Source organism: Bufo gargarizans, chromosome 2 (assembly GCF_014858855.1).
Source record: "Bufo gargarizans isolate SCDJY-AF-19 chromosome 2, ASM1485885v1, whole genome shotgun sequence".
Classification (NCBI taxonomy): domain Eukaryota; kingdom Metazoa; phylum Chordata; class Amphibia; order Anura; family Bufonidae; genus Bufo; species Bufo gargarizans.
In genome coordinates, this window is record NC_058081.1 from 563,551,010 (window position 1) to 563,695,188 (window position 144,179).

At 43.7% G+C, this 144,179-nt stretch overlaps 2 protein-coding genes across 2 annotated transcripts; one reads left to right on the plus strand and one right to left on the minus strand.

Moving 5' to 3' along the window:
• Nucleotides 1-11,649: 11,649 nt before the first annotated feature.
• KASH5 (KASH domain containing 5) lies at nt 11,650-97,069 on the plus strand. Its single transcript, XM_044278180.1, has 14 exons — nt 11,650-11,724; nt 17,656-17,710; nt 19,490-19,651; nt 31,450-31,567; nt 40,446-40,496; nt 43,482-43,559; nt 43,664-43,720; nt 48,891-48,950; nt 56,366-56,430; nt 59,363-59,444; nt 61,408-61,512; nt 87,227-87,354; nt 91,780-91,830; nt 96,611-97,069. Coding segments are annotated over exons 2-14 (1,161 nt in total). The 5' UTR covers nt 11,650-11,724; nt 17,656-17,708; the 3' UTR covers nt 96,813-97,069.
• Nucleotides 97,070-102,333: 5,264 nt separating this feature from the next.
• On the minus strand, nt 102,334-115,836 carry LOC122928630 (GTPase HRas-like). The gene is made up of 5 exons (XM_044281654.1): nt 115,638-115,836; nt 113,599-113,729; nt 110,322-110,500; nt 105,585-105,744; nt 102,334-102,997 (listed from the first exon to the last, which is right to left on the minus strand). Exons 2-5 carry the CDS (start codon nt 113,707-113,709, stop codon nt 102,887-102,889), a joined length of 561 nt encoding a protein of 186 aa, XP_044137589.1. The 5' UTR covers nt 113,710-113,729; nt 115,638-115,836; the 3' UTR covers nt 102,334-102,886.
• Between the last annotated feature and the right edge of the window lie 28,343 nt (nt 115,837-144,179).

Genomic DNA, 144,179 nt, shown 5'->3' on the forward strand with positions numbered 1-144,179 from the left:
GCTAACCCTGCCCTCAGAGGAGCTGGCCGTGACACAGCTGCCTTGGCGACCTCTTGCTCCTCCTCTGCCTTGGCCTTGGGCTTCCACTTGTTCCCCTGTGACATTTGGGAATGCTCTCAGTAGCGCGTCTACCAACGTGCGCTTGTACTCGCGCATCTTCCTATCACGCTCCAGTGCAGGAAGTAAGGTGGGCACATTGTCTTTGTAGCGTGGATCCAGCAGGGTGGCAACCCAGTAGTCCGCACAGGTTAAAATGTGGGCAACTCTGCTGTCGTTGCGCAGGCACTGCAGCATGTAGTCGCTCATGTGTGCCAGGCTGCCCAGGGGTAAGGACAAGCTGTCCTCTGTGGGAGGCGTATCGTCATCGTCCTGCCTTTCCCCCCAGCCACGCACCAGTGATGGACCCGAGCTGCGTTGGGTGCCACCCCGCTGTGACCATGCTTCATCCTCATCCTCCTCCACCTCCTCCTCATCCTCGTCCTCCTCGTCCTCCAGTAGTGGGCCCTGGCTGGCCACATTTGTACCTGGCCTCTGCTGTTGCAAAAAACCTCCCTCTGAGTCACTTCGAAGAGACTGGCCTGAAAGTGCTAAAAATGACCCCTCTTCCTCATCCTCCTCCTCCTCCTCCTGGGCCACCTCCTGTTCCATCATCGCCCTAAGTGTTTTCTCAAGGAGACATAGAAGTGGTATTGTAACGCTGATAACGGTGTCATCGCCACTGGCCATGTTGGTGGAGTACTCGAAACAGCGCAACAGGGCACACAGGTCTCGCATGGAGGCCCAGTCATTGGTGGTGAAGTGGTGCTGTTCTGTAGTGCGACTGACCCGTGCGTGCTGCAGCTGAAACTCCACTATGGCCTGCTGCTGCTCGCACAGTCTGTCCAGCATGTGCAAGGTGGAGTTCCACCTGGTGGGCACGTCGCATATGAGGCGGTGAGCGGGAAGGCCGAAGTTACGCTGTAGCGCAGACAGGCGAGCAGCGGCAGGATGTGAACGCCGGAAGCGCGAACAGACGGCCCGCACTTTATGCAGCAGCTCTGACATGTCGGGGTAGTTGTGAATGAACTTCTGCACCACCAAATTCAGCACATGCGCCAAGCAAGGGATGTGCGTCAAATTGGCTAGTCCCAGAGCTGCAACGAGATTTCGCCCATTATCACACACCACCAGGCCGGGCTTGAGGCTCACCGGCAGCAACCACTCGTCGGTCTGTTGTTCTATACCCCGCCACAACTCCTGTGCGGTGTGGGGCCTGTCCCCCAAACATATGAGTTTCAGAATGGCCTGCTGACGTTTACCCCGGGCTGTGCTGAAGTTGGTGGTGAAGGTGTGTGGCTGACTGGATGAGCAGGTGGAAGAAGAGGAGGAGGAAGCCGAGAAGGAGGAGGTGGCAACAGGAGGCAAAGAATGTTGCCCTGCGATCCTTGGCGGCGGAAGGACGTGCGCCAAACAGCTCTCCGCCTGGGGCCCAGCTGCCACTACATTTACCCAGTGTGCAGTTAGGGAGATATAGCGTCCCTGGCCGTGCTTACTGGTCCACGTATCTGTGGTTAGGTGGACCTTGCCACAGATGGCGTTGCGCAGTGCACACTTGATTTTATCGGATACTTGGTTGTGCAGGGAAGGCACGGCTCTCTTGGAGAAGTAGTGCCGGCTGGGAACAACATACTGTGGGACAGCAAGCGACATGAGCTGTTTGAAGCTGTCTGTGTCCACCAGCCTAAATGACAGCATTTCATAGGCCAGTAGTTTAGAAATGCTGGCATTCAGGGCCAGGGATCGAGGGTGGCTAGGTGGGAATTTACGCTTTCTATCAAATGTTTGTGAGATGGAGAGCTGAACGCTGGCGTGTGACATGGTTGAGACGCTTGGTGACGGAGGTGGTGGTGGTGGTGGTGTTGGTGGTACATCCCCTGTTTGCTGGGCGGCAGGTGCCAACGTTCCTCCAGAGGCGGAGGAAGAGGCCGAGGCGGCAGCAGCAGAATAGGCCGAGGCGGCAGCAGCAGAAGAGGTAGCAGGGGGAGCCTGAGTGACTTCCTTGGTTTTAAGGTGTTTACTCCACTGCAGTTCATGCTTTGCATGCAGGTGCCTGGTCATGCAGGTTGTGCTCAGGTTCAGAACGTTAATGCCTCGCTTCAGGCTCTGATGGCACAGCGTGCAAACCACTCGGGTCTTGTCGTCAGCACATTGTTTGAAGAAGTGCCATGCCAGGGAACTCCTTGAAGCTGCCTTTGGGGTGCTCGGTCCCAGATGGCGGCGGTCAGTAGCAGGCGGAGTCTCTTGGCGGCGGGTGTTCTGCTTTTGCCCACTGCTCCCTCTTTTGCTACGCTGTTGGCTCGGTCTCACCACTGCCTCTTCCTCCGAACTGTGAAAGTCAGTGGCACGACCTTCATTCCATGTGGGGTCTAGGACCTCATCGTCCCCTGCATCGTCTTCCACCCAGTCTTGATCCCTGACCTCCTGTTCAGTCTGCACACTGCAGAAAGACGCAGCAGTTGGCACCTGTGTTTCGTCATCATCAGAGACATGCTGAGGTGGTATTCCCATGTCCTCATCATCAGGAAACATAAGTGGTTGTGCGTCAGTGCATTCTATGTCTTTCACCGCTGGGGAAGGGCTAGGTGGATGCCCTTGGGAAACCCTGCCAGCGGAGTCTTCAAACAGCATAAGAGACTGCTGCATAACTTGAGGCTGAGACAGTTTCCCTGGTATGCATGGGGGTGATGTGACAGACTGATGGGGTTGGTTTTCAGGCGCCATCTGTGCGCTTTCTGCAGAAGACTGGGTGGGAGATAATGTGAACGTGCTGGATCCACTGTCGGCCACCCAATTGACTAATGCCTGTACCTGCTCAGGCCTTACCATCCTTAGAACGGCATTGGGCCCCACCATATATCGCTGTAAATTCTGGCGGCTACTGGGACCTGAGGTAGTTGGTACACTAGGACGTGTGGATGTGGCAGAACGGCCACGTCCTCTCCCAGCACCAGAGGGTCCACTAACACCACCACGACCATGTCCACGTCCGCGTCCCTTACTAGATGTTTTTCTCATTGTTATGGTTCACCACAACAACAAATATATTATTTGGCCCAATGTATTGTATTCAAATTCAGCGGGATATAAATTTGAGGCCTAGTATTTAGGCGCTGGGTGACCGGTATGGATTTAGTGACAGAATTAGACTTGGAAATGCACAGAAGCGTGTGTGTGAAGTTATTCTGAATGACCCTATGTGCACCTTCAATATTATATACCCTTTTAGGGATAGATTTCAAATAGCTCTGATATAGCAGAAACCACTAAATTATGAAATTGCTAAATTGGGAATTGTACTTCAACCCAGAACAAAAAATGTGCTTTGACGGACACTAAATATCTTGCCCAGCAACAACAGTACAGCGGTGGGTAACGAGAGATTTAGAGGGATTTAAATTTGAGGCCTAGTATTTAGGCGCTGGGTGACAGGTATGGGTTTAGTGACAGAATTAGACTTGGAAATACACAGTAGCGGGTGTGTGTGAAGTTATTCTGAATGACCCAATGTGCACCTTCAATATTATATACCCTTTTAGGGATAGATTTCAAATAGCTCTGATATAGCAGAAACCACTAAATTATGAAATTGCTAAATTGGGAATTGTACTTCAACCCAGAACAAAAAATGTGCTTTGACGGACACTAAATATCTTGCCCAGCAACAACAGTACAGCGGTGGGTAACGAGAGATTTAGAGGGATTTAAATTTGAGGCCTAGTATTTAGGCGCTGGGTCACCGGTATGGATTTAGTGACAGAATTAGACTTGGAAATGCACAGAAGCGTGTGTGTGAAGTTATTCTGAATGACCCTATGTGCACCTTCAATATTATATACCCTTTTAGGGATAGATTTCAAATAGCTCTGATATAGCAGAAACCACTAAATTATGAAATTGCTAAATTGGGAATTGTACTTCAACCCAGAACAAAAAATGTGCTTTGACGGACACTAAATATCTTGCCCAGCAACAACAGTACAGCGGTGGGTAACGAGAGATTTAGAGGGATTTAAATTTGAGGCCTAGTATTTAGGCGCTGGGTCACCGGTATGGATTTAGTGACAGAATTAGACTTGGAAATGCACAGAAGCGTGTGTGTGAAGTTATTCTGAATGACCCTATGTGCACCTTCAATATTATATACCCTTTTAGGGATAGATTTCAAATAGCTCTGATATAGCAGAAACCACTAAATTATGAAATTGCTAAATTGGGAATTGTACTTCAACCCAGAACAAAAAATGTGCTTTGACGGACACTAAATATCTTGCCCAGCAACAACAGTACAGCGGTGGGTAACGAGAGATTTAGAGGGATTTAAATTTGAGGCCTAGTATTTAGGCGCTGGGTCACCGGTATGGATTTAGTGACAGAATTAGACTTGGAAATGCACAGAAGCGTGTGTGTGAAGTTATTCTGAATGACCCTATGTGCACCTTCAATATTATATACCCTTTTAGGGATAGATTTCAAATAGCTCTGATATAGCAGAAACCACTAAATTATGAAATTGCTAAATTGGGAATTGTACTTCAACCCAGAACAAAAAATGTGCTTTGACGGACACTAAATATCTTGCCCAGCAACAACAGTACAGCGGTGGGTAACGAGAGATTTAGAGGGATTTAAATTTGAGGCCTAGTATTTAGGCGCTGGGTCACCGGTATGGATTTAGTGACAGAATTAGACTTGGAAATGCACAGAAGCGTGTGTGTGAAGTTATTCTGAATGACCCTATGTGCACCTTCAATATTATATACCCTTTTAGGGATAGATTTCAAATAGCTCTGATATAGCAGAAACCACTAAATTATGAAATTGCTAAATTGGGAATTGTACTTCAACCCAGAACAAAAAATGTGCTTTGACGGACACTAAATATCTTGCCCAGCAACAACAGTACAGCGGTGGGTAACGAGAGATTTAGAGGGATTTAAATTTGAGGCCTAGTATTTAGGCGCTGGGTCACCGGTATGGATTTAGTGACAGAATTAGACTTGGAAATGCACAGAAGCGTGTGTGTGAAGTTATTCTGAATGACCCTATGTGCACCTTCAATATTATATACCCTTTTAGGGATAGATTTCAAATAGCTCTGATATAGCAGAAACCACTAAATTATGAAATTGCTAAATTGGGAATTGTACTTCAACCCAGAACAAAAAATGTGCTTTGACGGACACTAAATATCTTGCCCAGCAACAACAGTACAGCGGTGGGTAACGAGAGATTTAGAGGGATTTAAATTTGAGGCCTAGTATTTAGGCGCTGGGTGACAGGTATGGGTTTAGTGACAGAATTAGACTTGGAAATACACAGTAGCGGGTGTGTGTGAAGTTATTCTGAATGACCCAATGTGCACCTTCAATATTATATACCCTTTTTGGGATAGATTTCAAATAGCTCTGATATAGCAGGAACCACTAAATTATGAAATTGCTAAATTGGGAATTGTATTTCAACCCAGAACAAGAAATGTGCTTGAACGGACACTAAATAACTCGCCCAGCTACAGCACTAGGGACAGATTTAGCTGGATATAAATTTGAGGCCTAGTATTTAGGCGCTGGGTGACCGGTATGGATTTAGTGACAGAATTAGACTGGGATATGGCCAAAAAATAAACAGACTATTGCTGGTTAAATGCACTTGGTGTGACAGCTTCACCCTGATGTAGGCTTTAGCCAAAAAACAACCACACCATTGAGGGTTAAATGCACTTGGTGACAGGCGCAGCTTGCCCCTGATTTTGTATATGGCCAAAAAATGAACAGACTATTGCTGGTTAAATGCACTTGGTGTGACAGCTTCACCCTGATGTAGGCTTTAGCCAAAAAACAACCACACCATTGAGGGTTAAATGCACTTGGTGACAGGCGCAGCTTGCCCCTGATTTTGTATATGGCCAAAAAATGAACAGACTATTGCTGGTTAAATGCACTTGGTGTCACAGCTTCACCCTGATGTAGGCTTTAGCCAAAAAACAACCACACCATTGAGGGTTAAATGCACTTGGTGACAGGCGCAGCTTGCCCCTGATTTTGTATATGGCCAAAAAATGAACAGACTATTGCTGGATAAATGCACTTGGTGTGACAGCTTCACCCTGATGTAGGCTTTAGCCAAAAAACAACCACACCATTGAGGGTTAAATGCACTTGGTCGCAGCTTGTGCTGGCGCACCACAAGACACAAAATGGCCGCCGATCACCCCAGAAAAATGAGACTGACAAACGGTCTGTGCAGCCTAAAAACAGTGAGCAATTGAGGATCAGCAGCTCAATGATCCACAGCTGCAGATCGATCAGTTAATCAAGTCCTTTGGAGGAGTTAATCTGCCTAATCTCGCCCTACTGTCGCAGCCGCAACCTCTCCCTACGCTAATCAGAGCAGAGTGACGGGCGGCGCTATGTGACTCCAGCTTAAATAGAGGCTGGGTCACATGGTGCTCTGGCCAATCACAGCCATGCCAATAGTAGGCATGGCTGTGATGGCCTCTTGGGGCAAGTAGTATGACGCTTGTTGATTGGCTGCTTTGCAGCCTTTCAAAAAGCGCCAAGAAAGCGTCACAAAAGCGCGAAGAAAGCGACGAACACCGAACCCGAACCCGGACTTTTACGAAAATGTCCGGGTTCGGGTCCGTGTCACGGACACCCCAAAATTCGGTACGAACCCGAACTATACAGTTCGAGTTCGCTCATCCCTAGATGGAACAATGAATTCTGAATTTTATCAGCAAATTCTAAAGGAAAATGTCAGGACATCTGTCTGTAAGCTTAATCTTAAGAAAACGTGTATCATGCAGCAAGACAACAACCCTAAGCACACAAGTCGTTGTACCAAAGCACAGTTAAAGAACAATAAAGTTAAAGTTTTGGAATTACCAAGTCAAATGTCTGACCTTAATCCAAATGAAATGTTGTAGATGGACCTTCAGCTAGGCCAGGACTAACCAAACGTACAAATCATACCACTTGATTTTTTTCCCACCTTTTTTATGTTACACCCACAAACTTAAAAGTGTGGTGTGCATTTGTATTCACCCCTTGTGATCTGATACCTAAAAAAAAAATCCAATGTGACCAATTGCCTTCAAAAGTCACCTAATTAGTAAATAGAGTCCACCTGTGTGTAATTTATTCTCAGAATAGCTACAGTGATCAAACAGTATAATGAAAACCAAGGAACACACCAGACAGCTCAGGAATAAAACTGTGGAGAAATGTAAAGCAGGGTTAGGTTTTAAAAAAAAGAACCCAAGGTCTGAACATCTCACTGAGCACTGTTCAATCCTTCATCCAAAAATGGAAGGCGTATGGCACAACTGCAAATCTACCAAGACATGGCGGTCCACCTAAACTGACAGCCCAAGCAAGGAGAGCACTAATTAGAGAAGCAGCCAAGATGGTCACTCTAGAGGATCTGCGGAGATTCACAGCTCAAGTGAGAGAATCTGTCCACATGACAACTATTAGTTGTGTACTCCACAAATCTGGCCTTTATGAAAGAATGGCAAGAAGAAATCAATTTTTGAAAACAAGTCATAAAAAGTCAAATTTGCAGTTTGCCACAAGACATGGAGGGGACACCGCAAACATGTGGGAGATGGTGCTCTGATAGGATGAGACCAAAGTGGAAGTTTTTGGCCCAAATGCAAAATGCTATTTGTGGCATAAAATTAAAACTATATATCAATATGAAAACACTATCCCAACTGTGAAACATGGTGGTGGCAGCATCATGCTGTGACAATGCTTTTCTTCAGCAAGGTGGGAAGCTGGTCAGAGATGATGGGAAGATGTATGGAGCTAAATACAGGGAATCCTGGAGAATAATCTGGTAGAGGCTGCAAAAGACTTCAAACTGGGGCAGAGATTAACCTTCCAGCAGGACAACGACAACAAACATACAGCCAGAGCTACAATGGAATGCTCTAGATGAAAGCATATTCATGTGTTAGAATGGCCCATTCAAAGTCCAGACCTAAATCCCATTGAGAATCTGTGGCAAAACTAGAAAATTGCTGTTCACAGACTTTATTAATATGCAACTGATAAAAAATGGAAACAAAGTCCTAGATTTACAAATAAAAAATGTACTAATAAAACATCTGTCTAAAAATGGCGCATAATTTCACAGTTTGGTGGATCTAATGTTTCTACACTTTTATGACATTCTCATGAAGGGGATCCTGCCTTAATGAAAACTGAGTGGGGCATTGTAAGAAAGGGGCTTGGCCTAACACGACATTTTGTGCCAAACTTTTGGAGCAATTCTGGCATAAAAATGTATCTTAAAATAAGCCAACTAATAATTAATATAGAGTAAGAAAAAAATAACTCTGTATCTCTGTACCAGATTTATCATCCAGTCTAAGCCACTGTGATAAATTTCGTGCAGGTCTAGACAATCCCTAAGCTTACACCATCTGTCAAATCTTGTAAGAAAAGTAGACATATTAGGTATCGACCGGCTCTATAAAACTATCACATGACCTAACCCCTCAGATGAACACCGTAAAAAAAAAAAATAATATTGTGCTAAATAAAATAAAAATTTGGGTCACCTTACAACACTACAGTGCAACACCAAGCCATCAAAAAGGCGTATACCCCAATATAGTACCAACTTAACCGCCACCTCATCCCGCAAAAAATAAGCACCTATCTAAGACAATTGCCCAAAAATAAAAATAAACTATGGCTCAGAATATGGAGACACTAAAACATTTTTTTAAAAATGCTGTTATTGTGTAAAACTTGAATTTTAAAAAGTATATATAAGATATTGCCGCATCTGTACAAACCTGCTCTATAAAAATACCACATGACCTAACCCCTCAGGTGACCACCGTAAAAATAAAACAGTATTCAAAAAAGCAATTTTTTTGTCACCTCACATCACAAAAAGTGTAATCAAAAAGTCATATGCACCACAAAATAGTGGCAATCAAACCATCATCTCATCCCGCAAAAATGATACCCTACCTAAGACAATCGCCCAAAAACTGAAAAAGCTATGGCTCTCAGAATATAGAGAATTAAAACATGATTATTTGTTTTGTTTCAAAAATGATATTCTTGTGTAAAACTTACATAAATAAAAATAAATATACATATTAGGTATCGCTGTGTCTGTAATAACCTGCTCTATAAAAATATCACATGACCTAACCCCTCAGGTGAACACCATAGAAAAATAAAATAAAAACGGTGTCAAAAAAGCAATTTTTTGTCACCTTACATCACAAAAAGTGTAATAGCACGTGATCAAAAAGTCATAGGCCCCCTATAGTAGTACCAATCAAACCATCATCTCATCCCGAAAATGAGCCCCTACACAAGACAAGACAGTCGCTCCGAAAATAAATAAAACTACAGCTTTCAGAATGTGGAGACACAAAAAAAGTATTTTTTTTTTTCAAAAATGCTTTGTTATGCAAAACCGAAACAAGCAACCAAAAAAAGTTGTCATATTTGGTATTGTCGCGTCCGTAACAACCTGCTCTATAAAAATACCACATGATTTAACCTGTCAGATGAATGTTGTAAATAACAAAAAATAAAAACTGTGCCAAAACAGCTATTTTTTGTTACCTTGCCTCACAAAAAGTGTAATATAGAGCAACTATAAATCATATGTACATATGAACATAGTACCATCAAAACTGCTACCTTATCCCGTAGTTTCCAAAATGGGGTAACTTTTTTTGAGTTTCTACTCTAGGGGTGCATCAGGGGGCTTCAAATGGGACATGGTGTCAAAAAACCAGTCCATCAAAATCTGCCTTCCAAAAACCATATGGCGTTCCTTTCCTTCTGAGCAATGCTGTGTGCCTGTACAGCAAGTTACGATCACTTATGGGGTGTAAACTACAGAATCAGGACCATAAATATTGAGTTTTGTTTGGCTGTTAACCCTTGCTTTGTAACTGGAAAAAAATGGATTAAAATAGAAAATCTGCCAAAAAAGTGAAATTCTGAAATTTCATCTCTATTTTCCATTAATTCTTGTGGAACGCCTAAAGGGTTAACAAAGTTTGTAAAATCAGTTTTGTATACCTTGGGGGGTGTAGTTTCTAAAATGGGGTCGCTTTTTTGGAGTTTCTACTCTAGGGGTGCATCAGGGGGTCTTCAAATGTGACATGGCAGCTTAAAATTATCCCAGCAAAATCTGCCTTCCAAAAACCATATGGTGTTCCTTACCTTCTGCGCAATGCCATGTGCCTGTACAGCAGTTTACGACCACATATGTAGTGTTTCTGTAAACTACAGAATCAGGGCCATAAATATTGAGTCTGTTAACAAAAAATGTAAAAAAAATTTTTTACAAATTTTACCACTGTCATGAAGTACAATATTTGACGAGAAAGCAATCTCAGAATGGCGTGGATAAGTAAAAGCATTTTAAAGTTATCACCACATAAAGTGACACATGTCAGATTTGCAAAAAATGGCCTGGTCCTTAAAGTGAAATATGGCAGGGTTCTTAAGGGGTTAAAAGTTATACTGAATCTTTTCCCACAAAACTACATGTCAATCTGGTCAGCTCCTCCTACTCTATAATTTGCTGCCTTAAGATTTCCCAGATTTTTTTGGTGACAGGTACTCTTTAAGATGCTTTTACCTATTAGTGAAAAGCTGTTAAAAAGAAATAATTTCAACCAAGACAGAAGATTGTCAGCTTACAATGAACAAACGTTTTAAACCTCCACCAGATAGCGATCATAGTGTAAACATGTCTGCTAATATATTTGGATGACAGATGTTGGCTGTTTAGTGTATATGGTGTAACCACGCAAACCTTCTGAGAACTTTCTATAGATACAATCCTACAAAAGGTGGAGTCAAGACCATCATCCGTTACTCAGCTGCTATAATAGTTTATGTATGAACTACCAGAACTACCAAACATTTAGAACCAGCGGTGGATCAGCTGAAGTTATGTAGAGGCTAGTGCCTGTACATAACTGCTGCGGATCTACCGCCAGTGCAGGGCTTTATTAAGACCAGCATATAAAACGCTGGTATTAATAAATGTACCTCTATGTGTATGGCCAGTCTTAGGAGCATGGAAATCTCGCACACAGAATTAACAAGTCCAGAGTTAAAACCTGATTGTAAATTCCAGCAGTATGACTCTTTTAGGTAATTTTATAGTCATATACACAGATCTCATTTATCTGTTCTCTAGCTGAAAAGTACATCTAACTTTCTCCATTATTTTACAAACATTGGTAGATGTTGCTCATCTGGAAATGATCAGCACGACTGTCTGTGTGTGATCTGTGATTACGTAAACCTGTCAATACGTTAGGCTGCCTACACAATCTGCTGTATTGAAGTCACAACAGTACGGTATACATTGAATTTAAGTCCTCTAGGCATTGAAGGGCTTGTGCAAGAGTGGGTGGGGTTTTTGGCAATTGGGTGAACCTGCAAAGAGAAGCTTGCTTACTTGCTTCCAAGCATTGTCTCCCTGCTCCTTTTTGGCTCTGCTGCACTCCCTCGCTGAAAACATCTGGCTTGATGCTGCCTGCATCCAATGACTGGCCGCAGAGTGGTGACCATATCCTCTTGCGTCATGTGTCCATTTATCATGATGCTGGATGTTTTCAGCGAGGAAGTGCAGTGGAGCATCGCAGGCTGGGAGGAGAAGGAGTTGGGAGCCAGCGCCGGGAAGCAGGTAAGTAAGCTGCCCTTCAAAGGTCCGACCAAGTGCAGTTGCAAGAAATTCTATGTTGCTGGAGTTTTTGAGATTCTGGGGTATCTGTCACATCAACTTGCAATTTGTGCTGCAACTCTATTCAGTTAAACTGCTGAACAGCTACACAATGATATTTGATTGTTTGACGTGTTCAAGCCAAGATCTCAATGTATCCCCATCCCTTTTCATATAAACAGTCCCTAAAGTTCCATACATGGAGGCTGAAAAGAAGCCATCATGAGATCTGTGAAGTCATACCTGTAACATTATTTTGTTCACTTCTGCTGATTGTCTGAGAAGGGCTAAGTGGCACTGTCTATGATTCCAAAGAACTATTATGATAAGAAAGGACATGGGTGCCATAGAGGCATTCCACATGCCTGCTCTGGGGCCCCTGCTGAATAAGGACATTTGAAACCAGTTGTTCTAAGAGTATGGTCTATAAGTGGTACTTAGAAGAAGCAGACATAAAATACCATCTAAAAGGGGTTAACTGGCTCTATCCATCCCATGTCCATTAGCCAATTTCCACCCCTCATTTGCACACACACACACATAACTGTGAACATCGATTTGCATATACAGATGGGGAGACTATCTGTTGGATGCTGTCATAAGAACCTGACAGTAGTGCAGTGTCAATCTGTAGGCCTGCAATTTCACATACTGATGACTCCTACTTCTGGTACAGTAGGTCTCCTTTATTGTCATTGAACCAGGAAAGCAGATTGACTAAATAGTAGAACATACTATATAACTATACAATAAGTGCATTTATCTGAAGGGATGGTGCCAGCTTTCCAGATCATTGATTACTTGAAAAGTGTGACAGACCCCAGTCGTGATGGGAAACGTCTTCAGTACCTAAGTAAGATGCTGGAACCAGATGGTCGGAGTACCTTCGTGGATCTGCCAACATTTCGTAAGGCCATGTCCAAGTGGATTGAAAGCTGCTGGATAGACAGGTTTGACATAATTATATGTTAAATATTTATAACTAATGAAGAATTCAATAAGTGGACAACATTTTAACCCAATAATAAAGGTTCACTGCTCCACCACCATAAAAAGAGCACATATGCCTTCTTTAACACCCAATGTAGGAAAAAATATAAATCAAACCTTTAGGTCAAATTTACAATACCGTTTTTGCATAGGTGGATCCATAAAAGCTGACAAGCAGGCATGTAGTTAGGTAATGCAGAGGTAGCTTTCACCAGGGGCACAATGTGAATTTAAAGTGACCCTTGAAAAAAAACTAAAAGTGGTCCCAATGTTGTAGGTGGGCCCAAACTGACACTGGGTGGAGCCAACAGAGTAGGAGGGTTCAACAAGGGCTAATACATATGAGGGGCCAACAATACCATCGAGGGGCAGTATATTGTGCTACAATTTGGTACATGGTTCTCCAGCAGAACCAAATACCAAAGCCCAACGCAATATACTGCCCCATCAGCACCAAATACCAAACATACAGGATATTACAGCACTAGATACCTATTACATCTAGTAATGTCTATTCTCATGTAGATGTTCTCTTTCCTCATCTCCATTTGGCCCAGACTGCCATGACAAATTCTTTCAGCGATGTCTTGTCTCTGCAGAGGTTTTTTTATTCAGTTTTTATTAGTTTTCTTTCCATAAAAATAATACTACATGGAAATGACATCATCATGCCCAGACAATATATACAGACATATTGAGAGATTAATAGGTCAACATTACATAGCAAATAATGAATACAGAGAAATAAGCAGCACATCATTGTACACAAAATCTATAAAATAACCTGTAACAAATGCTGTTAGCAGTCACATCTGTCTAGGAGAAAGCATAAAGCTATAAAGCATCAGCAGTAAAGGAATGTAGGTCCCTTCTGTGGGAGTGAAGATGGGCAAGTACAGTAGCGGTTAATAATTGTTATAGGTTATCCAGGGGTTCCAGGTTATCAAAAAGTGGAGTCTAGAGTTCGATTCCCAACTGTAGAGTTCTTCTAGGCAGAAGAGGACTCCCCATCCTTGTGCCCTAAAGGTGTCATCCTACTGCCACCAATAAAAATGAAATAAAGGCTCCAGCGGATAAAATACAATACTACTTTATTTCTTCATTTAAAATTGGATTACAGCATAATAATCCATCATTTTTAGAAAACAATTGATTATTAGGCTGTAATCTAATTTAAATGAAGAAATAAAGCAGTATTGGATTTTTTCTGCTGGATCCTTTACTTCATTTTTATTAGTTGTATTTCTGGAACTTGGACCGACTCCAGATCCGTGCGGGATCAAACAAGCAAACTTTTCCAACTGGAAAGCTGGACACACATATTCTAACATCCTACTGCCACTTCCAACACTGTTCCCTCTGTGCTCCCTAATGCCCCCAAATACTATACTCCAGAAAAAAATGTGCACCCAGTAGTAATAATGTCCCTTAAAATGCCTCTAGTAATAATAATGACCCTATAGTACCTCAGTATTAATAATGGTCATATAGTACCTCCAGTATAAATTATAACCCCTTTAGTGTCCCCCCTCCAGTAACAATAATAAATGTCCCAAGTAATAACAATTCCCATATGGTGCCTCCGGCAATAATAATACCTCTCTATAGTGCCCCCAGTAAAAAATATCCCCTAAAACAGGCATCTCAAACTGCGGCCCTCCAGCTGTTGCAAAACTACAACTCCCAGCATGCCCAGACAGCCTACAGGTATCAGTCTACAGCAGGGCATTGTGGGAGTTGTAGTTTTACAAAAGGGCCTCAGTTTGAGATGCCTGCCCTAAAATGTCCCTGTACTAATAATGTCCCTATAGTGCCTCCAGCAATGATAATCCTTTATTATTATGCTCACAGTAATGATACCTGTATGGTGCCTTCAGTATTAATGCTCCCTATTGTGTCCCCAGTAATACTAATGTCCCCTAAAATGCCCCTATAATGCCTCTAGCAATAACACCTATTCTACTGTAGTTTAGATGCTCTTCTATTTCTTCTCTCTCAGCTATGTGCTCTACCTATAGCTTAAGGACCTGAATAAACTGTCACATGACTAAAAGGTCCTGTGCATCCACACATTATCCAATAGCAATAATACAACTTGCAACATAACCTCAGTGTTGCTTACAACACACACCTTTACAGTGCATTTATTTAACAGTTTAGCATATTTAGTGTGCTTTCCTAACTTTTGTGAGTGTAGTTTACCTACAATATCCAGCACATCCTGCCCAAGGTAGTATATGGCTCCCCTAAAATGCAGACATGCCATTGCAGGCTGTCTGCAACATTTTTCACTAATAGACGTATTACCCTCCTAGTGTAGTACCGTTCTTTGTGGTACACCAGCTAACGTTACCTTTGCAGCATAAGACCTATGTCTAACATAGTGTATCATACATTTATGCAGGACAGATGACACTTTCCAGTGCAGAGAGGTGAACCAGACATAACAAAGCATAACATAACAGATTGGTATAATTATGCAGGCTTTAGTTTTAGTTCGCAGTTGTTCTATAGGTGATCGTTCATTTAACAATTTTTCAACCTTCAAACTTCATCTCCCTAATGTAATTGGTCACCTTCAGTCAAGCAATTGGTTCCTTCTAGATAGATCAGGCATGTTTTAGACCAGCAACCCTGATTATGAGGGTCTTTATAGTCTGCAGAAATTATATTAGCATTGGTGGTATTGTAATAGGTGTCAATATTGCTGTGGCACTGGCAATTACTCTTTTGCATGTTGGAGAGAACACGTGTAATGATAAATCACTAACCAAAGGGCTATCTGTTGGTAATCAGGGATGTAAATGATACAACTGAAGATGAGATATTTGTCAAAGATTTACAACTGTCTACTGGTAAGTAAATTTGCTGTTTAGTTTTTACTTTTGGTTTCTGATTATTTCATTACTAAACGGGGGGACAGAATCCCCCTATAAGCCATGTAAACAATCGTAATGATTCCAGTCCCTCAAAGGCATAAATAGCCATTGCTGGGTAAGTTAGTAGTTACCAAATTGGAGCTGGAAAAGACCAGGATTACTGGATGACCAATATAAGGCTTATAAGCCGTAGCATGGTCTCATGCATCTATAATATAGTAACCAGGGGAATGAGTCATATTGTCACTCCAATGTGACTCACATTTTAATGTGAGACATAATGTATTTGAAGTCTGTAAAAAATGTTCCAAGATGTGATGTTATCACATAGCCTATGTAATATAGTATGGGGCGCTATGGACTGAGTCCTAAGGGTCCATTCACACATCCGTGTGTGTTTTGTGGATCCGCAAAACACGGACACCGGCAATGTGCGGACCGCACATTGCCGGCACTAATAGAATATGTCTATTCTTGTCCGCAATTGCAGAGAAGAATAGGACATGTTCTATTTTTTCGGGAACGGAATTGCGGACCCGGAAGTGCGGGTCCACAATTCCGTATAGAAATGAATGGGTCCTCAATTCTGTTCTGCAAAATGACTGAAATGCTACAAATTTCTGCAACAGAAAGTCCACAGCAGAAAAAAAATGTACCAAATTGTGCTGTGGATTTCATTGCAGAAATTATTTGACACAGATTTCACTTTGTATTGTAAAGAGAGAAATCTGCAATAAAAATCCGCAGCATAAATTGACAAGTCATAGATTTACCCTAAGTTCACACCTGAGCGTTTTACAGCGCGTTCAAACGCGCTGTAAAACGCTCAACACATGAAAACCAATGCTTCCCTATGGGAATGGTTCTCACCTGGGCGTTTTACAGCGCGTACGATCGCGCTGTAAAACGCCCGACGCATAATCAAGTACTTGAGCTTCTTTGAGGCGTTTTGACGCGCGTTTGTGGCCATAGGACACTGCAGTCAATCACACAAACGCGCGTCAAACGCGCGTTTACTATTACAAAAAACGTGCATTAAAACGCGCGTTTGAGAAACGCTCAGGTGTGAAAGCAGGGTTAAAGTCTGCACCATTGGGTAATTTCTACTGTGGATTTTTTCCACAGCATATGGATGAGAATTGCTAAAAACAAATTCACTTTGCTGGTACTAAAAATCTGTGCAAGACTGCAGCATTTCATTTAATTTGGGATGAGCAGAAGTGAGTTTCGAATCCTAGATCCGAATCCTCTTCACTTAGATCTTTGGATTAATGCTGTACGGAGATGCGTCTCTGTACAACATTAAAATGTACAGCCTCCAATGAGGCTTAGTCAGTTATTCCCGAAGTCTCGCGTGTCTTCGGTGAATAACTTCAGTATTTTATTTTTAAACTGGAAAACCATTTTAAAATCCGAACTCTGCTTCAGTTCCGAGGTATGAATTGGAAGCTAAGCCGAGTTTGGATCCAAGTTTTAATATATTTTTCCTGTTTAAAAATAAAATACTAAAGTTATTCACTGAAGTCACGCGAGGCTTTGGGAATAACTGACTTCGCCTCTTTAGAGGCCATACATTTGAATACCGTATGGAGATGGATCTCCGTATAGCATTAATCGAAGTTTTAAGCTAAGCGACTTTGGATCTAGGATCATCCCTAGTCATAATGTCCTAGAAAGTTAGGTCTTTAGTAGAAGTTGTTTCTGAATTTCTGCATGTCTGCCCTCTCAGTGCCTTCACAAGAATACAGCTGGCCCTTTTCCCACCATAAGTATAATGCCAATGCGGTCTCACAAAGACGGCAGCTATGTGTGCAGACTGATGGAGCAGGCTGGACTATATAATTATTAGTTTTTTATTTTATTTATTGTTGTCTTTTTATTATTCAAAATCACAATATATGACTTTTTTCTGAGTTTCTTTTTCTTTTTTGGTGGGGGGGGGTACTAATGCTAATATGAGGTAAACACTTATTTAACAATAATTTTCTTCTTCTGCAAGTTGAAGAAATATTTTTATCCTCTACAGAGATCCGGGGCATAACACAAGTAGATGAACATGGAGGTCATTCGAATAGATACATGTAAGTGAGCTGCAAATAGTGTTGTAAAGTCGCCGCCAGTACCCCTAGACAGGTTATGAGACCCAGTGACATACTTTTGAGAATGTCTGCCCTCTATTCCCATTATGGATTTAATTGAAATAACTGGCTAATGCCTCCATCTGTAGAAACATTCATATTTTATGTTAAATCACCACCTGATAACACTCGTATACAGCTCTCCTGCTTAAAGAATGTGAATATTTTATCTTCCTAAGGCCGAATGCACACGGACGTTTTTCACGGCCATGAGCGGTCCGTGGAACCGCGGCCTGGGTTCCTGCTGAGTGCAGGAGCGCACGGCGTCATAGCAACCAATGACGCCGTAAGTTGCATTACGGAAATAAATGAAATTTTGCACGATATTCTAATTTTTCGAGTTTCACCTGTATATGGGCCTCTTGCTTTGAAATAGCTCATCACAGACCACCTCCTGTATATTGCTTTATAACAATCCACCGGTAATTGCGAGCAAAAAACTGATTAGTGATGTTCCCTACATGTAACCTGTTTAATGAACAATTTGAACATATGGTATGTCTGCCCGTGCTGGGCAGATCTGCTGTAGGTATAATTATGGTACTCAGTTAGTCAGCCCTGTTCAATACTGCTTTATCGGCATAGACAGAACAAAGGCAACCCCTCCCCTCAAATATTTCTTGCTAGGGGATCCTCAATTTCTAACATATGACAAAGGAGAATGAGCAGGTGATGTAGCTGTTCTGTCATTAATGTATAGGACTGCCGAAATTAGATGACTTTCCATATCAAAATCTAAGACAGTAGGCCCCCCTCGTATACCACACAGCATACTTTTTTTTTTTACTGGATATCTCTGTATGGAATAGCGCAGTCTGCTGAACTATGCCATGAAGTTAAAAACTGATTACCTGGTGGATACCACTGAACAAATACCAAGAGAACACTCCATTCGCCTCTGTCAGTATAATGAGGTCCGACTTACACCTGTCAGCAATGTTTGAATGTGTGTCAGTTTTAGTTACTGAGTCATTAAAGGGGTTGTCCAGGTTCAGAGCTGAACCCGGACATACCCTTATTTTCACCCCGGCAGCCCCCCTGAGCCTAGCATCGGAGCATCTCTTGCTCCGATGCGCTCCCGTGCCCTGCGCTAGATCGCGCAGGGCACAGGCTCTTGTGTTTTCAATAACACACTGCCGGGCAGTAACTTCCGCCCGGCAGTGTGTTCGGTGACGTCACCGGCTCTGAGGGGCGGGCTTTAGCTCTGCCCTAGCCATTTTACTGGCTAGGGCAGAGCTAAATCCCGCCCATCAGTGCCGGTGACGTCACCGGGGTTCCTGTCAGCCCCATAGAGAGCCCGGTACGTCACCGGAACTCAGAAAAATGCCTTTGCCCTGCGCGATTTAGCGCAGGGCAAAGGAGAGCATCGGAGCATGAACTGCTCCGATGCTCATGTCAGGGGGGCTGCCTGGGTGAAAATGGAGGGCTGTCCAGGTTCAGCTCTGAACCTGGACAACCCCTTTAACATTTTTTTTTCTTGCGGTGGCAATTTTTAATAGAAGTGACTACAGAAAGTGCATCCATATTGGATGTCACTTTTAAATCAGCATAATAATATAATGACAATTTCTGAGAAATGACTTCAAAGTAACAGCTGAGTTTTTAAAAAATGGGCATCACAAAATTTCTATTGGTAAAATAAACATAATTATGATGTCTAATGTGTAGTAAGCAAAATCATTCACCTTTACTTTCTTTGGAAATTACTTTTTTTTTCGGAAGGAGAGAGCATACAGAACTTAGCGTCAAAATTGCTGAGCTGAATTGTACTAATAAAAAGTTGACTGACGAGAAAACAAAACTACAAAGGAGTCTTGATTTAGCAGAGGATACCAACACTCGTCTGACTGAAGAGATAACTGACCTAAAAAGTAAAATAAAAAGGTAAGTGGGAATAGTAAACTGATCCAGTGGTATACACACCATTAAGGTAGGCCTTGGGCAAATTCTATTTTGGTAATGCTACTTACATAGAGTGCACAATGGGGGTTTGTTGAGGAAAGCATCTGCACTGCAGGCAGTATGCACTAGAGGGGCTCTCTTTATAATGTGCACCTCTTCTTTGGGCTTCATCCATCGTGCATCTAGTATAACTTAAAAGTAATTTATGGTGTTTCAGAGAAGACAGTTTTAAAAAGAGACTATGGTGAGGTTTCTGCTGGGCGTTTCCTTTTCAGCTTTTTCCCTACTAATTTAGCTTGATTTGCATATAGGGAGAAGTCTGTCAATAAATCCGAGATAGTCAAGGAAAATCCATAGGGAAGACACTCAATGGACATTTCTCTTAAATAATACCTAGGTCCTTTTGAGTATAAAATGTATGTGTCTTAGGAAAAAGTGTGACAGGGACAAGAACTGACGTGTGATTACAATCTCTGTGCATTGCTGCCAGGGGAAGCTACTATATATATATATATATATATATATATATATACACAGTACAGACCAAATGTTTGTACACACCTTCTTATTCAAAGAGTTTTCTTTATTTTCAAATTGTAGATTCACACTGAAGGCATCAAAACTATGAATTAACACATGTGGAATTATATACATAACAGAAAAGTGGGAAACAACTGAAAATATGTCATATTCTAGGTTCTTCAAAGTAGCCACCTTTTGCTTTGATTACTGCTTTGCACACTCTTGGCATTCTCTTGATGAGTTTCAAGAGGCAGTCACCTGAAATGGTTTTCACTTCACAGGTGTGCCCTGTCAGGTTTAATAAGTGGGATTTCTTGCCTTATAAATGGGGTTGGGACCATCAGTTGCGTTGTGGAGAAGTCAGGTGGATACACAACTGATAGTCCTACTGAATAGACTGTTAGAATTTGTATTATGGCAAGAAAAAAGCAGCTGAGTAAAGAAAAACGAGTGGCCATCATTACTTTAAGAAATGAAGGTCAGTCAGTCCGAAAAATTGGGAAAACTTTGAAAGTGTCCCCAAGTGCAGTCACAAAAACCATCAAGCGCTACAAAGAAACTGGCTCACATGCGGACCGCCCCAGGAAAGAAAGACCAAGAGTCACCTCTGCTGCGGAGGATAAGTTCATCCGAGTCACCAGCCTCAGGAATCGCAGGTTAACAGCAGCTCAGATTAGAGACCAGATCAATGCCACGCAGAGTTCTAGCAGCAGACACATCTCTAGAACAACTGTTAAGAGGAGACTGTGTGAATCAGGCCTTCATGGTAGAATATCTGCTAGGAAACCACTGCTAAGGACAGGCAACAAGCAGAAGAGACTTGTTTGGGCTAAAGAACACAAGGAATGGACATTAGACCAGTGGAAATCTGTGCTTTGGTCTGATGAGTCCAAATTTGAGATCTTTGGTTCCAACCACCGTGTCTTTGTGCGACGCAGAAAAGGTGAACGGATGGACTCTACATGCCTGGTTCCCACCGTGAAGCATGGAAGAGGAGGTGTGATGGTGTGGGGGTGCTTTGCTGGTGACACTGTTGAGGATTTATTCAAAATTGAAGGCATACTAAGCCCCCATGGCTACCACAGCATCTTGCAGCGGCATGCTATTCCATCCGGTTTGTGTTTAGTTGGACCATCATTTATTTTTCAACAGGACAATGACCCCAAACACACCTCCAGGCTGTGTAAGGGCTATTTGACCATGAAGGAGAGTTATGGGGTGCTGCGCCAGATGACTTGGCCTCCACAGTCACCGGACCTGAACCCAATTGAGCAGAGTGAAGGCAAAAGGGCCAACAAGTGCTAAGCATCTCTGGGAACTCCTTCAAGACTGTTGGAAGACTATTTCAGGTGACTACCTCTTGAAGCTCATCAAAAGAATGCCAAGAGTGTGCAAAGCAGTAATCAAAGCAAAAGGTGGCTACTTTGAAGAACCTAGAATATGACATATTTTCAGTTGTTTCACACTTTTTTGTTATGTATATAATTCCACATGTGTTAATGGATCCTGGTAGCCTCTCATTAAGCAGGCGCACTACTCCCTTAATGGAGTCATCCACGCAGGTCTTTGTCCATTGAAACATCTCTTGCATCGTGGGTTCCGTGGATGACTGTGTGCGGCAACTCTCGCACCTTGAGTAAGGGCAGTTGTCATCCAGAGGTGTGTTACACTCGTAACAGGCCAAATGCTTCCTTTTGGCCGCAGACTTCCGCTGATCAGAATTCTTAGGGGAAGCCATAACTGTAAGAAAAAGAACAAACAGGTCATAACACCTACAAACACCAAGTGGAGGTGAAAACGAGACCATATGGGCGCCCACCAGCACTGAAGAAAAATAGAGCTGTGAAAAAACCCAAGCCAAGCAATATACTAGAATATATATCAAAGCACAGGGAACTCTGGAGCTAGCTTGTGAAAGCGGTGCAACCAGAGCACTGAATGACAGGCTCTGGGTGCTTAAAAAGAGGAAGCCTGGGCGGGGTCTCACTCGAAACCAGCCCAGAGAAGTAATAGGGCCTATACCAGGCTCAAATTGACCCTATGTGTCTCCCCAGGGTATCCTGAACCTTCACGATGTTTATGAGGAGAGCAAAAACGAGCAGTGAGATTTATACTAAACCCCACCGCATCGGACGAAAAAAACTGAAGTGACGTAGCGCACCTAGTGCGCGTCACTTCCGGAAGATGGCGGCGCCCATGGTGCTGCACACCAGTCGGCAAGGAGAGGAGGAGACACCGTAAGACGCCGAATCAAGCGGAAAAAGAGGGGGGAGAACACCCCTCCCCCGACGGTAACCTGTATCCGCAATAACGCCTAAAATAAAGGCAATAAGGCAAATAAAAGGGCAATTTCCTAAAGATGGAAAAAAGGAGCCCCTTAAGCACTCTTCAGCTCCCAGAAGGGGAGCAATCCGCCAGTCCACCTGTCCAAAGGACAGAAAAAAACATGGTGGGCTGGGGGGTGATCTCCTCCCTTTCAGGGAGCTGAAGATTGTTTATTGGTTCTTGGGCTCATTAAAAATTCCACCGGTCCTACCAGTCCACAGGGGCAGTTAACCCCCCATCTGTGCTGCTGGTAGGACGTAAGGGAATATTTATATTTTTTTCCATTCACATAGCTGTATGTGGGCTTGATTTTTCGCAGGACAAGTTGTACTTTCTAATGGAACCATTTATGGTTGCATACAATGTAGTGAGACACAGGTTACAAATTCCAAATTATAAAAAAATTAATTCCGCCACAGTTTTTTGGGGTTTTGTTTTTAAAGCGTTTCCTATGCAGTAAAACTGACCTGTTACTTTAATTGTCTGGGTCAGTAAGATTACAACTAAAGATGAGCGAATTTTTAAAAAATTTGAGTCGGATGGTTCGCCAAACTTAAAAAATTTGCTTCAATCCGAATATGCGCCGAATCACGTAAAAAAAAATGCTATTTCCTAGCTGCAGAGAGCCTTTATAGAACACTGTGTCTTGTAGTAAGACGCATAGGGAGTCTGCTTTAGTAGTGAAATAATACTGTGAGTCAGTATGACATGCAGATGACAGGCATCGCTCTTAGAATCACTGCACACTTCACTTATTAGGGCAGTCACGGGGCCAAAACCAGCCAAATAACTCAAGTGTGAACTCAGTCTTACAGGTCGATGTTAGCGCCAAGAAGAAGCACACTCCTCGTCAGCTGATTCCACATAGATGTCTACAGAACCTGTTCTATTAAACTCTTATACAAGTAAAGCTCCACAGACAGAGTGGCGAGGGTGTCAACAGTAAGTTTGTGTTGACGCACTGATTATTTTGCCCTTCCTCTAAATCGTCCGAACAATAACCCCCAAAAAACGAATCCGCTCTGTTGAGCATCCACCTTAGAACATATAACTGCACCCCTAAACAGCAAATTTGATTTTCTTTTTTCCACTTGACACTCCACAAAAGGGCTTTAGAACATATAAATGCACCGCTGAAAGGCAAATAGGACCTTACTTTTTTCCACTTATACACACCACAGAAGGCTTTAGAACATATAACTGCACCGCAAACTGCAAATATATTTTACTTTTGCCACTAATACACGACAAAAAAGGCTTTAATTTTCGCACTTCACCACACAATGACAAATACTTTTTTTGTGCCACTAATACACTCCACAAAAGGCTTTAGAACATATAACTGCACCGCTGAACTGCAAATAATATATATTTTTTTGCCACTAATACACGCCAAAAAGGGCTGTAGTTTTCTTACTTCACCACACAACGGCTAACAAGTAGAGTTGAGCGAACACCTGGATGTTCAGGTTCGAGAAGTTCGGCCGAACTTCCCGGAAATGTTCGGGTTCGGGATCCGAACTCGACCCAAACTTCGCCCCGAACCCCATTGAAGTCAATGGGGACGCGAACTTTTCGGCACTAAAAAGGCTGTAAAATAGCCCAGGAAAGGGCTAGAAGGCTGCAAAAGGCATCAAAATGTAGGTAAATCCCCTGCAAACAAATGTGGATAGGGAAATGAATTAAAACCCAGACAGAGGAGAGGTTCATTTAACTTTGGGTTGCCACGCAATATAATGGTAAAATGAAAATAAAAAGAGGATTGAATGAGGAGGTGCCCTGGAGTACAATAATATATGGTTAAGGGGAGGTAGTTATAAATGTCTAATCTGCACAAGGGATGGACAGGTCCTGTGGGATCCACGCCTGGTTCATTTTTATGAACGTCAGCTTGTCTACATTGGCTATAGACAGACGGCTGCGTTTGTCTGTAATGACGCCCCCTGCCGTGCTGAATACACATTCAGACAAAACGCTGGCCGCCTGGCAGGCCAGCACCTCCAAGGCATAAAAGGCTAGCTCTGGCCACGTGGACAATTTGGAGACCCAGAAGTTGAATGGGGCCGAACCATCAGTCAGTACGTGGAGGGGTGTGCACTTGTACTGTTCCACCATGTTAGTGAAATGTTGCCTCCTGCTGACACGTTCCGTATCAGGTGGTGGTGCAGTTAGCTGTGGCGTGTTGACAAAACTTTTCCACATCTCTGACATGCTAACCCTGTCCTCAGAGGAGCTGGCCGTGACACAGCTGCGTTGGCGACCTCTTGCTCCTCCTCTGCCTTTGCCTTGGGCTTCCACTTGTTCCCCTGTGACATTTGGGAATGCTCTCAGTAGCGCGTCTACCAATGTGCGCTTGTACTCGCTCATCTTCCTATCACGCTCCAGTGCAGGAAGTAAGGTGGGCACATTGTCTTTGTACCGTGGATCCAGCAGTGTGGCAACCCAGTAGTCCACACACGTTAAAATGTGGGCAACTCTGCTGTCGTTGCACAGGCAATGCAGCATGTAGTCGCTCATGTGTGCCAGGCTGCCAGAGGTAAGGACAAGCTGTCCTCTGTGGGAGGCGTATCGTCATCGTCCTGCGTTTCCCCCCAGCCACGCACCAGTGATGGGCCCGAGCTGCGTTGGGTGCCACCCCGCTGTGAACATGCTTCATCTTCATCCTCCTCCACCTCCTCCTCATCCTCGTCCTCCAGTAGTGGGCCCTGGTTGGCCACATTTGTACCTGGCCTCTGCTGTTGCAAAAAAACTCCCTCTGAGTCACTTCGAAGAGACTGGCCTGAAAGTAAAAATGACCCCTCTTCCTCCTCCTCCTCCTCCTGGGCCACCTCCTCTTCTATCATCGCCCTAAGTGTTTTCTCAAGGAGACATAGAAGTGGTATTGTAATGCTGATAACGGCGTCATCGACACTGGCCATGTTGGTGGAGTACTCGAAACAGCGCAACAGGGCAAACAGGTCTCGCATGGAGGCCCAGTCATTGGTGGTGAAGTGGTGCTGTTCCGCAGTGCGACTGACCCGTGCGTGCTGCAGCTGAAACTCCACTATGGCCTGCTGCTGCTCGCACAGTCTGTCCAGCATGTGCAAGGTGGGGTTCCACCTGGTGGGCACGTCGCATATGAGGCAGTGAGCTGGAAGGCCGAAGTTACGCTGGAGCGCAGACAGGCGAGCAGCGGCAGGATGTGAACGCCGGAAGCGCAAACAGACGGCCCGCACTTTATGCAGCAGATCTGACATGTCGGGGTAGTTGTGAATGAACTTCTGCACCACCAAATTCAGCACATGTGCCAGGCAAGAGATGTGCGTCAAACCGGCTAGTCCCAGAGCTGCAACGAGATTTCGCCCATTATCGCACACCACCAGGCCGGGCTTGAGGCTCACCGGCAGCAACCACTCGTTGGTCTGTTGTTCTATACCCCGCCACAACTCCTGTGCGGTGTGGGGCCTGTCCCCCAAACATATGAGTTTCAGAATGGCCTGCTGACTTTTACCCCGGACTGTGCTGAAGTTGGTGGTGAAGGTGTGTGGCTGACTGGATGAGCAGGTGGAAGAAGAGGAGGAGGAAGCCGAGTAGGAGGAGGAGGCAACAGGAGGCAACAGGAGGCAAAGAATGTTGCCCTGCGATCCTTGGCCGCGTAAGGACGTGCGCCAAACAGCTCTCCACCTGGGGCCCAGCCGCCACTACATTTACCCAGTGTGCAGTTAGGGAGATATAGCGTCCCTGGCTGTGCTTACTGGTCCACATATCTGTGGTTAGGTGGACCTTGCCACAGATGGCGTTGCGCAGTGAACACTTGATTTTATCGGATACTTGGTTGTGCAGGGAAGGCACGGCTCTCTTGGAGAAGTAATGGCGGCTGGGAACAACATACTGTGGGACAGCAAGCGACATGAGCTGTTTGAAGCTGTCTGTGTTCCCCAGCTTGAATGACAGCATTTCATAGGCCAGTTGTTTAGAAATGCTGGCATTCAGGGCCAGGGATCGAGGGTGGCTAGGTGGGAATTTACGCTTTCTCTCAAATGTTTGTGAGATGGAGAGCTGAACGCTGCCGTGTGACATGGTTGAGATGCTTGGTGACGGAGGAGGTGGTGTTGGTGGTACATCCTCTGTTTGCTGGGCGGCAGGTGCCAACGTTCCTCCAGAGACGGAGGAAGAGGCCGAGGCGGCAGCAGCAGAAGAGGCCGAGGCAGCAGCAGCAGAAGAGGTAGCAGGGGGAGCCTGAGTGAGTTCCTTGTTTTTAAGGTGTTTACTCCACTGCAGTTCATGCTTTGCATGCAGGTGCCTGGTCATGCAGGTTGTGCTAAGGTTCAGAACGTTAATGCCTCGCTTCAGGCTCTGACGGCACAGCGTGCAAACCACTCGGGTCTTGTCGTCAGCACATTGTTTGAAGAAGTGCCATGCCAGGGAACTCCTTGAAGCTGCCTTTGGGGTGCTCGGTCCCAGATGGTGGCGGTCAGTAGCAGGCGGAGTCTCTTGGCGGCGGGTGTTCTGCTTTTGCCCACTGCTCCCTCTTTTGCTACGCTGTTGGCTTGGTCTCACCACTGCCTCTTCCTCCAAACTGTGAAAGTCAGTGGCACGACCTTCATTCCATGTGGGGTCTAGGACCTCATCGTCCCCTGCATCGTCTTCCACCCAGTCTTCCTCCCTGACCTCCTGTTCAGTCTGCACACTGCAGAAAGACGCACCAGTTGGCACCTGTGTTTCGTCATCATCAGAGACATGCTGAGGTGGTATTCCCATTTCCTCATCATCAGGAAACATAAGTGGTTGCGCGTCAGTGCATTCTATGTCTTCCACCGCTGGGGAAGGGCTAGGTGGATGCCCTTGGGAAACCCTGCCAGCAGAGTCTTCAAACAGCATAAGAGACTGCTGCATAACTTGAGGCTCAGACAGTTTCCCTGATATGCATGGGGGTGATGTGACAGACTGATGGGGTTGGTTTTCAGGCGCCATCTGTGCGCTTTCTGCAGAAGACTGGGTGGGAGATAATGTGAACATGCTGGATCCACTGTTGGCCACCCAATTGACTAATGCCTGTACATGCTCAGGCCTTACCATCCTTAGAACGGCATTGGGCCCCACCAAATATCGCTGTAAATTCTGGCGGCTACTGGTAGTAGTCGGTTCACTAGGACGTGTGGATGTGGCAGAACGGCCACGTCCTCTCCCAGCACCAGAGGGTCCACTAACACCACCACGACCATGTCCGCGTCCGCGTCCCTTACTAGATGTTTTCCTCATTGTTACTGTTCACCACAATAAGAAAAAAATTATTTGGCCCAATGTATTGAATTCAAATTCAGGCCTTTTTTTACAGACACCTAACACTATCTATTTAGGTACCGTATTACACTAATACAGGCACAGCAGTAACGACAGATTTAGCTGAATATAAATTGTAGGCCTAGTATTTAGGCCCTGGATGACAGGTATCCCTTTTACGGACAGATTTAGACTTGGAAATGCACGGTAGCGTGTGAAGTTATTGAGGATGACCCTATCCGCACCTTCAATCTAATATACCCTTTTATGGATAGATTTAAAGTTGGCCTGATACAGCAGAAACCACTAATTTAGGGAATTGCTAAGTTGGGAATTGTATTTCAACCAAGAACAAAAACTGTGCTTTGGCGGACACTAAATAAATTGACCAGCCACAGCAGTAACAACAGATTTAGCTGAATATAAATTGTAGGCTTAGTATTTAGGCGCTGGATGACAGGTATCCCTTTCACGGACAGAATTAGACTTGGAAATGCACGGTAGCATGTGAAGTTATTGAGGATGACCCTATCCGCACCTTCAATCTAATATACCCTTTTATGGATAGATTTAAAGTTGGCCTGATACAGCAGAAACCACTGATTTAGGGAATTGCTAAGTTGGGAATTGTATTTCAACCCAGAACAAAAATATATCCTTTGCCAGACAGCAGACAGTATTACAATTGGCTAGCCACAGCTGAAACACCAGATTTAGGGTACTGCTATTTTGGCAATTGTATTTCACCCCTCAATAAAATAGCAAGCACAGCCAAGCCCCTGATGTAGGATATAGCAAAAAAAATAAATAAAAATATTGATGGTTAAATGGACTTGGTGGCAGCTTGTGCTGGCGCACCACAAGGCACAAAATGGTGAGCAATTGAATATCAGAAGTTGAATGATCCACAGCTGTAGATCGATCACTTCATTAAGTGTTTTTGCTGAGTAAATCCCTGCACTGCCTAATCTCGCCCTAACAGCAGCAGCTGCATCCTCTCCCTACACTGATCAGAGCAGAGTGATGTGCGGCGCTACGTGACTCCAGCTTAAATAGAGGATGGGTCACATGCTGCACTGGGCAATCACAGCCATGCCAATAGTAGGCATAGCTGTAATGGCCTCTCGGGGCAAGTAGTATGACGCTTGTTGATTGGCTGCTTTGCAGCCTTTCATGAAAATGTTCGGGTTCGGGTCCGTGTCACGGACACCCCAAAATTCGGTACGAACCCGAACTATACAGTTCGGGTTCGCTCATCCCTACTAACAAGCCCTTTTTTTCCCACTAATACAAGCCAAAAAATGCTTTAGAACATATAACTGCACCGCACAAGGGCAAATAAGACGTAGAAATATTTCCTTGCAATAAACCCTGTTAATGTGTCACGAGGGTGTCAAGAACCACGCCTGACTCTGTTATACCCGGGGTCAGGAAGTCGCAGCGGTTGGCTGCGCGCTCTATGTAGTAAGATAGGGCTGTTTCTTTATGGTAGCTTTGTGGGTTTGCTTTGCAACCCTTTTTGGCTCACTCAGGGATCCGTAGCTCCTTCTCCTCAGCTGTTCCTTGTCCAGCACTCCCAACCTCCTTATATTCCCCTCTCACACTTCTCTGGTTGCCAGATATAGAGCTTCCTGCCTGGACTTCTATACTGACCCACTGGAGCTGTGTTGCTGCGTTCCCTGGTTGTTGTTCCAGAACGTTACCCTCCGGATCCCTGTTGGGCCTTTGTGGTCTGCTGTTGTCGCCCACCTGGGATTATATATTTGTCTGTATTGTCTGTCCTCTCCTTGGTGTTTTCCTTTTAGTGTCAGTGGTGCGGACTAGTGATCCCACCGCCCCGTTCACTACCTAGGGCTCATCTTAGGGAAAGCCAGGGTTTAGGCACGTGATCGGCGTACGGGTGAGGAACCCATCTAGGGGCATCAGGGCAGTCAGGTGCCAGCCGCAAGGTGAGTCAGGGGTCACCACCTTTCCCTCTCCCTTGGGCAGGTCCTTCCCTTTTCCCTCCCTTTGCATGACACCAGTCATTACATAATGGCTGTATCAAACAGCTCTTGCACCCTAATAAGAACAGTTTGCTGGAATTGCAGAGCTGTATAATGGCAATTTGGATCCCCAGTCAGTGCAGCAAGGTGTAATAGGATTGTTCCTATTACCCAGGCTGTAACCTCGCCTACTGAACCCTGTTCAACATAAATGCTGTGGAATGATTCCTCCCTATCCTTTCCCAACACCTTGAATGATCTTTCCCTGAACTTGAAAATAATTTTTTAGCACAATTAAGTTTTTTCTAGCATTGTCCCTAGCGCCTGCTGACGTCTCTCCTTGCACTAAGTACACCGAAAAATGGCAGAATCCAAGATGGTTGAGGCTTTTTATAGGGCTCTGACATCACAGGGCTGGCTGGCTGCTGATTGGCTGCATGCATGTCATTATGGGTGATCCTGCCTTACCAGAGTTCCTTGCTCCATGTCCTCACACGTGCAGCAGCCATTTTAGGTGATTCGTTACCACAAAGCGTGAGGAAATTCGGATTCAGCGCAAATCAAATTTTTCCTGAAATTGGGATCGAATTCCACTTAGTCAACTTCGATTTTCTCATCTCTAATTACAACAATACCACATACAGTATGTATAGTTGTTCTTGTGTGGGAAAAAAATAATTTTTGTTTGCATCACCATATTCTTGCCCCCATACACTTTATTTTTTATTTTTTTTATGTGTATATGGAGCTGTGTTAGGGCTCTTTTTTTGCAGGGCAATCTGTTCTTTTCATTGATACCATTGGGGGTTTGTATGACTTTTTGACCACTTTGCATAAAATTTTTTGTGGGAGGTTAAGCTGCAAAAAAATGTCAAATCAGGCATTTTGATGTTTTTTCCATTTCGCCTTTTGCCGTATGGGATAAATATTTTTATATTTCAATATGGTATTTTTGCATCTGGCAATACCCATGATGTTTATATTTTTTAATTGTTTGTGTACTTTTATTTTACTTTTGGGAAAAGAGGGGTAATTAGAATGTATTTTTATACTTTTTTTATATTTTCCCTAGAAAACTATAACAAGCAATCATTAGATTGTTTCTCTCATAGACTTCAATGCTAATGAAATTACTGTTTTCCTATGGAGCCCTACCACAGTCATGCTCTCCTTAGGAACTAATGTGCAGCACCCCCCTGTCACTCAGGAAGGCAGGGTCTGCTGCACGCACACTCCAGCTCCCCCGATCCTCACAGGTAGGAGTCGGAGCATGGCCGGGAGCCTGCGATCCCGGTTTTTATCATCTCAGATGCCGTGCTTACATTTTACCATGGCATCTGAAGGGTTAAATCAGCAGGCACCTGGTGGCTATGGTACCCTTTGCACGTGCAAGCAGGCGCCATATTTAAAGTCCCATACCCCGATGTATATATACGTAAGGAGGTCAGGAAAGCGTTAACTGACCCAGCTATTTTGCTAAAATCTTGTGCTAAGCAGCTCCAATGCATGCCGAACGAGTCCTGAGCTCATGCTGCCTCTCCCGTCCACCTGATTCACATGGAAAAAGCTGTCTTGGCATGTGCTGGAGATGTTAGAACCTAGCAGCAATCAACTGGTCACAGATTCCCTTTAAAACCTGCTTTCTTCTGATACAACACTCAAAGTTTGATAATATGCATATTTTAGTTCCCAGCAGGCCATGCAACATGCTCGGTCCATTTGGAATGAGCTTGAAGATATGAAGATATTCGTCAAAAACCTAGAAGACAAAATTAGTGTTGTTATTACTGAAAAAAAGCTAATGGTTAGTAAAGTTCAATAAACAGATCACATACATTCATATAATTTTAAGCATACATTTTTGGAATTTTAAGGATGTGTTCAAATGGTAGACTACTGACAAGGACTTTGGCACATTTTCGATGACAAAATCCACGTAGAGAAAAAAACACATAAATGGAATGTGTCATCAGAAATTGGCCTATTACTTAAATCTAAGTCACAGGCATAATCTGTGTCCTCCAACTGAAAACAGTGCAAGTTATCTACTCCCTTCTGGTCCTCAGCTGTGTCATGTGACCAAGATACTGACTCTCCAACTGACACACTGGGGGAGATTTATCAACTCGTAGATTGTAAGCCCTCGCTGGCAGGGCCCTCTCTCCTGCTATACCAGTTGTATTTTGTCTTGTTCATGCTTGATACAATTGTCTATATTATGTATGTATACCCCTTTTCATATGTACAGAGCCATTAAATGAATGGCACTTTAACCCCATCTACCCCTGGCCAGTTTTCACCCTCCTGTCCAGGCCGTTGTCACGGTGGGGAGTGGGGAAAACCCCCCACTGTACAATATAAAGGGATAAAGGGGGAAGCAGCTAGGCCAGGACGCCGGAATCAGGTCACCTCCTATTGTGTCCCTAATCCTCACCCTAACTCCTCACCGTATGAGCTGACCTGGATGGTAGGACGGCTCATACCAGGATACCTATGGCCCTGAGTTGCCCTGATAATCCCTCACATAGGAGCAGGGGAGAGACGACATGTTCTTCCCAGACAGGGATGAACAGGAGTCTCAAATGGCCTAGCAGCAGTGAAAAGGGAAGCCCATACACAGCTAGAGGATCGGCAGATAAGAACAACAAGACTACTCACTTAACTGCCGAAGCCTCCACAACTGGAACCCATGCATAAGTACAGGAGCCTGAACACACTGCAGGTCACAGTACAAACAACCCAAGCAGGAATCCAGCATACCAACTCTGCCAGACCCCCCCATACTCACACAGTGCATGGCAGCCCCAAGCAGCGCTGCAAACAGGCTTCAACATACAGGGCAAACGTCCTGCACACATGCAGGGACAAACACCAACAACAGCCCAGACATGTAACAACAAACAAGACATACAACAAGCCCTGAACATGAATCCACCCCAAACATACAACAAGTGAGGTTGGGTACATAAAGGGATACAAGGGAGAAACTGGGAAGACCTTGATGACCACAAGGGTGGCCCTCACTGGACAGATTGTAAAGCCAGGAGCAGTGAACCACCAGCATAAGCCTGGAGGAACACTGAGCTACAGGCATCCAGCAGAAGCTAAATAGCCCAAAGCGACCACACCCAATCAGGGAGTTAACCCTTACAGCACCAAACAGTGGAAGGCTGCAACTTAAAGGGGAAGTGCACACACCAGGAAACATGTTGTCACCGGCAACAGCATGCAAGGCAAGCATGTTACGGTGCACACAGCCAAAGCCAAGACACTGCTACCACATGCCATAACAGCAACACGTTGCCACCAGCAACAGCACGCATGGTAACCATGTCACGGCGCATACAGCCAAAGCCGAGACACTGCCACCACATGCCTTAACACCAACAGGTTGCCACCAGCAACCGCAAGCATGGCACAAGTGTCACGGCGCACACAGCAAAGGCTGTGACAGCCATCCTTTGCAAAATCTGTGGTAATAACTTTGGAACACTTTTACTTATCCAAGCCATACTTCATGACAGTCATGAAATTGAGTTAACATATGTCACCTTCATTTATGAAATTTACCCAAAAATTTAAAAAATTAGCAATTTAAAAAATTTCCATTTCTCTGCTTTTAAAACATATAGTGATACCTATATGTCTACTTTATGTTGGAATCATTTTGTAAATGTAATTTTATTTTTTTAGGACGTTAGAAGGCTTAGAATTTTAGAAGCAAATTTAAAAAAAAATAATTTTTCACTTTTTGGGCAGATTTTCCATTTTAATCAATATTTTCCTGTAACACATCAAGGGTTAACAGCCAAACAAACTCAATATCTATTACCCTGATTCTGCAGTTTACAGAAACACCCCACATCTGATGGTAAACTGATATAAAGGAGCACAGCAGGGCACAGGAAAAAAAAAGGAAGGCAGATTTTTTTGGGGGGAAGAGTCGTTTTTTGCTGGAAGAGTTGACGTTTTTATTAGTACCATTTTTGGGTACATATGATTTTTTGATCATTCTTTCATTCATTCTTAAGGGGCAAGGTGACCCAAAAATTGATTGTTTTGGCACAGTTTTTATTTATTAATTTTTACAGCATTCACCTGAGGGGTTAGGTCATGTCATATTTTTATAGAGCACGTTGTTACGGATGCTTTGATACCTAATATGTCAACTTTTTTCATTTATTAAACTTTAACACAATAATAGCATTTTTGAAACAAAAAAATCATATTTTAGTGTCTCCATAGTCATTCATAGTTTTTTTTAATCCGATTGTCTTATGTAGGGTCTCATTTTTTGCGGGATGAGGTGACGGCTTGATTGGTACTATTTTGGAGGACATACTCCTTTTTGATCCCTTAGTGTTGGGCTTTTTGTGATATAAGGTGAAAAAATGGCTTATTGGGAACTGGTTTTATTTAATTTGTTTTACGGTGTTTACCTGAGTGGTTAGGTCATGTGATTTATTTATAGAGTAAGTCATTACGGATTCAGCGATACCTGATATGTCTACTTTCTTTATTTATTTCACTTTAACACAATAAGAGCATTTTTGAAGCAAAAAGAAATATGATGTTTTAGTGTCTCCATATTCTGAGAGCTATATTTTTTTATATTTTTTTTGGGCCATTGTCTTAGGCAGGGGCTCTTTTTTTGTGGAATGAGGTGATGGTTTGATTGGTACTGTTTTTGGGGGCATATGTCTTTTTGATTGCTTGGTGTTGCACTTTTGTGATGTAAGGTGACAAAAATGGCTTTTTTTCGGACAGTTTTTATTTTTTATTTTTTTACGGAGTTTATCTTATGGGATATATTTATAGAGCATGTCGTTACGGACGCAGTGATACCTAATATGTGTGGGGTTTTTTTTCTATTTTTTATTATAAAATCAGGGGAAATTGTATTAATTTTTTTGCTTGAATTTTTTTTTTATTATTAAAAACACTTTAAATTTTTTTTTTTTACTTTATTTCTGTCCCAATATGGGACTTCAACTTTTGGGTGTCTGATCCCCTCTGCAATACAATGCAATACATCTGTATTGTAATGCATTGCCTATTAGTGTATTACACAAGGTTGCCTAGGAGACCAAGCCTGGGGCTGAATCTCCTCGGCTTCCAAAGAAGGCGGGTCTCGATGCCTTGCAATAGGTGCCTTCTCACCCATCGGGTTCCCGTCACTGCAGAACGGGGACCCGATGGGATCCCTCACTGACCGCAAATTCCTTCTATACCATGGTCAGCACTGACCGCGGCGTAGAGGGGGTTAATCCGCTGTCATTGGTTTTTACAGCGATGCCGGTGGATACATCAGGGCCCGGCTATCAGCGACTGCCGGGCCCCTGCAGTTCTCCGGGGCCTGCCTGATCACCATGACGTAATAGTTCAAATTGTGGTAAGTCACCTGCCACCATGACTTAGACTACTTTCACACTAGCGTTCGGGGCTCCGCTTGTGAGTTCCGTTCGAAGGCTCTCACAAGCGGCCCTGAATGCATCCGTACTGCCCTAATGCATTCTGAGTGGATGCGGATCCGCTCAGAATGCATCAGTCTGGCACCGTTTGTCCTCCGCTCAGCAGGCGGACTCCCACTTGCAGTGTTCGGGTGTCCGCCTGGCCGTGCGGAGGCAAACGGATCCATCCAGACTTACAATGTAAGTCAATGGGGACGGATCCGTTTGAAGTTGACACAATATGGCTCAATTTCAAAAAGATCCGTCCCTCATTATTTTACTGGCAAACATTATAAGGGGTCATTTTTTTGTACTGGCATACATTATAGAAGGAATTAGCACTACTGGGGGCATTATTACTTCTGGGGGGAAAATGAGGGACATTATTACTATTGGGTGCACTGTTACCAGTGCACTCTGTCAGAGAATTATTTCTCTTAATGGGACTTTTGGGAGGACTGTTACATTGGGAGGCATCCTGGCACAGTATCAGCTTAAGGCCTCAGGCACACGACCGTTGTTGCGTCCCGTGTCCGTTGTTACATTTTCCATGGTTTTCTGCGGACCCATTGACTTTCAATGGGTCAGTGGAAAATTCAGAAAATGCACCGTTTGTCATTTGCGTCCGTGATCCGTGTTTCCAGTCCGTGAAAAAAATAGAACCTGTCCTATTTTTTTCACAGACAACGGTTCGCGGACCCATTCAAGTCAATGGGTCCGTGAAAAAACACGGATGCACACAAGATTGTCATCCGTGATCCGTGTCCGTTTTTTTCCCTATCATTTGCAAGGCGAACTTGACTTAGATTTTTTTTTCTCTTTTCCTCATGTCTGGTGATCCTCCAAAAATCAAGGAAGACACACGGAAACAAAAACGGACACTGATCACGGAACAACGGAACCCCATTTTGCGGACCGTGAAAAAATACTGTCGTGTGCATGAGGCCTTACACAATTATTTTTGGAGGATACTATGTTTACGGAATTATACGTTTCAGGGACACTATTTGGTTTCCATTATAGTACAGTCAGGTCCATAAATATTGGGAAATCGACACAATTGTAACATTTTTGGCTCTATAAACCACCACAATGGATTTGAAATGAAACGAACAAGATGTGCTTTAACCCCTTAGTGACCACCCATACGTCTTTTTACGGCGGTCACTAAGGGGCCTTAGGCTGGGCCGCCGTGTTTTTACGGCGGCCCAGTCTGAGCGCTGCGCGGCTCCCCCGACTCTCACATGAGAGCCGGGGCCCTGCTCTAACAGCCCGGACCGGCAGAAGTGCCGATCCGGGCTGTTTAACCCTTTACATGCCAGGCGCAATGGCGCCCGTTGCATGTAAAGTGGTGACAGAGGGATGCTGTCGCGTGGTGCTGATGTGTTGGGAAGCTTACCTTGCTTCAGATCAGGGCCCCGAGCCTGTCTGTAGTTATCTCCAGCAGGCTGTGCCTCTCTGGTGCCGCCTGCTGGTCAATGTTTGAATAGCATTGCTATAGAAATGTAATGCATTATAGAGATAATGCATTACATTTTAAAAGCAATCAAAATAATGTATTTTATAGTCCCCTTGTGGGACTTTTAAGTAGTAAGAAAATTAGAAAAAAAATACACATTTATTAAATTTAAAAAATCCCATAAAATAAAAAAATATGCATTTTTTTTCATTGAAAATACGCTTTTCAATGAAAAAAATAGCAAAAATAAAATATCCCCCATATGGTTTGGTATTGCCGCGTCCGTAACGACCCAGACTACATAAATATTACATAAATTATCCCCTATGGTGAATGCCGTAAAAAAATAAAGAAATGACAGAATTTCTAATTTATTCTTAGTTTCCACCGAAAAAAACGTATTAACAAGCGATTCAAAAGCGGCATTTACTCCAAAATGATACCAATGAAAAATACAAGTTGTCCCTCAAAAATCAAGCCCTCACACAACTCCATAGAAAAATAAAACTTAAAAAAATTTGTATTAAGTATTTAGTATCACTGTAATCGTACGGACCCAGAGAATAAAGATATTATGTTATTTGTACCGAAAAATTTATGTGGAAAAATTTATAATGTAAAAACGCAGTGGCAGTATTGCTATTTTTCCCCATCTCCCTCCCAGAAAGAGTTAATAAAAGTTAATCAGAAAGTTATGTGTACCCCAAAATGGTGCCATTAAAAACTACAACTTGTCCCGTAAAAAACAAGCCCCCATAAAGCTATACAGACTGAAAAAATAAAAAAGTTATAGCTCTTGGAACGAGACCATGAAAAAAGAAAGAAAAACGCTTGGTCATAAAGGCCCAAACAGGCTTGGTCACTAAGGGGTTAACAGCAGACTGTCAGCTTTAATTTGAGGGTATTTACATCCAAATCAGGTGAACGGTGTAGGAATTACAACAGTTTGCATATGTGCCTCCCACTTGTTAAGGGACCAAAAGTAATGGGACAATTGGCTTCTCAGCTGTTCCATGGCCAGGAGTGTGTAATAACCTCATTATCCCAATTACAATGAGCAGATGAAAGGTCCAGAGTTAATTTCAAGTGTGCTATTTGCATTTGGAATCTGTTGCTGTCAACTCTCAAGATGAGATCCAAAGAGCTGTCACTATCAGTGAACAAGCCATCATTAGGCTGAAAAAAAAAAAAAACAAATCCATCAGAGAGATAGCAAAAACATTAGGCGTGTCCAAAACAACTGTTTGGAACATTCTCAAAAAGAAGGAACGCATCGTGAGCTTAGCAACACCAAAAGAACCGGAAGGCCACGGAAAACAACTGACCGAAGAATTCTTTCCCTGATGAATAAAACACCCTTCACAACAGTTGGCCAGATCAAGAACACTCTCCAGGAGGTAGGTGTATGTGTGTCAAAGTCCACAATCAAGAGAAAACTTCACCAGAGTAAATACAGAGGGTTAACCACAAGATGTAAACCATTGGTGAGCCCCAAAAACAGGAAGGCAGGATTAGAGTTTGCCAAACGAAATCTAAAAAAGTCTTCACAACATCCTATGGACAGATGAGACCAAGGTCAACTTGTACCAGAGTGATGGGAAGAGAAGAGTATGTAGAAGGAAAGGAACTGCTCATGATCCTAAGCATACCACCTCATCAGTGAAGCATGGTGGTGGTAGTGTCATGGCATGGGCATGTAAGGCTGTCAATGGAACTGGTTCTCTTGTATTTATTGATGATGTGACTGCTGACAAAAGCAGCAGGATGAATTCTGAAGTGTTTCGGGCAATATTATCTGCTCATATTCAGCCAAATGCTTCAGAACTCATTGGACGGCGCTTCACAGTGCAGATGGACAATGACCCAAAGCATACTGCAAAAGCAACCAAAAAGTTTTTTTAAGGGAAAGAAGTGGAATGTTATGCAATGGCCAAATCCGACTGAGCATGCATTTCACTTGCTGAAGACAAAACTGAAGGGAAAATGCCCCGAGACCAAGCAGGAACTGAAGACAGTTGCAGTAGAGGCCTGGCAGAGCATCACCAGGGATGAAATCCAGCGTCTGGTGATGTCTATGTGTTCCAGACTTCAGGCTGTAATTGACTGCAAAGGATTTGCAACCAAGTATTAAACAGTGAAAGTTTGATTTATGATTATTATTCTGTCCCATTACTTTTGGTTCCTTAACAAGTGGGAGGCACATATGCAAACTGTTGTAATTCCTAAACCGTTCACCTGATTTGGATGTAAATACCTTCAAATTAAAGCTGACAGTCTGTAGTTAAAACACATTGTGGTGGTGTATAGAGCCAAAAATGTTAGAATTGTGTTGATGTCCTAATATTTATGGACCTGACTATGTCCGCAAAATCCCATGCCACTGCCCACAGCCCAAACAGTAGTATTCAGTGATGCACAGTGATATAAGTCATGCACTATTAAAATTCTGACCCAGTAGGGAATTCATGTAGAAGATTTGTTGTTGCAGATGTTTCTGCCACTTATACAGTCATACTCCTTACAGCAGTTATTACTGTATGGCTACTTTCACTCTTGCGGCTGCCGGAACTGCCTGCCAGATCTGGGAAAACGTATGCCAGCTGATGGCATTTGTAAGACTGATCCGTCTTACAAATGCATTGAAATGCCGGATCCGTCTTTCCGGTGTCATCTGGAAAAATGGTTCCGGCATTTATTTTTTTCAAATTTTTTGATGCGCAGACCAGAAGGACGGATCCGGCATTCCGTTACTTTGAATCCGGCTCTAATACATTCCTATGGAAAAAAGTACAGTTTTCCATAGGAATGGAAAAAGGCAAGTCTTCCGTTTTTTTGGGCCGGAGATAAAACTGTAGCATGTTGCGGTTTTATCTTTGTCCTGATCAGTCAAAAAGACTGAACTTAAGACATCCTGATGCATCCTGAACTGAATGCTCTCCATTCAGAATGCATTAGGATAAAACTGATCAGTTCTTTTCCGGTATAGAGCCCCAAGGACGGAACTCTATGCCGGAAAAGAAAAACGCAAGTGTGAAAGTAGCCTAAGGCAAATGAAAAATGGAAGTTGTGCCGTATACTGGTATTGCACTTAAAAAGCTTGTATTCCCACAGGAAGCAATTGCCAGTTAACAAATGCTGAGGAACCTCGCTGTTACATTTGTTATAGTGAAAAATAAAAATATATTTGCCCAGATTTACTAAATTGTCTGCACCTTGAAAATGGTTTGGTACTTATCCAGGAAGGAGTGGGTCTTCATTGGGATGGCATGGCCTATGCTTCTATATATATTTTTTTTTTTACAAACAAATCCGCTTGACATACAACGAAAACAAGGTGTGAACAGCCCCTTAGATCAGGAGTACACAACCTTTTCTGGTCCAAGGTCCATATTGTCATACTGAATAATTCCCAAGGGCCACAACAAACCGTAAAGGTATAATTCCAATATCATCTGAGACATTTATGGCATATCAATATTGCAGCTTACACTTCCCGGAGTTACCCTACTCCCCAGTCAGAACACCAGAGAGGAGGAGAGTGTAAATGTATGACGCCACGCCTGCTCATGTGGTCATACCCTTACTCAAACCCACTCTAAATATGGGGGTGTTCCTATCATAAACATTTATAATATATCCCCAGCAGCCATTTGTGGCATATTCCAGATGAGGGATCGACACAATTCAGATATCTACGTGATGGGATTGCCTCTTTAAAGATGAATTACATTTTTATCAGCTTTTATTCATCTTTTCTGTATCTATATCTACAGGAAAAGGAGGAACATTTGCTAAGTAGCCACAAGCAGACTTTACAGGAGGAGGTAATGTAAAAGATGAAGGAAAGTCTCTACAAATAATTTTTAAAGAGCTATAGGCACACTGGGAGAGATTTATTAAACTGGTGTAAAGTAGAACTTGCTTAGTTGCCCATAGCAACCAATCAGGTTCCACCATTTTTCACAGCTCGTTTGTGATGTTTGTCTGATGTCTGCAAACTAACTCTCCCCATCTGTCTCTCTAGTGCCACCTATTGCCTTTGAAAAATGACGAAGGATATCAGCCAACATCAATCTGCAGTACCCCAGACCTGGGGGTATCTGCAACTGCTTTTTAATGCTTTTATACAATGTTATGTAATGTAATGTGATGCTATACCAATTTTTCCCTGGTTGGTAGGAACAGGGCTAACCACCCTGTTTCTTCCCTCTTAGTAGGAGTGGGCTGGTCCTGCGTCCTGCCAGGAGGGGAGAGTTCCTGTCTAACTAGGAAGGAGAGAGAAGAGTTCCTGTTCTGATAGTGGGAAAGTGAGAAAGCACATGTCAGAGTTCCTACTCTCAGGAACCTCATCCTATTCCTGAGGGAAACTCAGGAACCAGATATTCTTCCCCTGTGAGGACAACTTAATCCTGCCTCAAGAAAAAACTTGAGACAAGACAGCAGAGTGATCAGCAAAATATGGCTTTAAAGGGAATCTGTCACCTGCTTTTACCATTTTAAGCTGTCACCATCACCATGTTCACTAAAGTACCTTATTTCCAGCAGTCTTCTTTTTACTTTATTTTGTTTTGTCCTTTTGATATAAAAACGCTTTTTATGATATGCTAATGAGGCTCCAAGGTGCCCAGAGGGGTGTTTTTTTCCTTCTCCGGTGCCCAGTGACGCCCCCCCTGCCGTGCCCAAGAACGCCTCCTGATCCTCAAATAACCTCCCACAGCCCTGGCAAACGGTTCTGCCCCCTCCCCACGTCATAGTCTACCTTCTAGAAATTCCCCGTCCTTCTTCCTGTCGGCGGCCAGAAAACTTGCGCAGGCGCAGTACCGCATGCGGCCTGCGCCTGCGCGATCATCAAGCTCCTGAGGGCAACAGCCTCAAAAGTCTCACTGCGCATGCGCTGAGCCCAGTGATGTAACCTGAGCGCTGTTGCCCTGAGGAGGTTGATGATCGCGCAGGCCACAGGCGGTACTGCGCCTGCGCGAGTTTTCTGGCCGCCGACAGGAAGAAGGACGGGGCATTTCTAGAAGGTAGACTATGACGTGGGGAGGGGGCGGAACCGTTTGCCGGGGCTGTGGGAGGTTATTTGAAGATCAGGAGGCGTTCTTGGGCACTGCAGGGAGGCATCACTTGGCACCGGAGAAGAAGAAAAAACGCCCCTCTGGGCACCTTGGAGCCTCATTAGCATATCATAAAAAGCGCTTTTATATCAAAAGGACAAAACGAAATAAAGTAAAAAGAAGACTGCTGGAAATGAGGTACTTTAGTGAATATAGCGATGGTGACAGCTTAAAATGGTAAAAGCAGGTGACAGATTCCCTTTAAAGACACTGCTGCAAGGTGAGGGACTACAGCCCAGACACCACCACCTACCTAAACCATCGCTAGGCTAGGCAAACATTAAGCCTGTACTACAGTGAACACCTAAATCCACAAGTGCCTGCTGCTGCCAACCTATTGCCATCCAAACTGCCACCATACCTCCTTATTTGATGCCAGAGAAACTGCACTTTGTACTTACTACTGCTGTATGTGCCATGTTATACAAGTATTTTGCTCTAAGTAAAGAGAAGTGTTAACTTCTGGCCTAATTCTTCAATCTACATTTTGACTGCACTGACCCCCACAGAGCAACAGCCTGAGAGAGTACACCGTGACACAGCATTTCATCGCTACCACTCCCATCATCTGCACTGGCTCATCAGGGGCTCACTGCATATCTATAACCATTGTTTTGACTGATATCCTTACTTATGTTTCAAGACTTTTATAGGCTAGCTACCTGCACTAGTGAGAGCTAATTTGCATACTTTTTTTCCCAAGGAGCATTGTGCCTGTTATATTTTTTACACCAGGTGGTTCTCTGCAATGGAAACCAGTACCTTTCAAGACTTTTGTCTGATTTAGGAAGATACAGTTGGTGTAGAATGAGCTTAAAACATTGAGTTTAGACTGCATACATTCTGTCCCACTTATATCCTTGATATGAGCAGCAGTGCTAAGCTTTGTGTTTCTGTAAAGCATGGTACACCTTTTTCTTTTTAAAACAAGTGAATTTATAAAAAAAAATCGTGCCCACCACAACCCATCCCTTCCACCCCATTACTGAGATATCAGGGCTGTTAATTCTAGAGCCCAATTTGCTAATGTCAATGGAAGTCAATGAAGTCAGTAGTAGCCAGGAACCCCTGCGCTAATTTCTGAAGTAGTAGTGTTCTTCACTGTTCTGATGCTGTCCAATCAACACAGCATCAGATTGGTGAAGAATGCTCCCACTTGAGGCTGCTTATTTTTAGAGAGTTCCCAAACTTATTTTTATGCTGGGCTGGAGCTCTTGATGGGCAGTTGTAGTGATGCTGGTCCCTGTTTGGTGCGATCTACTCTTGATGTCTGTCCATCTGCTCCTTGATACTATATCTGTGTTCACCAACCTTTGGCGCTCCAGCTTCTAGGAACTACAGCTCCCAGCATGCACACTTGCTTGGCTGTTCTTGTATCTCCCATATAAGTGAATGAGTCATGCTGGGAGTTGTAGTTTCAGAACAGCTGGAGTGACAGAGGTTGCTGATCTCTGTGCTATATCATATGCTGCAATGAGAACTTAACAAGACCTCGCTGTGCTTACTTTTTCACAGCAGTGAAGAATATTCTCAGCACTAACCAGAACTAGCAGCCACAATATCTCAGAAATGAAGTGGTGGAGGAGCACAAAAAACATAGACAAATCAGGGAAGTGGTGGCAATACAGCAAGGTAGGCAGTTTTACAATTGACAGGTGACAGATCCTCTTTAATATCTGAAAATATGTCCTGCAGAATGATAAGCTAATTTCAGAGAAGGAGAAGGTCAAAGAAAAGCTGGATAGTCTTAGAGTGGAGAACTCAAAGCTACTGGTGAGTGCATGGTACCGAGATGGATTGCATTACACATCAATAGGAGTGCTCCATACAGTGACAATTGCTTTTCTGTCTTATTTTATTACTGTATATATTAACAGCACCAACTGTATGAATATGAAAACCTACTGGCACAGAAAGATGAACTACTAACACAGGTGAGTCTTCATGTTATGTATTGGTAAAATAATTAAAACCATTACAGAAGCTAATAACATACGTATAGTATACCGGGTAATAACCCTAAAATAATCTTATCTCATAGGTGGACCGCCGTCTGTCAAAAGAAATCTGTCACCAGAAAATTCAGGAATAATACCTTGTAGGGCTAGCTCAGCTGAATGTAATGATACCTTTCACTTAGTAATCCATTGCTTCATTCTGGAGAAAAAGTACTTTTGTTCCTTATTCAAATGAACAGTTAAGTGCAGTGAGGGCGGGCCCAAACCACACTGTGCACCTTTGCTCTTCTTGATTTCTCTGCCAACCCCTCCTTCTTTTTTTGATTGACAGGGCCAGACAAGATCACGTTGCAGGAACCAGGTCCTGTCAGTCAAGGAATGGGAGGGGATGACAGAGGAAGCAGGAAGAGTAATGATGCTTAGGCCCACCCAGCATATTGATTACAAGTACATTTTTCTCCAAGCTGAGCTATCCCTACAAGGCATTGTGTTTGGTTTAACACTGAATTTCCCAGTAACAGATTCCTTCAATTATTTATGGCGCATCCTATGGATAATACATTACTTTATTATTATTTCAGAATGCTGTATTACACCACTAGTATAATAAAACTATTGAATGTTACAATTTGTAAAGAGCAATTTAGCTTCTTCTGATCAATTTTCAGGACTACAACAAAGTATATCATTTTCTTGTTGGTAAATTCAATTTCTTGTGCAAATAAAGGGAGTGTTCCCCTTTTAAAAGTTATATAAGGCTATGTAAGGATCATCAAAGATTCACCTACCCTTATTATCCCTGTGCTATCGACAATGAAACTGACAAGTGCTCCAGTGAGGAAGTAATCACAATCTCAAGATGTAAAGGACATGTGGTAGAACAGCAGATGTCACTGAAGCTTCAGAATAATACATGGTCTATCTGCTCCCCTTCATGCTAATACTTTGTGTTCTTCTACACTTCAGACTCTGAAAACAAAACTGTTCTTCCAATTAGGTGGATATTTTCATAATATGGCCAAGCTAACATGGGACCATCCCTTCAATTATTATTAACCCCTTCAAGACCAAGCCAGTTTTCACCATAAGGACCAAGCCACATTTTGAAAATCTGATGTTTCACTTTATGTGGTAATAACTCTGGAACGCTGGAAAGTGATTCTGAGATTGTTTTCTCATGACACATTGTACTTCATGTTAGTGGTAAACTTGAGTCAATATGTTTCACTTTTATACAAAATTCCAAAATTTACAGACAATTTAGAAAAATTCACAATTTAAAAGAAATTTGTATCTCTTTGCTTTTAAAGCAGATTGTGATACCTCATAAAATAGTTGTTACTGTACATTTCCCAGATGTCTACTTCATGTTGGCATCATTTTGAAAATTACATTTTATTTTTCAGGCAGTTAGAAGGCTTAGAATTTTTAAAGCAATTCTTAAAATTTTGTGGGGCCTACATAGTAGAAACCACCCATAAATGGACCCATTTTAAAAACTACAACCCTTCAAGTTATTCAAAACTGATTTTACAATCACAGGAATGAAAGGAAAATGGAGGCGAAATTTCTAATTCTATTTTAACCTGTAACACAGCAAGGTTTAACAGCCAAAGAAAACTCAATATTTATTACCCTAATTCTGCAGTTTACAGAAACACCCCATATGTGGTCGTAAATTGCTGTATGGGCACACGTCAGGGTGCAAAGGGAAAGGAGCGACATATGGATTTTGGAGGGCAGATGTCGCTGGGATAATTTTAATAAAGTTGCCATGTCTCATTTTAAGACCCCCTGATACACCCCTAGAGTAGAAACTCCCAAAAAGTGACCCAATTTTAAACTATGGGATGAGGTGACAGTTTTATTGGTACTATTTTGGGGTACATATAATTTTTGATCGATATTACACTTTTTGTGAGGCAAGGAAACAAAAAAATGGCTGTTGTGGCAGTTCATATTTTATGTTTTTTTACATAGGATAGATCATATGCTGTTTTTATAGAGCAGGTTGATACGGACGCGGCAATACCAAATATGTGTATTTTTTTCAGTTTTACATAATACAGCATTTTTTAAAACAGAAATTTTGATCATTCAATATGACACTTTTTTGGTGCAAGGTGACCAAATGTTTGCTTTTTTGGCACAGTTTATTTTTTAAAACAGTGTTCACCTGAGGGGTAGATCATGTGATATTTTTATAGAGCAAGTTATTATGGACGAAGCAATACCGAATATGTCTACAAACCGGATTCCCAAAAAGTTGGGACACTAAACAAATAGTGAATAAAAACTGAATGCAATGATGTGGAGATGGCAAATGTCAATATTTTATTTGTAATAGAACGTAGATGACAGATCAAATGTTTAATGTAAATGTATCATTTTAAAAGAAAAATACGTGGATTCAAATTTTCACGGTGTCAACAAATCCCAAAAAAGTTGGGACAAGTAGCAATAAGAGGCTGGAAAAGGCAAACTTGAGCATAACGAAGAGCTGGAAGACCAATTAACACTAATTAGGTCAATTGGCAACATGATTGGGTATAAAAAGAGCTTCTCAGAGTGTCGGTGTCTCTCAGAAGCCAACATGGGTAGAGGATCACCAATTCCCACAATGTTGCACAGAAAGATAGTGGAGCAATATCAGAAAGGTGTTACCCAGCGAAAAATTGCTAAGACTTTGCATCTATCATCATCAACTGTGCATAACATCATCCGAAGATTCAGAGAATCTGGAACAATCTCTGTGCGTAAGGGTCAAGGCCTTAAAACCATAATTAAACGACACTGCACCACAAACAGGAATGCTACTGTAAAGGAAATCACAGAATGGGCTCAGGAATACTTCCAGAAACCATTGTCAGTGAACACAATCCACCGTGCCATCCGCCGTTGCCAGCTGAAACTCTACAGTGCAAAGAAGAAGCCATTTCTAAGCAAGGGCCCGGGATCATTTAAAATGGAGTGTGGCAAAATGGAAGACTGTTCTGTGGTCAGACGAGTCACGATTCGAAGTTCTTTTTGGAAATCTGGGACGCCATGTTATCCTGACCAAAGAGGACAAGGACAACCCAAGTTGTTATCAACGCTCAGTTCAGAAGCCTGTATCTCTGATGGTATGGGGTTGCATGAGTGCGTGTGGCATGGGCAGCTTGCATGTCTGGAAAGGCACCATCAATGCAGAAAAATATATTCAGGTTCTAGAACAACATATGCTCCCATCCAGACGTCATCTCTTTCAGGGAAGACCCTGCATTTTTCAACAAGATAATGCCAGACCACATTCTGCATCAATCACAACATCATGGCTGCGTAGAAGAAGGATCCGGGTACTGAAATGGCCAGTCTGGAGTCCAGATCTTTCACCTATAGAGAACATTTGGCGCATCATAAAGAGGAAGGTGCAACAAAGAAGGCCCAAGACGATTGAACAGTTAGAGGCCTGTATTAGACAAGAATGGGAGAGCATTCCTATTTCTAAACTTGAGAAACTGGTCTCCTCGGTCCCCATACGTCTGAGTGTTGTAAGAAGAAGGGGAGATGCCACGCAGTGGTGAAAATGGCCTTGTCCCAACTTTTTGGGGATTTGTTGACACCATGAAATTCTGATTCAACATATTTTCCCCTTAAAATGGTACATTTTCTCAGTTTAAACTTTTGTTCCGTGATTTATGTTCTATTCTGAATAAAATATTAGAAGTTGGCACCTCCACATCATTGCATTCAGTTTTTATTCCCGATTTGTATAGTGTCCCAACTTTTTTGGAATCCAGTTTGTATATTTTTTATTTTCAGTTTTACACAATTAAAGCATTTGAAAAAAACATTTTCTGAAAGCTATATTTTTTATTTTTCTGCCGATTGTCTTGACTAGGGGCTCATTTTTTGCAGAAAGAGTTGACATTTTTATAGGTACCATTTTTTGGTACATATGATTTTTTTGATCTATCAAGAATTGGTTGTTTGGGAAACTTTTTCTTTTATATTTTTTTTATGGAATTCACCTTTAGGGGTTAGGTCATGTGATATTTTTATAGAGTATGTTATTACGGAAGCAGCAATACCTATTGTATTTCGGTTTCACACAATGATAGCATTTTTGAAAAAATATATAATGTTTTAGCATCTCCATTTTCTGATGTGCAATTGTCTTCTTTAGGAGCTAATTTTTTGCAGGAAGAGATGACGGTTTGACTGGTACTATTTTAGGTTTCATATGACATTTTGATCGCTTGGTAGAACACTTTTTGTGATGAAAGGTGACAAAACATTTTTTACATTTTTTTTTGCACTTTTTTTATGGTGTTCACCTGAGGGGGTAAGTCATATAATATTTTTCTAGAGCAGTTCGTTGCAGATGTGGCGATACCTAATGTCTACTTTTTGAAAATGTATTTCAGTTTTACACTATAAAAGCATTTTTGAAGGAAAAAAAATCATCATGTGTCATTTTTCTGAAAGCCATATTTTTTTTAATCTTTTGGGTGATTGTCTTATATAGGGGCTCATTGTTTGGGGGAAGAGATGACGGTTTTATTGGTACTATTTTGGGGTACATATGTCTTTTTGATCACTTGGATTTACACTTTTTGTGATGTAAGGTAACAAAAAATGGCAATTGTTGCTTGGTTTTATTTTGATTTTTTACAGTGTTCACCTAAGGTGGTAGATTATGTGTCATTTTTATAGAGCACGTCGTTACGGATGCGGCGATTCCTAATATGTCTGTTTTTTTTTTTTTACTTGAAACAGGCTGGCTCTCCTGGGCTCCCGTAGCTGGCAGGCTCCGACGTCTTGTAAGGCAACGGCACTGCCATGGCAACCATCAGCCCCCTGTCAGCGCAGCACGGGGGGGGCAGATGGAGTCAGAGGGAGCCCCCTCCCTCTGCAAACCCCGCAGTAACAGCCGGGCCCGTCCTGCTGATTGGACGGGTGCAGCTCCAGCATCCGCCCGATCACATCATGTATTTGTATATGAGGATGAGGCAAGAATCCGCATTCCCTCACGTACATGTACATGACAATGCGTGAAGGGGTTAAAGCACAAGAAGAAGCCTATGCTGGCACATATAATTATGTAATGGCAATGCATGGTGTGTATGTGCATATCACTTCTGTGTTTCTTTGTGCTGATTTATAGAAAACGATCCAAACAGAAGAATTAATGGGACTAGTGGAAGAGCAAAAAACATTGTTACAGGTAGGTCATCTGAATTCTTTTTATATTTAAGAGAAATAATAAAATGTCATACAATCAGCTCATACTGGATTTTATCAATCTTTTCAGACAGATATGAAATAGAAAAGGCTATAATAATAATAATAATAATAATAATAAGTGATAAAAAAAAATCAAAAATTAAATTTGTCTGCTTCGCTGAACCTTGACAAAAAATTCAATTTGTTACGCTACTCCATTGTTTGTAGCAGGTGCAATGACGGGGAACTCCAATCACGCCGCCCCCGTCTTTTAAACCCTCAGATGTCGTGCTCGGCGCTGATGACAGCATCTGGGAGTCACATTCAGCCTATCAGGAGGTTAATCAGGGGTTAAAACAAAAAAAATACCTACTCATCTATCTGATTAAAGAGACGCCTTTGCGGACATCTCGATTGAAGAGAACGCTCCAATTCTCATGCACCTGACGTGATGATGTCACTATGTCATCACACTATGCGGACACGGTGACGTCATCAGTGATGGCAGCACCGTGCCGACCCACTATGCCCACCCAGACCCGAACCCCGACTTCTTCACAGAAGTTCGAGTTCGGTGTTCTGTAGATTTTATTATTTTCCATTATAACATGGTTATAATGAAAAATAATAGCATTCTTTAATACAGAATGCTAAGTAAAATGACCATTGATCATTCAGCAGGACCTGCGCTGACGTCAGTCATCGCACTCACCATGTGGTGAGTGCGATGACGTCAGCGCAGGTGTCCTTTTGCAGGTCCTGCGAGAAGAAGAAAGAAGACGATAATGACTGCGCGATCAAGTGGAATAGGTGAGTAATTTTTTTATTATTTTTTAACCCTCAATGGTCATTTTACTTAGCATTCTGTATTAAAGAATGCTGTTATTTTTCATTGTAACCATGTTATAATGGAAAATTATAAAGTAAATGGATTTTATTGGGGTCCCAGGGCTCATCCCTATTTATTCCCATCATCTCCTTAGCAACCATCAGTGAAAATCTCATTATATCCGCACTTGCTTGTGGATGCAATGCGATTTTCAAGCAGCCCCATTCACTTCTATGGGGCCTGAGTTGCGTGAAAAACGCAGAATATAGAACATGTTACGATTTTCACGCAACACACAAGTGATGCGTGAAAAACATCGCTCATGTACACAGCCCCATTGAAATAAATGGGTTAGGATTCAGTTCAAGTCACGCATTGCACCCACACGGAAAACTCGCCCGCGTTAAAGGGGCCAAAAAAGAAAGAAAAATTGCCGGCTATTATCAGTTGCAGGATTAAATAAATGCTATCATATTTTCAGGCTCAATTTTTACTAGTGCTTTGGCTTCAGTTTATAACATAGCCATGACTTCTGTGACAGATCTGAATGGGACCTGCTGGATCCCATTGTTTTTAATGGGGCCCATAAGTGTTCTGATGTGTTTAAGGCCAAGAGTTTTAGCATTCATGATCATATTGAATGAGACAGGCCTTTGTGGTACTGAGTTTTATATACACACCTCTTACAGAATACTGTATTTCCAGTCACTAAATTTTCAGCTATATACCCAGAGTAGATTTTCATTTTCAAGTAAAGATAGCATTAAATTATCCACACACACAACCCCATATTGCATAGTTACATAGTTGTTAAAGGGCTTCTGTCACCCCCCAAAACTCATTTTTAATTTTTGGGCATATTAAAATCCTTATTGGACGACTATTCCCTATATAGGGCTCTTACCTTGTTCTGTGGCTTGGTTTCACTAAAAATCAAGCTTTTAAAATATGCAAATGACTTCACTACCAGCAAGTAGGGCGTCTACTTGCTGGTAGCCGCCGCATCCTCCTTTAAAAAAAAACGCCCCCTCCTCCTGTTGATTGACAGGGCCAGGGAGTGCTCTCCTCCTCCGGCTGGCCCTGTCTGCAATTCAAATCCCGCGCCTGCACCTTACGTGTCTTCATTCGGCGCAGGCGCTCTGAGAGAAGGACGCTCGCTTCCTCAGCACTTCCTCAGTGCGCCTGCGCAGATGACGTCTTCTCTTTCGGGTTTAGAGGTGATGTCCCTGGATCAATGTCCATCTTCCATTTAAAAAGGGGTTGGACCAAAGGGAAAGGGTGTGTAGAACAAGATTTCTATGACACGCAGAAATCAAGACTGGCATATGCCGCTGAAGGGGGCATTTAATTTATGATAATTAAGACTGTCAGTTAATGGAGTTATCCTTAAATATGTTGAAACATAATGGAATATATGGAATTACATGTTCAGTCAATTATTGCCACACACTATATTTAAAAGACCTGTCAAGGATTTTGATTTTGATATTGATGGATGAGTGAGAGGAGTCCAAAACCCCACACTCCAGTCAATCAGCTATTACCCTACAGCTCTGGCATCTTAATTTGCTGCTAGAAGTAAAAAGTACCAAAACTACACAGCTCCTTTGTGTACTAAACTATGATGTAACTACTGCGTTGTTCCAATTCACTTCAAAAGAATTCTAGGATCTAGGATTTTTTTTGTGGGCTTTAAATGAAGAATTTAACCGTTGGTGTCTTTTGATAATTGTGGAATAATGAAAAACCTACTGGGGCTGCTTATTTGGATCCTAAAATGCTTCCACTCTCATTCCCAGAGGGATTTCCATTCTCATGATTATGGAATGAATCTTGGGATACCACGATTTGGCTGGCCAAACCGACTAAACAGGGACTGGTTGTTGAACTTCTATTATTTTTTTAATTACCCAAGTGAATAAGCAAAGTGGTGTAAATATGTAAAGATTCTCCAAAGTTCTCCAGTTGAAGAAGAATGCATCCATTTTCCAAGCTCATTTGGACTATGCTCTTGCCCAAAATTCTCCACTTGAGCTGATATTTCTGAGGCAAATAGGTCTACAGATTGACATATTTCCTGAACATAATTTTTCAGTGTTGTGTTCATAGAGACATTTTGTTGTCTCAAGAATATGTCTACTAATTTGTTTGCTTGTTCCGGGATATATTGTGATCTCATGTCCACATTTCTCTGTAGAACCCATCTCCATAGATGTAAAGTTTGTAAGCAGAGATGTTTGGATTTAGCCCTCTATTTTGGTTATGTATGTTGCCACTGCTTTTGTTGTCTATGTATAAATTAATAGATTATATACAAACCGGATTCCAAAAAAGTTGGGACACTATACAAATCGTGAATAAAAACTGAATGCAATGATGTGGAGGTGCCAACTTCTAATATTTTATTCAGAATAGAACATAAATCACGGAACAAAAGTTTAAACTGAGAAAATGTACAATTTTAAGGGAAAAATATGTTGAATCAGAATTTCATGGTGTCAACAAATCCCCAAAAAGTTGGGACAAGGCCATTTTCACCACTGTGTGGCATCTCCCCTTCTTCTTACAACACTCAACAGACGTCTGGGGACCGAGGAGAACAGTTTCTCAAGTTTAGAAATAGGAATGCTCTCCCATTCTTTTCTAATACAGGCCTCTAACTTCTTTGTTGCACCTTCCTCTTTATGATGCGCCAAATGTTCTCTATAGGTGAAAGATCTGGACTGCAGACTGGCCATTTCAGTACCCGGATCCTTCTCCTACGCAGCCATGATGTTGTGATTGATGCAGAATGTGGTCTGGCATTATCTTGTTGAGAAATGCAGGGTCTTCCCTGAAAGAGATGACGTCTGGATGGGAGCATATGTTGTTCTAGAACCTGAATATATTTTTCTGCATTGATGGTGCCTTTCCAGACATGCAAGCTGCCCATGCCACACGCACTCATGCAACCCCATACCATCAGAGATGCAGGCTTCTGAACTGAGCGTTAATAACAACTTGAGTTGTCCTTGTCCTCTTTGGTCCGGATGACATGGCGTCCCAGATTTGCAAAAAGAACTTTGAATCGTGACTCGTCTGACCACAGAACGGTCTTCCATTTTGCCACACTCCATTTTAAATGATCCCTGGCCCAGTGAAAACGCCTGAGCTTGTGGATCTTGCTTAGAAATGGCTTCTTCTTTGCACTGTAGAGTTTCAGCTGGCAACGGCGGATGGCACGGTGGATTGTGTTCACTGACAATGGTTTCTGGAAGTATTCCTGAGCCCATTCTGTGATTTCCTTTACAGTAGCATTCCTGTTTGTGGTGCAGTATCGTTTAAGGGCCCGGAGATCACGGGCATCCAGTATGGTTTTACGGCCTTGACCCTTACGCACAGAGATTGTTCCAGATTCTCTGAATCTTCGAATGATGTTATGCACAGTTGATGATGATAGATGCAAAGTCTTTGCAATTTTTCGCTGGGTAACACCTTTCTGATATTACTCCACTATCTTTCTGCGCAACATTGTGGGAATTGGTGATCCTTTACCCATCTTGGCTTCTGAGAGACACTGCCACTCTGAGAAGCTCTTTTTATACCCAATCATGTTGCCAATTGACCTAATTAGTGTTAATTGGTCTTCCAGCTCTTGGTTATGCTCAAATTTACATTTTCCAGCCTCTTATTGCTACTTGTCGCAACTTTTTGGGGATTTGTTGACACCGTGAAAATTTGAATCAACGTATTTTTCCTTTAAAATGATACATTCACTCGGATTAAACGTTTGATCTGTCATCTACGTTCTATTACAAATAAAATATTGACATTTGCCATCTCCACATCATTGCATTCCGTTTTTATTCACAATTTGTTTAGTGTCCCAACTTTTTGGGAATCCGGTTTGTATTTTCATCGCAAGTTATTAGTTTTTCAAGGTGTATTCTTTCAATTGTTCCTACCACATTTAGGAAAAACTTTTTCCTTCTGCCATTTCCCTCTTATTGCAGCATTGGTTGAACAGGCTCCTCATCCTTATACGGAAGTATCTTATATAATTGTTATATCTAGTTTTTGGATTATTTAGCAAACAGATGGAGTTTCTAAGGATAATTAACGGTTTTAATATAGTTTTAAGATCCTTAATTCCTTGTTTACTTCTGTTATGAGATCTATGTCCATGTTCCTAGCTAGAGCTGCATTTCTCAGCAAAATATTGGAGGTGTTTTAAGACCTAGGGTTAACGTGACTACCTTTTCCATCAGTTCTGCCATTCTTCTTAGACAAAATCTGTTTGATTTTAATATATTTTTGGCAGTTCCTGAGAGAACTTTTCACTTCTCTTCTAGAATTCAAATTGTGTTTATTGAGAATCCTAGAAATATTATTGTTTTGTCGGTTTCAGTACTACTTTTTTTTTATATATTTTTTGTCAATCTTGTGTTCCTTATAGGGGCATTATAATGCCACTTTTGGTGTATATTTGGTGATTTTTGTTGCAAAGGTGATTTGTGGCAAAATCTGCAACTTCTTCCCCTTCCACACCACATAAGCTAGTTCTAAAAAAAAAAAAGGTGTGTGGTGTGGGCGGGGAGGAGAGTGGGCTAGCAGGCCTGTCTCATTTATCATTTTCTACGACAGTTTTTGGTGTAGAAAATGACCTAAATCTATATCGGCAAGGGGGCTGGTGTAGATGTAAGGCTGTTGTACGCTAGCAGTGGATGTGCCTAAGTTATGTAGAGGCACATCAAGCAAAAGCGCAGGGATATTAAGACCGACATCTAAAATGCCTGTCTTAATAAATTACCCTGTTAGATTATTCTAAATGTATTGAAGACGGTATCTGTGTTTATGTGCTATATACCGTATATACTCGAGTATAAGACAAGTTTTTTTATTTTTGTGCTCAAAAAGCCCCCTCGTCTTATACTCGAGTCTCGATTTTAGCCGACCCGAAAATGCCACTGCAGCGAGCGGCCCGGCCGGCGTGTCACTTAGTAACGCTCCTGCTTCCTGAAGTGGGAGGAGCATTACTAAGTGATGTCAGTCACGCGCCGGCCGGCCAGCTCCCGCTCGCTGTAGTGCAACTGCATTCATCGTAACAGTACAGAATAGGAGAGAGATTGTTTCACACAGGAGACAGGAGTAACATACTTTACATGCAAAGGCAGTTATGTGCGCAGTTTAGGACACGAGGGGACACATAGGGCCATGAGGGGGACCAGCATAAGATGCTATATGTCTTATGCTGCCCCCCCCCCCTCATGGCCCTATGTGTCATAGCACATATCCCCCATAACAGCGTCCTCCACAGATCCACCCCATAACAGTGCCATCCACAGGTCCCCATAACACTGTCCTCCACAGATCCCCCATAACACTGTCCTCCACATATCCCCTATAACGGCGTCCTCCACAGATCCACCCCATAACAGCGTCCTCCACAGATCCACCCCATAACAGTGCCATCCACAGGTCCCCATAAGTGTCCTCCACAGATCCCCCATAACACTGTCCTCCACATATCCCCTATAACAGCGTCCTCCACAGATCCACCCCATAACAACGTCCTCCACAGATCCACCCCATAAGTGTCCTCCACAGATCCCCCACATATGCTGCATTTCCCACCCTAGTCTTATACTCGAGTCAATAATTTTTCCCATTTTTTGGGGGTAAAATTGGGGGCCTCGGCTTATATTCGGGTCGGCTTATACTCGAGTATATACGGTATACTGAAATTCAACTCTATGGTGTATGAGTTCATTTCTATAAAATATTTGACATCTGTACTTTCTAAATCTTTTTTTGCTTCAGAAAACTATTTAGCTTGTTTACATTCTGGGTGTCAATACCTATCTTGTTTTGTAAAGAGAAATCTCTGCCTTTATCGAACCCTATTTAGATATGTGAGCTGGATATCTTTTCCTTCCTCTGGATCTTTTTGTTATACCTGATATAGGCACTTGTTTGGTGATAGGGATTTTTTGTTTGAAATGGGAATTTGACTAAGGGTTAGATATATTTTTTTTGTTATTTTCAGTACCCATCAGTCTGATGTAATTTCCTCCCACAGACACCACTACTGAGCACACAATCATCTTACTTGCCACTGATAAAAAATTATGTTTACCAGACACACTCCCATGAGACAAGCCTGGAGACCAGAACAGTACCGCCTACACCCATATGCTGGTGCAAGGTGGCTGTCTGTGACCCTCACTAATTGTTTAATAAAGTGGTGTTTGTCATAAGAAAGCCCTGTGCCACTTATTGGCTCTGCTTGGCATGGTTGGCTGAGTACAATGAGTGAAGTAAACAGGAGAAGTGGTGTTTATATTCCTAGCTGTGTTGATTTTGCCACTGTGGATAACTGTTGCAGCCAGAGCCACTACTACCCCCTATCCTCCACTCCTCTGGGGCTTGTGGCATATGCACATGTGGTTAGTTGGTTACCAATACAGCAAATAATATTTGAAGAAAAAGAGGCAGCAAAACACATAATCTGAGGAGTAAAAGTACAGCAGCAGGGGCAAGGGATTTATTGTTTATGCATTTATGTTTCAGAATGGTGATTCTTACTTTTTCTTTCACTTTCCTTCCAGGAGCTTAAAAACGAAAAAAATAACTTACAAGAAGAGCTTGCACAGACCCATGAAGACATAGCCATGTAAGCTGCATGTACCGAAATAACAGAAAGTTTTAAAGAAGCAATAAAATTCTAAATGTAAAGGATATGTTGACTTATGAGGATGTGGAAAAATACAGCACTGACTATTTGAAAAAAGGAACAAGATGGGGACATGGGAAAGAAAGAGAATGGCGAGTTTAATGGGACTTTGTGATTTTTTTCTAAATAGGGAATAATTAGCATCATGGCGTTATCACAGTTTTATGTCACCATATAGCCTCTAACTCAGTCACAGCTGTGGTCATCTTATATTGTACCATCTTTTTAGAGGGATATAGAATGGTTCTGGGGTTTCCATTGACCAGTATTGAAGATTATACCATCTTTGTTTCTATTTATGACAGACCATGAATCCTGTCCATTTAAGTTATGGTCAATATAAGTAACATCCCCTGTTTACATGAGGCTATATTCTACAAACAATGACAATGCCAATTCTGACTCTTTGCTGCCTGACCTTTGCCTGTTTACCATTATTTATTTATTTTATGCACTTATACAGCGCTACTATATTCCACAGCGCTTTACAGACATTAGCATCCAACTGTCCCCAATGGGGCCCACAATCTAAGGTCCCTATCAGTATGTCTTTGGAGTGTGGGAGGAAACCGGAGTACCCGGAGGAAACCCACGCAAACACACAAACATACAAACTCTATGCACTAGTTACCATATTGACCCACTGCCACCTGCCTTAACCTAAGACTAGTTTCACAGATTTTCACTTACTCTTCATGCCCTGACCTCTGCCTATTCCTGACTATTAGCATTGTCTGACCCCTCAGTGCTTTGCACCAGTGTCTCTGATGCCTGTGGGTCAGTAGCCAACCTGTAACGGTCACGTTCACACACACACAAGGGGAAGGATAGTGACCACTGCGCTCCACCCTCACCCCCGGCCCTGCCTACTTGCCTCACGAGTCTTGATGACAGGGGACAACTGGACGTCAGTCCCTTACTTAGGATATGTGCAGGGAAGACAGACAAGACAAAATACGGAACGTGAACGGACCGGGTCAGAACCAAGAGAGCTACGCAGTACAAAGGGTTAAGCAAAGAATGGTCAGGAGAAGTAGGGGTCAAATACCAGGAGAGTAGAGAAGTACCAGAGGAGTCTGCAAAGAGTAGTCAGGTGGGAGCCGAGGTCACAATACCAGGAGGGATGCGCAGTACAGGAGGAGCAGGCAAAGGATCAGGTCAGGTGAGTATTCAGTATTCCAACAAATAGGTGAGTATTCAGTAGTCCAACAAATAGGCAGGAACCTAGAATTAACAGGCAACCTGTGGCCAGCAGGCTGCCTGTATTTATAGTGGGGTCTGAGGGTCATGTGACATGGCCAGCGTCACATGACAGACAGACAAGCCGAGCACAGAGTGATCAGCTTGGCGCTCAAGGCAGACCTAGGAGCAGGGAGCCTCCCACCTGCCCTGGGAATGAGGCCAAACACAGATCCTCGCTCCCGAAGCTAAGCAGCAGTTATGTGGCTTATGGGAGACCGAGTGCGCCTTTGGCGCCCTGTGACACAACCACACCAGCACTATTCCAAGAGGTAGTGGCCTGGTGGCATCCCTGCTTCGAAGTCCAGATTGCTGTCTAGGGGTTAAAGGGTGTAAATCAGGCAACTTCCATGATAATGCCCTTAGGAGTAGCCCTTAAGTCAAACCAGTTGGTTGGCACAGTGGTTCTACACAGTGTAGTTTCCACTGTATAGTTTCTGGAAATAGCAGCTTCTTGAAGCAACAGATCAGTGGGGAACTGGGTGTCAGACCCCCTCCTGTCTGATATCAATGGCCTATCCTGAGGACCACTTTAACCATTATGGTAACAGAATGCCTCTGTCCTTCAGGACAGCACTAGTGGAGTCCTGCGCCTCCTTCAGTGTTTTACTCCAGACGAATGCTTAAAGGGGTTGGCCACTTTCTGGCTTCTGTTGACCAATGTGTTCGTGAAATGGTTATGGCACTTACTAATATAGTCTTTGTTGAAATTCTCCTTTGGTTAGGAAGTATTTGTGCTGTCAACGCAAAAGGTCTTGGCCATAAAATGGCTACTGATGGAAGGTCATATGACCAGTGAAATTACCTCCATGTGATATCTTCTCCATTCAAACACACTGTACCTGTACTAAACTCCCAACAGTGTGCCGACGGCAGGTGTAGTGTAGTTGAATAGAGGAAAGATCACATGGAGGTAATTTGTCTGGTCACATGACCCTCCATCAGCAGCCATTTTATGGACAAGACCTCTGTGTGGACAGCACAATTTACTTTGTAAACAAGGGAGTATACCTTATGACATGTACAAAATGGTGAAAAATTCCAATAAAGACTATATTAGTAAGTGCCATATAATCATTTTACAAATACATTGGTCAACAGTAACCAGAAAGTTACCAACCCCTTTAAGCAACTACAACATAGCCCACTGAATTTCTCAGGTTAGACTCTCACTAATCAGAATGCTGTGCCCTATTCTAGTGATATGCTATAACATTATATGTTGGGAATAAACCTTCGACATTTCTATATAATGATTACTTCTGGAAACTATATGTGAAATATCTGAAACTTCTAATAGAACCGTGAGTGCATTGTGTCTCTATATTTTACAATGCATGTTTTCTAAACAGAAAAGAAAAATCCCAGGTTGCTTTACTTAAATGGAACAAAACAGAATCCAATTATATTCAGTTGTTTTTTTTTTACCATTGATTCAAGCTGCAATACATGAAGCAAATGTGCCCTCACCACAAAATAATAGCTAGTGTAAAATATAATATATCAAATGTGTCTGCTCCTGAAAGAAGCCACTGAAGGCCATGTCTTTATACCCTGAATTCAAAAGAAGTCTGTACATAGTGGACAGTCTACAAAAGCAAAGAGGCTCATGTCCTTTACTGCATCTTTACAGACATTCAAGTCTTTCCCACGAGCAACGTTCCAGCTCTCGTTCCGTATGGTCCGTTTGTAAGGAAATAGAGGAGATTCAAGAGGTAAAGCAACATCATGTACTATAGCCAAGGCTTGCATCAGAAAGCATGTGCATACCAATCTTGTCTATTGCAGTGAAATTCAAACTTTTATACTTTTACCTTGAAACTTATATTTTAAAAGAAGATCCTATCTAGAAAGGAATTCACTGAAAATAGATTTCAGTCATGTGGTCACCATGGCAACTGTAAAGGCGGCAAAGAAAATCCAGATGCTAGAAATGGTGGAAAGTATTTATTGGATAGTTTAGTAGGATTTACTATTCTTTCTCTCTCTTTTCCTTAGATGCAAAGCTTCTATATGGACAGGGCATCTAATAGAGCATGCCACAATTAATGGCCTAATGCTTTAATATGGCATCCTTATCATGGCCTCATACAAACAATATCAGTAATATGACTGAGTGCATGAGCTCTTAAAGGAGTTCTTCAGCATTTTAACACATTTTTGCTCCCCTCCTCCCTGCCGGACCTATGCATAGAAGCACACTTACCTGCACCCTGCCACTCCATAGCAGTTCTTTCGATCTAGCGGTGGGCGTGCTCCAATCCCCACTTGTAAACTTCTGGCATAGACAGCAGTCACATGTGCTGCTGCAGCAGCAGATGACTGGTCACAGAGGTGAATTGTCTCCAAAGCAGCACATGACCCAACATGTGACCCAGCAGTGCACCAAAGGACCTAGAACTGAGCAGCAGGGAGCAGTTAAATATGTGTCCCTCCAGTGGAGGGGTGGGGGGATCCAAAATGTGTTAAAGGAGTATTCTGGTTGTTTGAAGTCATCCCCGATCTGCATGATTTTTATTTATTTCATACACTTATGTAGCGCTACCATATTCCGCAGCGCTTTACAAACATTAGCATCAGGCTGTCCCCAAAGGGGTTCACAATATAAGTTCCCGATTAGTATGTCTTTAGACTGTGGGAGGAAACTGGAATACTCAGACGAAACCCACACAAACATGGGGAGAACAAACTCCTTGCAGATGTTGTCCTTAGAACCCCCACCGATCACAGGAACGGGTGCCCTGTAACCCCTGCAATGAACAGAGTGGCCGATCAGGCGTCATCCTCGGCTATCTCCAGAATTCCCATAGAAATGAACGGAGCAGCCACGCACATATGCTTATGGTGGCACCGTTCATTTCAGGGGGGCTGCAGGGGGTACAGGGCACCCGTTGAACCCCCACTGGAATAGGGGATAACTTCAAACAACCAGAATACCTCTTTAAAAAAAAAGCTGGAGAATCTCTTTGAAGGGTTGTTGTGATTTTACTTTTTTTTTGTTTGTTTGTTTATAGTATAGGAAACCTTACACAATTCTAATATGCATGCATCTCGAATTCTACTCACATATGTTCCTTATACCAACTACTATGGAGCCTGGGGAGAGAAGGAGTCTGGCACTGAACTGCTTCTATAAATCCAGACATAAATTGGCTGCATTTTCCAGCAGCCACCACCAGGGGAAGCTGTGAGAAGACATTATATACAACTTCCATTGATACCAATGGTAACTGTATGGATTCCTATGCATTCACCTCTGAGGGGATCTTCTTTCTCCTGCAGCTCTCTCCCTATAACTGGAACAGCGTCTGACAGTAGATCTGATCCAGAAGCTGGTTTGAAACATGCTGAATATTTTTTTGTGGTACAACCCCTTTAAAATTAAAATAGTCCTCTATATATGCAGGTACACACAGGATCAATACAGTATAAACACAAAACCTTAAAAAATTAATAGTGTAAACATACAAAAACCGAATTGTTACCCATAGTGACACCTCCACCCATAGCTATTTCTCCACATAACGTATCCACAGCCATGCCCTTTTCAGAATATTTCCCAAAATATTTCCTGTTTCTAGATTATTATGGATACAATGGCATTTTTGTACAAGCAACATGAGTGTGATCAATAAAAAGATGAATACTAATAATTATTTGGTTATCGTGTGTTTCTAGTCAAACTCAGATCCAAAATTAGCACTCCCTGATCCCTTGTGCCATATAGTAGAATGCTCTCTGGGGGTGGAAACGATGGAGAAGGAAACCAGGAAAGACACAAAGGTAAATCTATTACTTTATTTTATTCATTTATATAATGCTAAGCCTAGATTCAATTTTCTGTTGCTGTTCCAGTAAAAGATAAAATAAAATACAAAATGATTTTTGCATCAGCAATTCTGTCCTATACTGGAATTTCACTTCGGGTCTGAACCTAGCCTAATATATCACACAGCGCTGTATAAAGATTGTCTTCACTCACACTGGTTCTCGTCTCTAATTTTCCAATTACCTTATTAGTATGTTTGCAAAGTCCGAGAAACAGGGGCAGACTGGAAATTTAAAGTGGAAACAAAACTAAAAGTGGCCCCATGTTCTAGACAGGTCCAAATTGACAGAAGACTGGTCATCACAAGTAGGCAGGGACAATAGAATTAGGCAGGGCCATCACAAGTAGGCAGGGGACAATAGAATTAGGCAGGGCCATCACAAGTAGGCAGAGGACAACAGAATTAGGCAGTGCCATCACAAGTAGGCAGGGCCATCACAAGTAGGCAGGGGACAACAGAATTAGGCAGTGCCATCACAAGTAGGCAGGGCCATCACAAGTAGGCAGGGGACAACAGAATTAGGCAGTGCCATCACAAGTAGGCAGGGCCATCACAAGTAGGCAGGGCCATCACAAGTAGGCAGGGACAACAGAAGTAGGCAGGGACAACAGAAGTAGGCAGGGACAACAGAAGTAGGTGGGGCCTGCTGTAACATAGTGTAGCACAAAATACTGCATCAGCAGAACCAACTACCATAGTGCAGCACAAAATACTACTGCCCTTGTCACAGTATTCAACTGTATCACCATCCTGATTGCATTTTATCTGCAAAAATAGAAACAGTGCTATTAATCCTATCTAGACATGGGCATATTGATTTTTACAAATCAGTTTTTCTCATCAACAAGTTCTCCACCTGCAAGGGGCTGTCTTCACTGATCAGTGGCGGATTACAATAGGGACGTTCAGGTTGGCAGCCCCAAGCCCAGCACCGCTGGGGGGCCCAACGCCGACCCAACTGCCCACATACTGCGGCGGGGCACGGGAGCACATAGCTCCCTGTCCCGTTGCCGATCACCGCCATATGCGGTAGTGAAATCCCGGCGCAGGCGTGCGTGTGTGATGACATCAAGTCTTCTTCTTTGTCCAGATGAGCTTTTGCAAAGACCAAGCGAGCTTTTGTGTGCCTTATCTGGAGAAGTGGCGTCCTCCTTGGGCTACATCCGTGGAACCCAGCAGTGTGCAGTGTCCGTTGGATTGTCTGCCTTGAGACATTAATACCAGCAGAGCCCAAATTCACCAGGATGGCCTTGGTGGTGATCCTTGGATTTTTTTCACCTCTCTAACTATCCTCCTGGCCAGCACAGGTGTCACTTTTGGCTTCCGACCACGTCCAAACTACAATTTAGCGTGGTATTAAAAAGCAGGAAGTGCTCAACCCCATATGCAGTGGTGCATCTATACTGGGGGGGCAGATCCTGCACTTATGGCCCGTTGCTAATGGCAATCCCCAGCAAAAATGCATACAATGGAGGATGCCTGCAGCGGACCACAAGTACCACAATGGACATCCTACACAGGATAGCAATTGTGTGGATGTGATAAGCAGTCAAAATGACATAACAAAAACAAAGACAGGTGCACTATGTGGTCTTACTAACCCTCATACTGGTGTAAAATTGAGAATTAGCCAACATATCCTGCTTGGAGGACATGTCTGAGCCCGAGCACCACGCCAAGGTTTCTCAAGTAGCTCGGGAACCTAACGCTAAACCTACCTGAGCCGTATGGGCAATACCAGGAGCCAGTGGGCGAATTACAGGTGCGCAAGGTCCGACTCAAAGCAATCTCCCAGTAACCTCCAGCATGTGACCATGCATACAATGGGAGGAGGCAGAGAGCTCTGAGCCCACCCAAGCTGGCTGATATAGCCCAGGCCTCACATGTGCACCAGAATGCTGCCTGTGGATGGAAATAAAGGCACATTCAAACTAGGAGTTTCTACACCTCCAAAAATTCAAAATACAAACTACAATTTAGCGTGGTATTAAAAAGCAGGAAGTGCTCAACCCCATATGCAGTGGTGCATCTATACTGGGGGGGGGGGCAGATCCTGCACTTGTGGCCCGTTGCTAATGGCAATCCCCAGCAAAAATGCATACAATGGAGGATGCCTGCAGCGGACCACAAGTACCACAATGGACATCCTACACAGGATAGCAATTGTGTGGACCACGTCCTCTGAGATTTTCCACAGTGCGGAACATCTTGTATTTTTTGCTCAAATTTAAATAAAAGCTGAGAAATGTTTTTTTTTCCCCCACAATAATGCCTCTTGTACATCGTCTTATTATCTTTTGGAGACACCTATGTCATTTCCAGTCAAAAAATGACTTGCTGGTAGAATAAAAGTAACTTTAAGTCAAAATTTGCCAGGGGTATGAATAATTATGGGCAGTATGTATTTTAAATTTGGCAACCAAATTTTTCAGTTTAGGACCCAATTTGGGGTATTTTTTTTTGTCTGAAGATGTCATATGGCCTAGGAAGAGACTGTGGCGCTCATGAAGCACCGCAGCCTCTTCATACAAAAAAATAAAATAAACTAAAATGGAGGGAGGGGCCCAAGCTGGGTAGACAGCCCCGGGCCTATCATGCACTTACCCTGCTTTCACACCTGAGCGTTTCCCAAACGTGCGTCAAACGCGCGTTTTTGACGCGCGTTTCTGACGCGCGGTTGTTGTAATAGTAAACGCGCGTTTGACGCGCATTTGTGTCATTGACTGCAGTGTCCTATGGCCACAAACGCGCGTCAAAACGCCCCAAAGAAGCTCAAGTACTTGTTTGAGCGTCGGGCGTTTTACAGCGCGATCGTACGCGCTGTAAAACGCCCAGGTGAGAACCATTCCCATAGGGAAGCATTGGTTTTCAAGTGTTGAGCGTTTTACAGCGCGTTTGAACGCGCTGTAAAACGCTCAGGTGTGAACTTAGGGTTAATCCGGCCCTGTCACTGATGAAGAAGCTTCCCCTGACACTTGATTGACAGGGCCAGACATCTCGGCTGGCTCTGAGAATTTTGCACCTAAGCAACTGCTCAGTATAGTTGCACAAGCGCAGTGACTCTGCCTCTGCTTCCAGAGCAGCGATTGTGCATGCGTCTCTACACTTCTGGGTAGCAGTGCGTGAACAGTTGCTTCTCCCGAAACAGGGCCACTGTACTTGCGCTGCTACTTGGAGCAGTGGTGCAGGCACAGCATTGTCAGGGCTGGGATGATATGTCTGGCACTGTTAATTAAGCGCCATGGGGAGCTTCTTCACCATTGGGGACAGCCCCTCTCAGGTTGAGAACTTGTTAATGCGGTTAATTGATTTGTAAGTATCGATTCGCTCATCTTTAATCCCATTCTCTATATCAATAAAGAGGTTATACAATGGTAGACGCAGCACTGAACCTTGGCTGAATATCCACAGGGACATTTCCAGAGGATATGCCATACATGTCTGATAGATGTGGGTCCCCCAGCACATCAGGCAGCCTCTTGCTGGTGGCCAGGATTACGGAAACAGCTGATCTTGCTGTGCTATGCTGTTTACGTATCTTTTATATGCAGAAGTGAATGGGAGCTACGGAAATAGCATAGCACAGCGAGTTTGGCTGTTTTTGTAATCCAAGCCCCATATGCACTTAATCACAGCCCAAATATGGAGACCAGGTGGACCTCCATTCTTAGGAGGTGGTCCCACATCTATTAGACATTTAAAAATATTCTGCCTTTATGCATGAAATATATAAAAATCAACATTTTTTATTGGTAATTATGTAGAATGGATTAGATGTTTTTTTTCCATTTTCTAAAGGTTATTTAGCTGAAGCATTTAATTATTTTAATAACCATCTTAAATAAAATCACAGCAAGACACATATGCAAGTTATTTGGATTTTCTTGTAGATGGTTCTGTTGTGGCAGGTTGTGGCCAAACTGATGCACTTTGCTACATAGATGCAAAAATCCTGGAATTGTTAGGGCTGTTTCACACGAGCGGATGCCGTGCGTGACATCCGTTGCATGAATGACAGCCTCTCTGTGATCTCTTTACTACGAAATCACATGGAGATAAAGTTGTCACTGTGATTTCGTAGTAAAGAGATCACAGAGAGGCACGGAGCATTATCAGTCATGTTACTGCTCCGTGCTTCTGCTGTCCGCATCGGGTCTTGGCTGTCATTCACGCAGCAGATGTCACACACGGCATCCGCTCGTGTGAAACAGCCCTTAGACAATGCCAGCTTCTGGGATAGACTGTGGTTCTGGGATTCTTACCACTGTACTCTGTGGAGGATGGAAGAAGAAGCTGATCTATTATGCTCACCAGATATGAGAGTATTGATGTTCTGTGCAATACAGAATTAGGGCTCATGCACATAAACATATTTTCTTTCCATGTCTGTTACATTTTTTCTGTGGACCGTATGCCATTCATTTCAATTGGTCTGCAAAAAAAAAAACTCATAATAGGACAAGTTCTATTTTTTGTGGAACGGACACACGGAAATACGGAAACGGAATGCACACGGAGTAACTTTATATTATTTTTTTTTGTGGACCCATTGAAATGGATGGTTCCGCATACGGTCCGCAAAAAAAACGGAACGGACCTGGAAAGAAAATATGCTAGTTTGCATGAGCCCTTATATTAAGGTCCAGCTGTTCCGTTCTGCAAAATACGGAATGCACACAGATGTCACCCGTATTTTCTGCGGACCGCAAAATACTTACGGTCATGTGCATGAGCCCTTACTGTACTACCGGTAAGTGCTGCATTAGAGTTCATCTCCTATGCCCTCTGTAGACAACATGATGATATCACTTGTTCTACTACAGGCAACTTTCTTCTTAAACACTGCTGTTGAGTCACGATACAGGCGTCGGTCATCTTCCAGTGGCCATATACCTTCAATAGCTATTGTTCAAATGATCAATTGACTGACAGCTATTCTTCCCATACACACGCACCTTTGGTTAGTCTGAGCATATATGTGTTTTTTGCAGAGACGGCTTATGTTTCTTGAGAACAAAAGATAGGACATTAAGAATCAGCCCACCCTCACCTACACAAAATAGTGACCCGATCCCAGCAAAATTGGCAAGTTCAGACAAGTTTGCCCATTCATTGATCGAATTGCTTTGCTGTAGAAAAATTGCCCAGGTTTTAGGTAAAAAAAAAACAATTTGACATCCCCTGGCTGCAACCAAAATATAAGTACACTGCTGTTGACCCACTAAAATATGCATTTTGTAATGCTTACTATAGAGAAATTGGAACAGGTTTTTGGGGGGAAAGAAACAGGCGCGATTAGACGTCCCCTGGCTGAGACCAAAATATACAGTAGACTGTGACTGTTGACACACTAATATACGCTAATTGCAATGCTTGCTTATAAACTGTAGTAAATTTGCAACATTGGGAAAAAAATAGGCACAATTAAACATTCCCTGGCTGTGAACAAAATATACTGAACCCTCTGTTGACCCACTCAAATACACCTATTGCAATGCTCACTTACAAACTATAGAAGCTTTGCAGCAGGTTTTTGGACATAAAAGAGTATTGTCTCCGGTTCCGCAATACACGGGTGCCGTTCCGTGGGCATTCCGCATCAGGGATGCGGACTCATTCACTTGAATGGGTCCGCAAATCCGGAATGGTGCAGAACGGAAGCATGGAACGGAACCCTACAGAAGCACTATGGAGTGCTTCCATGGGGATTCGTCCGGTACTTCCGTTCTGCAAAAAGATAGAACATGTCCTATCTTTTTGCGGAGCTGGCGGATCGCAGACCCATTAAAATGAATGGGTCCGCGATCCGCTGCGGCTACCCCACGGTTGATGTTCGTGCATTGCGGCCTGCAATTTGTGGGCTGCAGCACGCCCATGGGGCGCACACGTTCGTGTACAAGAGGCCTTACTAGTATACTGAATTTTAAATGTAAAATGGCGGGCGCCGTTTTCATAATTTGTCCAAAGTGAATTGCCAAAACTTGGGATTTTTTTGGCAGAAGAATTTTTGTGAAATTCGTTTAGAATCCATTTACTGAACTTGATTCACTGAACTCTGAACACTAGCCTAGGAAGAGGCTGCAGCACTCAATGGACCTGAGGATAGGTTATCAATAATTTTCTCCTGAAAAACTGCTTTAAGGGAGCAACCACACGGCGCGGACGTGATCTGTTTGGGTCGTGGCTGGCTGTGGTCGAGAACCGCGTGACCAATTAGGCTGCAGCTGTCATTTATTTAGCTGGTGATGGTGAGTACAATAAAGGAATTCAAGAGGTGTCGTTGATCCAGGGAGTTATTCTGATTGCCTGATTGGAGTCGGGAAGGAATTTTTTATTCCCCTAAAGTGAGGAAAATTGGCTTCTACCTCACAGTTTTTTTTTTTTTCCTCTGGATCAACTTGCAGGATGACAGGCCGAACTGGATGAACAAATGTCTTTTTTCGGCCTTATGTACTATGTTACTATGTTATGTAATGAAGACCACTCTGTATAGTCGGCCTTCATTGTTAATGGCCGTGCAGTACGTAATGTGACGAATGGCCATTAACAATAAAGGCCAACTATATAGAGCGGTCTTTATTAGTTAAATAAAAGGCAGCTCAGGACTAATTGGCCACACAGTTCTCGACCAGATCACGACTGCAGCATACCCTCAGGCTGGGTTCAGACCTGAGCGTTTTGGATATGCGCGTTTTATGCGCGACAAAACGCGCGTTTTTTGCGCATTTCTGTTGCACGTTTTTGTCCATAGTCAACGCGCCTAGAACGCGCGTTTGTGTGATTGACAGAAGTGTTGTCCAATGAAAATACAGGCCTGTCTATATGAAAGGTGTCTAATGAGAGAGAAAAGGAGGTGATAAATTTCATGTGTGTTGAGAGAGGGGATTGTAGTGGATTGTTTGCGACCATGGAATACTCCCGAAGGCGACCAATTGCGGCAATTGTGTCAGCAATCCTTCTCCGACGTTTGAGGCGTAGGAGAGAGAGCTGGCGACGCTTCTGGGTCCATCCTGTGATTGCCAACCGACAGGAAAGGGGACGGTTCTGGGCACTGTACGAGACCCTCCGGGCCCATGAAGACAAATTTTTTTCATACACGCGGATGTCCATCACCAGGTTTGTACAAATACAATAGTTCTAGGAGTGGGGTTCCAATTGTGAAGGTACCAGTTGTAGTTTTTTGGTATTGTTAACCCTCACCATTTTCGTTTCCAACAGCTTTGATGAGCTCCTGGGGTTGTTGGGCACCTGTTTACAACGTCAGGACACATTTATGCGGGACAGTATCCCACCAGCGGAAAGACTGATCATTACTTGGTGGTAAGTAGACTGTAATTGTGGCCTAATAAAGCATTTGCATTGTGTGTTGACTGTATATTAGTGTGGCCTTTGTTATTTTCTACTGGTGGTTGTGACGTTTCAAGTGTTTTTGAGGGAGGGTATTGTATGTGTATGCTTTTTACATTTGGCATATAGATACCATACATAGTTTACCCACATTTTTCCATACCAAACACTCTCTTCGAAATAAGAGTCCCAAAAAGTTTGCAAATGTTTTTATATTTTGGAAAAGTAATAACATCTTACAGTTCCTCCAAAAATGCGCAAACTGTGTTTAACACATTCAACATAAGTTTTGTAATTGTTAACTTAAAATTATTCGGTAATTTTCCGATATTAACAATGAAGGAAGAACACCCCTGATGCACCAAATTAAGTATGCTACTTCTCAAAGGTTTTGGTATTGTGGCTCGTTATCCCGCATGGCCTCTCTCATTCCGCCTGATTGCTGGGCAGGTTGCATTTCAGTGGTGGTGGAGGTGCTGGTGCCCATGCTGGTGGACGGATAGCTGTATGATGATTGTGGTTGTGTGTGCGATGTGTCGTGAGGGTGTGGTATGTTAGTTTGTGGGTATGTTTGTGATGTGTATGTGTGAGTGGGTGGTGGATGTGGTGGTGGATGTGGTGGTGGATGTTGTGGTGCATTGTTGGGCTGTGTGATGTCATAATGTGTAATGTAGCTGTCTAGAGTCCTTGTTAAGGCGTCCCTCGCTTCAGTTATGCGACTTCGGTGAACTAGCAGCATTTCTTCCTCCAAACTCAGTAAGAAAAGTGCATTACTAGTGAGTTTGGGTGCTGGATGGGCAAGTGCATCCAGGCATGCAATTAGCCGGTCCTCCTGGCGATCGGTTCTTTTCTGTTTTGAACGGTGAGTCCGAATGTTTTCGGGTTCCACGACAGGTGGGGCAGGCTGTGAGGGTGTTTGGAATGTAGGGGTGGGATCGGGTGGAGGAGGACTTAGTGGCCCCGTAGACGCACAGGCCTCACTGTCCCTGGTGACCTCCTCCTCTTCCTCCTCCTGCAGTTGTCTTTTCGACCAGCTACTATCGGTGCTGTGAACATGAAAATATACATAAGTATGTGCAAGATATGAAAGTGAATGCATGTCATACCACACCCTCTCCTGCATGTGTATGCCCTGGACTCACCTACGCATTTCAGTGCATGAGATTAGAAAGGCCAATTCCTCCGCATGGACATAGCTGGACCGTGCACTTGGCGAAGCTCCACTCCTCTTTTCCTTCTCTTTGCGTCGACAAATGAAGGCATCTTTAAAGGGAACCTGTCACCAGGATTTTGTGTATAGAGCTGAGGACATGGGTTGCTAGATGGCCGCTACGACATCCGCAATATCCAGTCCCCATAGCTCTGTGTGCTTTTATTGTGGGGGAAAAAACGATTTGATACATATGCAAATTAACCAGAGATGAGTCCTGGATGTGAGATGAGTCAGGGACAGGACTCATCTCAGGTTAATTTGAATATGTATCAAATCGTTTTTTTTTACACAATAAAAGCACACAGAGCTATGGGGACTGGATATTGCGGATGTGCTAGCGGCCATCTAGCAACCCATGTCCTCAGCTCTATACACAAAATCCCGGTGACAGGTTCCCTTTAAGGCTCTTCCACTTGCTTTTTAGGAAGTTTACTATAATAAAAATAAAATAACATCCATTAATTGTTGTTTTTGTTTTTCACACCTTTTTTTCAGCTATTTAGCTACAGGCCAATCGTTGACCAGTCTGCACTACACCTTCCAGATCGGGAAATCCACAGCCAGTGTGATTGTGAGGGAAACCTGCAGCGCCATTTGGCAGGTCCTTCATGCTGTTGTGATGGGCCAACCAAACAAGGAGGAGTGGCTGAAAATTGCGGATACTTTTCAAATACCTGCAATTTCCCGAACTGTGTCGGAGCAATTGACGGAAAACACATCCGCGTTCTGAAGCCAATGAGGAGTGGCAGTCAGTTTTTTAATTATAAAAAATACTTTTCGTTTGTTCTTTTTGCGGTATGTGATGCGAACTATTCTTTCCGTTATATCGATGTGGGGTCCTATGGCAGCAGCTCTGACACTACTATTTTTGGGCATTCTGACTTTGGTCAAATGCTCAGTAGAAATGCCCTTGACCTTCCCGAAAACACCACACTGCCTGGCACCATTTATCCATCTATGCCTTTTGTTTTTGTTGTTGACGAGGCATTTGGTCTAGGTGAGCACCTTATGAGGCCATACTCTACCCGTAATTTATCCATTGCCCGGCGTGTTTTTAACTATCGCCTGACCAGAGCACGCAGGGTGGTGGAATGCGCATTTGGCATCTTAGCCAACAAATGGCGTGTTCTGCACTCTCCCATAAATCTGAAATTGGAGACCGCCATCTCGGTTGTGAAGGCAGCATGTGCTCTTCACAATTTTGTCCGAGAAAGGGATGGCTTCAATTTTGAGGATTCGTTGAGCCATTCCATGGAGAGTCAGAATCGCAGCGGTGTGCGTGGGACCACACATGGTGCCGCCATTCGGGACCACTTTGCGGCTTATTTTATGTCACCACAGGGGGAGTTACTGTGGCAAATGCAAGCCATATAATTTTATATTATTTAGTCTTTTGCAGCTGCAAAAATTGTTTCTTTAACTTGTAATATTCAATTTTCTTTGTTTATTGTAATGGGTGAATTAAACGATTTGAAGAGTGAATTTGTGCAATGCCGTTTTTTCACCTATATCGTGCCCCTTGTAGAAGCCTCAATAGTGCCCACCAATACTCGTCCTTTAACAAGGGAAAACAATGTGGGCGGAATTACGGATCCCATTTATGTGCTAATACTCGTCCATTAAAACAAGGGAAAACAATGTTGGCGGAATTACAGATCCCATTTATGTGCCCAATACTGGTACTATATAGACATACAATCACCTATCATGTGCCAGTGCTGCAATAGCCCACAAGCACAATAATGTTTTAACGTAGACAATATCCATATGAACTTTATAACCCAAATCCGCACCACTAATGTAGGCCAACATCTGAATTTAAAATACATTGCCAGATTGGAACAAGTGCAAATTGAGCATACTGGCCGACTACATTGTGCAAGAATGTGGGTGATGGGGAACCATTGACTGACCATATACTAGAACAGGGATGGTGAAGCTGCGGCCCTCCAGCTGTAGCAAAACTCCATGCATGCTTAAACAGGCTACAGCAAGTGAAATGCAGCACAGCATATTGGGAGTTGTAGTTGGACAACAGCTGGAGGGCCGCAGGTAGAGGTGGGCTGGACCAGGGGCGTACCTAGAGCATTTGGCACCCGGGGCGAACCCTTTGTTTGGCACCCTACCCCCCCCCCCCCCCTCTGAGTGGGCTGCAATTGCATTTTTAGGGTCGTACTACTGTACTATCAATATCATTCGTTCACCCACGGGCCCACGGCCACTTACCTTATGAGTTTTTTTTTTTTCTCAGATTCCTCCTCCAGGCTCCAGTCCAGAGGCTCTAGTAGTCGTAGTCGACCTCCACACTACTTTACTGGCACAGTCAGTGGCAGGTGGCAGAGTGGCAGTGGCTTAGCCTTCCCAAGTCCAGCGGCCAGCCGCCTGAGCCTGCCTCTGCTGCTTTCTTGGGGTGCTGCTGCAGGATGGCAAATGGGCCTGTGGCAGTGCTGCCACTGCCAGTGGCACTTTACTTGGCAGTGGCACTTGGCAGAGTGCCACTAAAAGGTGACGGTCACGACACAGCACTGACACAGTCACTCTCTGAGCTCTCTCTCAGTCTGTCTGTCTCACTGTAGTGTCTACTCTAGTAGTAGCTGCCTGACTGCCCTGTTTGCGCCAGGGGGTAGTGCAGTAGACAGACAGTGAAGCACCTCCCCCAGATGAAGCGCCGGCGCCTAAAGATATGGAAATAGAATTAGACACTTGACTCAGACAGTGCCGCCCACCACAGACAGTTCACACTGAGGGCGGCTGAGCTGATGACGTGTGCCCGGGACCTTCGGCTCCTCCCTCCTCAAGTTAGTGACTGTGAGTGTACAGTTTCACAGTGACTGTGACTCCGTCATGGCACCCCCCTTGTGAGTGGAACCCGGGGCGGGCCGCCCCCCCCTAGGTACGCCACTGGGCTGGACTATTACATAGAGATTTTACACCAGTGCACACAAGGAGTTGCCCTTTGCCTTCTTTCACAGTTTTTGAGAATGTCTTCCACTGTGGCCAGATGCTTGCTCCAATATCCTCCCATGCCTGCTGACTGCTTCTCCTGTTCTTGTACTTGGCATCTTGGATGTCATACAGGCAGCTTTTGCCTGCACAAGCCTGATCAGTGTCTCACCATCACAGCCTGCTTCCGCCATCTTGGTCAGGCTAGACACTTGCCGATCACTAGGGTGTGGCCTTTTATGACTGTTGCTATGTGCCAGTCAAAAACGCACAAAATAACATATTTGCGCGTTCCTATGCAATCCTATGGCCGCAAACGCGCGACAAAATGCCCCAAAGAAGCTCAAGAACGTTTTTGAGCGTAGGGCGTTTTTCAGCGCATTCAAACGCGCTGTAAAACGCTCAAGTGTGAACCAGGGCCATAGGGAAGCATTGGTTTTCATGTGTTGAGCGTTTTACAGCGTGTTTGAACGCGCTGTAAAACGCTCAGGTGTGAACCCAGGGTCAGGCCTCTTTCACACGAGCGCAACGGATTAGGTCCGGATGCATTCAGGGTGCGTTCAGTGAAACTCGCAACATTTTGCAAGCAAGTTCAGTCAGTTTTGTCTGCGATTGCGTTCAGTTGTTCAGTTTTTTCCGAGCGGGTGCAATGAGTTTTGTTGCGTTTTTCACACGCGTGATAAAAAAACTGAAGGTTACAAACAACAGATGTTAGCAACCAGCAGTGAAAAACGCATTGCATCTGCAATGCGTTTTTCACTGAAGCCCCATTCACTTCTATGGGGCGAGAGCTGCGTGAAAAACGCAGAATGTAGAACATGCTGCGATTTTCACGCAACGCAAAACTGATGCGTCAAAAAACGCTCATGTACACAGACCCGTTGAAATGAATGGGTCAGGATTCAGTGTGGGTGCTATGCGTTCACGTCACGCATTGCACCCGTGCGGAAAACTCGTTCATGTGAAAGGGGCCTAAGTCTCCTGCCGGCACTTATCCAGCACTCCTGGTGCAAAATGCACAATAAAGTGCTCAACAGTAGCATGTAGCCAAAACTCTGGTCCATCACTGTCCATGATGTTTTTAATAGGTATTTTATTTTCATCAGATGTGGAAAAAAATAAAATGTATGCTTAATCTGGATTAACTGGTCTATGTTGTAGATTTACAGTATATGCATTAATATATAATGCATTAGGATATTTTAGACTAAATTTAACTTTAAAGTTATGTTCACACAGCAAAAATTTACCGTGGATTTCGTTCCTGTGATGTAATCCGGTATCAAAGCGGGAGCAACTGCTTCCCTTTGACTTCACTGGGAAAAACACCATGGGGAAGATTTATCAATATTGGTGTAAAGGAAAACTGGCTTAGTTGCCCATAGCAACCAATCAGATTCCACCTTTCATTTTTCAGAGAACCTTTGGAAAATAAAAGGATCAATCTGATTGGTTGCCGCGGGCAAGTAAGCAAGTTTCCCTCTGCACCAGTTTTGATAAATCTCCTCCCATGAGCACATGGTGGCATTCTTTTCCTCCGCTGATTTGCAATCCACTTCTGAAGTGCCATGTTACTACTTTAAAACAGATTTTAGCTGCATTTTCCATTGAAGTCAATGTAGAAGGCCCAAAATAACTAGCATTTTTATGCACATTTTTGTCAGCGTTTCCGCAACCAAAAATGCGCTGCTCACACAGCTATATGAGCCTGCTGATCGGCCACTATTTTTTACACTACAGATTTTTGCCATGTGAACTTACCACAATAATGTTTTTTAAACTCCATGGGGGTCAATTATCATGTACGTCTGTTTTTCAGAGTACGATTAGACATACGTACTTGATTAGCCTGTCACTATTTATCATAGTATTTATAAGCATAAGCACATTTATCCGCTGATGCGATTATTTTATCAAAATTGCACACCATTCTGCATCTCTGGATTTGTGGACCCATTGAAGTGAATAGGTCCGCATCCATGATGCGGAAGGAAAACGGAACCGTGCCCGTGTTTTGTGGATCCGCAAATGCGGTCTGCGATAAGGTAACGGGACACCTACGGTCTTGTGCAGGAGGTCTAAGGTGGTAGGATCTTCACTTGATCCTACCAACAACCGTTTCAAACATAACCCCAACATCACTGGGAAAAGCTTAAAGGGCTCTTTATACTGCCCAGTGTTCGAGCAGATTATCGCTAATGAGCGTTTGAACGGATCTGCCTGTGTAAAGTGTACCGCCAGCATCGCTGTATGCAGTGATGCTGGCGGGTTAACTCTTTCACATGCCGCGGTCAGCACTGACCGAGGCTCGTGCAGGGTTTACAGAGGGGGGCTCCCTCTGATTCCATCGGCCCCCGTGCTGCGTTGACAGGGGGCCGATGGTTGCCATGGCAGCCCTGATGCCTTCCAGAGGCATCGAAGCCTGCCAGCTACAGAAGCCCAGGAGATCCAGTCTGAGGGCTGCGTCTCCTAGGCAACTGTCAGCGTCTTACTGTGTAAGACGCTGACAGTATAATTCAGTACAATACATAATGTATTGTACTGAATTGCAACAGGGATCAAACCCTGAAAAGGTGAAGTCCCACAGTGGGACAAATATAAAAAGTAAAGTGAAAAAAGTAAGTGGAAAAAAATGTTTTTTTTTTATAATGAAAAAATGCAAGTTTCAAGTAAAAAAAAAAAAAAACACCCACCATAAAATAGTGTTTAACCACTTCAACCCCGCTAGCTGAAACCCCCTTAATGACCAGGCCACTTTTTACACTTCTGCACTACACTACTTTCACCGTTTATTGCTCGGTCATGCAACTTACCACCCAAATGAATTTTACCTCCTTTTCTTCTCACTAATAGAGCTATCATTTGGTGGTATTTCATTGCTGCTGACATTTTTACTTTTTTTGTTATTAATCAAAATTTAACGATTTTTTTGCAAAAAAATGACATTTTTCACTTTCAGTTGTACAATTTTGCAACAAAAATGACATCCATATATAAATTTTTCGCTAAATTTATTGTTCTACATGTCTTTGATAAAAAAAAATAGTTTGGGTAAAAAAAAAATAGTTTGGGTAAAAGTTATAGCATTTACAAACTATGGTGCAAAAATGTGAATTTGTGACCCCATTTTGGAAAGAAGACACCCCAAGGTATTCCGTGAGGGGCATGGCGAGTTCCTAGTTCATGGAAGTTTTAATTTTTTGTCACAAGTTAGCGGAAAATGATGATTTTTTTATTTTTTTTCCTTACAAAGTCTCATATTCCACTAACTTGTGACAAAAAATAAAAACTTCCATGAACTCACTATGCCCATCATAAAATACCTTAGAGTGTCTTTTTTCCAAAATGGGGTCACTTGTGGGGTAGTTATACTGCCCTGGCATTCTAGGGGCCCAGATGTGTGAGAAGAAGTTTGCAATCAAAATCTGTAAAAAATTACCGGTGAAATCCTAAAGGTGCTCTTTAGAATGTGTGCCCCTTTGCCCACCCAGGCTGCAAAAAAGTGTCACACATTTGGTATCGCCGTACTCGGGAGAAGTTGGGCAATGTGTTTTGGGGTGTCATTTTACATGTACCCATGCTGGGTGAGAGAAATATCTCGGCAAATGACAACTTTTCCCATTTTTTTATACAAAGTTGGCATTTGACCAAGATATTTATCTCACCCAGCATGGGTATATGTAAAATGACACCCCAAAACACATTCCCCAACTTCTCCCGAGTACGGCGATACCAGATGTGTGACACTTTTTTGCAGCCTAGATGCGCAAAGCGGCCCAAATTCCTTTTAGGAGGGCATTTTTAGACATTTGGATCCCAGACTTCTTCTCACTCTTTAGGGCCCCTAAAAAGCCAGGGAAGTATAAATACCCCACATGTGACCCCACTTTGGAAAGAAGACACCCCAAGGTATTCAATGAGGGGCATGGCGAGTTCATAGAATTTTTTTTTTTTTGCATAAGTTAGCGGAAATTTTTATTTATTTTTTTTCTCACAAAGTCTCACTTTCCGCTAACTTGGAACAAAAATTTCAATCTTTCGTGGACTCAATATGCCCCTCACGGACTACCTTGGGGTGTCTTCTTTCCGAAATGGGGTCACATGTGGGGTATTTATACTGCCCTGGCTTTTTAGGGGCCCTAAAGCGTGATAAAAAGTCTGGAATATAAATGTCTAAAAAATGTTACGCATTTGGATTCTGTGAGGGGTATGGTGAGTTCATGTGAGATTTTTTTTTTGGACACAAGTTAGTGGAATATGAGACTTTGTAAGAAAAAACAAACAAAAAAAAATATTTCCGCTAACTTGGGCCAAATAAATGTCTGAATGGAGCCTTACAGGGGGTGATCAATGACAGGGGGGTGATCACCCATATAGACTCCCTAATCACCACCCTGTCATTGATCACCCCCCTGTAAGGCTCCATTCAGACGTCCGTATGATTTTTACAGATCCACGGATACATGGATCTGATCCGCAAAACACATACGGACGTCTGAATGGAGCCTTACAGGTGGGTGATCAATGACAAGGGGGTGATCACCCATATAGACTTCCTGATCACCCCCCTGTCATTGATCAACCCCCTGTAAGGCTCCATTCAGACGTCCGTATGATTTTTACGGATCCACGGATACATGGATCGGATCCGCAAAACGCATACGGACGTCTGAATAGAGCCTTACAGGGGGGTGATCAATGACAGGGGGGATCAGGGAGTGTATATGAGGTGATAACCCCCCTGTCATTGATCACCCCCCTGTAAGGCTCCATTCAGACGTCCGAATGTGTTTTGCGGATCCGATCCATGTATCCATGGATCCGTAAAAATCATACGGATGTCTGAATGGAGCCTTACAGGGAGGTGATCAATGACAGGGGGGTGATCAATGACAGGGAAGTGATCAGGAAGTCTATATGCGTGATCACCCCCTTGGCATTGATCACCCCCCTGTAAGGCTCCATTTAGACGTCCGTATGTGTTTTGCGGATTCGATCCATGTATCCGTGGATCCGTAAAAATCATACGGACGTCTGAATGGAGCCTTACTGGGGGGTGATCAATGACAGGGGGGTGATCAATGACAGGGAAGTGATCAGGAAGTCTATATGCATGATCACCCCCTTGTTATTGATCACCCCCCTGTAAGGCTCCATTCAGACGTCCGTATGTGTTTTGCGGATCCGATCCATGTATCCGTAGATCCGTAAAAATCATACGGACGTCTGAATGGAGCCTTACAGGGGGGTGATCAATGACAGGGGGTGATCAATGACAGGGGGGTGATCGGGAAGTCTATATGGGTGATCACCCCCTTGTCATTGATCACCCCCCTGTAAGGCTCCATTCAGACGTCTGTATGCGTTTTGCGGATCCGATCCATGTATCAGTGGATCCGTAAAAATCATACGGACGTCTGAACGGAGCCTGACATGGGGGGTGATCAATGACAGGGGGGTGATCAGGGAGTCTCTATGGGGTGATCAGGGGTGATCAGTGATTCATAAAGGGTTAATAAGTGACAGGGGGGGGGTGTAGTGTAGTGTTTTGTGTTACTTTACAGAGCTGCCTGTGTCCTCTGGTGGTCGATCCAAACAAAAGGGACCACCAGGTAGCAGGTATATTAGACGCTGTTATCAAAACAGCGTCTAATATACCTGTTAGGTGTTAAAAAAATCACATCTCCAGCCTGCCAGCGAACGATCGCCGCTGGCAGGCTGGAGATCAACTCGCTTACCTTCCGTTCCTGTGAGCGCGCACGCCTGCGTGCGCGCGTTCACAGGAAATTTCGGCTATCGCGGGAGGACGCGTATATGCGTCCACCCAGAAGAGCAGGGCCGCGGGCAGGACGCAATCCTGCGTACGGCGGTCCTGGAGCGGTTAAAATAAATAAATAAAAAACCAGACATATTAAGTATCGCCGCGTCCATAATGACGTGCCCTATTAAAATGTCACATAATCTACCACCTCAGATGAACACAGTAAAAAATAAATTAAAAAAACCTGGGCAAAAATGCTATTTTTTGTCATCTTACATCACAAAAAGTGTAATTGCAAGTGAAAAAAATGACATATGTACCCCAAAATAGCACCAATCAAACCGTCATCTCCTCCCGCAAAAAATGACACCCTACCTAAGACAATCGCCCAAAAGGTAAAAAAATATGGCTTTCAGAAGATGGAGACACTAAAACATGATTTATTTTTCTTCAAAAATGCTTTTAATGTGTAAAACTGAAATACATAAATAAAAAGTAGACATATTAGGTATCTCCACATCCATAATGACTTTCTCTCTAAAAATATTATATGACTTACCCCATAAGGTGAACACCATAAAATGAGAATAAAAACTGTGCAAAAAATGCATTTTTTTGTCACCTTTCATCACAAAAAATGTAATACCAAGCAATCAAAAAGACATATGTATCCCAATATAGTACCATCAAACTGTCATCTCTTCCCGCAAAAAATGAGCCCCTACATAGGACTATCGCCCAAGCGATAAAATATGGCTTTCAGAAAATGAAGACACTAAAACATGATTTTTTTTCTTCAAAAATGCTTTTATAGTGTAAAACTGAAATACATTTAAAAAAAAGTAGATATATTAGCTATCGCCGTGTCCGTAAAAAGCTGCTTTATAAAAATAGCACATGCTCTACCCCCTCAGTTGAACGCTGTTAAAAAAATAAATTTGCGAAAATGCCCATTTTTTGGGGTCACCTTGCCCCCAAAAAGTGTCATATTGAATGAACAAGAAATCATATGTACCCAAAAATTTATGGTATAAATAAAAATGTCAGCTCTTCCTGCAAAAAAATGAGCCCCTGCACAAGACGATCGGCAGAAAAATAAAAGAAATGAAGCTTTCAGAAAGTTAAGACACAAAAACTTTATTTTTGTTTTCAAAAATGCTTTAGTATGTAAATCTGAAAAAAAACTATAAAAAAAACATATTTGGTATTGTCACATCCGTATCAAGCTGTGCTATAAAAGCAACACATGATCTATCTTGTCAGGAGAACTCTGTAAAAAACAAAAAAACAAAAACTCTGCCACAATAGCCATTTTTTGGATATCTTGCATCACAAAAAGCATAATGTTGAGCATTAAAATATCATATGTACCCCAAAATAGTACCAATAAAACTGTCAACCTATCCCGTAGTTTACAACATGGGGTCACTTTTTGGGAGTTTCTACTCCAGGAGTGATTAAGGGGGTCTTCAAATCTGTCATGGCAACTTAAAATTATCCCAGTGACATCTGCCCTCCAAAATCCATATGGCACTCCTTTCTCTCTGCACCCTGCCATGTACCCATACAGCAGTTTACGACCACATATGGTGTGTTTCTGTAAACTACAGAATCGGGGTAATAAATATTACGTTTTCTTTGGCTGTTGAACCTGACTGTGTTACAGGGAAAATCTGCAAAAAAAAGTGAAATTTTGAAATTTCGCCTCCATCATCGTTTCAATCTTGTTCAACACCTAAAGAGTTAACAAAGTTAGTAAAATCAGTTTTAAATAAGTTGAAGGGTGTAGTTTCTAAAATGAGGTCATTTGTGGGTGGTTTCTACTATGTTAGCCCCAGAAAGTGACTTCATAACTGAACTGGTCCTTGACCACCTCAGCTCCCCTAGCTTAAACACCCTTTAATGAGCAGACCACTCTTTACAATTCTGCACTACACTACTTTCACGGTTTATTGCTCGGTCATGCAACTTACCACCCAAATGAATTTTACCTCCTTTTCTTCTCACTAATAGAGCTTTCATTTGGTGGTATTTCATTGCTGCTGAAATTTTTACTTTTTTTGTTATTAATCAGAATTTACCAAAAATTTTGTAAAAAAATTAAATTTTTCACTTTCAGTTGTAAAATCTTTAAAGAAAAACTGAATTTCTATATACATTTTTCTCTAAATTTATTGTTCTACATGTCTTTGATAAAAAAAAAGTTTGGGTAAAAAAAAATGGTTTGGGTAGAAGTTATAGCGTTTACAAACTATGGTACAAAAATGTGAATTTCCGCTTTTTGAAGCGGCTCTGACTTTCTGAGCACCTGTCATGTTTCCTGAGGTTCTACAGTGCCCAGACAGTAGAAAAAAAACACAAATGACCCCATTTCGGAAAGTAGACACCCTAAGGTATTCGCTGATGGGCATAGTGAGTTCATCGAACTTTTTATTTTGTCACAAGTTAGCGGAAAATTATGATTTTTTATTTTTTTCCCTTACAAAGTCTCATATTCCACTAACTTGTGACAAAAAATAAAAACTTCCATGAACTCACTATGCCCATCAGGAAATACCTTGGGGTGTCTTCTTTCCAAAATGGGATCACTTGGGGGGTAGTTATACTGCCCTGGCATTTTAAGGGCCCCAATGCGTGAGAAGTAGGTTGAAATCAAAATGTGTAAAAAATGCCCTGTCGGGCAATGTGTTTTGGGGTGTCTTTTTTACACATGCCCATGCTGACAACTTTGTATAAAAAAATGGGAAAAGTTGTCTTTTAGAGAGATATTTCTCTCACCCAGCATGGGTATATGTAAAAAGACACCCCAAAACACATTTCCCAACTTCTCCTGAGTATAGCGATACCACATGTGTGACACTTTTTTAAAGCCTAGGTGTGCAAAGGGGCCCACATTCCAAAGAGCACCTTTAGGATTTCACAGGGCATTTTTTACACATTTTGATTTCAAACTACTTCTCACGCAAGGCCCCTAAAATGCCAGGACAGTATAAATACCCCACAAGTGACCCCATTTTGGAAAGAAGACACCCCAAGGAATTTCCTGATGGACATAGTAAGTTCATGGAAGTTTTTATTTTTTGTCACAAGTTAGTGGAATATGAGACTTTGTAAGAAAAAAAAAAGAAAAAAAATCGTCATTTTCCGCTAACTTGTGACAAAAAATAAAAAATTCTAGGAACTCGCCATGCCCCTCACGGTATACCTTGGGGTGTCTTCTTTCCAAAATGGGGTCACTTGTGGGGAAGTTATACTGCCCTGGCATTTTAGGGGCCCTAATGCATGAGAAGTAGTTTGAAATCCAAATGTGTTAAAAATGCCCTGTGAAATCCTAATGGTGCTCTTTAGAATGTGGGCCCCTTTGCCCACCTAGGCTGCAAAAAAAGTCACACATGTGGTATTGCCATACTCGGAAGAAGTAGGGCAATGTGTTTTTGGGTGTATTTTTACATATACCTATGCTGGGTAAGAGAAATATCTCTCTAAAAGTCAACTTTTCCCATTTTTTTATACAAAGTTTTCATTATAGAGAGATATTTCTCTCACCCAGCATGGGTATATGTAAAAAGACACCCCAAAACACATTGCCCAACTTCTCCTGAGTACGGAGATACCACATGTGTGACACTTTTTTGCAGCCTAGATGCGCAAAGGGGCCCAAATTCCTTTTAGGAGGGCATTTTTAGATATTTGGATCCCCGACTTCTTCTCACGCTTTAGGGCCCCTAAAATGCCAGGGCAGTATAAATACCCCACATGTTACCCCATTTTGGAAAGAAGACACCCCAAGGTATTCAATGAGGTGCATGGCAAGTTCATAGAAGATATTATTTTTTTTTGGCACAAGTTAGCGGAAATTGATTTTTTTGTTTTTTCTCACAAAGTCTCCCTTTCCGCTAACTTGGGACAAAAAGTTAAATCTTTCGTGGACTCAATATGCCCCTCAGCGAATACCTTGGGGTGTCTTCTTTCTGAAATGGGGTCACATGTGGGGTATCTATACTGCCCTGGCATTTTAAGGCCCCTAAAGCGTGAGAAGAAGTCTGGAATATAAATGTCTAAAAAAAATTACGCATTTGGATTCCGTGAGGGGTATGGTGAGTTCATGTGATATTTTATTTTTTTGTCACAAGTTAGTGGAATATGAGACTTTGTAAGAAAAAACAAAAAATAAATAAAATCAATTTCCGCTAACTTGTGCCAAAAAAATGTATGAATGGAGCCTTACAGGGGGGTGATCAATGACAGGGGGATGATCAGGGAGTCTATATGGGGTGATCACCCCCCTGTAATGCTCCATTCAGACGTCCGTATGTGTTTTGCAGATCCGTGGATCCATGGATCGGATCCGCAAAACACATACGGACGTCTGAATGGAGCCTTACAGGGGGGTGATCAATGACAGGGGGAAGATCAGGGAGTCTATATGGGATGATCACCCCCCCCTTGTAAGGCTCCATTCAGACGTCCGTATGTGTTTTGCAGATCCGATCCGTGTATCCGTAAAACACATACGGACGTCTGAATGGAGCCTTACAGGGGGGTGATCAGGGAGTCTATATGGCATGATCACCCCCCTGTCATTGATCACCCCCCCTGTAAGGCTCCATTCAGACGATAGTATGTGTTTTGCGGATCCCTGGATCCGCAAAACATGGACACCACGGATTCGCAAAACACATACAGACGTCTGAATGGAGTCTTCCGGGGGTAATCAATGACAGGGGGGTGATCAATGACAGGGGGGTGATCAGGGAGTCTATATGGGGTGATCAGGGGGTTAATAAGTGACAGGGGTGGTGTAGTGGTGTTTGGTGCTACTTTACAGAGCTGCCTGTGTCCTCTGGTGGTCGATCCAAGCAAAAGGGACCACCAGAGGACCAGGTAGCAGGTATATTAGACGCTGTTAATACAACAGCGTCTAATATACCTTTTAGGGGTTAAAAAAAATTGCATCTACAGCCTGCCAGCGAATGATCGCCGCTGGCAGGCTGTAGATCAGCTAGTTTACCTGCACTTCCTGTGAAGATGCAATCCTGCGTGCGGCGGTCCTGAGCTGGTTAAAAAGTGGGTTTTGTACATTATCGTAAAAATGTAAAGAATTGCTGCTAAAATTCTAAGCCTTCTAATGTCCTAAAAAAATCTGAGACATTAAAATTTGAAAAATAGTGAATTTTTCCAAATTTTCGGTAAATGTTGGATTTTTTTATAAATAAAGGTGAAACATATTGACTCAAATTTACCACCAACATGAAGTACAATGTGTCACGAGAAAAAAAAATCTGAATCGCTTATATAAGTAAAAGCATTCCAGAGTTATTACCATATAAAGTGAAACATTTTAGATGACTTGCTCCTTATGTTAAAAACTGGCTTGGTCTTGAAGGGGTTAAATTCCCAGGAAAAAATTGTTTCAATATTACATTAAAAGCATACAAACAACAGACCCACTTTCTAAATTAACCCAAAGGCATAAACTGTATGAGAAATTTTTGGGCAGATGATTGCTAATACGTTTTCATATGAATGCTCGTTAGCGATCATCTTGAAGCGTAATACTGCCGCCAATTGCTAGATGTATGAGCAAACGCTCTTTCATTTGGCAATTGTGATTTTTAAGCACACTTAAAAATCACACTTAAAAATCCTTATTTGCAGGCGGCAGGTTGTGCTGTCTAATTATGATCTGCCTCCGGCAAAGCACTATACAGTATGGGGTCGCATGATGCGGAGGAGATCACTGCCACCAATGTTATTGATGCAATAGAGGGAGGGAGGGGGGGGGCCGGGGGAGGCCGCACACTGCCACCAATGTTAATAATGCAATAGAGGGAGGGGGGCCGGGGGAGGCCGCACACTGCCACCAATGTTAATAATGCAATAGAGGGAGGGGGGCCGGGGGAGGCCGCACACTGCCACCAATGTTAATAATGCAATAGAGGGAGGGAGGGGGGCCGGGGGAGGCTGCACACTGCCACCAATGTTATTAATGCAATAGAGGGAGGGAGGGGGGGCCGGGGGAGGCCGCACACTGGCCACCAATGATATTCAAACTGGGGAGGGGGGGTTCTGCCCCCTGCTGCCTGGCAGCCCCTGATCTCTTACAGGGGGCTATGATACGCACAATTAACCCCTTCAGGTGCGGCACCTGAGGGGTTAATTGTGCTGATCACGGCCCCCTGTAAGAGATCGGGTGCTGCCAGGCAGCAGGGGGCAGTCATGTACACAGTTTGTAGTATATTCTAACTAGAAGCGTCCCCATCACCATGGGAACGCCTCTGTGTTAGAATATACTGTTGGAACATTCAGTCAAGCATACGACGGTTTGCCTACAATTGCCTAAAAGTGCTTTCACATCAGTGTTTCTAGACACGAGAAACGAATGTAAAGCTCATTCAAATAGAGGATTCTTGAACTTTGATATACCTATCCTGTTGGGTCCCTTCTGGACCTCCTTGTGTTTTAATGTTTATTTCTTTTGTTTGTTTTCTTTTATGTACCCAATGGCTGTATCTTATTTCAACGTAGATTGAAATGTTGAATTACTTGGTCTGAAAAGTGTAAAACATCTCTGATCATAACTATGATGTATATGACCATCGCTTTTTCTGTATGATGAAAACAAAAAACAATAAAAATTGTTAATAAAAAAAAAAAAAAGAATATACTGTTGGATATGATTTGTCACGATGTATCTCATATCCGACAGTATATTCTAACATAGAGGCGTTCCCATGGTGATGGGGACACTGCAACTTAAAATATACCATCGGATTGGAGAAAACTCCGATCCGATGGTATAAAAGAGACTCCAGACTTTACATTGAAAGTCAATGGGGACGGATCCGTTTGCAATTGCACCATATTGTGTCAACGTCAAACGGATCCGTCCCCATTGACTTGCATTGTAATTCAGGACGGATCCGTTTGGCTCCGCACGGCCAGGCGGACACCAAAACGACTTTTGTTTCATGTCCGTGGATCCTCCAAAAATCAAGGAAGACCCACGGACGAAAAAACGGTCACGGATCAGGGACCTACGGACCCCGTTTTTGCGGACCGTAAAAAAAAAAACGGTTGTGTGCATGAGGCCTTACCTTGATAGATCTGGTGTCAGGATCAATGAGATCTTGCTGAGAACTGTCCATAAGGAATATAGAGATCTACAGCATATGGGAGGTATAAGACTAATGAACAGTGGAAAAATGTAAGGCTACATGCACACGACCATGTGCAGTCCGGGAAACGCGGTCTATATGCCAGACGCATCTCTTGGACCGATGGCTGCTCCACTGAAACAAACTCACTGATTTATAGTGATGTAAAATGCAGTGAGCTCCTGTCTGACCATGGATCTATTGTCTTGTACTCATTAAGAGGGCAACACTATTATGAGAAGCACTAAGCAGGCAGCACTACTGTAAATGGGGCACTTATGGGGCATAAATAATGTGTAGGGGCACTAAGGGAACATAACTACTGTGTTGGAGCACTAAAGGGGCATAACTACTGTGCGAGGGAACTAAAGAGGCATTCTTACTGTAAGGGGAGCACTAGGGGAGATTCATATGGGGAGGGGGTAGTAAGGAGGCACTTAAGGGGTATCATTACTCTAATGGGGACACAAAGGACACATAATCACTGGGTGGGGACACTATTGCAGTGTGTCGCACAGAGAGGGCACTCGCAAAGTGTGTGGGGCACAAAGGAGACTAAGCTGGATTAGGCATGTATGGAGAGAAACTGGGCAGAGTTAGAGGAGGAGTGAGTTCCTCGCAGATCTATTGTATTGTACAGTACAGTAGACCCATGATCAGGTAGGTACTGACTGCTTCGTATATCACTATGATGCAGTGAGTTTGTGTCAGAGGAGCCACTGCCGGTCCTGGAGACGCAGGCGACACACGGGCCGCGTTTCCCGGACTGCACAGTAGTGTGCATGCAGACTAAGTGCTCATGCCCACGAACGTAAAGGGCTCCGTGCCCGTGCTGCGGACCACAAATTGCAGTCCGCAATGCACGGGCACCGACTGTGGGGAAGCCACATGCGGATAGCAGACCCATTCACTTGAATGGGGTCCGTGATCCGTCAGTTACGCAAAAAGATAGAACAAGTTCTATATTTTTGCGGAACAGAAGCACAGAACCAAACACCACGGAAGTGAATGGGTCCGCGTCCGTGATGCGGAATGCACACAGCTGGTGACCCGTGTATTGTGGAACCGCCGTATTCAGCCCGCAATACGGCCACGGGAGCACTACGGCTGTGTGAAAGAGGCCTAAGTTTGAATGCAAAGAGTGACTAGTTGGTTGAGTATTTCAACACAGGATATTAGTACAACATGCAGCTGTCAGTACCTTATATAATTGTTCATTTTTGTGCCTTCTTTTCTAAAACTGCAGCTAGAAGAACAGAGCAATATCTTGTTAAAACGCCTCAGCTGCCTGAGCCATCTTAAGTGTGTGTGGGAAACATACGCAAGCAAGCTAAAAGGAGCAAAGCAGATTAACACTAACAATAAGAGGACAAGGTATCATCTCCAGTGTTCTTCATTCAGATGAACTATTCATCCTACATGGATTTACCATAGTTCTTTATTATGTTCTTTAAATAGAATGTTTCACAATTTTTTTTTCGACGCAATAAAACTAGATAGTGAAGCATATATATATATATTTTTTGAATTGTAGAGTTTCTGTTATTCTTTTTTACATGGTTATGGAAGCCATCTTGCATGAACTGCCCCGATTTTGGCGGTGATCTCTCAGACCCAGGATATCCTGTTTTCAACTGTATCTGAGGTTGCAGATGCAATTAAATGCAATGGTGAAGCAGGGAGCCATCAGGTTCCTGCCCCACCATTCACCCGCCTGTGAGTTCCCCAGCAGGCAAGCGCAATACAGTGATGTCATTGTGCCTCCTGAGCTGAACAGGAAAGAACACAAGCTGGGGAATGATGTGTTCCATTCATTAGGGGAATGGGGCTAAGCGAGTGTTACTTTTTATTTTATTAATTAATCTGTGAGGGAAGCACTAAGGGGGCAACACTATTTCAAAGGGGGAACTAAGGGGGCAGCATTATTGTGAGGGGGCACTAATGGGGTAACACTATTTTAAGTGGGGCTTTAAGGGGACAGCATGATTGTGAGAGGGCACTAAGGGGGCAGCACAACTGTAAGAGAGGCACTCAGGAGTCATTCTTAGAGCTTGTTCACACGAATGTGCCGTATTTTGCGGACTCATAATTTTTGCGGGGCCACGTAACAGAGCAAGGGATGCGAACAGCACATGGAGTGCTGTCCGCATCTTTTGCAGCCCCATTGAAGTGAATGGTCCCCCCCCCCAGCCGCAAAAAATGCAGCTCGGATGCGGAACCAAACTACGGTCCCCCCAAACAGGCTACGGATGTGAGCATGAGCCCTTACTGTGAAGGGGGCATTTAAGGGGCATAACTAATACACATGTCTAGAGATAATTCATTGATTTATTTGGGATTGTGGTGTGGTCATTGTCCTGTGCAGAGGTCATTGTTCAGGGAAGCACCACTGACAATAGGTTCATTGTTATTGGCCTCCAGCTCTATAATCAAGGTGTTACCTTTTATTGTAATTGTGCCTGTGATGATAATTAGATGACTCTCTACAGGACATGTTAGCTCTAGTTACAAGGAGAACAATTTTGGGGCCTCATTTTAGAGATGATTTGGGTCTGCTAAGATCATGTGATGATTACCAGGATGGGAGCATGAAGCAGTAAGGCCACGTCCAGATTAGAATACACAGCATCGAATGCCATATATAAAGCAATCTGGAAGGCTGGGACAGTGATAAACCATCTCTGCCTTCTCTATGGGGAACCTGGCTGTCATTGACACCTGCTCTGTGCTCTTGTAGCTGTATGATCTCTGTGCAGGTGCAGACTTTGCAAAGATGTTCAGAAACATCCTTGCAGAGTCTAATGTAGATCTCCTGGAAGTTTTAAGTTGTCCAGTGGTTCACAAGTAGTTAATACTGTATATTTCAACTTTAAAAACAATGACACTACTTACTGTATCACAAAAACATGGCAAAAACATGCAGTTTTTACAATGCAGTTTTTGTTGCATTATTTTACTGCAACAAAAACAAAATGTGTAAACCCCAAAAATATATAGATAGTGATATGGAAAATTTGAAAAATACAATATAATATATGTGCTTATAGGGGTTATAACATGATAAGGACAGGATAGATGATATATGTATGTCTGATCACTGGGGGGGTCTTGAGAGGGTCTCCGTGTCCCATATCCCTTAACACCTTTAATAGATAAATCTGATTTAAACACTAGATCATTTTTGATGATACATTCCCTTTAAGGGTAGGTTGTATTTCAAGCTATTTTGAATAGCACTGAAGACCATTTATAATAGGTGCATAAAATGGCACAGACGTGTCTCTGTTATACAGTGGGGCAAAAAAGTATTTTGTCAACCACCAATTGTGCAATTATTCCACTTAAAAAGAAGAGAGAGGACTGTAATTTTCATCATAGGTATACGTCAACTATGAGAGACATAATGAGAAAAAAAAATCCACAAAATCACATTGAGTATTTGGTCAATAACAAAAGTTCATCTCAATACTTTGTCATATACCCTTTTTTGGCAATGGCAGAGGTCAAACGTTTTCTGTAAGTCTTCACAAGGTTTTCACACATTGTTGCTGGTATTTTGGCCCATTCCTCCATGCAGATCTCCTCTAGAGCAGGGATGTTTGGGGGCTTTCGCTGGGCAACACGGACTTTCAACTCCCTCCAAAGGTTTTTTTATGGGGTGGAGATCTGGAGACTGGCTAGGCCACTCCAGGACCTTGAAATGCTTCTTACGAAGCCACTCCTTCGTTGCCCGGGCAGTATGTTTGTGATCATTGTCATGTTGAAAGACCCAGCCACATTTCATCTTCAATGCCCTTGCTGATGGAAGGAGGCTTTCACTCAAAATTTTATGATACATGGCCCCATTCATTCTTTCCTTTACACGGATCAGTCGTCCTGGTCCATTTGCAGAAGAACAGCCTGAAAGCATGATGTTTCCACCCCCATGCTTCACAGTAGGTATGGTGTTCTTTGAATGCAACTTAGCATTTTTTCTCCTCCAAACACAATGAGTTGAGTCTTTACCAAAGAGTTCTACTTTGGTTTCCTCTGACCATATGACATTCTCCCACTACTCTTCTGGATCATCCAAATGCTCTCTAGCAAATTTCAGACGGGCGCAGACATGTACTGGCTTAAGCAGGGGACACAGTAATATTATCTGATGCCTCGCGTTTTTCTTCCACACAACTAATCACAGGTATTAACACTTTTGCTTCCTCACAGTGGAATCGAGTCTCACAGACGTCTTCTGTCTTAAAACATCCTGTGAAACATCAGAAAGGTGCACTGATAGTGAAGCACCATTTAAACATACACTGCTATATCTTTGCCAGAATACTCACAAACACCAGCGGGATATAGGCACATCAGGTGAATGATGATCTGTTGTCCTTTTTCTGTCTTCACTGTTCTAGTGATCCTCCAGTTATAGTGCCGGAGGTGCCGAGTGGTTTCTACTAAAATGCGTGGTGATCTGCCCCCAGCAAGCCCTGTACTTACATGACAGCTGAGGATCGCCACTTTATAGTAGTGCTGAAGGGCAATTGTGCCAAGCTTTGCATTGATAAAGACCCTAGTTGCCACACAATAGATTGCCCATGCAAAGTGTGTGTTTGAGGTTGTGGACAGGTGTCTTTTATACTGATAAGTTCAAACAGGTGCCATTAGTACAGGTAACGAGTGGAGGACAGAGGAGCCTCTTAAAGAAGAAGTTACAGGTCTGTGAGAGCCAGAAATCTTGCTTGTTTGTAGGTGACCAAATACTTATTTTACCAATGAATTTACCAATTAATTCATTAGAAATCCTACAATGTGATTTCCTGTATTCTTTCCCCCCATTCTGTCTCTCATAGTTGAAGTGTACCTATGATGAAAATTACAGGCCTCTCTCATCTTTTTAAGTGGGATGACTTGCACAATTGGTGGCTGACTAAATACTTTTTTGCCCCACTGTATAATCTATGTACAAATATTTCTGCAAATGTATGTCACATATGAGACAACTTATGACAGATAGTAGGGGATAAGTATCTGATCAGTAGGGGTCGCAAGTTCCCCACGGGAGTGGTTGAATATGCACTCTGCCACTCCATTCAACATAGGACAACACGCATATAGGCAACACACTTGCTCAATCACCACCCTCATTCATTTGGAGAAATTGGGACCCCCATTTTCAGTGATCTGTAAACACCCCAGCAGTTTGCCCCCCCCCCCCCCCAACCAGATACTTATTTCCTATTCTGTTGATAGGGGATGGTTTTGTATCTTAGGACAACCCCTTTAAAGGAGTTATCTGGCCCTGGGGCCTGCAACCCCTTGGGTCCTAACCTGTGCCCTTTAAAATGATAACACTACTCATCTATCTGTGGTCCCACCCTGTATGACCAGGAAGCAGCTCAGTCCCGTGACCGTTGCAGTCAGGTACAGGCCACAGCTGTCACATTGGCTTGAACAATACTACACAGTTGTAACAAATTGTTCAAGCCGATGTGACCGATGAGGTCTGTGCTTGGCAGCAGCATTCATGGGACCAAGCTGATTCCTGGTCCTGCAGGAACTGTAAGCATCCAGGATTGCAGCAGCAATGGGACCACACACCAGCGAGTGATGTTTTCACGTAAAGGGGCATATGTTAGGACATCAGAGGTTGTCAGCTCCAAGGCTGGACTTGCCATTTTTTGCAAGGTTTTTTACCTTCCAAAATAAGTATTATAATTATGAGAAAAGTATATGGCATAAACCATTCTATAAACAAATAGGGTTTCTACTGAGTGACCATTGCCGCTTCTGAATAACCAACTCTCTGTACTATAGGCAGGAGCAAAGAGTACAAGATGCCATATCAGATACCGCTTGTATAACCGGGTGAGTGAAAGTTTATATTTAAAAAATTCTAACAACAGTTAAGAGATCGGGCTAGTTCATACTTTAATTTAAATGCTTTGTCTTCGAACATATTTAGTCTTTTCTAGAAGAAGTTTTAGAAGCATGTTTTTCTGATTTGTTACATTTGTAACATATTTTATTTCTGGTGTTTTTTAAGGCTACTTTCACACTAGCGTTCGGGGCTCCACTTGTGAGTTCCGTTTAAAGGCTCTCACAAGCGGCCCCCAACGCATCCGTCCAGCCCTAATGCATTCTGAGTGGATGCAAATCCGCTCAGACTGCATCAGTCTGGCAGCGTTCAGCCTCCGCTCCGCTCAGCAAGCGGACACCTGAACGCTGCTTGCAGCGTTCGGGTGTCCGCCTGGCCGTGCGAAGGCAAACGGATCCGTCCAGACTTACAATGTAAGTCAAGGGGGACGGATCCGTTTGAATTTGACACTATATGGCTCAATTTTCAAACGGATCCTTCCCCTATTGACTTTCAATGTAAAGTCTGGACGGATCCGTCTGAAGCTACTTTCACACTTAGAATTTTTTCTACAATATAATGCAGACGGATCCATCCAACAGACAAACAGGAAAGCCTTCAAATTTTACCACAATTCGCAGGCAACCAAAAGTCCTAATTTAGCCTAAGGCACGATCCATGTCTGATCAGTGATCTCCATCAGAAGAGGTGGACATTTTTCCATTACACCTTATAGCGTATGGGTTCTACTCCTGGGTTTGGTTCACAATCACTGATGTACAACACTGACCAAACACGGAGTGTGTGAAAGCATCCTTAGATTATAGTAGATTTAAATCATCACTCACTATCCCACTGGTACAGGTTAACTGACTTTGAGAGGGGGCACATCACTGGACTGAGAGAAGCAGGATGATCATTGCGACAACTGCCCACCAGCTAGGCCGATCTTACCTAGCTGTTAGGAGCAGTGACTTTGTGATGGCATGCACACAGTTAACAGGCCACAGACATCCCAGACAGACACTAGTAGAGAGGATTTAGTTAACAGGCCACATACATCCCAGACAGACACTAGTAGAGAGGATTTTTTGGTACACAGAGAAGCACGAGCATCCCCTTCAGTTATGTTGTCCACCATCTAGACACAGGTGGCACCTTCATTACACACCACTGTCTCTGCCTGAACCATTTTAAGGCACTTAGCAGAAGGAAATTTGGTGTCACAGTGCCCATTACATGTCTTGCCATTGGCAGCCATCCACCATAGTCTTCGTTTGCAGTGGTGTCATGAACATGAAATTTGGACTGTTACAGACTGGAATCATATAATCTTTGGCTAAGAATCCAGGTTCTGTTTAGGATCTGAAGATGATTGGATTCAGTATGGAGGTCTCAAGGTGAGCGCTTCAACCCTGCCTTTGCTGTAGAGTAAAACACTGCTATAACTGCTGGTGTGATAATCTGGGGAGACATGGCAAACTCTAGTACTAATACAATGAACACTAATAACACAGCAATATGTGCAGGACATCCTGCAGCCACATGTCTTGTCTCTCATGGCAGGATTTCCAACTGGCATTTCTTAGCAGGATAATGCTCTCCATTCCCTAGTGGGCCCCTGAGCAAGACGGGCCCCTAGCCCCAATTGCTTACACAAGTGACACAGACTGCACTGCATATAGATACCGCACCTCAATTAGCCCATGTTCATATAAAAAACTGGGTAGACTATTTAGTAAACTGCCCAGATTTTTATTATAGATGCATCAGATGGCTGAGATAACTTCTGGGTATAGAGGAAGGCCAGCCAGAATCAGCTTTCCTTAGGGACCTGCCTTCTTAAAGTTGCTGCAGGGACCCCCCCATAATAAATCATCTTGCAGCATCTTGCTGCTGTCTGCCGCTGTTTGAGAAAGTAATATTTGCATGTTGCTGTTCAGTTGGCCTCCAAAATAAATTTTACTGATGGGCCCTAGGCACCCCAGTTTCCCACAAACGTATCCTCCAGATTGCAACACTCCGTTGCCTGTCCTTTCACCAGATTTATCACCCAGCTGGGACCAGCTTTGACGCCAGTGCAGGATCTACAGGCCCAACTGTAACATATGTGGGTAAATGTGCCGCAGGATATCATACAGAACCTGTATGCCTCCATGCCCCCACCATATCTCATTTTGTATCTGGACTAGAGGCGGCCTAAGGCGGGGTTCACACGGGCTTTGCGGGTGACGTGCGGGAAAAGATGCAGGTGCGTTGCGGGAAAATGCGTGATTTTTTCCCCCCGAGAGTGCAAAGCGTTTAATGAGTTGTACGCGCGTGAGAAAAATCGGCATGTTTGGTACCCAGATCGAACTTCTTCACAGATTTATTAACATGGTTATAATGGAAAATAATAGCATTCTTAATACAGAATGCTTAGTAAAATGTCCATTGAGGGGTTAAAAATAATAAAAAATTTAACTCACCCATCCACTTGGTTCTCTTCTTCTTTCTTCAGGACCTGGGTAAAGGATGACATCACTGCGCTCATCACATGGTCCATCACCGTGGTTATGGGTCATGTGATGGACCATGTGATGAGCACAGTGACGTCATCCAAAGGTCCTTTACCCAGGTCCCGAAGAAAGAAGAGGAGATCCGCTAAGCGACCAAGTGGATGGGTGAGTTAAATTTGTTTATTTTTATTTTTTTAACCCCTCCATTCCTAATTTACTTAGCATTCTGTATTAAAAATGCTATTATTTTCCATTATAACCATGTTATAAGGGAAAATAATAAAGATTGGGTCCCCATCCTAATGGTCTCCTTAGACACCATACGTGAACATCGCACACCATTCGCACTTGCTTGCGGATACTTGTGATTTTCACGGAGCCCCATTCACTTCTATGGTGCCTGCGTTGCATGAAAACAGCACAATAAAGAACATGCTGCAATTTTTACGCAACGCACAAGTAATGCGTGAAAATCACTGCTCATGTGCACAGTCCCATTGAAATGAATTGGTCCGGATTCAGTGTGGGTGCAATGCGTTCACCTCATGCATTGCACCCGCTCAGAAAACTCGCCCGTATGAAAGGGGCCTTACAGAATAGTAGAGCCTCCTTTTACTTGTACAGTTTTCCTCAATAAACTTACCCATTCACTCTAATATTGTAATCACTTACATATATCATCGTTACATTCACACACAACAAAGTGTCATTCCAACAACCCACATATTACTGCAGAGAGTGATTGGCTGCAACAGTCACATTTGGGTAGTCTCAATGTCATCACTGCAGGACAGTAAAGGCGGATTTACATAGCACAACTGTTGGGCCGATTATATTATCTGGAATGAACATCCCTATGAATGCACGTTCCTGTTAATAGGCCTGTGTGCTGCCAATCTCCTGTTGTGAAATGATCTTTCATACAGCACATTAAATAATTATTTATGGTCAGCAGATTGTGCTGTGTGAACAGAATTCTGGTGCTCAGAAACAATGAATCTGTATGAGAGTAAGTGATGCTTGTCCCCATACTGTGGAGGTGATTGCTGCATGTAAACACCGCTGTTTACCTCCACTAACAAGCAGGCAGTTATCGGGAAGGAACATACTTTCCCATTAATTGTCTGCTCAGTCGGGTAGTGTAAATCCACCTTAACAGAGATCAGAGGGAGCAGACTGGCAGATCCTTTTACATGGTCCAGTTCTGTACCATAATGAATACTAATGAACAATAAATTAAGTTGATCATCACTTTAAATGAACAATCATTACTACGATCATTCATTCCCCATACTTTAACACTATGTCAACAGTATATCACCGGTTTACACAGTGGCTAGTGCTGCTGAGCTGACTATTGGGGAAGTTACTGCCCCCATAAACAAGTAGATAATTGAGAAAACTAATGTTTTCTAGGATATTTACATGGGCCAATTTCTCACAATGCGCGTCTGTTCCTAAAAATTGATCATCTGCATGTGTAAAAGAGCCCTATGAGTTGTTTCTTGTTCTCTTATATCCCCTGCTATCTGCCAGATTTTTAGAGAACCTCTCTTAAGGCCTCTTTCACACGAGATTAGGTCTGGATGCGTTCAGTAAAACCCGCACCATTTTGCAAGCAACTTCAGTCACTTTTGTCTGCAATTGCGATCAGTTCAGTTTTTTCCAGCTGGGTGCAAAGCGTTTTGATGCTTTTTTTCATGCGCGTGATAAAAAAAACTGAAGGTTTACAAACCAGCAACAATCAGTGAAAAACGCATTGCATCCGCACTTGCTTTCGGATGCAATGGGTTTTTCACGCAGCCCCATTACTTCTGTGTAAAAAACGCAGAATATAGAACATGCTGAGATTTTCACGCAACGCAGAACTGATGCGTGAAAAACAACACTCATGCACACAGGGTCAGGATTCAGTGCGTGTGCTATGCGTTCATATCACACATTGCACCCACGCAGGAAAACTCCCTCGTGTGAAAGGGGCCTTAATATGTCTGTTCGAAGCAGTACAGATTGGACAGTATCACTGTGCAAGGACTTATGCCTTTTATTTTACCAGACTGTGCAGGATACAAGAACATAGTGTGCTGCGTTTTTTGTATCCTTTTTTTAACTAACATATACGTCAAACAGAGACATAAACCGTGATGTGAACCCACCCTTAGAGATGTATACTTTGCATTACATTTATTATAAATCCTGTGATGAGTGATGTGGTTCCCTATGCCATTTGCTAGTTATCATAGTGGAAGGCTTTTCATGTCACTTATTCCCTGATACCATTCATTATATTTAGGTTATTTTCAGAGGAAGGCTGCTCCTTGGCTCCCTTTATTCCAAAGATGAGATCTTACTTTTCCACTCTGAGACTTTTCCTGGTGATTCTTCTCTACACCTTGATCTTCTCCATATGGTCTGGAGAGAACATCTGGACAGTTGTATCAACAATCCTGTGGCCTCACCTCAAACTACAACATCTGAAGCTGCCACCAATTTAGTCCTCCCCTGGACTGTAGTAAGAGGGATAACTAATATGTACTACAGATATTATAGCTCAGCAAGAACTAAAACGCTGGATAAGAGCAAGTTTAAATATGTTCAAGTTCCTGTTCCATAACCTTGCATGTCTATTCTCTATATTGTCTGAATTTACTCGTCCTTCCATGCCAGTTGTCCTATCATTTAAACTAACTGATCATTTATTGGATTACAAGTTTTGCCAAGATGGAGATTCATCTAAAACTGATGCTAAGAAAAGTGGAGGAAGGTCTATAACAACCAGACTCCAGCTTGGTAATGGTTGGAGTCTGGTTGTTATAGACCCTTCAGAGGCCCTTTGGAAGAGTAAAGCAAGCCATGGGCCACTGCTACGCCTTGAGGGCTCATGTACACAGCCATAAGGCCCCTTTCACACGGGCGAGATTTATTCGCGGGTGCAATGCGTGAGGTGAACGCATTGCACCCGCACTGAATCCAGACCCATTAATTTCTATTGGCCTGTGCACATGAGCGGTGATTTTCACACATCACTTGTGAGTTGCGTCAAAATCCCAGCATGCTCCCCTTTGTGCGTTTTCCACGCAACGCAGGCCCCATAGAAGTGAATGGGGCTGCGTGAAAATCGCAAGCATCCGCAAGCAAGTGCGCATGCGGTGCGATTTTCACGCACGGTTTCTAGGAGACGACCGGAATGGAGACCCGATCATTATTATTTTCCCTTATAACATTGTTATAAGGGAAAATAATAGCATTCTTAATACAGAATGCATAGAACAATAGGGCTGGATATAATTTAACTCCCCTTAATCCACTTGCTCACACAGCCGGCTTAATACAGAATGCTATTATTTTCCCTTATAACCATGTTATAAGGGAAAATAATAAAATCTACACAACACCTAACCCAAACCCGAACTTCTGTGAAGAAGTCCGGGTTCGGGTCTGGGTCACAAACATGCCGATTTTTCTCACACGTGTGCAAAACGCGTTACAATGTTTTGCACTCGCGCAGGAAAAATCGTGCATTTTCCCGCAATGCATCCGCATCTTATCCGGGCCAAAAACATGATGCCCGTGTGAAAGAGGCCTAAGTGTATTGCCGTCCGCAAATCGCGGCAGAGTGCATGCTGCCATTTTGTTTCTTCCTACAGAAAAAAGACAAGACCAGATTAGGACATGTTCTATTTTTTTGCCCCATTGAGAGTAATGATGACTGTAATGACAACCGTGTGCGTGAGCCCTTAGGCCTCTTTCACACAAACTATACGAATTGGCTCCAGATGCATTCAGTGAAACTCGCACAATTTTGCAAGCAAGTTCAGTCAGTTTTGTCTGCGATTATGCTCAGTTTTTTCCACGCGGGTGCAATGCGTTTTGATGCGTTTTTCACACGCTTGATAAAAAAACTGAATGTTTACAAACATCTCTTAGCAACCATCAGTCAAAAACGCATTGCATCCGGACTTGGAAGTCCGGATGCAATGCGATTTTTACTGAAGCCTCATTCACTTCTATGGAGCCAGGGCTGCATGGAAAAAAGCTGAATATAGAAAATGCTTCATTTTTCACGCAAAGCAGAACTAATGTGGGAAAAAAAACGCTCATGTACACAGACCCCTTGAAACGAATGCGTCAGGATTCAGTGAAGGTGCTATGCGTTCACGTCACACATTGCATTCATGTGGAAAAGTCTCTCGTGTGCAAGGGGCCTTAGGGTACAGCCAAACTGAGGATTGTGCATGCAGTTTTGGAACCCAATTCTAAAAAGAGAAGTCATATCAGTCCTTTATACTTTTTCTCCTATTATCCACTGATTTTGGCTTCCAAAACTGCATGCTAAAACAGGTCAGTGTTATCCAACACATTTCAGAACTGTAAGGGTTACATAGCATCATAAATCAATATAATGCTATGCAACCTCAGTAGTGCTGGAAGTTCAAGACAGGAGCTGCGCTGCGAGTTCGGAGCAAGACACTCGCTAGTGTTGAACCAGCCTAAGGACCCAGCACAGCGCATCCATGAGAACCTGGTTCAGGGACCACAAAGAACAATTTCACAAAGAGTTAAATCAACCTTAACTACACAAACACTGGACACAATCCACTTCACTCCAGTCACCTCCCCCTACAATATATCATATAAAATCTACTGGAAGTGGAGCAAAGTGTACTTGTGCATAAAGGATTTAATAGGTTAAAAACTGTAAAAAGATCCAATTTAAAATCCATTTAGTCTACCTGCACATGATATGGATCACACACGTTTTTTCTGTGCAGATTCTCATGTGGAAAAATTGCAGAGCAATACAGAACCAGCAAAGTGTATGAGATTAGCGAAATCTCATGTGCAGTGTGCGCGGATTGTCATGCCAATGTGCGGCTCTTTTGTGCCACAAGTAACACTTGCAGTTTTTGGAGCGGAAATGCACAGAAATACACATGGACATTTGTGCGGAATTTTTGCAAGACAGGCCTCACCCGTGTGCAGAGAGCCTTACCCTGTCCATAATATCCAAGCATCATAAAACTGAAGCTGCTGTCTAAAGAGCCTGTTAAGATCTTGCTACAATTTCAGAAAAAAATCTGATAAATCATGGCAACATTGATAAAAACAAAAACCCTAAATTAATGGCTGAAAAATGTTAAGTGTAGGGCAACCCTTTAAATAGAATATATAACAAAAAAAGGGTGACCTTGTTAAAGCTTAACTTTTAATCAACAATAAATATAAAAGATAAGTCCATAGGTACAATAATATGTGCTACACGAGTGTGCCTTTATTACCAGTGCTCAGTAAAAAAAAGGAACAGTCTTACCACAGGGTCACAAAGTGGCACCACCATTAGGGTCTCCAGGATCCGAGTGCTGGGTCTCTGAACCTCTCTCGCCCTACTTGGCCTGGACTTATACCTATCAAAGGAGCACCACGATCACCCCTATTAAGGGTGACCCCAGTGGACAAAAATAACTCACCTACTTGGGTATCCCTACCAATTCCCCTACGCAGTTTAGTGACTGCCCAGCTTCGGCAGTAGAGGTGGAGGGAGATCCCAATGTCGGACCTGTTCATCCCTCTGAGGCAGTCACTAGGCAGCACAGGTCTTGCAACTAGGGCTGAAACAATGCAATTTGTTTGTGCCATGTGACCACGGAGTATGAGTGAAGCGCATGCTATTACTCACGCTTCATGGTCTCCCGCCGGCCAGCCTGACATACATCGTCAGGATGTAGTGCATGCAAGCGCTCACTATGACCTGACGCAGTATGACATCAGGATACAGTGCAGAGCGTTAAGAAGACGATGCAACTGCGGAGTGTCGGCGGTGCCCATACAGGAAAGGCAAATATTTTATTTCACTGGCCCTGGGGACTGCACTGGCAGAAAGCCTGATGGCACTTGGGGGTGGGGACCTGATGGCACTGGGGGGGACCTGATGGCATATGGGGGTGATGAGTTTTTAAAAAGGAAAACATTCTATTAATTCATTTTTTCTTATTAGAGCACTCGAGTAAAATCGGTAGAATACTTGTTTACAAAAATAATTGATAGCTGCAGCCCTACTTGCAACATAATTTAGGATTGTAGCCAAGCCAGTACCTTATCCCCTCATCAGTACACAGGAGAGAAAACTGACTTAGCTGTGAAAGGGAAAAATATATATATATTAACTTTCTTTCCAAAAAGATTAAATCAAGACCTGTTTAAACGGTCAAACATTGCACTTATTAGGATAGATCCCTTCCAATTGGTGACTATAAAAGGAAAAAGCTTTTTCTTTACATTTTACAGAGCTAAATTTTCATATCCTCTTAAAAAGAAGTAATAGTATAACCAAGCACCAATCAGCTACAGGTGAAAAAGAACTCCCCCCCCCCCCCCCCCTTCGAAGGAATGTGGTGGATTTGATTGGCTGCAATGCTAGCAGGCAGTATAACAGCTATTGAGCTTTATTAAAGGAAATGTGTCATGAAAATTTTTATCTGCCAGTTAAAAGTCAGATAGTAGCACATATCCTTTTTTTCTGATTGTAGATTTTTTATTCCATTTCCTGAACATGATTATGGAGGTTGCCATAATAATGTTCAGGAAATTTACACAACATTAAAAAAATGCTTTACGGCAGCTCCATGGGCCATAGTGGTCAGGAGGGGACCTCATTGACTTCTATGTTAGAGTCTTCTAGGCATGCTTTGTGAAGAGGTCATTGTACAAGGAAAGAATAGATAAGTTCTAACAATCACTTATTGTTAATGGTGGATCCTGTCTTATCTATACACAGAGGTGATATCTCCTTATCATTAGGCCGAATGCACACGGCCGTGAGCAGTCCGTGGAACCACGGGCTGGATTCCTGCTGAGAGCAGGAGCGCACGGCGTCATTGGTTGCTATGACGCTGTGCGCTCCCTGCTGCCGCCGCCGCAATACAGTAATACACTGGTATGATCTATACCAGTGAATTACTGTATTGTGGCGTCAGTAGGGAGCGCACGGCGTCATAGCAACCAATGAGGCCGTGCGCTCCTGCTCTCAGCAGGAATCCAGCCCGTGGCTCCACGGACCGCTCACAGCCGTGAAAAACGGCCGTGTGCATTCAGCCTTACAGGCAGGATTAGAATAATATATAACAACTGCAGTAAAGTGATCTGTACAGACCAATTAGTGGCGTTCACACGTCAGTTATTTCCATTAGTGATTGTGAGCCAAAACCAGGTGAAGCCTCCACAGACATAAGGTATAATGTAAAGATCTGCACCTGTTCTGTGTTTTTGACCCGTACCTGGTTTTGGCTCCCAATAACTGATCAAAACAACTGACCAAATAACGTGTGAACTCAGCCTTATTAGGCATAGTGATCAGTGCGAAAAACTGCAGGATTTTATGGTTTTTGTTTAAATATAGAAATTGACATGGGAAATTAAAAATAACGACCAAAAATTATTTAATATGTTAAACAAAAAAAAGTGATTTAAACAATAGGTCATTTTCTGATGACACATTCCCTTTAATTCACAACTGAATTAAATGGACATTTAAAGGACATGTTCAGGATTAGCAAAAAAGGTTGTTTTCTTCCAAAAACTGCATCACACTTATCAATAGGTTGTGTCCAGCACTGAAGTGAATACCACACAACTTCCCGAGAGATCTGGAGCATTTTGTGGAAAAAAAAAAGCAGCAAAGTTTTTCTCGACAGCTGCAAAAAAAAAGAGGTTGGCTAGGATTCAGTTGGTCCCCTTTTAAAGTGCCAGCCTGTTAGAAGGCAGGAACTGGACATTGTGTCACTATGGAAGCATTGTCCCTGAGGTCTAGTGTATACATGGGATCGGAGAAAAATAGTTATATCCCGAATATTAGACTTTACCATTTATTACAGGTGGACAGCTGGGAATTTGCCAGAATCCCCTTCAAGACTGTCTAAAAGACTACAGGTGAACGGGTTAGAAGGTGTAGTGTGGTCATCATAATCAGCGCTGCCTTCTTACATTACTAAAGTAAAAGCCAAAGTAACAAGTCACACCTCAGTTTTAAAAGATGTTTTTCCTTTATTTCTTTCTAGCATGTTCCCCCATTTTCAGACTATGTTCACAACCAAGGCTTCATCACTTTCATATTAGGTTCCTAGGTTTCCTCCTTTTAGAGAAGTTTTAAAATACTGTTCTGCTTATTCATAGACAATTGTCAATAGGCAGATCTGACCCACTGGCTTCTCCCTAAAGGGTTACAAAAATGAAAATAAAAAATATGGTGGCATAGATCCTTACTTGGGGGAGAAGTACTGTGGGCACTGCAATAGTCTTTCAATTAAAAGTTTGCACATATATTAAAGGTTCCTGTCTCAAATGAATACACGAGAAGGGGCTCCAAAGGAGTATATCTTTGAAGACTGAACCCCCACTCCAAAAATTTGGATTTATGCATTGCCTACAATAAAAACAAAAATTAAGGGAATCTGGCATTTCATGGCACTGGTTCTCTTCCACTGCATTACTAAAGTCCACACAATCTGCTTGGTTCAAGTTGGCACACAGGCTGTGGCTTCACTGGCGGTCCTCAGGAAAGATGGCACTTGAATTAAAGAATTATACACTTCCTTTTGGAGGACTTCTTCTTTTTCCCATTGTTGATCTTCTCTTTGTGCTTGCGGATTTCACGGACGAGGGTGTAGAACGCGTCTTCAACGCCCTTAGTGTCAGGAAAGAAGCAGAGTGAAAAGCAAGTTAATCATGGATAGGAATTTCCCCTAGATTAGGTCCTTTATTACAGCACCAACAGGATGGGAACGTCTCCTCTGCTTACAAAATCCTTTCCCTTTCTATAAACACTTGAAGCTACCAAACAATGGAGAGCAATTTGTCTCTTGCTGTAGCTTCCTTGTACAATACTAGTATGACCCTGGCATGGTACACACAATACTACAGTTTTCATCACACTACATACAGAAATCACAATTTATAAACCTGAGGATAGTCAAATGTTGCTGCTTTCCTATAAAAGCTTTCACACCATCAGTATTTTTAATTGGGCTTTGTAAGACGAAACCAGGAGTGGAACCTACAGATTGATAATGTAAAGATTTCTGTGTCTGTTTTGGACCCACTCCTGGCTTTGGCTCACAAATACTGACCATGTGAAAGTGGCCACACAGGATCGAAAATCTGCAGCATATCTGCCAGAATTCTGCTTCAGCAGAATAAAGTTACCCTAGGATAAAAAATAATAATAATATGCAACAAATTAAGCTGCATAGGGACAAAACCTGTAAACTGTGGCCGAATTATGGTTGCTCCAGGTATCAAAGTCGCAAATACTTTTTTCAATACTTTGATACCCGCTTCGATATGATATCGGGATCTGCATTTTTTCAACACTAAGTTGCGCTCGTGCACAGCTTAGTATCAGCCCCTATCAGAGAACATGGAGCATGCACCGTGTTTTCATAAGCGGCCACACAACAGAGAAGGAAGGAGAGAGAGTCTCTCAATGTTATGCGCCCGGCCACTGCCACCAATGAAAAAACTAAACCGCCCGATGGGGGAATGTCAGGGAGGAAGAGGGGAGAATAGGAGGGCAAGGGAGAGAAACTCACCGCGGTCCTCGCAGTGCTGGATTCTGACCAGTTAAAGAACATTTGATAAGGTCATTACCATGGTGATGATGGCATCAAATTTCCTTTAACTTATCAGCAGCCAGGAAGATCTTGCTGCAGATTTTCTGCAGTTTTATAGGTTTGTGCCTATGCTGTGTGCCTGTATTAATGTGAGGCACATGGTCTTATTACTTTAGTACCTCCATGTGCCTAACATTAACAGCAAGTGACCGCCATCATGTGCAACATGGGGTTAATGATCGTGTCACTTATTAATATGAGGCACATAGAGGTTTAAAGTTAATAACACCATGTGCCTCCCATTAACCCATTACGCGCAGGGACTTGTATGGAGAGGGTTGCTGCATTGAGCCCACTCCATCTGCGATGGGTGCTGGATGTATAATACAGCAGACACCCAGCCGCAATGTTGGGAGAACGGCGATCACGTCAAATTAAACCCCCAGATGTTGCATTTAACAGTGATTGCAGCATCTTTGAGGTAAGTTAAGTAGCAGTGATCAACAAGTTGTATGTACCCCAAAAACGGTACCAATAAAAACTACAGACTGTCCAGCAAAAAACAAGTCCTCATACAGCTCTGTAGACTGAAAATAAAGTCAGAAAATGGTGATTCATAGAAAATTTGATTTTTTTTCTTTTTAAAAGGTTTTTATTTTTAAGTAATTGAGTTGCCAATTGAGTTGGCAACATGAGGTTAGTGTGGGGGTATCTTTAGTATTTTTTTTTGCGTGGTATCAAATATCAAAATACTTTTTCTTGGTATTGAAACCAAAATGTTGCTATTGTGACAACTGCATTTTTTCCATAATATATAGATATAACATTTTAAAATATCTGTGAATTGCGTATCTAAACATTTGCTTAAAGGGGTTGCCTCACTTCAGCAAATGGCATTTATCATGTAGAGAAAGTTATTACCAGGCACTGACTAATGTATTGCAATTGTCCATATTGCTTCCTTTGCTCGATGGATTCATTTTTCCATCACATTTTACACTGCGTGTTTCCATGGTTACGACCACTTGCAATCCGTCAGCAATGGTCGTGCTTGCACACTATAGGAAAAAGCACCAGCCTATGTGAGCTCCCATGGCCCCGGCCACCAGAGAGGACAGCGCTTTTTCCTATAGTGTGCAAGCACGGCCATTGCTAACGGATTGCAGAGTGGTCGTAACCATGGAAACACGCAGTGTATAATGTGATGGAAAAATGAATCCAGCCAGCAAAGGAAGCAATATGGAGAATAACAATACATTAGTAAGCGTCTTGTGTTAGCATTTATCATGTAAAGAAAGTTATTTGCTTAAAGGAAAATGGATGTTCTTTCGGCCCCCATTTGACTAATGACCCCTATGGTCATATTTGGCATGTACATCAAGAGCTCTAACAGCATGTATGCTAAAAGCAAGCAAAAGTGATGTTTTTCATCAAAACGACTGTTTGATGGAGAACTTTAATTGCTTTAGCCGACCAATGACAGACGGTCATCTTCTGAAAAGAAGGTTGGCGATGCTTGAAATTTGGATGCACCCAAAGTAAAAGAAGAATTTGCCTCTTCCAAATATCAGGCATTAGAGCTACACAGATTGCGGCATGTTATATAAAATGTGGACGGGAGGAGGGAAGGATATTCCAGTAGGAAGCACTCGGGAGGCTTACCTGTCTTGTTTTGGCAGAGGTTTCTATGAACGGAATCCCATAACTCTTTGCTAGATCCTGTGCTTGCTTTGTGTCCACTGTCCGTGAAGGAAGGTCACATTTGTTACCAACTAATACCATAGGGACATCGTCTGAATCTTTTACCCTGTTGATCTGTTCTCTGGAGAAAGAAAATTAAAATGTTTACTGTATTATTCGTGCACTAGAGCCATTTCTCCCCATTGTCAGATTACAGGTAATTCCAGACCATCAAACTCTGGATTAACTTTATTATTTAGTCAATTGTGAATACACAGCATCCAATGGACAAAAACTACACTTTTTAGGCTACTTTCACACTGCCGTTTCTGGGTCCGCCTGCGAGATCCGTTTCAAGGCTCTCACAAGCGGCCCCAAACGGATCAGTTTAGCCCCAATGCATTCTGAATGAGTGCGGATCCATTCAGAATGCATCAGTTTGGCTTGCAGCGTTTTTGTGTCCGCCTGGCGATGTAAGTCAATGGGGACGGATCCGTTTACATTGACACAATATTGGTGCAATTGTAAACGGATCCGTCCCCCATTGACTTTCAATGTAAAGTCAGGACGGATCCGTTTGACTTACACTTAGACATTTTTTGACTAAGTTATGCAGACGGAGCCGTACTGAACGGATACCATCGTTTGCATTTACCCTAAGTTCACACCTGAGCGTTTTACAGCGCGTTCAAACGCGCTGTAAAACGCTCAACACGTGAAAACCAATGCTTCCCTATGGCCCTGGTTCACACTTGAGCGTTTTACAGCGCGTTTGAAAGCACTGTAAAACGCCCGACGCATAAACAAGTTCAAGAGCTTTTTTTGGGGCGTTTGTCGCGCGTTTGGGCCATAGACTCATTGGACAACACTGCAGTCAATCACACAAACGCGCGTTTACTATTGCAAAAAACGCGCGTTTTACGCGCATAAAAACACGCGTTTTACGCGCGTCTCAGAAACGCTCAGGTGTGAACCCAGGGTTATAGGTGTGGATCCGTCTGTGCAGATACCAGACGGATCCGCACCTAACGCAGGTGTGAAAGTAGCCTTACCTGCATGAGTATTTCAAGGATTTCCAGGAGGTGCCACATGCAGCTTTTGTGACAGTTTTTAAGCCAAAGCCTGAAATGGGTGGGAAGGGAATGAAGTTTATAGGAAAGACTTTTGATCTCCTTCCCGATGGACGCACTTCTGGCTTTGGCTGAAAGAGCTGCATCAAAGACTTTTACATAAAGCTAACCCCAACAGAGGCATGGCCCATCTCTAAGGCCATGTTTTAAAAAGTGCAAGGTCTTTTCGCTGCCTTTTTATTTTAAGGGATACAATACATTTTCTGTCAGATATAAAAGTGGTTTTCCGAGGTTTTAATATTTATGACCTATCCCTTAGGATAGGTCATAAATATCAGATCGGGGGGGGGGGGGTCTGACACCCAGCACCTCCGCCCATCACCTGTATGAAGTGGTCTCTCTTCCTGCTGCTATGTAGACAGCACGTGCCTTCTCATTACACAGCTGAATGGCGAGTGTCAGACCCCCGCCAATCTGATATTGATGACATATCCTGAGGATAGGTCAATATGAAAAGCCTGGAAAACCCCTTTAACCTATAAGTGATCATTTTTTTCCCCCACAAAAAAAAAATAAAAAAAAATGGATGAATGGTTTTCTGAATATAAATTATGTAGTCACTCCATGTATTCTACTTCCTGTCCTGGCTCTTTAAAGAGGACCTTTCACCGATTATGACAACGTGAACTAAGTATACAGACATGGAGAGCGGTGCCCAGGGATCTCACTGCACTTACCATTATCCCTGGGCGCCGCTCCGTTCTCCCGCTATGCCCTCCGGTATCTTCGGTCACAAAGTTATGGTAGGCGGAGATTTCAGTCACTAAGTTATGGTAGGCGGAGTCTGCCCTTGTTCTGCTGTAGTGCTGGCCAATCGCAGCGCAGAGCTCAAAGCCTGGGAGGTTATTTTCTCCCAGGCTGTGAGCTCCGCAATGCGATTGGCCAGAGCTACAGCAGAACAAGGGCAGACTCCGCCTACCATAACCTAGTGACTGAAATCTCCGCCTACTATAACTTAGTGAACAAAGATACCGGAGGGCATAGCGGGTGAACGGAGCGGCGCCCAGGGATAATAGTAAGTGCAGTGAGATCCCCGGGCGCCGCTCTCCACGTCTGTATAGTTAGTTCACATTGTCATAATCGGTGAACGGTCCTCTTTAACTTCCTCCTATGTCTGGACATTTAGCATGGCAGACAGTCTCACTTGACTTTATATCAGTCAGACCATTCACTGGAACCAGATAGAACCCCCTGTAGTGATTACAGCATCACATATTACACTAATCAATTCAATGCTTCTGTGGGCATCTTTATGTAGGCCCAACAAGAGAACAATAGAACTGTCATCCCAATTCTACATCTACTATTAAAGGGGTTGTCCACGTTCGGGGCTAAAGCCGGATATAAGCTCCCATTCACATCTTTACCATGTAGGAGTGGAGCATCTCCTTGCTCCGATCCTCCCCTTGTTTGTTGTGAGCCAGTGATGTACTGGGCTTCACATCAGTATGCTATGCGGAGACTTCCACCTAGCAGGGTGCCCAGTGACATCACCGGCACAAATGGGCATCACAACAAACAGACTTTGTCCTGTGTGATAAAGCGCAATGGAAGGGGAGCATTGGAGCACGGAGATGCTCTACTCTCCTCCATGGTAAAAGAGTGAAGGAGAGCTTATATTCTGGTTCTGCCCAGAAACCAGACAACCCCTTTAATAACGGAGGATAACCCCTCACAACAGTAGCAAACTAATAATAGTTTCCCGATCTATACAGGAGATCTTATTTGTATTTGCTGATACAGAAGGCCAATATTTAGTATTTAATTTTCAATGGTATACTCTAGAAAAAACAGGCAAACATTCTAAATAAAAATTAGATGAATATTGTGTAAAAAAAAAAAACTTTTTGGATGATGTTCCTTTAATCAATTAAGTGCAGCTTTGGCTTTGTACATTTTAGTGTACAACAAAAGTTGAGTGTAAGGCTGGGTCCAAACAGTTTTTCACAGTTTTCGTGGGTTGTACGCGCTTTGATTTGCAGAGAAAAAGCCAGCACATTGCTGTGCTAACATATGTCTTTTCCAATTTAAAGGGAACCCGTCACCACGAAAACGCAATGTAATCTGCAGGCAGCAGGTTATAGAGCAGGAGGAGCTGAGCAGACCAATATAGTTTTATGGCAAAAGATTCAGTATAACTTATAATTTATTCATTTACATTCCTCCCCATTCTGGGCGGTCCTAGTTCAGGAGGCGGTCCCATCAACAATTGACAGCCTTCCCTCTATGACTATACAAAGATACCTGGCAATCACTTGTAGGACCACCTCTTTGACTTCAAAGCCCAGAATGGGGAGGAATTTAAGTGTATAAAATTGCAAGTTTTACTTTTCCTATTAAACTATGCATCAATCTGCTCAGCTCCTCCTGCCTGCAGCTCATACATCACAGGGAACCCGTCATGTCGCCATGTCATTTTTAGTTTTCATAATTACCTTAAGCCTAGAAGCATGTAGTCCCCGATGCTTCTTTCCTCTGGTGCGTCTGCACTTCGGAGCGATGATGTCACATAGCTCCCAAGCACAGGGGAACCAGAGGAATCCAGGAAAGAAGCATCGGGTACTACATGCTTCTCTAGGCCTAAGGTAATTAGGAAAACTAAAAATGACATGGCGACCTGACAGGTCCCCTTTAAAGCCTTACTCCAATTAGAACTAGAAAATAACTGACTGCAGTTAAAAGGGTATTCGGGTTACAATAAATTATCCCCCCATCCACAAGACAGGTGATAACTGCTAGATGGGTAGGGGGGTCTAACTGTTGGGACCTCCAAGTGCCAGGATAGGGATCCCATGTGCCCTATTTGAATATAGAGGTGGTCAAGCATGCATACCACTGCTCTATTCAAAGTCTGACGGACATAAAGTACAGTGCTCTGCTACCTTTGTCAGTCATAGACTTTGAATGGAATGCCACTTTATTCAAACCAGGGTCATGGGACTCTGGTAATCAGTGGGAGTCTCAGCCGTGGGACCCCACCAAACTAGCAGTTTTCACCTATCCTGTGGATAAGTGATCATTTGTTACCTCTTTAAACACAATACCGCTCTACATCCTCTGTAAACTCAATACAGTCAATTGGGTCCACAAATCCGACATATCGGGAGCGATTTGTGTATTCAAATTGTAATAACAATTCTGGGGCATCCATTCCTATGGCTCTATGTTGTGCTATACCTCTATTATTCCTAAAAGAAGTTTATGATTGAATTGCCTGCAGTCTGCAATAAAACTCCAACTAGATGTTACCAATTGGGGGTATGTCCCTGCACAGCCTGCCAGTGTCAGACAGTGCAGGGACAACAAGCCCAACTGGTAACACCCAGATGGACCATCATTGCAGACAGCTGGCAATTCATTCATAAATGGCACAAATAAGTCATGCAACAGAACTGTTATTACATGAGGAATGCTAGTAGTTACTAAAAGTTATGTCAGGAGAGGTGACAGGGGCTGTCTGAGATGACACAAAAAGGTCTGCTTTTCACACAGCGCCACTCTGGTCCACAGACTGTGTCTGGTATTGCAGCTTGGCTCCATATAAGAAACTAAGAATACCATCTAACCGTGTTTAGACACTGGCTCTAACCTGTAATGGTGGACATCCTCAAAGGATTTTGTATTATTAATAGCAAAGACACAAAGAAATCCTTCTCCAGTTCGCATGTACTGATCCCTCATGGCACTATACTCCTCTTGACCTGCAGTGTCGAGAATGTCCAAGAGACATGTTTCACCATCTATGACAACCTGCTTCCTGTACGAGTCCTGTAATAGCGGAGAGAGCAACACAATGCACTATGATATGTCATTTATGGGCACGTCATCCACATTTCTCATAGGTCACGGATGAACCTGAACAGCGGTAACATGGTGCATGGTCTGAGGGTCAAGGCAACCATTCATTCTAGCATTCAGAGATGATCACCAATATGATCTCACATGTACAGTATCTATGACCTACACATCAGAGACTGACTTTGACTGGACTCCTCCATTAAAAGGTGCATTCCAGACAAAAGCACTCACTGGATAGGGGATTGGACCCCACCACATCAGGTCATCCAGCCACCAAGGTAGCTCTTCGAATGGATTGGTGGTCAACCACTTGCCCTGATGTTCCCATTCAAAAGCATGTGGGTCTGCCAGATACAGCCGAACACAAAGCCCAATCTTAGGTTGGGTTCACACTGAGTTTCCTCCTTACTTTTAGCATATATGCTCGGAGAGCTCTGGATGTACATGCCAAATGTGACTATAGGATAGGGGGTCATTAGTCAAATGGAGGCCAAAAGTGCAGGGTTTTTCTCACATCAGCAAACGGCATTTATTATGCAGATAAAGTTAAAACAAGCCATTTACTAATATATTATTATCCATACTGCTTCTTTTGCTGCTTCATTCATTTTTCCCATCATATTATACACTGCTCATATCCAGGGGTTACCAGTAGTGACGAGTGAAGCAAGGTTCAGATCCTAGATCCGAAGTCGCTTCGCTCAAAACTTTGAATGCGGTAGAGATTTGTCTCCTTACAGTATTCAAATGTATGGGCTCTGGCGAGTTGAAATGAGTTACAACTTCGGCATTAGATTTTTGAGACTGGATTTCTGATTTTAAAATGGTTTTCAAAGTCGGCTTTTGGTACCAAGCTTTAAAAGGGATTTTAAGTTAAGAAAACAAACCCTGACGTCATTCACAGAAGTCTCGCGGAACGAATTTCCCTCACCGGAGCCCATACGTTTTAAGGGGGTTCTGCAGTTCTTTTAAACTGATCTATTCTCTGGATAGATCATCAGCATCTGACCGGCGGGCGCCCGTTGCCCGGGACCGCGTCTGATCAGCTGTTTGAGAAGGCAGCGGCGCTCCAGGAGCGCCGCGGCCTTCTCTCGGTTTCCCCCAGGCCCAGTGATGTCACGACTAGTATCACTGGCCTGGGCGGGGCTAAGCTCTGTTCACTTGAATGGAGCTTAGCCACGCCCAGGCCACAGCACTACTGCCAGCTCCGCTGCGTTCTCAAACCGCTAATCGGCTGGGGTCCCGGATGTCGGACCCCCGACGATCAGATGCTGATGATCTATCCAGAGGATAGATCAGTTTAAAAGATTTGCAGAACCCCATTAATGCTGTATGGAGACGGATCTCTGTACAGCATTAAAATGAATTTTGGAGCGAATAGCCTTCAAATTTTGGATCTGAAGCTAATCCCTACTTACCAGCAATGGTGGTTGTGCTTACACACTATAGTAAATAGCACCGGCCTCTCCGAGCTGCATTTGTGGCCGTAATTCTTGAGGAAGAGCCGTGTATAATGATAGAAAAATGAATCCAGCCATCAAAGGAGGCAATATGGACAGTCACAATACATTAGTAAGTGCCTAGCATTAACTTTCTCTATATGATAAATGCTACTTACTGAAGTGACACAACCCCTTTAACATGGTAGCCTATGGACAGGTGAATCAATGGCATCCGATAAACATACAGTACACCATGAGCTTATCATGACATATCCATTAAAATGATGCCAATATAACCTGTAGTCCATGGGCTACACTGCGACCTTTTGATTTTAACTATTGCATTACAGCTGCAGTCCACAAGATTGCATTCAACTGAGTGCATTCATTTGCACTGTAGCTGTGGTTTAATAGTAAAAATCAATGAGTCGCATTACAAAAAGTCGCTGTGTGGCCCTAGCTCTAGGGACTGTTAACCTCAATGACGGGTGCTGTTTAAAGGATACATCATGAAAAGCTAGTGAGAGCTATATCTGATACATGCCTGTGATTAAAGGGGTTATCCGAGAGTATAAAATGTCCCCCAATATGCCGGGCCCCCCACATTGAATATACTTACCCTGCTCCCCGCTCTGCTGCTTCTCCCCGGTCACGGATGAAAACATCCAGGGTCTGGAAGGGTTTTGGGGGCAGCCAATGGCAGGCAGGCACAGGGGCGAGACTCCCTTGCATTGCAGGTGACGCTTGTCTGCCATTGCGCCTAGCCCCCTGACAAGTATATTCAATGTGAGGGGCCGGGCATATTGGGGGACATTTTTATACTCCCGGATAACCCCTTTAAGCCTATGAGTGACAGATGCTACTACTGGGCCTCTGACACAGTCTCTGGTTAATATATACAGAGGCAGCTTATATGCTAAGAGTCCAAAAACGCAACGTGAACATAGCACTATCTGTACCCGAACTGATGCTACCGTTCCCTCTCAACATACGTGGTGAGGCATCTGGCAGCCTCATGCCCCTTCTGAAACCACATATGCTTGGCTGACAGGAAAATACATGCGCATGGAGATAAATGATGCTCAGTTTAAGCCACAGGCATCATATATCAATTTTTAAATACAACAGAACCCAGGGTACAAATACTAGCCATGCACAGAAGTGACGTGGTATATATACGTGACACTCAACATCTATAACAACCACTTACAGACCCCCCCCCTTCCTTAATGTGCATAACTGCTAGGCTGAACCTGCATATAAAAGGGAATGTCTCATGGAGAAAACTTTGTGAATGGAAACCCTCCCAGTGATCAGCTGACACGTGTCTGGCTGTCCCAACCCCCTGTGATCATCAGTCGTCGCCACAGGAAGCCACGTCTGACCACATATTGCCCATGTGAATTCCACCAGAGAGGGGTGTCTTCATGAGAGGCAGGTGTGTGGCAAAAATCCAACTTGTCCATACTTACCTGACCACAGTGGTCAAAAAAATGGGAGAAATACTGACAACAGCCAAAGGGGTGACAACTATGTACAACACAGGGCTGAGAAATGAAGAAGGCACTGTGACAGGGATAGCCGCAGTACGCCCTTGGAGCGACGGCCATGTGACACCCTGCATACCTCAATAGTGGGATCGTACTCATCAACAAAGTGGTTCTGGATGAGTTGGATGGTCAGAGCGCTCTTGCCCACGCCTCCAGCACCGACCACGACAAGCTTATACTCAGTCATTTCACTTGCACAGATTCTGCCTGGAGGAAGAGGAGAAGAACAGAAGCAAAATTAAACACATGCCAGAGCAACGGCCATTAATCCACCCTGGACTTGTGACCAATGGACCTGGGTTCTCTGCCTAAACGTACACCTAGAAAATGCGATTTATGTCCCAGCTAAAGAAGGTATGATGTAACCTCTGCCGGGCAGCTTACACTCCGCAATGGGTCACGTGAAGCCACCTGACAGCCCATCTGTCTCACCAACCAGATCAGTTTAGGGCTGCATTTGCACTAAGCGCTTGGCACAGAAGGGACAAGTAGGCTCAGGAGGCCTTAAACCATACCACTGGATCTGCCAATTTGATCCAACAATCCATTGTGTGTGAGCCCCCCATCCTAATTGTTGGGTTCAAGCATGTCCAATGTCTTGTTCTGTCCAACAGAAAATTGAAGGGGCACTCTGGGACCGATTTAATAATTACATATGCTTATGATAGGTCATTAATATCAGATGGGCAGGGGTCCAAATTCCAGGCACCTCCACTAGTCAGCTGTTTTACAGTAGCTCTAGCACTGGAACTACGCAGTTCAGCCCACTATGTTCGCCCGAACGGGAGCAGCATTGCGATAATCAGTTATGGCCTCTACACACGAACAAGCTGTGCCCCTCCAATGCCTGCAAGCTACTGCAAAACAACCGATTAGTGGAGTTGCTGAAAACCCAACTCTTGCTGATACCGATGACCTATCTTAAAGGGTTTGTCTAGGATTTGCTGTACCTACAGAGAAATCCCTACTCACCTGCTCCCTGGCGCTGCGTTCCAGCTTCCTTCACTTGTCATCTTCTGCCTTGACAGGGTCACATGTGATGTTGCAGGCACTTGACCCAGCAGTGATGTGCTGCTTGGGAACACAGTAAATGACTGCATCAGCACAAGAGACCCCATCCGGAAGTGTATGGGCCAGGGACCGGCACTAGCTTGGACCACAGAAGCCTATAAGAAGAAGTATTGCATTCCATCATAAGAGAAGTCTATGGCCAGCACAGACTTGTATTATGAAGGAATGCCTCTTATAGGCTGCCATGGAGCATTTCATTATGGTCCATGGTAGTGGAACCCATTACAGGATTCTTAGATAACCCGAACCTGTACGCCAAAGTTCACTCAACACTAGGCTTTTCCCAGAATCCATGTGTGTCCCCTAACCACAGGATAGGTGGTAAGTGTCTGATCTGATCTCTGGGGGTCCTACAGCTGGGACCCCGCCCCTGAAAATCAGAACACACCCACGTCTGCCATATGAACGGAGAGGAGACTGAGGAGATGCACTGCTGCTCAATTCGAAGTCTATCGGACTGCAGAATATAGCGATTATGTACTCAAGTCCCTCAGACTTAGCACACTCATCCATTGATCAGGCTGGGTCCTAGGATTTGGCCGCCATCAAACACTTCTAATTCTGGGAGAATCCCTTTCAGGAATTGCACTTCCAGCAATTATCTAGCCCAGGGGTCAGCAACCTCCGGCACGACAGGTGATGTGAAACTACATCTCCCATCATGCACCACTTGCTTGACTGTTCTCTGAACTCCCACAGAAGTGAAAGAAGCATGCTGGGAGTTGTGGTATTACAACAGCCGGAGTGCCAAAGGTGGTTTGTCCCTGATCTAGTACATACCTCAGCACAATACAGCAGAGTAGGGAGGGAGCACTTTCCCCTTGGCTCCCCTGTGGTAGCAGGGCCAATCCCTGAAGCATGTCCCGGATGAGCACTGGTCTGACCTGTGTACTAACTACAGCACCAGGCCAGGTAGTGCAGTCCCTCCTCTCCATGGTCAGTCCCTGAGGAGGATGATCCGGGGAACAGCTGATGGTCAGGTGACTGGGTCAGGGACTATGGAGGAGGAGGGGGTACTCCCAGCACATAGAGGGCGGCTCTTACCGGACTGCTGACGTCCCGGGGGCCTCTGTCTGCCTGCTCTTCTCGTCCTCCGCTCACTCACTTCCACTCCCAGCTCTTATCCCCCGGGTCAGAACGTCTCAGGAACTCCCATCCCGCAACATTGCACCTCTCCTCCCGCAGCGCTGACACCAGGGATCCGGAAGTGCCCACAGCCCCGAATGCATGGACGCGCCCAATCACACGCTGACGTTACAGGCCACTTCCTGTTAGCCGCGGCCACCAATCAGACGCTGTAGTGTGTTGATTGACGTCCCGTAGCCCCGCCCCTGTCCCGGCGTCTGGCGTGCGCATCGATTGGCAGTGTGTAATGAGACTGGACGTGTATTGTGGTCTGGAGTGAGGTGGGGGGTCCTGAGTCCCTGCAGCGTCTACAGCCAGTGGAGGGTGGGAATAGACAGTCTGTAGTGTGCTAACAATGGGATTACTGGAGTCCGGGAAGGTCCCAGCCCCCCATGACCACTAATTCATCGCCAGTCCTGCGAATATATGGAAACGTTTACAAGTTAGCAGCTTACGGGTCTGTTCAGATGGAGGATGCGGAACCATTCATTTCAATGGGTCTGAAAAAAAAAAAAGGAAGTTACTCTGTGTGCATTCTGTTTCCGTATGTTCGTATTTCCGTTGCGCAAAAAAATGTGTCTTATTATTGTCCGTATCACGGATAAGGATGGTACTGTTCTATTAGGGTCCAGCTGTTCAGTTCCACAAAATGCGGAATGCACACGGACAGGGCAGTTTCTAGGGGAAATTTACCAACAGGGTGAACATCAAAAAAGCCCCACCATCCCATTGTGGGCGGATGTCTGCCTTACCCCATTTAATGTAGTCAATGGGGGCGGCGGGCATTCACTCTGCAGTGCCATATCCAGTGAATTCCGGCAGGCTGCTCTCATCTGGAACAGCCTGCCAGAATCACTAACGCAGTTGTGGAAGTAGCCTAATACAGCCCCACACACCTCTTACATCCAGTGATGTCTCCTTTGATGTAGATGTTCTCTTTCTTTATCTTCTCCTTTCAGACCAGACCGCCATGATGATTTATTTCAGCCATCTCTTCTCTCTGCAGAGTTTGACATACATCTTAGTTTCCTATTTTTCCATCATCCTCCCACCTTCTCACCATCCTATCATGCACCCCAAAACTATACTGCATAAACTGATAAACCCCCTGAAAATACTAGTTACACACAAATAGCGCCCCCTTCAATAATTATTGGAACACAATGCTCTAAAAAAACTGCACCTAGCAAATAGTGTCCCTGACACTAATAGTGTAACTATAATGTCCCCCAAAAACAACTGTGCTAAGCTGATACTGTGCCAGGGTGCCCCCACAGTAATAGTGCTCCCAAAGATCCCAACAGTGATAATATTGTGCCAGAGTGCACTTAGTAGTAATAGTGCTCCTACAGTGCCCCCAACAGTAATTGTGTCCCAGAAGTACGGTAATAATGCTCCCATAGTCCCCCAGTTGTAATAAAGCCCACCATAATGCCCCTAGTAGTAATAATTCTATTTATAATGTGCGCCAGTGCAAAAAATGCCCTGTTGTTTTAAAAAAAGACCCCCCCAAAAAAGAAATCCCCCCTAGTGCTCTTCTCCCCCACTTTTCCATAGTGCCCCCCATAATGCGTGCCAGTAAATAGGGCCCCCAGTAAATGCCCCCATAGTGCTCCTTTACCCCCACTTCTCCATAGAGCCCCCATAATGAGAGCCAGTATATAGAGCCCCCAGTAGATGCGTCGCCTCTTCTCCATAGTGCCCCCCATATTGTGCCAGTATATATTGGGCCCCATAGTGCTTCTCCATAGTGCCCCACATATTGTGCCAGTATATAGGGCCCCCAGTAGATGTGTCCCCTCTTCTCCATAGTACCCCCCATATTGTGCCAGTATATAGGCCTCCATAGTGCTTCCCCTCTTCTCTATAGTGCCCCCCCATATTGTGCCAGTATATTGGGCCCCCATAGTGCTTTCCCTCTTCTCCATAGTGCCCCGCATATTGTGCCAGTATATAGGGCCCCCAGTAGATGCGTCCCCTCTTCTCCATAGTGCCCCCATACTGTGCCAGTATATAGGGCCCCCATAGTGCCCCTCCATATTGTGCCAGTATATAGGGCCCCCAGTAGATGTGTCCCCTCTTCTCTATAGTGCCCCCCATATTGTGCCAGTATATTGGGCCCCTATAGTGCTTCCCCTCTTCTCCATTGTGCCAGTATATAGGGCCCCCAGTAGATGCGTCCCCTCTTCTCCATAGTGCCCCCCATATTGTGCAAGTGTATAGGGCCCCCATAGTGCTTTCCCTCTTCTCCATAGTGCCCCCTCCATAGTGTGCCAGTATATAGAGCCCCCATAGTGCTTCCCCTCTTCTCCATAGTGCCCCTGCATATTGTGCCAGTATATAGGGCCCCCATAGTGCTTCCCCTCTTCTCCATAGTGCCCCTGCATATTGTTCCAGTATATAGGGCCCCCAGTAGATGCGTCCCCTCTTCTCCATAGTGCCCCCCATATTGTGCCAATATATAGGAGCCCCATAGGGCTTCATCTCTTCTCCATAGTGCCCCCCATATTGTGCCAGTATATTGGGCCCCCATAGTGCTTCCCCTCTTCTCCATAGTGCCCCCCATATTGTGCCAGTATATAGGGCCCCATAGTGCTTCCCCTCTTCTCCATAGTGCCCCCCATATTGTGCCAGTATATAGGGCCCCCAGTAGATGCATCCCCTCTTCTGCATAGTGCCCCCGCATATTGTGCCAGTATATAGGGCCCCCATAGTGCTTTCCCTCTTCTCCATAGTGCCCCCTCCATATTGTGTCAGTATATAGGGCCCCCATAGTGCTTCCCCTCTTCTCCATAGTGCCCCCTCCATATTGTGTCAGTATATAGGGCCTCCATAGTGCTTCCCCTCTTCTCCATAGTGCTCCCGCATATTGTGCCAGTATATAGGGCCCCCATAGTGCTTTCCCTTTTCTCCATAGTGCCCCTCCATATTGTGCCAGTATATAGAGCCCCCAGTAGATGCGTCCCCTCTTCTCCATAGTGCCCCCCCATACTGTGCCAGTATATAGGGCCCCCATAGCGTTTCCCCCTTCTCCATAGTGCTCCCTCCATATTGTGTCAGTATATAGGGCCCCCATAGTGCCTGTCCATATTGTGTCAGTATATAGGGCCCCCAGTAGATGCGTCCCCTCTTCTCCATAGTGCCCCCCATATTGTGTAAGTATATAGGGCCCCTATAGTGCTTTCCCTCTTCTCCATAGTGCTCCCTCCATATTGTGCCAGTATATAGGGCCTCCATACTGCCCCTCCATATTGTGCCAGTATATAGGGCCCCCAGTAGATGCGTCTCCTCTTCTCCATAGTGCCCCCCCATATTGTGCCAGCATATAGGGCCCCTATAGTGCTTCCCCTCTTCTCCATAGTGCCCCCCATATTGTGCCAGTATATTGGGCCCCCATAGTGCTTCCCCTCTTCTCCATAGTGCCCCCCCATATTGTGCCAGTATATAGGGCCCCCAGTAGATGCGTCCCCTCTTCTCCATAGTGCCCTCATATTGTGCCAGTATATAGGGCCCCCATAGTGCTTCCCCTCTTCTCCATAGTGCCCCCGCATATTGTACAAGTATATAGGGCCCCCAGTAGATGCGTCCCCTCTTCTCCATAGTGCCCCCTCCATATTTTGCCAGTATTTGGGGCCCCATAGTGCTTTCCCTCTTCTCTATAGTGCCCCCTCCATATTGTGTCAGTATATAGGGCCCCCATAGTGCTCCTCCATATTGTGCCAGTATATAGGGCCCCCACCCCCCTTCTTGCCATACTGTACTATAAATAATAAAAACAATAAACACATATACTTACCTTACTGCTGCTTAGCGATGCGATGCAGGCCTCTTCCAGCCTGTGTCCCGCTCTGTACGGCTCAGGCGGCGCGATTAAATCATTGTGCCACCTGCAACAGCCTCTAATAGGCTACAGGCACTCAGCCTGTAGCCTATCAGAGGAAGGGCCAAGGGAGACGCCTCTCCCCTGCTCCTCCGCACTGTTCATCTGTATCGCTGTCCTGAGGACAGCGATACAGATGAATTTGGAGATGAGCGCTTCCACAATGGAAGCGCTCATCTCCACTCCTGCTGCCTCCGGACAGAAAGGGCCCCCCTCCGGCGCTGGACCCTGCTGACGGCGCCCCCCTCTTCTGTCCTGAGGGATGCACCCCGCGCAGTCGCACCCCTCTCCCGCCTCTAGAAACGGCACTGCACACAGACATCATCTGTATTTTTTGTGGACCGCAAAATACATACGGTCGTGTGCATGAGGCCTTAGTTAGGTTAGTGGAAGAAGAAAACACCAGTAGTTCAGTTTTTGAAATAATCAGTTTCAGATAGAGAGAGGACATGTTGTCAGAGACGGCGTAAAAACAGTCACTGGCGTTCTGTAATACAGCAGATGTGATATCACAGGAAGAAGTGTAGTGCCCTGGAGCAGAGGTACTTTGACGTTTGTACATTTGTCTATTTCCCCTATGCAAAGTTAAAACTTTTTACTTTATTTCTCTTGAAAGGGTTAACTTATACTGTTTATTACTGTTGAACTGCATTTTATATGTATGTTGTGATATATATCCTGTTCATTTGCACTGTATTTGTGAGGCTCTGTGGAAAGGGTTAATGAATACTGAGAGACTTTTGGGACTTTGAATAAGAAGCTGGTAATTTTCCACAGCTGCCATAGGGTTTAAAGAAGTGCATGTTTTGGATGGAAAATCCAGACTTGTTTACCACCAAAACCAGACTGACCTTTTAGATGTCTGGTTTCAGCTCTATTGTTATGTCTGGAAACTTGTTACAAACTGCTGTGTCATTTCCATTGAGTATTATTGAAGCACTAATGTAAGTCTATGCAAGACAGGAGTGGTCAGAGCTCCTAGTGTTCTGCAGTTAGGGACCCAGGGACCAGTGCTTGGAGGGAGAGACTCATGCCAGCCTGCATGACTGACTAGAAGAAGACGCTGGGATGGGGACGCTGACCCACAAACCAGGGTGGATAAAAATCTAAGATTTTTAAAAACGAAATAAAAAAAATCTGATTTTTTTTATATAAAATGTTTTTTTGGGAAATTATATTGCCATCCAAATGTTATTCCATCATGAAATAAAGATTAGTTTTTTTAATTGTGTAGAATAAGGCTGTATGTGGGCTCCCATATTGTTGAATGGATTAGGCAGTTGCTGAGGGACAGACAACAGAGGTAGTCAATGGAGTATATTCAGACCATGGTCTTGTTACCAGTGGGGTACCTCAGGGATCTGTTCTGGGACCCATATTGTTTAATATCTTTATCAGCGAAATTGCAGAAGGCCTCGATGGTAAGGTGTGTCTTTTTGCTGATGACACAAAGATTTGTAACAGGGTTGATGTTCCTGGAGGGATACACCAAATGGAAAAGGATTTAGGAAAACTAGAGGAATGGTCAAAAATCTGGCAACTAAAATTTTATGTTGATAAGTGCAAGATAATGCACCTGGGACGTAAAAACCCAAGAGCAGAATATAAAATCTGTGATACAGTCCTAACCTCAGTAACTGAGGAAAGGGATTTAGGGGGTCATTATTTCAGAAGACTTAAAGGTAGGCAGACAATGTCATAGAGCAGCAGGAAATGCTAGCAGAATGCTTGGGTGTATAGGGAGAGGAATTACCAGTAGAAAGAGGGAGGCGCTCATGCCGCTCTACAGAGCACTAGTGAGACCTCATTTGGAGTATTGTGCTCAGTACTGGAGACCATATCTCCAGAAGGATATTGATACTTTGGAGAGAGTTCAGAGAAGATCTACTAATCTGGTACATGGATTGCAGGATAAAACTTACCAGGAAAGATTAAAGGACCTTAACATGTATAGCTTGGAAGAAAGACGAGACAGAGGGGATATGATAGAAACTTCTAAATACATAAAGGGAGTCAACAAGGTAAAAGAGGAGAGAATATTTAAAAGAAGAAAAACTGCTAAAAGAGGACATAGTTTTAAATTAGAGGGGCAAAGGTTTAAAAGTAATATAAGGAAGTATTACTTTACTGAGAGAGTAGTGGATGCATGGAATAGCCTCCCTGCAGAAGTGGTAGCTGCAAATACAGTGGAGGCGTTTAAGCATGCATGGGATAGGCATAAGGCCATCCTTCATATAAGATAGGGCCAGAGGCTATTCATAGTATTCAGTATATTGGGCAGACTAGATGGGCCAAATGGTTCTTATCTGCTGACACATTCTATGTTTCTATGTGTGTAATTTTTTTGGTAAATAAATTCCATTAATCCATTCACAATGTCATGCTCTTCCAGAGGTTTTTGTAAGATTATTGGGCAGTTTCTCTGCCTACAAGATATTATCACAGATGCTTGGTTTACTTTTGCAGTTCTCAAAACTGAATTTGACTCAGCAGAGATCACATGCCTCTTCTTCACAGCAAAAATGTTATAACATGAACAGAGTTGAGAAAAATACCTTAATCCTAACTTCTACAAACCTATGAATGCAGAATCAAACTAATATGAAAAGTTGTTATTCAAAAATTTTTCATCTACTTGCATATTATAAGTTATACCAGCAAGAATTAGTCTTTATGTAGAAAACTATGATTTAAATCAAGCCTTACTGACTAGTGATTTAAATTGTGAATCATTTTGATTTAAATAAAATCCACCCTGTAACAAACCATTGGTCACCAACCCTGTGACCAAGGAGCCACCTGGACTACTGAGCTACAGACTGTGGGCCTTTGACCAGGGAACCAGCCTTCTTAAGAGAGAGAGAGAGAGAGAGAGAGAGCTAGCTCAGGCCTTTCCTCAGCATCAAACCCTTCTTATTGCCAGGGAGGAGACTGGAGAATCCAGTCCTGTGCTTTACCTGTATTGTTTTGTACCTGAATTCCTCCAGTAAAGAGCATACTGGTTAACTGCAGACCCTGACTCTCTGAAGTTATTTCTTATTGGGGTGCACCACACCTTACCATTCCTTCCAGAGAGCAGCAACATGTGGTGACACCTCGATGGTGTCACCCCAAACCCAGCGACTGCAGAAGTATATTGTCGGCATCGAGATTGTACTAGAAATCAAATCTCCTGATAGTCTATCTAATAGAGGAACAAGGACTGAACCATGAGTAACCCCAACAGCAAAAGGGAGAGGAGGGGAGGTAAAGCCGGCAAATGATATACTGAAAGAGCTGCCAGAGAGATAGGAAAAAAAAAAACAAGAAAGAACAGTGTTTTTAAGCCTGATAGGTTGGAGCATGGTGAGAAGTAGATGGTGGTCATGGTGTCGAATGCAGCAGAGAGATCAAGGAGAATTAGTAGAGAGTAGTCACAGTTGCATTTAGCTGTCAGGAGGTCATTGGTCACTTTGGTGAGGGTACTTTCTGTAGAATGTAGGGTATGAAAACCATATTGTAATGGATTAAGGAGAGAGCGGAGAGATAGTGAATCATGTGAGAGTAGACCAAACTCCAGGACTTTAGAGCAAAATGGGTCTAGAGAATTTCTTATTTTTTATAATGGGGTTATGACAGAATGTTTGAAAGAAGAGAGGAAGATACCAGAAGAGAGAGATTGAAGATTTTGGTTAGGTGAGTGGTGAAAGCTGGGGAGAGAGACTGGATGAGGGAATAGGGTTAGTAGTGCATGTAGTAGGGCGAGAAGAAGAGAGGAGCCTGGAGACTTCTGTGACTGGGTCGAATGTGGAGAGTGAGCTAGAGGAGATGTGGGTGGGAAATGGATCAATGACACTTAGAGGCTGGGAACCGATTTTTTTTTGCCGGAAAATTTAAATTTTCTCTTTGAAGTAGGTGGCAAGATTTCCAGCATGGAAGTCTGTACTAGGCACGTGCATTTTTGGACCAAGGAGGTAGTGAAAAGTGTCAAAGAGTTTTTTTTGGAGTAAAGATCAGGGTGGTAAAGTAGGTCTGTTTGGCGAGGTAAAGGGCACAGTTATAAGCAGTCAACATGCATTTATAATGGAAAAAGTCTTGTAGTGTGCAAGTTTTTTTCTAAAGGCGTTATGCACTTCTGGAGCATTGTTGGAGAAGGAAAATTTGAGGTGTAAGCCAGGGTTCCTTTCGTCTTTGAAGGTTCTGAGTGTGAGAGGTGCTGCTTCATCCAGGCTGCTTCTGAGGGTGTCATTATAATGTATTGCAGCCAGTTCTGGACAATGAGAGGGAGCAGATTGGGGACAGTGATGACTGTAGAAAGTCTGAAAATTTCTTAGTGTCAATGTAGATTTCTGAATGTGTGATAAGTAGGAGTGTGCTAAGAGGGATGAGGACTTGTGACAGTAAAAGAGAGAAGGTTGTGGTCAGAGAGCGGAAGAGGAGAGTTTGTAAATTTGGAAACGGAGCAGAGCCAGAAAAAGTCAAGTGTGTTACCATATTTATATGTCTGAGAGTTAAGGCTGTATTACACTGGCTCATTTTTCGGCAGATAATCGCTAGCGAGCGTTCGTATAAACGCACATTAGCAATCAACGTGCAGTTCACCGGCAATTGTGATTTTTAAGCACGCTGGGGGACGAGGGATGGCATGTCGATTGCTCTTCCCCATGCTGCAGAGGAGGTATCTGTATGTCTCCTCCGCTAGCTAGCTAGCAAGGGAACGCTACCCTCCCACAGTCGCTTGCTCTATCGGCCAGGGTAATACAGGCTTTAGAAAGCTGTGAAAGTCCAAAACAGGAGGTTACAGAGAGAAACTGGGAGGCAGACGGGAAGATAGAGTTGTCAATGGGGATGTTAAAGTCACCCAGAATGATAGTTGGTAGTTCTGAGGACAAGAGGTGTGTCAGCCAGGCAGCAAAGTGATGGGTGGATGAGCCGGGGGGGGGGGGGGGTTGGTATTCAACCGCCACTCTGAGGGAGAGGGAATGAAAGAGTCTGATGGCGTGGACCTTATAAGATGGGAATGAGATTGATGGTACTTGGGGAATTACCTGGAAAGTACATTGTGGGGAAAGAAGTACACCTACTCCACTACCACGTTTGTTGTCAGATCTGAGGGTATGTCAAAAATGTAGGCCATCTTAAGAGAGAGCGGCATGAGAAGCAGTGTCAGAAAGCTGGATCCAAGTTTCGATGAGGGCCAGCAAGTTAAGAGAATTAGTCAGAAAGAAGTTTTGAATGTATGGGAGCTTGTTACACACCGACCGTGGATTCCAGAGAGCACAGTTGAATGAGGGGAAAGATTACACACAATGGATGTTTATGAGATTAGCAGGGTTTCTATGGGAGAGGAAGAAGGGGTTGATTGTACATATGAAACTGGCTGACCTGTTACATGTGCACTTGGCAGTTGAGGCTCATTTACATGTGTTAAAATATAATTTCATTTTTCAGCAATGCAGGCACATATGAACATGGGATCAACACGCACATGCAACAGGTCAGGCTATTTTCACACTCACGTTTTGTGCGGATCCGTCTTGTATCTGCACAGACGGATCCGCACAAATAATGCAAACGCTTGTATCCGTTAATAACGGATCCGTTTGCATTATTCATAAAAAAAAGTCTAAGTCAAAACGGATGCGTCTTGAGTTACATTGAAAGTCAATGGGGGACGGATCTGTTTTCAATTGCACCATATTGTGTCAGTGAAAAACTAATCCGTCCCCATTGACTTACATTGTAAGTCTAGACGGATCTGTTAGGCTCCGCATAGTCAGACGGTCACCAAAACTCTGTAAGCTGCATTTTAGTGACCGTCTAAAAAGCGTAACGGACACCAAACGCGGCCAAATTCTGAACGGATCCTTATCTATTCAGAATGCATTGGGGCTTAACTGATCCATTTTGGGCCGCTTGTGAGAGCCCTGAAACGGATCTCACAGGCGGACCCTGAAACGGCAGTGTGAAAGTAGCCTCAGGCAATTTATAGGTACAAATCTGCTGAGCTTTAATTATATTCACAGAGGAAATACATAAAGTCACATATAAATATACAATAAAAGGCCCAACTGGAGTTTAACTCCTTCTTCTGGGGTCACTCCTTAAAAAACCACATCACTCAGTACATCATACATAATACATCATTTAGTCATAAAATCATGGTTTAGCACACAAACAAATATTCAGATATATAACCATTGCAACGCTGAATTTAGACTTTACAAGGCACTTTAAAAATGACCACATGACTTAACCTGCCAGTTCACCCTGGGATTCTCTCCAGTATCCTCAAGCTATGTCATGCAGATATTCCTTATGACGACATCATCACACCCTGTGTTTTTGCTGGGGGTCTGCATTGTCACATTGTTTTGTTTCAAGGGGCCATAAAAACTGTTGATTGACACTCGTTTGCATTGGTGTGATTACCGTATACAAGCTAATGCAAAGTGAATGGGGAGGAATGATCGCTACTGCAGTTTTTCCTCCCTCATTTAGTTCTATTGATTATCGGTTGCCTATCCCTTGTTACACAGGGACCTATGCTACCAAAAATCATACTTCTCTCATTCTGATGGAAGATGAAAATCAACTGACATACGAGTGATTGCTGGTTTATAGACTGATTGGCAGCATAATTATACAGGTCAGTTATCAGGAATGATCCTTCCTTTGAACATTTGTTTGCTAATAATTGGCCTGAAAATCATGTTGTGAAATAGGGGTTTAAAGGCGTTTTTCCACGGCCAATATTCTACATTTTTCAAACAAGCACCTGGATGTAAATATTTTTGTAATTGCATGTAATTACCCGATCATTCTTATTTACCCTTATAACATGGTTATAAGGGAAAATAATAGTATTCTTAATACAGAATGCATAGTACAATAGGGCTGGAGGGGTTAAAAAAATTAAAAAATAATTTAACTCGCCTTAATCCACTTGTTCGTGGCATCTCTTCTGTCTTCATCTTTGCTGTGCAGTAGGAATAGGACCTTTGATGATGTCACTGCGCTCATCACATGGTCCATCACATAATCCATCACCATGGTGATGGAGCATGTGACAAACCATGTGATGAGCGCAGTGACATCACCACAGGTCCTTTTCCTGTGCACAGCAAAGATGAAGACAGAAGAGAAGCCGGGCTGCGCGAACAAGTGGATTAAGGTGAGTTAAATTGTTAGTAATTTTTTTTAACCCCTCCAGACCTTATTGTACTATGCATTCTGTATTAAGAATGCTATTATTTTTCCTTATAACCATGTTATAAGGGAAAATAATAATGATCGGGTCCCCATCCCGATCATCTCCTAGCAACTGTGCGTGAAAATCTCACCGCATCCGAACTTGCTTGCGGATGCTTGCGATTTTCACGCAGCCCCATTCACTTCTATGGGACCTGTGTTGCGTGAAAAACGCACAATATAGAGCATGCCGTGATTTTCAGGCAACGCACAAGTGATGCCTGAAAATCACCGCTCATGTGCACAGTCCCATAGAAATGAATGGGTCCGGATTCGGTGCGGGTGCAATGCGTTCACCTCATGCATTGCACCCACGCGGAAATCTCGCCCATGTGAAAGGGGCCTAATAAACCAAGGTCTCTCAGTTTAAGAATTTTGTCCCTCTCAGTTTTCAAGTGGTGATAACTGACACATTGATGAACATGAGGCATCACACAATCATCCCACTCAATTCATTTTTGAGGTTTCATGTGGCAAAAAAATTTGCTTTTTTTTCAGTCTGGCTTGTATGCTCCTCCCACATGCCACAGATTTGAGCTAGGTGCTTGAAAATTTGATTATCTGCAGATCTTAGCAACATCTGAGACTTCTTCGACAACCTTAAAGCTTGTCCTTCACAGTGTTGCAATTTCAGCTTGTGGGTGGCGATGACTGACGTGAATAAATACGCTTCCCATAGAACACTGTGTAATCAGAAGCATATAAATGAAGGATAATAATTAACACATCTAGTTGGGTGTGTCTGGACAAAGTGAGAGCATGGAATAATTTAGAGTTTCTTTATTAAAGGGGTTGTCTGAGTTAGCTTAAAAGTGTCCCCAGGTCACTAAATGCATTAAAGGGGGCATTTATCTTCTGGTGGTCTTTCGGCATCTATATGTACAGAATCTGCCTTAGGCTCACGGCGATTATCCATGTTTTTGCAGACCGGAAAAAACGGCTATGAACCCTTAAAGGCATAAAGGGGTTGTTCAGGATTAAAAAAGATGGTTACTTTTTAGAAACAAATAAATCTGCTGGTAGCGTGGAAGTTGATCCCACTGTTACGCTCTGCATTTAGTGCTCTAGTTCTGCTGACGGATTGATAAGTTAGAAAGGGCTATGCTGCACCAGGCCATAAAGGGGCACATTTACGATAGCGTCTGCGCCTTTTTTAGGTGTAAAAATGCTGTTTTAGATGGTCTTACTTTTTAGTCTCATTTACTACTGAAAATGCACCTGTTTTGGAGTTCACCTTTTTTTTTTTTTATTGACAAATTCAGAAGTTTTCTAACTTTTCCATCTATTTTTCAACCTATTTATGTATTTTGCACCTGATTTAGTCGTAAAAACAGTATAATTTCTACTCCAGTCAAGGTCTGGTGTACTTTTCTCCATCTGTTTTGAGTGAAGCAAATACGCCAGTCTAGTTGAAAGCCTAAAAACAGGCGAGCTTGATAAATGTGCCTTAAAGGGCTTGACACTTTCATCAGGAAGGATTTGTAAGCTAAAACCAGAAGTGTATACTACAGAGAAAAAGCATAATGGAAAAATTTGCGCTTCTGCTATTTTTTGGACCTGCTCCTGGTTTTCGCTTACAAATACTGATGAAGAATTCTGGCCACAAACTAACTGCAGGAAACTGACCAAGAGGGCAATTCACAGTCCAAAAATACTTTCACTGACATGTCCACTTTCAACAGGTATAGTACAGTATGGAGGTCATGGATCTATGAACCTGGAGCTACTCTAACAGTGAACAAAATATTGTCTCGGGATACATAATACTTGGAATCTACCGTATTTTTCACCCTATAGGACGCACTGTCCAATAAGACGCACCTAGGTTTTAGAGGACAAACAGTCCTCTTTCAGTCCCCAGCCATTAGCCTCCAACTTTTAGCCTCAGATGTGCCCATAAAATATATCCACGTACCTATCCTGCTCCGGACGCCACCGCTCCTCACCCCCCAGCGCTCTCTTTCTCTTATTCCTGCTGAGGCTATGCTGTGACCTGATGCGCAAAGCGTGAGGTCACAGAGCACCCTCACGCTGTGTGCAGCCACAGCACAGCCGACAGCAGAGGACCAGGAAGCGGTGAGTACAGAGCCCTCACCGCTTCCCGTTCCTCCTGTACTAATGAGCGCTTCCATAATGCACACTAGGTTACAGGGGACACCGGCCAGGCGGTGATTGAGGTGCCCTTGGTAGTGAATGGTTGTTGAGTGCTTGTGTGGCTGGGCCCGTGGTTTAGATAATGTTGTGACGCCAGCACCTTGGTGGTGCAAAATGTTGAGAGTAATAGTGGTGTGGAGTTGGAGGAATGAGGCAGGTTTAAATCCAATGTTAAACTTGATAACAGTTTACATCCAGCAATAAAACAGTCTCTGATACACATGCGAGTAGGATGTGATAAATCCTAGTGACAGGCTGTGCTGATGATACTGTGTCAGGCTAGAGTGGTAAGTTAGGTACTCACTGGGAAAACGGCTCCTTGCCTTGCTCAAGTCTTAGTTGAGGTAGTCCCAATCCTGATCTTCTACACAGGTGATATGACAGAATCCTTAACTGTTTTAGGAATAACGGTGAGGCTGCCAGAAGCTATTATGTCCTTCACCAAATTACAAAGGCACCTAGAGCCTACAACAATGGCTTTGTCCTTCCTTTGTCTTAATCCACTAAACACAAGAAATTCACTTGTTCCTTCTGAAGGATAAAGGTAGACTTCCCCGGGGGGCGGAGCCTGCACCGGCGCTAGATGGCAGTTTGAAGTGCAGCTCTGCTGTGTAAAGAGCCCTCACAGCCTTAATCAATCAGCGATTTGGACCCAGAATGGTCAAGATAGGTGGCCCCAGACCCGGGGACTCGCAGGGACACACTAAGGAAGCGACCCCGAACTAATCCATGGATAAATTCCTGAAGAAAGCCGCTCAAGTTCTTGTGGCTAAAGAATCCAAGATGGCGCCCGGAACGCCGAGAGCGGCAGGGAACAGTGTGAAGTGTGCAGCTGCCTCTGAGAAGGTAAGGGAGGCCTCTCCTGGGACTGACACCCTGCCTATAACCAGAGCGTTCCTAAAAGACGCTCTGAATGAAGCACTGGAACCCCTGAGATCCGACCTGACTTCTATTAAAGAAGACATGCGCCACATAGGAAGGAGAGTGGAGGTTTTAGAAGACACGCAATCGGCGATCATATCGCATCAGAATAATGTCGCCTCCACTCTATCCCAATACCAGAAGCACCTGAACTCCCTGTATACACTCCTGGAGGACCAGGAGAACGGGAAGACGCAACAATTTGCAATTGAGGGGCATACCTGAAACAGTGGGCACAGATGGAATACATGAAGCAGTAACTAACATATGCATGCAGCTGCTAGGCCCAGATTCATCACATGAAATAATCATAGAAAGGGCACACAGAGCACTGCGCCCTAAACCCCAACTATCAGAACCACCAAGGGATGTTATTTGCAAATTTTTGCATTACCCTGTTAAGGACGCTATAATGAATAAAGCAAGAAATGCCCCACAAATAAGTGTGGATGATTGCCCTATTTCAATATTCCAGGACTTGGCACAAACCACCTTAAAGAAAAGAAGAGCTCTGAAACCACTGAGTGGCTACGTGATAATAAAGTGATGAATAAGTGGATATTCCCCTTTTGCTTGTCCTTTCTCTTCAATGGTCAGAGATTTTCCATCTCATCTTTTCAGGATCTGACCAAAGCATTTGATATCCTGCAAATAAACCACCTTCACATTGAAAATTGGGACATTATTCAAGAAAATATAACAGCAACCAATCTTTCTTCAATTGACCCGTGGGAGACTCCTCGTCCAGCTAAATCCCAAAGATCAAGAAGAGGCCGTAACTCCGCCACACCAAGACGCCTTCCTCTCAATAAGGATTAGGGGACTCCTTATATAAGACATCATAGAATGTCCATCACATAAGTATTAGTGCACTTTGCACATGTTTTTTCTTTTATTAAGTGATCTCACTCAGGACATTCTGTTTTTGTCTCTGAAAATATACTTATAATTGTATTATTACTCTCCCCACCTGTTCCTGTACCTATCAGGATCCAAATTATAGATCCCAATGAGGGTGACACATTACGTCACAATATGTTGTGTTCTCCCCCTCTTCCACCATACCATTTGAGCATTTCTGCTCTAACTCTCAAGGTTAACGATATCATTAATTGTAATGTTTCTCATTTATGTTGTTTGTTCTCTGTTTTGATGACAGGTATTCCCCAGTATATAAGAGGCATTCCATTGAGGGGGGTGTCTTCTCTGGAACCCAGATGCTCCACCGTAGGGAGGCTAAGTACTTACAGTTTCTCCCCACACAGGTTCTGTCAAAGCATATGGTAGATGGCTGACCTATGTGTAGCTTCCTTTAACGTTAAGGGATTTCATGCCCCAGCTAAGTGTAGCCAGATCTTTTCCCATATGAAAAATGCTCAGTCCTGATGCTTCAAGAAACTCACTTTAAGTTTAATAAATACCCTAATCTCTCCCGATCCCTATTTCCGCAGTGGTTTCATTGTGGTTCGGACTCAGCAGCATCTAGAGGTGTTAGCATCGGGTTTCGGAGGGGACTCCCTTTCACATATGTGTCGCACATTCAAGATGCAGATGGTAGGTATATCCTACTGAAAGGAACTATTGCTAATCATCTGTACACCTTTGCTAATGTATACGCCCCTAATGCTAATCAGGTTTCATGGCTAGTAGAGATGCTCTCCCTTTTAGAGTCATATAAGGAAGGTGTGGTACTGCTGGGAGGTGATCTAAACATAACATTGGATCCTTTATTAGACTCAACTTCCAAGAAATCTGCAATTTCTTTTAGAGCCCTAAAACACCTTAGAAAAAAATTGCAACATAACGCACTGATTGACGCTTGGCGTCTTTCCAATCCATCCAGACAGGACTACACCTTCTTCTCTTCACCCCACCAGTCTTATCACAGACTGGATTATATATTTGTATCCAAAGAACATCTCGGCCTATGTACTCAGACCCACATGATTCTTTCAGATCATGCGTCGGTGATTCTTTCAGATCATGAGGCCTAAGCAGGAAAACCTGGACCAGAATCTATTCCCACAACTAGGTCATGGAGCGATCCCTTGAAACCGAGCGAGTAGCCACCCGCTGTGACCTTCTGACCCCAGGCACAACAGGGTCAGCGATAGGTCGTGAAACCCTCGTGACAACTGGTGTTTTTTAATACCATCCTCGCCACTTGGGAGGTGTAAAAGAGGAGTAAAAACTACTCCTTTTCCTGACTGGCTCACGGACTGCTGGAGGTGTGTCTAATTTATTATGGTGGGGACAAAGACGAGTTTAAAAAAAATGGTCTTTGTAAATAATCTCCTTTAACATCTTGCATAATTTTAATTGTGTTCATTCATGGTGCCCATTCTGCAAAATTATATGTATTTACGTATTTACTATTGCACTTCACATTAGTCACCATGGCCACAAATACATTCCTGTTATTAGCTGTAGTCATTGGAGTCATAATGCACCTGCATGTGCTCAAGACTATTACTTATGGTACAATAAATACACAGCAAAAGGCAAGCATTTGGGGAGGGAATTGAAGTCAAGGGACAATTGCCAGGAATTACATACAGTTGCAAGAAAAAGTATGTGAACCCTTTGGAATGATATGGATTTCTGCACAAATTGATCATAAAATGTGATCTGATCTTCATCTAAGTCACAACAATAGACAATCACAGTCTGCTTAAACTAATAACACACAAAGAATTAAATGTTACCATGTTTTTATTGAACATACCATGTAAACATTTACAGTGCAGGTGGAAAAAATATGTGAACCCTTGGATTTAATAACTGGTTGAACCTCCATTGGAAGCAATAACTTCAACCAAGCGTTTCCTGTAGTTGCAGATCAGATGTGCACAACGGTCAGGAGTAATTCTTGATCATTCCTCTTTACAGAACTGTTTCAGTTCAGCAATATTCTTGGGATGTCTGATGTGAATTGCTTTCTTGAGGTCATGCCACAGCATCTCAATCGGGTTGAGGTCAGGACTCTGACTGGGCCACTCCAGAAGGCGTATTTTCTTCTAAGCCATTCAGTTGTTGATTTACTTCTATGCTTTGGGTCGTTGTCCTGTTGCAACACCCATCTTCTATTGAGCTTCAGCTGGTGGACAGATGGCCTTAAAGGGAAGGGAACCTGTCACCAGTTTTATGGTGTCCTAACTAAGGGCAACATAAATAAGTGACTGATTCTCTTAGCAAAATGTTGGGTCACTTTCTTTAAGTGACCCAGTCAATCTGCCAACATCTTGTATTGAAAAGCTCCAGCTGATAATGATGAGTCCTGAATATTCATGAGCTCCTGACTCTCCCCACCTACCTGCTGCTGATTGATTAGTTATTTTCCATATGAATCAGCAGCAGGTGGGCAGGGGAGTGGCTATATCTCTGAATTAAATAAACGCTGGACTCAAATCAGCTCATTAGCATGCGGCATGTGGCATCTTTGTGTGTATATTATGAGGTAACCATCTGTCTCACCAGTAAGTGAATACATCTAAGGTACTTTTTAGTAGTTAATGATTGTATATAATTAGTTGGATTATAATCAAATATCCACATGACAGGTTCCTTTTAAGTTCTCCTGCAAAATGTCTTAATAAACTTGGGAATTCATTTTTCCTTCGATAATAACAATCCGTCCAGGCCCTGACGCAGCAAAGCAGCCCCAAACCATAATGCCCCCACCACCATACTTCACAGTTGGGAAGGAGGTTTGGATGTTGGTGTGCTGTGCCTCTTTTTCTCCACACATAGTGCTGTGTGTTTCTTCCAAACAACTCAACTTTGGTTTCATCTGTCCACAGAATATTTTGCCACTACTGCTGTGGAACAGCCAGGTGCTCTTGTGCAAACTGTAAACGTACAGCTTTTTTTTTTTTTGGACAGCAGTGGCTTCCTCTGTGGTATCCTCCGATGAAATCCATTCTTGTTTAGTGTTTTACGTATCGTAGATTCGCTAACAGAGATGTTAGAATATGCCAGAGACTTTTGTAAGTCTTTAGCTGTAACTCTAGGATTCTTCTTCACCTCATTGAGAAGTCTGCGCTGTGCTCTTGCAGTCGTCTTTACAGGATGGCCACTACTAGGGAGAGTAGCAGCAGTGCTGAACTTTCTCCATTTATAGACAATTTGTGTTACCGTGGACTGATGAACAGCAAGGCTTTTGGAGATACTTTTATAACCCTTTCCAGCTTTATGCAAGTCAACAATTCTTAATCATAGTTCTGAGAGCTCTTTTGTGGGAGGCAAAATTCACATCAGGCAATGCTTCTTGTGAAAAGCAAACCCAGAACTGGTGTGTGTGTTTTATAGGGCAGGGCAGCTGTAACCAACACCTCCAATCTCATCTCATTAATTGGACTCCAGTCAGCTCACACCTCACTCCAATTAGCTTTTGGAGATATCATTAGTCTAGGGATTCACATACTTTTTCCACCTGCATTGTGAATGTTTACATGGTGTGTTCAATAAAAACACGGTAACATATAATTCTCTGTGTGTTATTAGTTTAAGCAGACTGTGATTGTCTATTGTTGTGACTTAGATGAAGATCAGATCACATTTTATGACCAATTTGTGCAGAAATACATATCATTCCAAAGGGTTCACATACTTTTTCTTGCAACTGTATATGCTATCAGAAATGTACAACCTGGCTTGAAAAGAACTGGGCTTTGACTGACTGTTTTAGGGCACTGTGACTTACAGGAATACTGTAGATTGAATTTACAGAATTTGTGCCAAGTTTTTAACATCCCCTTGAAGTGAATAGGAACTGCAGTAACCAGTGTATGCACTAAACTAGACAATGGAATGAGATGTGTAGTTTTTGTGCTGGAGCTACAGTAGAAGAAATAATTGACATGGGTACGGGATGTTGGGTGAGTAACATAGTGACATAGTTTATAAGGTTGAAAAAATCTGTCTATCCAGGTCAGCCTGTTATCAAGCAAGTTGATCCAGAGGAAGGCAAAACAAAAAACTGTGAAGCCAATTTTCTTTATATTAGGGGATAAAATTCCTTAAGGCAGTCAGAATATCTCACTGAATCAACGATCCTTCTCCAGAAATCCAATAACTGTAATCTGTAATATTATTACCCTCCAGAAATACATCCAGGCCCCTTTTTAACTCTTTTAGTCAATTCACCATCACCACCTCCTCAGGCAGAGAGTTCCATAGTCTCACTGCTCTTACTGTTAAGACTCCTCTTCTATGTTTGTATACAAACCTTCTTTCCTCCAGGCGCAGAGGATGTCCCCTCGTCACAGTTACAATCCTGGGGATAAATAGATGATGGGACAGATCTCTGTACTGCCTCCTGATATATCTCTTATATAGATATAAAAATTAGTTTCTGTCTGTCCTTACGTCTGTCAGTGGCATAGCGTGGGTTGCCAGCACCCGGGGCAAGCCTTATATTGCCCCCCCCGCTCAACCTGTGGACACTCCCCTTTTTGCAGATAACGTAGTGGATGTCACCTGCAATCCTATGTGTACAGATGGGGCTGAGTACAGATGGGTGTGAGGCCCTAGAATTCAGAACACACACAGTGTGACCTGAAGTCTGGGGCCAGGCGGCGGCAGGGTGGGCCATATTCTAAATCCACCCCCCAACCCTACCGTGAAACAAATATGTGGATGGACATTATTATATACAGTAGAATACAGCACCACATACTGTATATGAAAAAAGGGCACAGGTGCACACTACCTTGGCTGCAGCACAATGCATAAAGTAGTGGCACACTCCTTAGTGCACAAAGACACAGGTGAACGTTTAATACATGAAAGCTTTGTGGCTACTCTCTCCCAGCTCTAACACAGCATGAAAAAGCTACACTTATAATAGGAGGGAAAGGAAGTGGAATGCCATGCTTCTGTTAGGAATGTGAGGATGTCCATGGAGGAGGCGGACAAGTACCTGGGTTGCGACCAGATCAACACAATCTTGGAGGTGCCAATAAGATCTGACCTTCTTGCTGCAATGCTGCCTCATCACTAATGCAAAAAACATAGACATGTACTGTCCCTTACGATAACAGCTGCTCCAAGTGTCCACCATGGCGTTCACCTTGCCAAGCAGCAAAAATTGCAATGTGAGACTAAAAGGCACAGATAGCTTTTTTGGAGAAATAATGCTGACTAGGTATCTTCCAGCACCACATCAGCTCCCTAATGGCAGCAGAATACACTAAGTAGTACAGCTGAGCGTGTAGAGTTGTTTATTGGCCACACATTCTGTTGACAATGGAGTAAAGTAGGAGGAGAAGAGTAATCTGACTAGGAGAAGCAGTAAGTGATGATAACGATGACAAGGACACTGTACCGCACGTGGATCTGGCTTGGCTGCCATGAAGGAGATTGGGAGAAGAAGGACACTCTTGTTGAGCTAGCTGGCCCCAATTCTATTTTCCTACAGTAACTGGTGATGCCGATTCATGTGGTTCAGTAGAGTTGTGGTCCTACGGATGTGTTTTGAACGTCCAATTCTTATTTTAATTCTGAAGATCTTGCACATGGCAATCCCTTTGTCTTCCAGCATTGTGGAGAAAAACTGCAGATGGGAGATACTCTGAGCTAGCAATAGCCCAGCTTGGCTTAGGGCTCGCACGTTTTGAGCCTGCACCCACAGTATCTGCTTTATAACCTGTTCCCAGGCTGACGATAGTAGAAGCAGATCTGGCCCTGTCAATATTTTAGGAGGTTCTGGCTCTGATCTTTATTGCTGCGGCTGCTACCACCCCTCTCCTCTGATGTTTCCTCCTCCTCAGCATCCCAATCTGGCTCCCAGGTCCTGACCAACACACAATCATCATCTTGGTCCTAGCCTTCCTCATCACTTTTATGAAATCATAAGCTCATTGTGCCCTCCTCCCAAATCCATGTTTGTCCCAAATTCCATTGTCTCTACCACAACCCCTACAGCCACCACAGGTGCCACTACTACCAATAACAACACTGCTACGCATGGGGTCCCCCACCTCCCCCTGAACCTTCTATTATTGGCAGTCCAAATGCTTCTCACACAAATAATCAACAGGGAGACTCTCATGGCACAATGACCGAGTCTGGAGGTGGCAGCAGTATGAGGAGGCCACTGAGTGGTACAATGACCGAGTCTTGAGGTGACAGCAGTATGAGGGGGCCACCGAGTAGAACAATGACCGAGTCTGGAGTTGGCAGCAGTATGAGGAGGCCACCGAGTGGCACAATGACCGAGTCTGGATTTGGCAGCATTATAAGGAGGCCACCGAGTGGCACAAAGACAGAGTCTGGTGGTGGCAGCAGTATGAGAAGGCCATCGAGTGGCACAATGACAGAGTCTGAAGTTGACGGCAGCATCAGCTTCAGGAGAAGGCCAACGAGTGGTACAATGACAGAGTCTGGAGTTGGCAGCATCAGGAGAAGGCCACAAGTAGCACTATGACAGAGTCTGGAGTTGGCAGAAGTATGGGGAGGCCATCAAGTGGTACAATGACCGAGTCTTGAGGTGACAGCAGTATGAGGAGGCCACCGAGTGGCACAATGACCGAGTCTTGAGGTGGCAGCAGTATGAGGAGGCCACCGAGTGGCACAATGACCGAGTCTTGAGGTGGCAGCAGTATGAGGAGGCCACCGAGTAGAACAATGACCGAGTCTGGAGTTGGCAGCAGTATGAGGAGACCACCAAGTGGCACAATGACCGAGTCTGGAGGTAGTAGCAGTATGAGGAGGAGTTACTGCCTGCCCTGTGAGAGATCTGAGAAGATCGGAGATAGACTTACGTGCTGCAAGACTATCTGACAGGTCTTTCTGTGTTTCCTTTCTGTTTGTTGTTGTGGGCAGCATCCCACCTCTCCACAGGTTCTGCTCTTTAGCTGTTTGTGGATCCTTTACTTCCCGTTCGTCTCAAGCTAAGTCCTCCTGTTTTCTCCTTTGTGCGTGTGTTGCTGCTAGGTCTCAGGGAGATGCTGGTTCCTTCACGGTGGAAGGTACCGGCTGTCTCATTCCCCTCTCCCTAAGTTAGGGTTTGCTACAGTGTCAGCATGGCTTAGGTTGCAGCGTATGAGTTTGTTCACCATAAGGACTTGCTCATACTGTCAGCAGTCAGGGAGAGGATCAGGGGTTGTTAGGAGGTTACCATTCCCTCCTCCCTAGCTTTGGGGCCTAGTCTGTTTACCTGTTGCTGTTTGTTTACTTGGTATTCCTCTTATCCCCACTTGCCGTGACAGGAGGCCACAATGACCGAGTGTGCAGGTGGCGACAGCAGAAGCTTTAAGAGAATTCCACAGAGTGGCAAGGTGACATAGTGTGGATATGACAGCAGCAGCAGAATCAGGATACCACAGAGTGGCAAGGTGATATAGTGTGGAGATGGCAGCAGCAGCATCAGGAGACCTCAAAGTGACCCGGTGACAGAGTAACCACTGACGAAGGTGGGTGAAAGAAGGAGCACTTGGCATCAGATGTGTGGCATCAGGTAGGTGGCAGCATCAGAGTAGTAGCTGAGGAAAGTAGCCAGAAGAACCAGTGTCTTTTGTCAAAGTGTTGGTGTGGCACCATGGATGATCTAGTCTGATGCATCAGGCATTGGTGGGTGAAAATCCTGGCTAATCCATGCCTGATTTATCTTGACAAAGGTCAGTCTCTTCACATTTTGGGTGGACAGGCGAGTTCTCCTTGGGGTTACTACGGCCCCCAGTGCACTAAACACCCGCTCTGATCCCACACTACTGGCCGGGCAGGACAGCGTTTCCAGGGCAAACTCTGCTAGTTGCGGCCATATATCCAGTTTGCCTGCCTAGTAGTCTCACGGATCTTCAATGTGGGTTGGGAGGGTGCTGTACAAGTATGCGACCTGCTGGTTCAGGTCCTGCTCCAGGTCTACCTGCTGCTGCTGGTGAGTAGTTTCTTCACTATGTGGGTAAAGAAAGCTACTCATCAGCGACTGTAGACTCAGGCTGCTGCTGATAGAGCTGGTACTGCTCCTGCCACCTCACCCCTCCCCAGCAGCCATGATAGTAGAATGTGAGCGCAGAGGGTCCCCCGGTCAGATCTGCGAGAGGATTGACGATGGTGCAGATAGGAAGCGGCCAACTGATTCCATAGGATGTCTCTGTAGTAGTTCAGTTTGTCCTCCCTCTTAGTGGGTGTAAAAAAAGGCCCCCATTTTGGACTGGTAGCGAGGGTCCAACAAGGTGGAGAGCCAGAAGTCATCCCTCTGTTGAATTGTGACAATTCGGCTGTTACTAAGCAAGCAAGTGAGCATGCATCGGACCATTTGTGCAAGTGACTCAGAGGGACTCCCTGCCTCCATCTCCACTGCATACTGCCACGGTGTGTCTGGGTCCTCTTTCTCGTCTTCTTCATCGCCATGTAGCTCCTCTGACTGCTCCTGCTCCTCCTTTCTTGTCAGCTGAGTAGAAAAAACACCAATTTTGCTACACATTGCCTGTGCTCCAATGTCCTCCTCCTCCAGTTCAGCCCCCACAGGGCTCATGTGGCCATGAGATCTAGGCGCCATGTCTCCTGTCCCCTAACCAGCCATTATTGCCACCATCTGTTCCAGGATATGAAGCTCCACATGAAGTCGCCACGTTGTTCATCCTGTACTCCTGGCAACTGAAAACAAACGTGGCATCTTCAAAGGGCCTGAGCAAATGGCAGTTGTCATGCATGAGCTGCCACTGGCTCACAACGAAGTTTCACAGGGGAGTACTCCTGTCCGCTTGGATCATCAAGAAATCTTTGATGGCCTTTCTCTGTTCGTATAGTCGGTCCAACATATGGAGGGTGGAATTCCAATGGGTGGAAACGTTGCATATCAGCTTATGTTGGGCGATGCCGTTCTGCCGCTGCAGTTTAAGAAGGGTGTGCTTTGCGGTGTACGAGTGGCTGAAGTGCATGCAAAGTTTCCCGGCCATTTTTAGGATGTCTTGCAGATGGGTGGAAAACTTCAGGAACCGCTTGACAACCAAATTGAACACATGTGCCATGCAGGGCGCGTGGCTCAAGCATCCTTGACGCAGTTCCACAACACCATGTTCTTCCCATTGTTGATCACCATGGTTCCAGTTTTGAGTTGTCGCGGATTGCCGTGGTTGTCGGTTTCTTGATGGAAGACATGGTGCAGTTCCTCCCCTGTGTGACTCCGTTCACCTAGGCAAACGAGGTGCAGCAGAGTGTGACACCGGCGTGCCCTGCACATGTGGTATGCTGGAGGGGCACTGTGACTTGTCCCTGCAGTGGAGGCTGAGGAAATGGAGGATGAGGAGGCAGAGACGGACATTGTTGCAGGACCAACGGCGTGAGAACGTGGAGGCAGAAGCGGCGTCACCTGGCCAAGTTGCCGGTGTGGCTGTGCAAGAACCACATTCACCCAGTGGGCCATAAAGGACATGTATTGTCGCTGCACTTTGGCAGACATCGACAGTCTCAAGGACTGGCCCACCTTTTGTTCTACATATGTGTGCAGGGCTGGTACTGCCTTTTTTTCAAAGAAATGATGGCTTGAGACTCTCCACCTTGGCTCAGCACAAGCCATCAGTTCTCTGAAAGGTGCAGAGTCCACCACTTGGAAAGGGAGGGACAGCAGCACCAGCAACTTGGCCAGGAGCACATTCAGCTTCTGCGCCGTTGGATGAGTGCACGCATACTGCTGTCTCTTGGCAATCGCTTCGGTGATTGATTGCTGCCTGAATGACTGACGAGGAGTAGGAAAAGGAGGAGGAGCAGGGGCATCTGGACCAACAGAAGATGGGAATGACAGAAAGCTCCCTTCGGCTGAGGTGGTGGAGCCTTGACTGCCTGAAACCGGGTGCATGCTGGACCACCATATCGGAGCCATGGTTCTTCCAGGCCACTTTATGGTGATGCTGCATATGTTGACGCAGGGCCTTGGTGCCAAAATTGGCACCCTGACCACGCTTCACCTTCTTCCCACATATTCTACATATGGCCATGTTAACGTCCTCCGGTGGCTTAATATAAAACTGCCACACTGCCGATTAGGTGAATTTCCACCCAACAGTCCGCACTGACTGACTGCTACTGCCGCTGCCTCCGTGAACCCCTCCACCACTACTCCCCGAGCAGGTAGGCTGCTGCAAAGCAGGTGGTCTAACCCAGGCTTGTTTGACTCCCGATCTCCCACTGCTGCCACCCTGCTGACTACCACTTTGCTGGCTCAGCCGCTGCCTCACGGGCAAGCTGCCACCCTCTTCTCCTTAGGATGATGAAGCCCCTTTTGCACCCAGCTCCCTAGTGTGATCAGCTTCATCATCATCGAGTACTGTCTGCACGTCACTGATGTCCTCCTCAACAGTCTCTGGGTCAGGAGCCTGACCGCTCGCAACGCCACCTCCCACACCACTCTCCTGATCACTACTTTCCCACCTAGCGGCGGATGTCTCCTCCAGATCTTGGCTTGGCAGTAGCTGCTGACTGTCCTTTAGTTGCTCGTCCTCGCTGTATAGTGGAGCTGAGCCCAGAGCATACAATACTTCTGTGGGTGAGGGAACAGCAAAGAACAGAGGTAGTTTGAGAACAGGTGAGGGCACAGGGCCTGCTCCCGGGCCATGCCAACTAAGGGTTGTGTCTGACGAATCCACCGACTTAACCAATCAAGAACCACTGGATTGCTGTTCAAGACACTACCACTTGATGACACCGGGAGCTCAGGCCTCTCGCTGCAACTCCTGCTGCCACGCCCCCTTCTCTGCTGCGACCTATGCCTGCGCCAGAAACATTTAGGCCTCTGCCACACCTCTGTGCATGGCCTGGCACTACTTTTAGCTGAACTCAATAAATTAAAAGCAAATTAAAACATCCCTAAAAGCGACAAATATATTTTTCTTTTTGTACTGAAATAGGTCACTAAACACTTTCACCACAAATAACTGAAACAGTAAAGTGCATATATATTTTTCTTTCTGTAATGAAATAGGCCACTAAATGCTATCACCACATATAACTGCAGAAGTGAAATGCTTATATAGTTTTCTTTCTGTACTGAAATAAGCCACTAAACGCTTTCGCCACAAATAACTGCAACAGTGAAGTGCGTGTATATTTTTCTTTTTGTACTGAAATGGGCCACTAAACGCATTCGCCACAAATAACTGCAACAGTGAAGTGCGTGTATATTTTTCTTTCTGTACTGAAATATGACACTAAATGCATTCGCCACAAATAACTGCAACAGTGAAGTGCGTGTATATTTTTCTTTCTGTACTGAAATAGGCCACTAAACGCTTTTGCCACAAATAACTGCAACAGTGAAGCATATATTTTTATTTCTGTACTGAAATAGGCCATTAAATGCTTTTTCAACAAATAACTGCAATAGTGAAGTGCGTATATATTTTTCTTTCTGTACTGAAATAGATCACTAAACGCTTTCACCACAAATAACTGAAACAGTGAAGTGCGTATATATTTTTCTTTCTATAATGAAATTGGCCACTAAACGCTTTCGCCACAAATAACTGCAACAGAGAAGTGCTTATATATTTTTATTTTTGTACTAAAATGGGCCACTAAAGGCTTTTCAACATAGCACTTGCTATGAACAAATTGCTGGAATGACAGAGCTGTAGAATGGCTATTTTGAACCCCAAATGATCGTTTCCTGCACTTGTAAATCGCTTTTCTAGCACTACCGATAGCGCTTTCTGACCTCTCTCCCTGCACTATGATGCTGTGAAATGATTCCTCCCTTTTATTTTCTGTGCAATCGCTTTTCTAGCACTGTCCCTAGCGCCTTCTGACGTCTCTCCCGTTGTGAAGTGTTTCCTCCCTATCCTTTCCCTGCATTTATAAATAGTTTTTTCAGTTTTTCTTGTCCCAATGAGTTTTTTCCTATTGCTGTCCTTAGCGCCTTCTCACGTCTGTCCCTGCACTCAGAACACTGGAAAATGTCTGAATCTAAGATGGCCACCATATTTATAGGGCTGTGACATCACAGGGCTGGCTGTCTGCTGATTGGCTGCATGCATGTCAGTCTGGGTGATCCCGCCTTCCCAGACTTCCTTTCTCCACGTCCTCACATGTGCAGCAACCATTTTAGGAAAAATGCGATTCTTTTCCATGAAGCGCAAGGAAATTTGCATTAGTTGCGAATCGAATGTTTTCTGAAATTCGGATCGAATTCCACTTCGTCAGCTTCGATTCGCTCTTCTCTAGCTGCCAGGGAGAATGTTGTCTACTACTACTAGTACCTGGAGATGTAACCTAATACTAGTGTCTTCAAAACAAAGAGAAACGTCCATCTTCCCATAAAAAACTTGTATTCTTTAAAGCAATAAACTATCCAATGACACAGTACAGGCACACAGCATTAGCATCTATTTGTTTCGGATCTTAAAATGTGACCCCTTACTTATGACAATGTTGTGGTAAACATTACATCCTTATATAACCCCCCCAGCAATCACGACATACCGTATTTTTCGCCCCATAAGACGCACTCCCCCCCCCCCAAAAGTAGGGGGAAAGTGCCTCTGCGTCTTATGGGGCGAATGCTGGCAATTTACATCGCAGTCTGTGATACTGCAGCATCGCAGACTGCGATGTATTAGTGAGGAGGGAGGAGGGACCTCAGTGAGTTACGGCCGCCCGGCCTGCCTGCTAGTGCTTACTACGGTAAGTACAGTACACATGAGGAGCAGGGGGAGCGCAGTTTAGATATGATTATTAACACTACATATACAGTACATACTGAGCGGCGGGCCAGAGTACAGTGCCTGCACGTCTCCGCCGCTCTCCCCGCCTACTACAGACCCTCCTTAGGGATCTGTGGATGGGATAATGACGGGGGGGTCTGTGGATGGCATTATGATGGGGGGATTTGTGGATGGGACTGTTATGGGGGGATCTGTGGATGAAACATATAGCAGTGTCATCCACAGATCCACTACCCCTTAACAGTGCCATCCACAGATCCCCCCATCATAATGCCATCCACAGATCCCCCCCACCATGATAATGCTATCCACAGATCCCCCCACCATCATAATGCCATCCACAGATCCCCCCATAACAGTGCCATCCACAGATCCCCCACATAACAGTGACATCCACAAATCCCCCACCCCATAACAGTGCATCATCCACAGATCCCCCATAATAGTGTCATGCTCAGACCGCCATTAGTTCAAACCCACCAAAAGCACACCTTTTGGTTAAAAATATTTTTTTTCTTATTTTCCTCCTCAAAAACGTAGGTGTGTCTTATAGGCCGGTGCGTCTTATAGGGCAAAAAATACAGTATGTGAAGATAGGGTGAAAATTGGATATAC

Coding starts and splice junctions, on each gene's coding strand:
- KASH5 (XM_044278180.1), top strand. Junction 40,497..43,481: donor AGCAGACTTTACAGGAGGAG/GTAATGTAAAAG, acceptor TATGTCCTGCAG/AATGATAAGCTAATTTCAGA. Junction 91,831..96,610: donor GATACCGCTTGTATAACCGG/GTGAGTGAAAGT, acceptor CATTATATTTAG/GTTATTTTCAGAGGAAGGCT.
- LOC122928630 (XM_044281654.1), bottom strand. CDS start 113,709: ATGACTGAGTATAAGCTTGTCGTGGTCGGTGCTGGAGGCGTGGGCAAG. Junction 110,501..113,598: donor AGTACGATCCCACTATTGAG/GTATGCAGGGTG, acceptor CCGCTATTACAG/GACTCGTACAGGAAGCAGGT. Junction 105,745..110,321: donor GAGGATGTCCACCATTACAG/GTTAGAGCCAGT, acceptor TTCTTTCTCCAG/AGAACAGATCAACAGGGTAA.